The sequence below is a fragment of the Mobula birostris genome, chromosome 20 (genome assembly GCF_030028105.1).
Source record: "Mobula birostris isolate sMobBir1 chromosome 20, sMobBir1.hap1, whole genome shotgun sequence".
Classification (NCBI taxonomy): Eukaryota; Metazoa; Chordata; class Chondrichthyes; order Myliobatiformes; family Myliobatidae; genus Mobula; species Mobula birostris.
Window position 1 is genome coordinate 63,249,292 of NC_092389.1, and position 103,745 is coordinate 63,353,036.

At 47.5% G+C, this 103,745-nt stretch overlaps 3 protein-coding genes across 3 annotated transcripts; 1 reads left to right on the forward strand and 2 right to left on the reverse strand.

The window, feature by feature from the left end:
• Positions 1–10,643: 10,643 nt before the first annotated feature.
• On the reverse strand, positions 10,644–12,495 carry LOC140185342 (probable G-protein coupled receptor 139). The gene is made up of 2 exons (XM_072238723.1): positions 12,429–12,495; positions 10,644–11,551 (listed from the first exon to the last, which is right to left on the reverse strand). Exons 1-2 carry the CDS (start codon positions 12,493–12,495, stop codon positions 10,644–10,646), a joined length of 975 nt encoding a protein of 324 aa, XP_072094824.1.
• An 8,502-nt stretch (positions 12,496–20,997) lies between these two features.
• LOC140185361 (uncharacterized) lies at positions 20,998–93,959 on the reverse strand. The gene is made up of 3 exons (XM_072238744.1): positions 92,245–93,959; positions 88,591–88,608; positions 20,998–22,966 (listed from the first exon to the last, which is right to left on the reverse strand). Exons 1-3 carry the CDS (start codon positions 93,207–93,209, stop codon positions 21,514–21,516), a joined length of 2,436 nt encoding a protein of 811 aa, XP_072094845.1. The 5' UTR covers positions 93,210–93,959; the 3' UTR covers positions 20,998–21,513.
• On the forward strand, positions 81,449–83,478 carry LOC140185486 (probable G-protein coupled receptor 139). Its single transcript, XM_072238820.1, has 2 exons — positions 81,449–81,515; positions 82,571–83,478. The coding sequence occupies exons 1-2, from the start codon at positions 81,449–81,451 to the stop codon at positions 83,476–83,478; spliced, it is 975 nt and encodes a 324-aa protein (XP_072094921.1).
• Positions 93,960–103,745: the final 9,786 nt, after the last annotated feature.

Below are 103,745 nucleotides of genomic sequence, written 5' to 3' on the forward strand. Positions count from 1 at the left end.
GATTACTCCGGGCGTGAATTGTTCTGGTGGGAGGGCAGAAGGATGAGTTCAGGAGGGAAATGGATCAGCCATGATGAAATGGGGGAAGCAGACTCGATGGGCCGAATGACCTGATTCTGTTCCAGTGTCTTGTGCTCCAAACACATATTTATCACCTCACCAATACTTTCCGGTTTCTGCAGAGATCGCTCCCTCCATTTGTCCTTCTCCACTAATGTTCCTCCTGGCAGCTTTCCCTGAAAGCGAGATGAGTACGACACCCGGTGGATCCGGTGCTCCTGATGCAGCTCCTCCACGTTGGTGAGGCCCGGCGTAAACTGGAGGGATCGCTCCGTCTAGCACCTCCGTTTCATCTGCCAAAACTGGAACTTCCCTCTGACCAAACAATTTTATTCCTGTTCTCATTCCCGTTCCAAAAGGTCGGTCCAAGGCTTCCTGTTATGCCATGATGATGCCAACCACTGGGTGGAAGAGTAACACCTTATAGTTTCTTTATATAAACTCCAGCCAGATGGTATGAGTATCGATTTCTCCTTCCAGTAAACGTTATCCTTTCCCCTCTCCTCATCATCTTTCCCCCACTCTGGCTCTTCTCACTTGCATATCACCTCCTACTGTTAACACTCCTCTTGCCCTTTCTCCTATGGTATATCCTCTCCTTTCCAATCAGATGTATTACTCTCCATCCCTTTATCTTTCCCAGCTGAAGGACTTCACCTTACAGCTATCCTCCTCCTTCTGCCCCGCCTTTTTATTCTGGCCTTCCCCCTTCCATTCCAGTCCTGAAAAAAACGGTCTCAGCTCGGAACGTCAATTGTTGATTCATTTCCATAGACGCTGCCTAACCCGCTGAGTTCTTCCAACATTTTCTGTGTGTAACTTTCCTACCCAGCGGCGTCCTGGCGGAATGGCAGGTCCTCTGTGGACGGCACTCTCGCCTGGTGGTTTTCTGCCGCAATGGCCGGTAACTTGTTGATAACACCTGCCACCTGGTGGTGTCCTCCCGCAATGACAGGTCCGCGGTGAAGAACCCTCATACTTGACGGTGTCCAGCCTCTCTGGACAGCACTCAACAGTCCACGTTTTGTAAAATGACACTTCATCGGGACCGGAAAGGACGGGAACAGGTGCTAGAATGAGAAGTTGAGGAATGTCGTAGATGTACAAGCTGGCAGTTGGTCGGTGAGTTTGGCAAGCTTGGTGGGAGGGGATGGAACTGAATTCAGAAGCTGGGAGATGAGGGTTGGAAAAGTTAAAGAGCTGCAGAAGAACGAATCTAATGGGAGAGTAGGGTGTAGCACTGACGAAAGGAAGGATGATTGGAACCAGAGAAAGTTGATGGGCCCGCGGTAAGAAAAAAAGGTGACAGGGTAATTAGTAACACACATATAAAATTGCTGGAAGAACTCAGCAGGCTATGCAGCACCTATGGAAGAGAGTACAGTCGACGTTTCCGGCTGGGACACCAGCAGGGCTGGTGGAATAAAGATGAGAAGTCAGGCTTACAGGCTGTGGAGTTGAGAGAGAGAAACAAAAGCTGATAGGTACAACCGGAAGGAGGGGTATGGGTGAAGTAAATAAGGTAATGGAAGAAAGTAAAAGAGGGTGGAGCACCAGATGGAGGCGATACCCATCTGCCCTCTATTACATTTCCCTTGTCCAGTCCCGTACCTCTTTCCCCAATAAACTTCCCAACCCTTTGCTGTTCTGACGTTCTCCCATGAAATGTCTTGATACAGCTTTGAATTTATCGTTCCCTCAGCGATTACAAGCTGTCAGGACCTTACGCAGCGAAGAAGTCCCAAAGTATAATGCTCCTTCCATCATGCCTCAGAGTTATGATGAGGTTCTGGTGTTGGTGGGCAGTGCTGTTTTCCCTCCAAACAAAGCAATGTGCATTTCTGCCAAAACCTTCAACATTTGTCTCACCTGTCCTCAGAACATTGTCCCAGAAGTCTTGTAGAGCATCCAGGTAGTCTTTTGTAAGCTTGAGACGTGCAGAAAGGTTTTTTTTTTTGAAGAGCAGTCATTTCCTCCGTGGTGTTCTTCCATGAAAACAATTCTAGCTCACTGTGTTTCTAACAGTGGACACACAAGACTTCAGCAAGTTCTAGAGATTTCTGCATGTTTTTATTTTCCTGTTATCCTTGGGTTATTTTTCATCTCGTTAAGGATTCCCTTGTGATCTTTGCAGGACGTCTAATCCTAGGGAGAGTGGCAACAGTACTGAATTTCCTCCATGTGTAGATAGGTTCCTTTACTGTGGACTGAAGAAACACTCGGGACTTTCGAAATGTTTTTGTAGCCTTTTGCATCTTCGTGCATCTCTACAGTACTTCTGCTGAAAGTTATTTTTTTGATCGAGATATGGTCCACATTAACAGGTGCAGGCTCTGACGGTAACTCGACTTTGTGAATCTTTATATATATATATATAGGGCAGGACACCTCTACAACCAACAATTCAATCTGATCTCATTGAACACGGGACTCCGAATAGATATTGTAGACGGCATTATCCCTGAGGTTCACATACTTTCCCCAGCAAATGTAAGTATTATTGCTTCATTTTTCTCATTAAATAAATGAACAAGAGTTGTTTTCTCTGTCTAGTTTTATGAGATTAATGAAGATCAGATCATGTTTATACAGAAGTTGAGAAAACTCTGCGGGGTTCATAAACTTTCTAGCACCACTCTAAACCTGGCCCTCACAGCTACAAAAACCCTGGCCCACACGGCGCCACAGCACCTGGCCTTCTCACCCTTCAGCCCTTGCCTAGACACTACCGATAAGCAATAAACCCACCACAAATAGATAGTTCTGTAAGGCTCAGGGCTACCAGCTCGTGTTTGTCTGGGGGAAAGCCTGTCCGGCCGTCAAACCGTGTCTCCCGTTTGCGTAGTCGCTGTGTAATGCCCCCTGGTACAAACTCACACAACAAATATCAGACAGCACACAATGTACGATTTACAGATTACACTTTATAGATATTACTGGAACTGTGTAATTAACACAGATACAATATAAAAGGAAAGTTAAAGGCGCCAAACTTATCAGAGTTCAACCACTTCGTGCACAGCAGTTGGAGCTCAATTAACGGGGTCTTCTTTCCACCAATCGATCTCCTCCGACCCGCCGCCTGGGACCAACCACGGTGGTCGATCAGAGGGCGTCCAGCACGTACTTCCTCTTCGGTTCTCCTCCCGACAAGTCGGTCCACTTACCCAGACTCCCACACATACAGATAGAATAACACAGCTTCCATTGGTTAGTTCCTCTGTTATCTATAACTATAACCCAAGCATTTCAACGACGGAGAACATTACCTAATAGTTAGCATTGCAAAGAAGCCATTTCAGCATACTTAGCAGTTAACAGTTAACATTACAGTTAATATTACTGAGAACCCTACAGTTATAAACATACACATTAAAATTTGTGCAAAGACGAGGAAGACCCCAGTAAAGGTAAGTGTTGACTTAGTTAGTGAAGGCGTGGGGCAGAGCAATATGGCAGGTTTCGGTGATGATGAACGACCAATTATGAGATCAGGAAACACCAGATCATTTCCCACTGCCCGCAGAACTGCATCTAATCAAAGGCGACACGCTTTTCCTTCTCCTTTTCCACGGGATGGCAACAAAAAAAAAAGCCGAGATAAAAAGAAAGAGAAAAGGAACCAGGAGGTTAAACACAAGCTGGGATTGCAGAAAATATGTCACCCCTAAGCTCCAGGTTGCAGGGTTAAGTAACACCAAATATCCAGTAAATTCTGTTAATTTAATCCTGAGTACACCCCCACCCCCACACACACATAACATAAAGATCAGAGAAAACCAAATGTGGGGAGGTTACATCTTAATACGAGGTGAAGCCAAATAACCAGGCCTCGGGACATAATCTATTCCCCAGATGGTCAAAATAAAACCTAACACTGCGGTCTTACATACCTTAACCCTCACAGTGGAAAGCCTTTCATTATCATGGTCCATGGAGAAAACATAACCTCCACAAACGACCACCCACCATCACAAACACTGCTCCATACGTCACTATAATCCTGACCCACCCACCCACCACCAAAAACACTGCCCCACACGCCACTATAATCCTGGCCCACCCACCACCACAAACACTGGCCCACAGACGCATATGCGGCCTAAAGCGTCTGGGGGTCCATTTCAAGTGTTATTGTGGGGCCCTACCGCCGATTCCCCCTCTCCCCAAAAAAAAAAGAATAAAAACTAATATTCAAGTTGGTTTGCATCAATAATGGTATCATTTCGGACTTAAACGTTGATGCATTATATGCACTTTCAGCATAATGGACAGAGAGCTCAACATAATCCAAACAATTATCTTAATTAAAAACTGAAACAATGACATTTTTTACTTTGGAATGAGAAGCCTCGCCCTTTTCAGCAACTAGTCTGCATCGAATGGCACTATGTGTTAGGTATCAGCTGACATAAGAACAGACAGCTTAAAGAATGTCCCTCTAATTAAATTAATGACAAAAGCAATGTCATATTTAATAAAAAATCACACTTTATTAATTCAATAAACAGTGTCTGAAAGTGAACTTCTGGAAGGTTACAACAAACTGCCTCTCGCTCTCTTTAAGCACCACGGACAGCTCACGTAAGACCTGGAGAGCGAACAGGAGGAGAGTCAGAGAGAGAGGGGACGCAAGCGGGAGAGCGATATTACGATTTGTGGAAACGCCGCCAAATCACCTATACACATTTTGAGTGAAATATGTGGCTTATTTTATTATAATTATAAACTTTATTTCTGCTAAAAATGTGTTAAAGGACTTATCACTAGAACTTCAACACCCTCCTGTGCTTGAGTGCTGAGAATGCTTTAATGAGCTCATCTTTGTCCAGTGATCTTGCTATTTCATGCTGAATTGATACCTGAGCAAGAGCTGACAGACGCTCCTGGAGCATTGTTGTCCTCAGATGCGTTTTCATGAGCTTTAGTCTCGGAAAACTTCTCTCTCCACTCACTACAGTCACAGACATTGTCAGCATGAGTCTCAGAGCAATGGTGAGGTTAGGATACAGTTCAACCAGCTTGTTGCTGTAAATGTAGCTCAGAATTTGCAGGCCAGTTTTTTTTTTTTTTTTTTTTGCAGGCACAACAGCAGCCGACACCTCGCGCAGAAGGTCCTCAGCATCCACATCACCAAGTGTCCTCTCCATGTTTACGCAGCTGTCTTTCAGTGTGCGACTTTGGGTGGCTTTTTTCATTTCCTCTCTTCCATAAATGAAGCCAAACAGACTGTAAAACGACTCCATCAGCTTGAAGCGCTCACTGATGCCTGTGATGGCAGAGTCCACTAGTGGAAGGAAAACTTCTCTCTTGTACCGTTCCTCGGGTGCCACTGTCAGGGAAGGATCTGCACTTTGGGACTCGCACTGGAGCTGGCGTTTTGGTTTTCTGATTCATGCAGTAGGAAAGACCATTGGTATCCCTATCTCTTCAGCTGTGTCTCTGGCATCTGTTTGGGCGGATGAAAGGCCGTTCTCTCTGTATTCCTTGAGAAATTTCAGAACATATTCCACCTCGCGCTGTAGCACATCGATTCCCACTTGTGGGCTCCGGAGCAGCTTGCTGACACGATTCACCTCATGTAAAACGTTGTACCAGATGATACCAGTCAGCAGGAATTTCCATGACATGATCTCCTGTTCTAGGGCTCTGGCTGCAGATGTGGTTTCACTGTCACATTTCTGTGTGGCATGTTCAATCAGTCACAGGAGCGCATTGCCAACATCGGGAAGCTGGTAGCGCAGGACTTTCACACTTTCCACGCGGCACTCCCATCGCGTGTTGGAGATGGCCTTGAGGGTCATCTGTGGCACGTTCTCTTTGAAAAGCCCCCATCTCTGTGTCGCTGAGCTGAGTAGTGTGTATAGACGTTGCAGCGCCCCAAAGAAGCTCACAGACTCCACTGTTGATTTTGCAGCATCGACAATGACTAGGTTTAGGCTGCGGCTGGCGCATGGCATGAACAGAGTTTTTTTGTTAGTACCTAGCACCCTCTTCTGCGCCCCGCTATTTTGCCCCGCATATTGCTCCCGTTATCATATGCCTGCCCGCTGCATTTTGAGATATCTAATCCTAACTTCTCCATATGCGTTAAGAAAACGTCGGCTAGGCCTGCGCCTGTTCTGCACCCTCCACAATCGTACTGAACCTCCTTTGCAGTCTTCCAGCACAAAAGATGCTTTTTATAGAATGCGATCTAGAACTAAATGCAACTTTTCACGAAACTTAGCAACTCAAGCAGCATCTATTGAGAAGAATAGAGTCGAGGCTTCGGACGAGACCATTCCATTACATCACGGTGAGTCAAAGCGTCTGGCAGCGACACCTGCAAGAAGTGCGTCCAGCTGCAGCTCCTAACAAACCGCATTGGGGAACTGGAGCAGGAGCTGGATGACCTCCGGATCATTCGGGAGAATGAGGAGATTATAGAAAGCAGCTTCAGGGAGGTAGTTACACCAAAGGAGCAGAGCACAGGAAATTGGGTCACTGTCAGGCGAGTGAAGGGGAAAGGGAAGGCAGAGCAGGGTTCCCCTGTGGCCATTCCCCTCAACAATAAGTATACCGCATTGGATACTGTTGGGGGGGATGACTTACCTGAGAGACGCTGCGGCAGCCGGATCTCTGGCACTGAGTCTGGCTCTGCAGTGCAGAAGGGAGAATGGAAGAAGAGCAGAGCGGTAGTGATAGGGGACTCGATAGTTAGAGGTACAGTTAGGAGGTTCTGTGGTCCTGACAGAGAATCCAGGATGGTTTGTTGCCTGCCTGGTGCCAGGATCAAGGATGTCTCTGATCGATTGCATGACATTCTGAAGTCGGAGGGTGATCAGCCAGATGTGATGGTACACATCGGTACCAATGACATAGCAAGGAAGAGTGAGGAGGTCCTGGAGAGTGAGTATAGAGAGCTTGGTAGGAAGTTGAAAAGCAGGACCTTGAAGGTGGTAATCTCAGGATTGCTACCTGTGCTACGTGCCGGTGAGGGTAGGAATAGGATGCTCTGGAGGATGAACAAGTGGCTGAGGAACTGGTGTAGGGGGGCAGGGTTTCAGATCTCAGGATCATTGGGAACTCTTCTGGGGCAGGTGGGACCTGTATAAGAGAGACGGGTTACACTTGAACTACAAGGGGACCAATATCCTTTCAGGGAGGTTTGTTAGTGCTACTGGGGAGGCTTTAAACTAGATTTGCAGGGGGATGGGAACCAGAGTGCAAGAGCTGACAGTGTGGCTGGGGTGAAAATAAATTATCTTAAAAGTTCAAGCAAATCCGCTAATAGAAAGGTTGCGAGTGGTGGTAAAAATCTTCTGAGGTGTATATATTTCAATGTTAGGAGTATTGCGGAGAAGGCAGACGAGTTGAGGGTGTGGATTGACACGTGGAATTATGACGTTATAGCAATTAGTGAAACTTGGCTACAGGAGGGGCAGGACTGGCAGCTTAATATTCCAGGGTTCCGACGTTTCAGATGTGATCGAGGCAGAGGAATAAAAGGTTGTGGGGGGGGGCGGTAGCATTGCTTGTCAGGGAAAATGTTACGGCAGTGCTCAGGCAGGACAGATTAGAGGGCTTGTCTACTGAGTACTTATGGTTGGAGCTGAGAAACAGGAAAGGTATGGCCACATTTCTGGGATTGTATTATAGAACACCCAATAGTCAACGAGAATTGGAGGAGCAAATCTGCAGAGAGATAGCAGGCAACTGCAGGAAACATTAAGTTGTGGCGGTAGGGGATTTTAATTTTCCACATATTGATTGGGACTCCCATACTGTTAGGGGTCGAGATGGGTTAGAGTCTGTAAAATGTGTTCAGGAAAGTTTTCTAAATCAATATATAGAGGTACCACCTAGAGCGGATGCAATATTAGATCTCCTGTTATGAAACGAGTTAGGACAGGTGACGGAAGTGTGTGAACGGGAACATCTTGGTTCCACTGATTATAACACCATTAGTTTCAACACGATCATGAATAAAGATAGTTCTGGTCCTCGGGTTGAGGTTCCTAAACTGGAAAAAGGCCAAATTTGAAAAAAAAAATGAGAAAGGATCTAAACAGTGTGGATTGGGACAGGTTGTTCTCTGGCAAAGATGTGTTTGGTAGGTGAGAAGCCTTCAAAGGAGAAATTTTGAGAGTGCAGAGTTTGTATGTTCCTGTCAGGATTAAAGGCAAGGTGAATAGGAATAAGGAACCTTGGTTCTCAAGGGATATTGCAACTCTGATAAAGAAGAAGAGAGTTGTATGACATGTATAGGAAACAGGGAGTAAATAAGGTACTTGAGGAGTACGAAAAGTGCAAGGAAATACTTAAAAAGGAAATCAGGAGGGCTAAAAGAAGACATGAGGTTGCCTTGGCAGTCAAAGTGAAGGATCATCCAATGAGCTTTTACAGGTATATTAAGAGCAAAAGGATTGTAAGGGATAAAATTGGTCCTCTTGAAGATCAGAGTGGTCGGCTATGTGCGGAACCAAAGGAAATGGGGGAGATCTTAAATAGGCTTTTTGCGACTGTATTTACTAAGGAAACTGGCATGAAGTCTATGGAATTAAGGGAAGCAAGTAGTGAGATCATGGAAACTGTACAGATTGAAAAGGTGGAGGTGCTTGCTATCTTGAGGCAAATTAAAGTGGATAAATCCCCAGGACCTGACAGGGTATTCCCTCGGAACTTGAAGGAGACTAGTGTTGAAATTGCAGGGGCCCTGGCAGATATATTTAAAATGTCGGTGTCTACGGGTGAGGTGCCGGAGGATTGAAAAATGGCTCATGTTGTTCCGGTGTTTAAAAAAGGATCGAAAAGTAATCCAGGAAAATATAGGCCGGTAAGTTTGACGTCGGTAGTGGGTAAGTTATTGGAGGGAGTACTAAGAGACAGAATCTACAAACATTTGGATAGACAGGGACTTATTAGGGAGAGTCAACATGGCTTTGTACGTGGTAGGTCATGTCTGACCAATCTATTGGAGTTTGTCGAGGAGGTTACCAGGAAAGTGGATGAAGGGAAGGCAGTGGACGTTGTCTACATGGACTTCAGTAAAGCCTTTGACAAGGTCCCGCATGGGAGGTTAGTTAGGAAAATTCAGTCGCTAGGTATACATGGAGAGGTGGTAAATTGGATTAGACATTGGCTCAACGGAAGAAGCCAAAGAGTGGTGGTAGAGAATTGCTTCTCCGAGTGGAGGCCTGTGACTAGTGGTGTGCCACAGGGATCAGTGCTGGGTCCATTGTTATTTGTCATCTATATCAATGATCTGGATGATAATGTGGTAAATTGGATCAACAAATTTGTTAATGATACAAAGATTGGAAGTGTTGTGGACAGTGAGGAAGGTTTTCAAAGCTTGCAGAGGGATTTGGACCAGCTGGAAAAATGGGCTGAAAATGGCAGATGGAGTTTAATACAGACAAATGTGAGATATTGCACTTTGGAAGGACAAACCAAGGTGGAACATGCAGGGAAAACGGTAAGGCACTGAGGAATGCAGTAGAACAGAGGGATCTGGGAATACAGATACAAAATTCCCTAAAAGTTGCGTCACAGGTAGATAGGGTTGTAAAGAGAGCTTTTGGTACATTGGCCTTTATTAATCAAAGTATTGAGTATAAGAGCTGGAATGTTATGATGAGGTTGTATAATACACTGATGAGGCCGAATCTGGAGTATTGTGTTCAGTTTTGGTCACCAAATTACAGGAAGGATATTAATAAGGTTGAAAGAGTGTATAGAAGGTTCACAAGGATGTTGCCGAGACTTGAAAAACTCAGTTACAGAGAAAGGTTGAATAAGTTAGGACTTTATTCCCTGGAGCGTAAAAGAATTAGGGGAGATTTGATAGAGATATAAAATTACGATGGGTATAGATAGAGTGAATGCAAGCAGGCTTTTTCCACTGAGGCAAGGGGAGAAAAACACCAGAAGGCATGGGTTAAGGGCGAAGAGGAAAAGTTTAAAGGGAACATTAAGGGGGCTTCTTCACACAGAGAGTGGTGGGAGTATGGAATGAGCTGCCAGACGAGGTGGTAAATGCGGGTTCTTTTTTAACATTTAAGAATAAATTGGACAGATACATGGATGGGAGGTGTATGGAGGGATATGGACCGTGTGCAGGTCAGTGGGACTAGGCAGAAAATGGTTCGGCACAGCCAAGAAGGGCCAAAAGGCCTGTTTCTGTGCTGTAGTTTCTATGGTTTTCTTTTGTACAGGTACTACATTTTGTTTTCTGTATTGAGGTTGTTCCAGGTCAAATTTGACCCGTACCTATTGAAATGGATTTTAGATCTCTGAAACATTAATTAAGGATTAATCATTCATTTATTAATGTCAGACAGGCTATTTATACACTACGAATAGATCTGTGGTCCAAAACTTGGGATAGACACTTGTTATGAGGGGATTCATGGGCCCGGTCAAATTTGACCAATACCATACTGTGAAGGTATAGAATATGAACAGGTTGCCTGGGCTAATGTCCCGGAGCTGCCGGTCGATGGGGCAATCTGCCCGGGAATAAGACCTGGGAGATTAGGCGGTTAATGTGAGGAACTGAATTTTGGGCTGGAGACAACGCGGCCGCCTTTGTCTTGTGCTCAGGACGCGGCTTTGTTAATGAACCGTAGCACCGAGGTGACCGGATATTTCACCGCGCTGATCATCTGCTCCCTGAATTTCGACTGAGTCACCGCGTAAATAAATGTGTTCGTGCAGCAGCTGAAATTCCTCAGCAAATAGCCGACAAGATAGAAGATCCATTCCGAATCATTGAAATCGTATCCTTTTCCTGAGATCTGATAATATATGAAATTTACAACCAGTGTCATCCACAGGAGGATGAAGTTGCCGGAGAGGGTGAAGAGTAAAACCACAGACCTCCTCCTGCTCTTCATCTCCGGGTCACTGCGGTTCTCTCCCTTGCTCTGACCCTTCAGCCCCTTACGGACCCGACTGGCCACTAAAATGTGTCTGACTGTCAGAGCGTTGAGCAACAGGATCGCAGCGAAAGGGAGGAACGAAGTTAAAACCGTATCGAACCAATCGTATACTATCCACCCGGGGTCAGTGAAATACTTGTCCATGAGTTTACAGAACCACGGTACATTGTCGATGATCACGCTGGGTTCCTGCGTGAAGTATCGGGGAACATGTCTCTGACAGGACAGTACTCCGGTTAGTGTTAGAACCACAGCCGCAGTTTTCCCGGTGCAATATTTTGTCTTCAGCTTCTGGCAGCAAATGGCGACAAAACGATCAAAAGTGAAAGTGACGGTGAACCAGACAGAACAGTCAGTGGCGGAGAATGTCAGTACTTCGATAACACTGCACACCGGGCTGATGCCCAGAAAACTCCACGGGAAATAATACAATCTGATTCGATACAAAATGACCTCGGTGACAATGGTCAGTAGATCCGCCGCTGCCATGGCCACCAGGTAGCGAGTGGTGCAGGTAGAGAGACCGCACTTTCCCCGGGACAGGATCACAATCGCCACTAAATTCACTGGTGAGAGGGAACAGAGTTTGGGAATTACTGAACCCATTACGCGGGAATTAACACGGGATCGGGTTTCAGCTAATGATCAGGAGTGCTGGAGTCTGTGAATGCTAATCTAACACCAGACACGGCTCACACCCTCTCTGACCTGCTGTCCTCAGAAAACTCAGCATCAGGTGCAGCCAAAAATGAATACAGAAGTGAGGAACACACACAAAATACTGGAGGAACTCGGCATGTCAGGCACCAGACATGGAATTGAACAAACTCCAGTTTCGGGTGGGATCCTTCATCAGGCCGAAGTTGTCCCCCAATTTATGACGGGTCGTAGAGGGAAAGTAGAAATAACTCTGTAATCAGAGGCTGACGGGCTCCATTAATGGATTGATTCTACAGCACAGATGAATTCGATAACACTAGTGAGCAGATGCGTAGCCACTGGTTCTGTGATAAGACCCGATTGTTGACCAATAGACGGTGAAACCCGACTCTGAGAGATTCTAGGGGGAGACGTAAAACACGGGACCAGGTTTTCTCTTTGATCAATAACTCAGAAACAGTGAGCTCTACGATGTAACCCTCCCCCCCCCAACAATCTCACCTTCAGCAGAGCTGCCCGTCGTCAAAACAGGGACAACTCTAGACAAGCTGACATTAAAGGCAAGACTAACATTCGAGTCGATACCCTGAGTTTGAGGAGAGACAGAGGTTTAGTTCCGCTTGTTATTAAATGTGAAAATCTGAATGTTGAACTGACAGGATCGATATTTCTGACGGATATTTGTGCAATTATCATCAAGTTAGAAGCTCGTCAAATGATCGTAAACAGATTCACATGGTTAACACACAGAAATACCAAACAAGAATTGCTCTGCTCACTCACCAGGAACTCCAATGACGGCAATGAACACGTACAATATTTTCTCCACACTCTCGTACGTAACTAACATTGCAGACATTTACTCTGTCCAGTGTCTGAGCCCCTATGCTACAAGCGATTTCGCGGAATAAAGTGTTGTGGCACAATATTCCTGGGGTTTTTAATACCATTTAGCTACTCCACAGGGACAGGTTTCAACAGATTTAAAAATAAGCATGTTTAAAGTACTTGCAAACTGATTACATCAGCCAGGTGCAATCCCCGCGGTGACAGATTGCGATTAATTTAAGCAATCATGTTTAGATCATTTGTGAGAGTTAGTTTGCCCCAAGAAATGTGACTGAACCTTCCGAAGTGTCTCATCAGTTAAACGTGTTTCCCCTGTAAATATGTACTTCAAAGGAACCATTTGTCAAACACACAATATTGCAGTAAATTATGTCATTGTAGCTTATGAAATGTATTGAATCACCCACTATTACTCTTGATATAGATTGTGTTTGGGGGATTCTACCGAGAGGTTCCCCATGAAACTGCCTGTGGGGTTCGTCTGGGACCAAACTCTCACCCTTATACATGGCCAGCAAACTCAGCAGTCTAGTGTGGACGGGAGATTATGTTTTAATCTTATCACCCCGCATATGTCAGAGAACATGGCGGAGGGCTGGAGAGGTGGTTAAGAAAATGTAGTTGTGTGTGTGTGTGTGTGTGTGTGTGTGTGTGTGTGTGCGTGCGTGTGTGTGTGTGTGTGTGTGTGTGTTTGTCTGTCTTTTTGTCTGTCTATGTGTGTCAGAGTGTTTCTGTGTCTGTGTGTGTGTAGACTCATTGTCTCTGCCTGACCCTGCCTGACTGTACACCTGTCCGTACACTTCGAATTCAGTTTATCCCCCTTCGTTCATTCCCTTCCCATTTGCCTCTGCAAACTGCAGATGCTCTCGAACTCTCATTTCAAAGATTTCACAAAATGATTGCCTGAACCATAAAACATTAAGAACAGATTTCAAACTTCAAACTGCATTTACTATTAATGTCTGTACAAATGAAAAAACCCGGAGATTCGTCACAGCTCCAAATCAGCAGACACTCCAGCATGCACACTGGATTATCCCAGAACAAGAATCATTTCGAATAGTTCACAAAACAGCTGCCTCCGCCTGGGAAAAGGGCAAGAGCAAATTTCAAAGTTCAAACTCCATTGACTATTGAAGTATCTCTTCATAAAATAACTTTTAGAGTCGTCATACATCTAAACCGTGAGAAACCTGAAATAGATGTGCACCCCCAAATCCATGAGCATGCTCCAAAACCATCGATTCCCCAAAATCCGTGTGCACCCTCAAAGCCGCCATCATTCCCAAATTTCTGCAAACAGTCACAGGAACACCCAAATACGTATGCACCCTGAAATCGGTGAGCACACCCATTTTCAGTGTGCCCCCACATCCGCCGCCACCCTCAAAACCGCATACACCGCAATATTCGCTGACAAACACCCATTTCTGAGCTAAATCCATGTGCTCCCTCAAATTCTCCAAATCAGCAGAATCCTCAAATCCGTCTGCACCACCAAACCCGTCTTAGAAAGTTACAGGTCAACTTTACAAAACACTGACAGTCATAGTCATACATTATCGATCCCGGAGGAAATTGGTTTTCGTTACAGTTGCACCATAAATAATAAATAGTAATAAAACCATAAATAGTTAAATAGTAATATGTAAATTATGCCAGTAAATTATGAAATAAGTCCAGGGCCAGCCTATTGGCTCAGGGTGTCTGACCCTCCAAGGGAGGAGTTGTAAAGTTTGATGGCCACAGGCAGGAATGACTTCCTATGACGCTCTGTGTTGCATCTCGGTGGAATGAGTCTCTGACTGAATGTACTCCTGTGCCCAACCAGTCCATTATGTAGTGGATGGGAGACATTGTCCAAGATGGGATGCAACTTGGACAACATCCTCTTTTCAGCATTCTCTGGTTGCAGCGGAGTTGACTGAGTCTGGTCGAAAGGGGTCGGGGGCTTTGCTGCCTGTTCAGTAGGTCATGGAGAGGATTTGACAGATTGTTCATAATCGATAACAGTTTGTTTAGTGACCTCCACTCCACCACTCACTCGAAAGAGTCGGGCCTGTGGCCAAGGATGGATCCAGCCTTTTTGATGAGATTATTTCGTCTTTTTGCATCACCAACACCAATGCTGCTCCCCCAACAGAAAACAGCAAAGAAGACTGCACTGGCTACAACAGATCGGTAAAATATCTGCACCAACCTTCCTCACACATTCAAGGATCTCGACTTCCTTAGAAAATAGAGTCTGCTCGTCCCCTTCTTTTAAACAGTCTTTGTGTTGGTTTTCCAGTCGTGTCTTTTGCTGAGGTGAACCCCTAAGTAACTGTACACCTCCGCCACAGTAACCTGTTCCTCCAGAACGTATACAGGACTCGTCACAGTCCTCTTCCTCCAGAATGTATACAGGACTCGTCACAGTCCTCTTCCTCCAGAATGTATACAGGACTCGTCACAGTCCTCTTCCTCCTAAAATCAATAACCATTTCCCTGGTTTTGGTCTCAGATTGTAATGGTGCTGCAAAATCCCAGACAGCAGGATCATACAGGTCTTCAGTACCCTGGGGCTGATACCGGCAGGGTCAGCAGATGTAGTCTCTCCCCTTGTCTCCTACCCTGACCTACAGTCACTGTCAGACGGGACAGCAGATGTAGTCTCTCCCCCTGTCTCCTACCCTGACCTACAGTCACTGTCAGACGGGTCAGCAGATGTAGTTCCTCTCCCTGTCTCCTACCCTGACCCGCAGTCACTGTCAGACGGGTCAGCAGATGTAGTAGATGAGGTATTCCTCCTCCTACCAGTGTTGAACCTTGCTATTACAGTCTGATACCAGAGATCACCATTAAGACTAAAATCATTTCAGCTGTCTTCCGTCCATTGACATTTGCAGAATTTTGACCGTGCGGAAAAGGGAAAGGGTCTGTGTGGGAATATCAAACACAACAGTACATCAGTTCTGCTGTGTCTGTCACTTCACCAGGAATTGAATGTCTTCAGTCCTCGAATGTGGAGCAGGAGATGCTGGAGAAGACAGCACACAGTTGTGACAAGGAAACCCGAATATGTGTACACGTCCGTGATCTGAGCAGATGAACGGCCAGTCAGTTGGCAGTGGTGGGACGTCATTCATGGGCTCTCATTTTGGAACGGATGCACGAGGACGTTGTACCTGCAGATACACCAGCAAGTTCACACTGGGGTGAGGCCGTTCACCTCCGGGTGTGGGAAAGGATTCATACAAACATCCGATCAGCAGAGATACCGGAGCGGTCACTCGAGGGAGAACCCATTCACCAGCGGCGAGTGTGGGAAGGGTTCAATCAGTTAATTCAGCGACTGAAGCTCCAGCCATTTCACGCAGGGGGAAGCAGCTGTACACCTGTTCGGAGCGTGGGAAGAGTTTCATTCAGTTGACCCACCTTGAGAGGCTCCAGCGAGTTCACAATAAGTAGAGGCCATACTTCTGTACTGAGTGAGGAAAGAGATTTAATCAGTCATCCCATCTGCTGAAACTCCAGCAACTTCACACCAGGGAGGAAGTTCAGGTCAGCTGTCTGTTAACTGTTTATACACGATGGTGACTAAATCCAGTTGCGAGTTGACGAGAGATAATTGTCAGATTCTGCAGATATTGCAGCAGTTCCTCACACTGAACCCTGGTCACTCAGCATTGCAGGGCTCTGTTAGACCAGAACTCCACACGATATAGGAGTACAATCAGGCCATTCGGCCCATCGAGTGTGCTCTGAGATTTCATCAGCACTCTGTTCCAGTTCATCGCTCAACACCCAATCCAGAATAGCTGATCCCAAGTGTGTTCAACCAGCAGCTGCTCGAAACAGACATCTCGTAGGCATTCTACAAATCTCCCACTCTTGGTAACCAACACTAACCTGATTTTTCTAATTGATATACCCCCATGACTATCGTAACATAGCCCTTTTGACATGCATTTTGTCTCCTGTTGTCATTTATGGACCGCATCCTTACCACGGTTGGAGGTCTGCATATAGATTTTCTCAGGGTCTTGTTACACTTAATGTTTCTTCACTCTACCCACAGAGATTCTACATCTTCCGATCCTGTACCGCCTCTTTTTTGTAATGATTTGATTTCATATTTACCAGCAGAGCCACCCGCCCCTTTGCCTACCTACCTGTCCTTCCGATACAACGTGTCTGCTTGGACGTTAGCTCCGGGTTATAATCTTCTTTCAGCCACGATACGGAGATGTAAACAAATCACACTGTGCTAAAAGTTCACCTCTCTTATTCTGTACACTGTGCATATTCAAACATAACACCCCCAGTCCTGCATTCATCCCCCTTATCGATGTTATCCCACTTTAACGCTGCAACTCATCTCGTTGACTGCAGTTTTGCCCTGACATCAGCCTCTGCTTGCTAGTACTGTCGCTGCACACTATCTCTGTTGCCAACCAGCTACCTCATCCCCAGCACTCACACTCCGGTTCCCATCCCCCTGACAAGTTATTTTAAACACAAGCTGTAACAAACCTGCCCACAAGCACACTGGACCCCGCCAGGTTCAGATACAACCCGTCCCTGTTGTACAGATCATTGCATCCCCAGGAGAGATCCCAATGACCCAGAGATCTGATGCAATGCCCCTGCACCAGTTCCGCAGCCACACATTCATCTGCCGAATCATCCTATTCTTACCCGATTTAAAAATGTTGCCTCACCTGGAAGGACTGTTTCTGAGCCAGAATGGAGCTGAGGGAGGAAGTAAATGGGAGCGTATAGAACTTCGCTTGCAAGGATATGTTCCAGGAGCGAGATCAGTGGGGGGAGCGGGGTAAGGTAAAGATAGGAAGGTAGGAAGCGGTTTAGACAAGATAACCATGCAAATCGGTCGGGTTATAAAAAATGTCAGCTGGTGTGAGTGTGTTTTGTGAGCCCTGCTACCTGCCACGCTCGGTGTCCTTCTCAGGTCAGCTGTCAGCTATTGCGCCAGTGTGGATGGTGGAGGCTTTACAGGGATGGTAAATGGTGTAGGGGTCAGGCGGGGTTACAAAATGACGATGGGTGTAGGGTAAGAAGGGTTTTCACAGATGGTGAGCACCACGAGGATCGGGGGTGTGCACAGAAATGGGGAGTGACGTAAGGGTTTTCACAGAGGTTGAGGTGTGAAGAATCGGAGGTGTGAACAGAAATGGGGAGTGACGTAAGGGTTTTCACAGAGGGTGAGGTGTGAAGGATCGGGGGTGTGAACAGAAATGGGGAGTGATGTAAGGGTTTTCACAGATGGTGAGCACCACAAGGATCGGAGGTGTGAACGGAAATGGGGAGTGACGTAAGGGTTTTCACAGAGGGTGAGGTGTGAAGGATCGGGGGTATTAACGGAAATGGGGAGTGATGTAAGGGTTTTCACAGATGGTGAGGTGTGAAGAGAAATGGGGAGTGATGTAAGGGTTTTCACAGAGGGTGAGGTGTGAAGAATCGGAGGTGTTAACAGAAATGGGGAGTGATGTAAGGGTTTTCACAGAGGGTGAGGTGTGAAGGATCGGGGGTGTGAACAGAAATGGGGAGTGGTGTAAGGGTTTTCACAGAGGGTGAGGTGTGAAGGATCGGAGGTGTGAACAGAAATGGGGAGTGACGTAAGGGTTTTCACAGAGGGTGAGGTGTGAAGGATCGGGGATGTGCACAGAAATGGGGAGTGACGTAAGGGTTTTCACAGAGGGTGAGGTGTGAAGGATCGGAGGTGTGAACAGAAATGGGGAGTGACGTAAGGGTTTTCACAGAGGGTGAGGTGTGAAGGATCGGAGGTGTGAACAGAAATGGGGAGTGATGTAAGGGTTTTCACAGAGGGTGAGGTGTGAACAGAAATGGGGAGTGATGTAAGGGTATTCACAGATGGTGAGGTGTGAAGGATCGGGGGTGTGAACAGAAATGGGGAGTGATGTAAGGGTTTTCACAGAGGGTGAGGTGCGAAGGATCGGGGGTGTGAACAGAAATGGGGAGTGATGTAAGGGTTTTCACAGAGGGTGAGGTGTGAAGGATCGGGGGTGTGAACAGAAATGGGGAGTGACATAAGGGTTTTCACAGATGGTGAGGTGTGAAGGATTGGAGGTGTGAACAGAAATGGGGAGTGATGTAAGGGTTTTCACAGAGGGTGAGGTGTGAAGGATCAGGGGTGTTAACAGAAATGGGGAGTGACGTAAGGGTTTTCACAGAGAGTGAGGGCCGCAAGGTTCGGAGGTGTGAACAGAAATGGGGAGTGATGCAAGGGTTTTCACAGAGGGCGAGGTGTAAAGGAATGCTTCTCCACCACTGGGGAAACGTACTTCACTTGTCGGACCAAAATGGCATTTCTTTCTGTAACAAAATGGAACCTGTAGTGTATAAGAGTGCTTTGCTAAAAGTCTTCGTGCAACATGATGCTGATGGTACCTGAGCACTTGAGTGCAGAACCGTAGCTGTGTTACTGGAAGAATGCCAAACATTGTTTCAGCAGACAACAGAATGCACCCTGTCCTTGAACTTGTGTCCAAAGGGGTGATGGTATTGTCTCTTTTTGATAAAGCTATTACCAGCACCTGGGCAGTGCTAGTCTTCCCTTGCTGCAAATAAACATAAAAGCACTTATGATTGATCCACTCTGAGTTAATTGTTGTTCGTTACCAGACATGGTGAAAAGGTGCTTAACGCCATCTGCTACCTGGACACTCACTCTTACCTGCACCCGCACCTTACTCCCCACCGCTTCGCCATCTCAACACTATACAACAATTCAGTAGAAACTGAAATACCCATTCCGTCCATTGAGTCTTTTCCACCATTCGATCACGGCTATTGGATGTTCCCTCTGAACCCCACGCTGCTGCCTTCTAGCGGTCACCTTTGACACCCTTATTAATCAACAATCCACCATTTACTTAAGTGAAGTCCATTACGCCACTGGTGTTTGGGGCAGCAATGAGGAGATTGCAGAAGAGGTTCACCAGGATGTTGTGTGGATTGGAATCATGAGCTACTGTGTGAGGAGAGTTTGGACAAACTTGGGCTGTTTTCTCTGGAGTGGAGGAGGCTTAGGGTGACCTGATAGAACTTGATAAGATTACGAAAGATCTCGATAGAGTAGATAGGTGACATTTTTAACCTTCTGTGCCACAATGTCTAATACCAGAGATCATGCATTTAGAGAGGAGGGACCCGTGGAATTCATTACCATGGACGGCTCAGAGGCCAAGTCATCCTGTTTAGTTAAAGCATACATTGACCGGTGCTTGATTAGTAAAGGCATCAAAGGTTATGGGGAGAAGGCAGGAGAATGATGTTGTGAAGGAAAATAAAAGACACTGGGATAGCGACGGAAAGAGGAAACTTTAGAGGGAGGCGTGTCAAGCACAGACAGACGGGACAGACTCAGATAGAGGTTCTTGTCTGGCACGGAGCAATGGGGCTGAACACCGGTTCATTTTCCACTTCTGGACCTTCACTGAGACCATTTTTCATCAGTACATGTTTCTCAAACAATACATTTCAATGTACAAGTTCAACATAAATTTTTTATCAAACTGTGTTAACCAGCTGCTTTCGAACACTTCACAAAATGTTTGCAAGGTAACTCAATGCCCACCCCCAGCCTGGGGTCAGGAATGGGACCAATTCCAGCGGGAGAGGGCTGGGTGAGTCTGGGACTTTGTGAAGGAGCCCTAACTCCAAACTCCTCATTTCCCTTCCTCTTCTCACTCCCCTCCCTCACACTCCACTGCATGTGTTTGTGAGATAGAGAGAGACCTGCCTGCCCACTTACCCTCCATCAACGATGTCCCCTCTCCCCAACACACTCACACTCCTGTGCACACTGCAATCCCTGTGGGCTGAATTGATCCAAAAATGTTATGTCCTCCCTCTTGCTCCAATTCCTTAGCCACGTGTTAAACTGTTTCTCCTTCCTACTCCTGGCACATGGCATGGATGGCAGTCCTGAGATCACAGCCCTGGATGAGTTGTCTCTTTACTTAGCACCTCACTAACTGAACTTCCTTTGCAGAACCTTGTTAGTCTACCCCTTTTCCCATCTGAGCCTTAGAACCATACCAAGTGCCAGAGACCCTACAGCTGTGACTTCACTTTGTGAGGTCATCCCCCCATCCCAACAGCATCTAAGGTGATATATGTGTTGTTCAGGGGGATGGCCACAGGGGTGCACTGCACTCACTGTTTAACCCCTTTCTCCTCCCTGACTGTCACCCAGTTTCTTGTGCTGTCACCTTGGGTGCAACTACCTCTCTATATGTCCTACCTATCACCCCTTCAGCCTACCGAATGGTCTGGGGTTCATCCAGTTCCAGCTCCAACTCCTCAATGTGAATCATTCGGAGCTGAAGCCGGATGCCCTTCTCACAGGTGTAGTTACCAGGGACACAGGAGGGTCCCCTGCCTTCCCACATCCTGCCAGAGGAGCTTTCCACTATCCTGCCTGGCATCTCGACTGTTCTCATTGAGCAAATGTAAAGAAGGGGGCAAAAAAAAGTTCCACCTCCAGCATAATTTTGCCTTCTCTGATTGAAGGCTCTCCTCACTGAAACCTCAAAGTCTCCGCTCCAACTTTGTCCACTCTAACATGGGCCACTCCTCTTGCTCCTGCCTAACATTAAGTTATTTTTGATAATAAATCCTGTACACTGATTGGCCACTGCTCAAAGCTTTAATAAATACCGTCCTGAGCCACTGCCATTAATACTCAATTGTCAAACCTGAGTGAATCACATCCTCTCAAGCTTCTGATCTCTCCGATTAACGATGGGTCAAAGCCCGGCAGGGTGACACAAGGATGAATGACTGATTGAAACCCATCCCACATTCAGAGCAGGTGACCACCCTCACCACAGTGTGAACCCGCCACTGTCTCTGCAGTGTGGATGAGTGTGTGAATGCCTTCCCACAGTCTGAGCAGGTCAACGTCCTCTCACTGCTGAAAACAGTCTGGTGTGTCGTTAGGTGAGATGTCTGAGTGAATCTCTTCCGACAATCTGAGGAAGGTGAACAGTTTCTACCCACTGTGAACTTGCTGATGTTTTTTCAATTGAGATGACTGAGTGAATGTCTTCCCACAGTCTGAGCAGGTGAATGGCCTCTCCCCAGTGTGAATGAACTGGTGTGTCAGTAATTGAGTGGAACTAGTGAATGCCTTCCCACATTCAGAGCAGGTGAATGGCCTCTCCCCAGTGTGAACTCTCTGGTGTGTCTGTAGCATGGATGACTGAGTGAATGTCTTCCCACAGTCTGAGCAGTTGAAAAGTTTCTCCCCAGTGTGAATTCGCTGATGTTCCTTCAATTGCGAAGACCGAGTGAATCCTTTCCCACATTCAGAGCAGGTGAACGGCTTCTCCCCAGTGTGAACTCGCTGATGCACTTTGAAGTCAGATGACCGAATGAATTCCTTCCCACAGACTGAGCAGGTGAATGGTTTCTCCCCAGTGTGAACTAATTGGTGTGTCAGTAGGTGAGAAGATCGAGTGAATCTCTTCCCACATTCGGAGCAGGTGAATAGCTTCTCCCCGGTATGAAGTCGTTGATGCACTTTCAAGTCCGATGACCGTGCAAATTCTTTTCCACAATCTGAGCAGGTGAATGGTTTCTCTCCAGTGTGAACGAGTTGATGTACTTTTAAGTCAGACGACCGTGTGAATCCCTTCCCACAAACTGAGCAGATGAATGGTTTCTCCCCAGTGTGAACAAACTGATGTTTCTTTAGTTGAACTGACTGAGTGAATCCCTTCCCACAGTCTGAGCAGGTGAATGGCTTCTCCCCAGTGTGAATTCGATAGTGCTTCACAAGTGTGGATGACTGCGTGAATCTCTTCCCACATTCAGAGCAGCAGAATGGTTTCTCTCCGGTGTGAACTCGCTGATGTACCTTCAGTTGAAATGACCGAGAAAATCCTTTCCCACATTCAGAGCAGATGAACGGCCTATCCCCAGTGTGAACAAACTGATGTTCCTTCAGCTGAGATAACCGAGTGAATCTCTTCCCACATTCAGAGCATGTGAAAGGCCTCTGCCCAGTGTGAACTAACTGGTGTCTCAGTAGGTGAGATGGTCGAGTGAACCCCCTCCCACAGTCTGAGCAAGTGAATGGCCTCTCTTCAGTGTGAACTAACTGATGTTCCTTTAGTTGAGCTGAATGAGTGAATCCCTTCCCACAGTCTGAGCAGGTGAACGGCCTCTCACCAGTGTGAACTCTGAAGTGCTTCACAAAGGTGGATGACTGAGTGAATCCCTTCCCACATTCAAAACAGCTGAACGGCCACTCCCCCATGTGAACTAACTGGTGAGTCAGTAGGTGATTTGACCGAGTGAATCCCTTTCCACATTCAGAACACGTGAATGGTCTGTCCCAGGTGTGAACTAACTGGTGTGTCAGTAGGTGAGATGACTGAGTGAATCCTTTCCCACAGTCTGAGCAAGTGAATGGCCTCTCCCCAGTGTGAACTCGCTGGTGCCTCTGAAGTGTGGATGAGTGAGTGAATCCCTTCCCGCAGTCTGTGCAGGTGAACGGCATCTTCTCAGTGTGAACCCGCTGGTGTTCGTTCAGTTGAGATGACTGAGTGAATCTTTTCCCACATTCAGAGCTGGTAAATGACTTTTCCATGCTGTAAACTTGCTGGTGTCACTGTGGTGTGTTTGAGTGTGTAAATGCCTTCCCACACTCACAGCAGGTCAATATCTTCTGAGTGCTGAATTTTTGGATATATCTTTCGCATCAATGACAGAATGAATGGCTTCCCACAGTCAGAACAGGTGGAGCATCTCACTATGGTGTGAAATTGCTCATCTATCTTCAGGCTGGATGACTGAGTAGCTCCCCTCCCTCACACAGAACAGGTGAAAGTCAGACATTTGAATCGCTTGTAGAATCAATGCAGTTGAAGAACTGATCTCCAGTGAACAAATGCTGGTGTGTTCTCAGCTCCCGGTTCCAGTGAATAACACTGAGTTACAACAGAAAACTTCATTTCAGACACAAAATGCTTTTCCAGTTTGGATGAGATACTTCTTCATCTCCAAGGATTGACAACAGATGTGTTGTTGTTGCAAAGACAATATTTGTCCACTCCTTAAATATCCATTCAGTGACAGCAAAACTGAGGTGCTGCTGTGTTTGAGATTACCGTGCACAAGTGTTCTGGAACTTTAAACCTGTAAAAATATTTGCAAAAGATATCAGTGGGTGAAGGACAATATTTCAGGTGCGATTTTAGTCTGTCATGAGTTCCAGCATCACAATGTTAGAAAGTTCATCTCAAGTTGAAGCTGAAGGTTTAGTAATGTACTGTAGATTTCTATGTATATCTATGAATTCCTCACCTTCTAACTGGGCTGGGATCAGGCATTCGAACTGACCAGAAAATTCTCTGACTGTATTCCTGTCTGGATGAGAATGGGCTATTTCTGCCCTCAATCAACCTGTGACTTGGCTCAATTTGTTTCTGTCCTTTGGTATTATTTCAAGTTCTGGTCATGTTCCACAACACTACAAAGAACCTTTGTTACTACATGTCTGATCCTGGAGATTTTCTAATTCCTCGGATCCCCTCTCCCGAGCTGATTGACAGTCATGAACCCATCGATGGCAATGCCAATTAATATGAAGGGGAAGGCAGCAGTTATTCGAGTGTGGCACTTTTGTGATGTGAAAGCCACAGGTCACTTGTCATCGATGACAAACGTGTTTCGTATGCTTATTTACCCGGAGAAAACAAAAGCTGACGGAATGTGTTTTTCCCCCCCAATTCAGCACTAAATGACATTTTTACTGACTGGAAGGTAGACTATTCATCCGAGATTAACTTGAACTATATTTCTGTTCCGAGTTCTTAATCCTCGGATTTAAACAGCTGGAGCTCGGCAGTAGTTGGGAGATACATCCACCCACACCATTTCCTCAGCCTGTACGGGGACAAGGCTGGCAATTTCACCCATGGCTGCCTCTTTACCCAGAATGCCGGATGAACCAGAAACCTGTCTACTCGCTGTGCAATGATCCAGCGATGCGCATGCGCCGCAGGGCTGGCTGCGGCTACAGCGCTCATCAGACGAAAGGTTCCTAGGGCCCGGGTACAGATTGTGGGGCTGAGAAAGAGGAAAAGCATCGGGGCTGCCGCGGGGTGTAGAACCAGTGTGGCCGGAGCTCAAAGTAATTGTACTTCAGTCGCGGTTCGAACACCGGTGATTAATTTCCCACCCGGAGCCTCCTCCTACCTGCGGCCAATCCTCCTCAGCCTCTCGTCTACTGAGCGCATGTGCGATATCCGGGATTAGCTCAGACCTCTACGCATGCGCATTTGATCCGCGGAAACAGTGACGGAAGTATCATTTAAAAACTCACTTGGAAGTTTGCAGACTTTGCGAAAAATAAAATATAGAACTATAATAATAGAAACATAGAAACCCTACAGCATAATACAGGCCCTTCGCCCACAAAGTTGTGCCGAAAATGTCCCTACATTAGAAATTACGAGGCTTACCTACAGCCCTCTATTTTTCTAAGCTCTAAGCTCCATGTACCTATCCAAAAGTCTCTTAAAAGAGACTCTTAAAAGACCCTATCGTATCCACCTCTACCACCGTTGCCGGCAGCCCATTCCAGGCACTCACCACTCTCTCAGTAAAAAAACTTACCGCTGACATCTCTTCTGTACCTACTCCACAGCACCTTAAACCTGTGTCGTCTCTAATCATCTTATATACCTCTATCAGGTCACCTCTCATCTTCCGTCGCTCCAAGGAGAAAAGGCCGAGTTCACTCAACCTATTCTCATTAGGTATGCTCTCCAATCCAGGCAACATCTTTGTAAATCTTCTCTGCACCCTTTCTATGGCTTCCACATCCTTCCAGTAGTGAGGCGACCAGAATTGAGCACACTGCTCCAAGTGGGGTCTGACCAGGGTCCTATATAGCTGCAACATTACCCCTTGGCTCCTAAATTCAATTCCACGATTGATGAAGGCCATCTTAACCGTACGCCTTCTTAACCAGAGAGTCAACCTGCGCAGCTGTTTTGAGCGTCCTATGGACTCTGACACCGAGATCCCTCTCATCCTCCACACTGCCAAGAGTCTTACCATTAATACTATATTCTGCCATCATATTTGACCTACCAAAATGAACCACTTTACACTTATCTGGGTTGAACTCCATCTGCCACTTCTCAGCCCAGTTTTGCATCCTATCAATGTCCCACTGTAACCTCTGACAGCCCTCCACACTAACCACAACACCTCCGACCTTTGTGTCATCAACAAACTTTCTAACCCATCTCTTCACTTCCTCATTAGGTCATTTATAAAAATCACCAAGCGTAAGGGTCCCAGAACAGATCCCTGAGGCACACCACTCGTGAACGACCTCCATGCAGATTATGACCCGTCTACAGCCACTTTTTGCCTTCTGTGGGCAAGCCAGTTCTGGATCCACAAAGCAATGTCCCCTTGGATCCATTGTCTCCTTACTTTCTCAATAAGCCTTGAATGGGGTACCTCATCAAATGCCTTGCTGAAATCCATATACACTACATCTACTGATCTTCCTTCATCAATGTGTTTAGTCACATCCTCAAAAAAAAATCAATCAGACTCGTAAGGCACGACCTGCCCTTGACAAAACCATGCTGACTATTCCTAATAATATTATACCTCTCCAAATGTTCATAAATCCTGCCTCTCAGGATCTTCTCCATCATCTTACCAACCACTGAGGTAAGACTCACTGGTTTATAATTTCCTGGGCTATCTCTACTCCCTTTCTTGAATAAAGGAACAACATCCGCAACCCTCCAATCCTCCTGAACCTCTCCCGTCCCCATTGATGATGCAAAGATCATCGCCACAGGCTCAACAATTTCCTCCCTCGCCTCCCACGGCAGCCTGGAGTACATCTCATCCGGTCCCGGCGACTTATCCAACTTGATGCTTTCCAAAAGTCCCTGCACATACTCTTTCTTAATATCTACATGCTCAAGCTTTTCAGTCTGCTGAAAGTCATCACTACAATCACCAAGATCCTTTTCCATAGTGAACACTGAAGTAAAATATTCATTAAGTACCTCTGCTATTTCCTCCGGTTCCATACACACTTTCCCACTGTCACACTTGATAGGTCCTAATCTTTCACATCTTATCCTCTTGCTCTTCACATACTTGCGGTACCTTGGGGTTTTCCTTAATCCTGCCCGCCAAGGCCTTCTCATGGACCCTTCTGGCTCTCCTAATTTCCTTCTTAAACTCCTTCTTATTAACCTTATAATCTTCTAGATCTCCAACATTACCTAGCTCTCTGAACCTTTTGTAAGCTTTTTTCTTTCTTCTTGGCTAGATTAATTACAGCCTTTGTACACCACGGTTCCTGTACCCTATCATAACTTCTTGTCTCATTGGAACGTTCCTATGCAGAATTCCACACAAATATCCCCTGAACATTTGCCATATTTCTTCCGTACTTTTCCCTAAGAACATCAGTTTCCAATTTAAGCTTCCAATTTCCTGCCTAATAGCCTCATAATTCTCCTCACTCCAATTAAACGCTTCTCTAACTTCTCTGTTCCTATCTCTCTCCAATGCTACTGTAAAGGAGATAGAATTATCATCAGTGTTAACTAGGGGGCCGTTCACAATCCTGATTTGATGGAGACAGACGTGAAGAAGCATGGAGGAACACCTGGAGAAACTTCTGAAATGCTCGCTTTGCTGCCGCTACTACTGTGCGATCGAGAATCTCCGGAGTGGAAGACCCCAACTCCTCAGCTTTCCCTATTGCCTGTTGCCGGGGACGGGGTCGAAGTGCTCGGCAGAGATGGTGGTCGCTGCTCGGTGTCGGAGAGCCGGTCGGAGGCTCGGGGTTTTCGGATGGACTCGGAGTTGGACTATGGTCGGATGCTTCCGGGATGCTGCATCGGCAAGTTTGCGGTGCTGGAGGTTCAGCGTCTGCGTGAGATGATGGGACTTCCGAGAGACTTTGAGATTTTTTACAGTGCCCATGGTCTGTTCTTATCAAATTACGATATTGTTTTGCACTGTTGTAACCATACGTTATAATTATATGATTTTTGTCAGTTTTTCAGTCGGTTTGTCATGTGTTTCTGTGATATTATTTTGGAAAAACATTGTATCATTTCTTAATGCATGCATTACAAAATGACCATAAAAGAGGACTGCGTGTCCCCATAATCAAAATCGAAATCTAAAATCACTATCTCCAAAATGCTCTCCCACTGAGATCTGACACCTGACCAGGTCCTTTTCCCAATAGCAGATCAGGTACAGCCTCTCCTCTTGTAGGCTTATCTACAAATTGTGTCAAGAAACCTTCCTGCGCTGACCTAACACCCCATCTAAACCCCTTGCTCCAGGGAGATGCCAATAGATATTTGGGAAATTAAAATCTCCCATCATGACAACTCTGTTATTATTACACCTTGCCAGGATCTGTTTCCCTATCTGACCCTCGATATCCCTGTTACTATTGGGCAGCTTATAAAAAGTACCCAGTAAAGTTATTGACCCTTTCGTGTTCCTAACCTCCACCCACAGACACTGTACCAATAATGTACCAATTCGGACCTTCACTGAGACCATTTCTCATCAGTACATGTTTTACAAACAAAACATTTAGAAGTTCAAGTTCAACATAAATTTATTATCAAAATGTGTTAACCAGATGCTATCAAACAATTCATTTTCTTGTTGGCAAGGCAAATCAATGCCCACCCCCAGCCTGGGGTAGAGAATGCGTCCAATTCCAGAGGGGGACGGTTGGGAGAGTCTGAGACTTTGTGAATGAGCCCTAACACCATCTTCCTCATTCCCCTTATCCCTTCTCACTCCCCTCCCTCACACTCCACTGCATATGTTTGTTTGTGTGTGTGTGTGTGTGAGAGAGAGAGAGAGACCTGTCTGCCCACTTCACCCTCCAGCAACGATGTCCCCTCTCCCCCAACGCACTCAAACTCCTGTACATACAGTAATCCTTGCGGGCTCAAATGATCCAATAACATTATGCCCTCCCTCCTGCACCAAATCCTTAGACACATGTTAAACTGTATAATCTTCCTATTCTTGGCATGTGGCACAGATAACAGACCTTTGGTCACAGCCCTGGATGAGCTGCCCCTTAACTTAGCACCTCACTCCCTGCAGAACCTCGTTACTCTACCAGCCCATATCATTGGTACCCACATGGATCACGACCTTCACTGTTCACCCTCCTGAGCACAGCTGAGTGCTCGGCCGGAGATAACCCAGACCTGGAGCACACAGGAAGCTACATACCATCCTGGAATCCCATTCTCACCCACAGAACATCCAGTAAGGTCCCTTAGCTAATGATTCACCAATGACCACAGCTCGCCTCTTCTCCACCCTCCCCTTCTCAGTCTCAGAGCCAGACTAAGTGCCAGAGACCCTCCTGCTGTGACCTTCCTTTGCCAGGTTATCCCACCAACTGTAACTGTGACCAAAGTGATATATGTGTTGTTCAGGGGGATGGACACAGGGGTACACTGCACTTGTTGTTCCCCCCGCCCCACTTTCCTCTTTGCGACTGTCACTCAGTTTCCTGTGGCGTACAGCCTGGTTACAACTACCTCTCTATATGTCCGACCTGTCACCCCTCCAGCCTCCCGAATGACCTGGAGTTCATCCACTTCCAGATCCCACTCGTTAATGTGGATTATTCGGAGCTGAAGCTGGATGCCCTTCTCACAGGTGTAGTTATCAGGGACACAGGAGGGTCTCCTGCCTTCCCACATCCAGCAAGAGGAGCTTTCCACTATCCTGCCTGGCACCTTGACTGTTCTAACTGAGCAAATGTGAGGAAGGGGGCAAAAAAACTTCCACCTCCAGTATAATGTTGCCTTCTCTGTGCGAAGGCTGTCCTGACTGAACCCTCAAAGAGGTAAAGCCTCAAAGTCTCCACTCCAACTCTGCCCAGTCCAGCATCGGCCACTCCATTTGCTGCTGCCTAACGTTGGCATCTTCTTGATAATCAATCCTGACTGTTGACTGGCCCCTGGTGAAAGCTCAAAAATAACCTGCCCTGAAACCACTGCCTTTAATGCTCAATTGGCGAACTTGAGTGAATTCCGTCCTCTCAAACTTCTGATCTCTCCGATTAACGATGGGTCAAAGCCCGGCAGGGTGACACAAGGATGAATGACTGATTGAAACCCATCCCACTTCAGAGCAGGTGACCACCCTCACCACAGTGTGAACCCGCCACTGTCTCTGCAGTGTGGATGAGTGTGTGAATGCCTTCCCACAGTCTGAGCAGGTCAACATCCTCTCACTGCTGAAAACAGTCTGGTGTGTAGACAGGCGAGATGAAAGTGTGAATTCATTCCCAGTTGGAACAGGTGAACGGCTTCTACCCAGTGTGAACTCGCTGATGTTCATTCAGTTGAGATGACTGAGTGAATTCCTTCCCGCAGTCTGAGCAGTTATACAGTTTGTCCCCATTGTTTACTCGCTGAATTTCATTCAATACTGGACTGAAAGTGTTATATTTGAATGCACGCAGCATAAGAAATAAAATGGATTATCTTGAAATTCAGCTGCAGATTGGCAAGAATGACGTTGTGGATATCTCTGAAACTTGGTTAAATGATGGCTGCCATTGGCAGCTGAATGCCCAAGGATATACAGTGTATCAGAAAGACAGGTTAGCAGGCAGAAGGGGTGCTGTGTTTCTGTGTATAAGCCCCACGTGGCTGTTGAGTTTGATTGACATGTGGTAGAGTTATGAGTGTGTCCTGGACCAGCTCACAAATGTTCTGACCGTGACTGAGTCACCGTAGAAATTGGAGGATTTAATGAGTATAGAAGTGTTTATTCATCATCACAAACTGATAGTTTATGAGGACACTCTTGATAGAGTCCCCACAAAAATCAAACTACATCCGGAGCTTATAGTCTTGAGGAGAATGGCAACAGTCGGTGATTCAATACTGTTTCAGACGCTACAATGACATAATTTACATTGGAAGTACATTTAATTGAGATGGCACATCGGAAGGTTCAGTCACCTTCGTTGGGGCAAACTAACTAAGACAAATGTCCTAAATATTAATTCATTAATTTAATCAGAATCTGCCACCGCGGGAATTGCACCTGTCTGATGTAATCGGTTTAGTAAATATTTTAAATACCTTTATTTTTAAATCTGTTGAAATCTGTCCCTGTGGAGTCGATAAATGTTATTAAAAACCCCAGGCATGCAGCCTTAAGATTTAATTCCGAGAGATCACCTGTCACACAGGGGAACATATCACTGGATAGAGAGAATATCTACAATGTTGGATAAGTACAAGAGTGTGGAGAAAATACTGTACGTTTGTATTGCCGTCATTGGAGTTCCTGGTGAGTGAGCAGAGCAATTCATGTGAGGCATTTCTGTGTGTTAACTGTTGTGAACCTATTGATCATCATTTGTCAGGCTTCCAACCTGATGAATATTGTGCGAATATCCGTCAGAGTTATCTATCCGGTCAACTTAACATTCTGATTTTTCATCTAAATTGACAAGCGGAACAACACGTCAGACTCTTGTCAAACTCATAGGATCGACTCGAACGTTGTCATTGCCTTTAACGACACCTTGTTCGCATTTGCTCCGGATCTGGGCACAGACAGCTCTCCGGGGAGGGATGATTGGGAGGGATTTAATGGGACTTTTTCGAGATTTTGCCCTGTGCTGGGCAAAGACAGCTCTCCGGGAAGATTTGCCTGGGAGCGTTTACATTTTGAGATTCACTGTTTCTGTGTTTTGATCAGAGTGAATACCTGGTCCTGTTTTTTCATGTCTCCCTGTGGAGTCGCAGTCGGATACCATTGCCTCTTGGTCAGTAATTAGGTCTGGTCGTCTGAAGCAGTCTCCAAGGATCTGCTGACGAGTGGTATCGAATTGAACTGCGTTATGGAATTAATCATTAACGGAGCCACTCAGTCTCCGGTTACTAAGTTGTTCCTGCTTTCCCTCTGAGACCCGTCATGAATTGGGGCAGCGCTTCGTCCTGAAGAAGGGTCTTGTCCCGAAATGAGAGTTGGTTCAATGTCATGGATGCTGCCTGACCTGCTGAGCTACTCCAGTATTTTCAATGTGTTGCTCCGTTCTGTATCCGTCCTCGGTCCCATCAGATGCTGACTTTCCAGAGACCTGGTCAGTCACGGTTAAATCAGTGAAACCGGCCCCATCAGCGACTGGAATCGGGATCAGCATCGATAGTCGTTCATGCAGCTCGTTTTTATCGCCGACGATTTCCCATATATTTTCTGATTAACTGCATTTCATTGGCTTTGTATCTGTACTCGGCACAATGATAATTCAATCTAATCTCGTCTAATCTAATCTCCACACTGAAGAAAGCAGGTCAGAGACAGTGTGGTCCGTGTCTGGTATTACATTAGCAGCCGTTCACAGACTCGAGCACTCCCGATCTTCAGCGGAAAGCCGATCCAGTGTTGGATTCCCGGAGATAATATTTAGTAATACACAGTGTTTTTTTTTCTTTTTTTCCCCTTCCTTCTTTCCTTCCTTCCTTCCTTACTGTCTCTCTCTCTCTCTCTCTTTCTCTCTCTCTTTCTCTCTCTCCCCCCCCCCCTTTCTCTCCTTCCTTCACTCCTTCTCCCGCTCTACAGTGAATTTAATGGCGATTGTGATCCTGTCCCGGAGAAAGTGCGGCCTCTCTACCTGCACCACTCGCTACCTGGTGGCCATGGCAGCGGCGGATCTACTCACCATTGTCACCGAAGTCATTTTGTATCGAATCAATGAGTATTACTTCCCGTGGAATTTTCTGGACATCACTCCTGTGTGCAGAGTTATCGAAGTACTGACGTTCACAGCCACAGACTGTTCTGTCTGGTTCACCGTCACTTTCACCTTTGATCGGTTTGTCGCCATTTGCTGCCAGAAGCTGAAAACAATATATTGCAGTGGGAAAACTGCGGCTGTGGTTCTGACAACAACTGGCGTACTGTTCTGTCTGAAAAACGTTCCCCAGTATTTCACACTGGAACCCTGGACGATCATCGACAATGTGCCGTGGTTCTGTAACGTCATAGACAATTATTTCACTGACTCCACGTGGGTGGTTTACGACTGGCTCTTTGCAGTTTTAACTCCGTTCCTCCCTTTCGCTGGGATCCTGCTGCTGAACGCTCTGACAGTCAGGCACATTTTAGTGGCCAGTCGGGTCCGTAAGGGGCTGAAGGGTCAGAGCAAGGGGGAGAACCGCAGTGACCCGGAGATGGAGAGCAGGAGGAGGTCTGTGGTTTTACTCTTCACCCTCTCCGGCAGCTTCATCCTGCTTTGGATGACATTCGTTGTAAATGTGATATATTATCAGGTCTCAGGAAAAGGATACGATTTCAATGATTCTGAACGGATCTTTCATTACGTCGCTTTTTTGCTGAGGAATTTCAGCTGTTGCACGAACACATTTATTTATGTGCTGACTCAGTCAAAATTCAGGGAGCAGGTGATCAGCGTGGTGAAATACCCGGTCACCTCTGTGTTTCAGTTCATTAATAAAGCAGCCTGCTGAGTACAAGCCAAAGGCGACCGCTCTGTCTCCTGTCCAAGCTCCAGCTCTTCACGTTCATCCCCTGATTTCCAGGTGTTATTCCTGGACAATTATCCCATCGACCGGCAGCTCCGGACATTAACATAGTGTGTGTGTTGGGGGAGGGGATGGCGGGGCAAAGCACCGTCCTGGAGGTACAGTATGTCATTGGTTGTGCCAGATGTCAGTCAAAGAACCACTCCGGAATGCTGCACACCCATTGGTCTGTAGCTATGCCCATCTATTCCCATTCCCGCCTGCCAACCTCACAGACCAACATTCCCAGAAATCGACGGAGGTCAACTATGAGGCTGGTTTTCTAATCCAATGTCAATCACACCAGTCTCCGCCTTCCCCCTGAAAGATAGTCTAGCGTGATGAAATAAACAGCAGATAAACAGCGGTTGACACTCGAGCTACTAACTGGTCTGGTGTGTGGTGTAGAGAACTGTGAAATACGATGGTGTGATTGCTAAGTTCGTGGCCTAAAGTAGAAGGACTCAATTTTAGAAAATAGAGCACATTTATTTTTTTTCAACATAGTCCCCTCCTACAGTTACACACTTATTCCAGCGGTCGCGGAGCATACGGATCCTTTCTTTGTAGAAGTCGGCATCTTGGACCTCCAGAAGTGGTCCACAGCAGGGGTGATTGATAAGTTCGTGACCTGGGGTAGACGGAGATGAGTTATTAATTTCAACTTTCGTCAATAACCACGCAAAGTACTTTACTCCAGCAAAAACGATAGAGTTTAGGTCGTGAAACACAGTGCTGTGAATTGAATTACAGTCACTCATGTAAATTAAATAAAGTTTTTAAATTAAATCTCTCAACCCCCAAAGATGGTTATGATTTGATTTCTTTCAGCTTGCTATGCGTCACCTTGAAGCAGTATGTGTTGAGTTGTTTCACAATGACAAAAGCTACACGACACAGAATGAGGTTTTCCAACACAACGTAAGAAATAATTAAGGACAGTATGACCAATTCTACGTCGTGTCGATCTTATTCCTTCCCCGCTTGTTCTTACCTCCTTTCTCCCTTCTGCTCAACAGTTTTGTGTATTCTGTAAAGGTCTCTCCCCTTGTGCCCATATCCCACCAGTCTTGACAGAAATGCAGAATTGTTAACCCAACAAAGCTCTTAGCTTCTGATTTGCTGAGTGGAAGGTCTTTATCCACAGCTGAACTTTTAACAGCATTTGTAACTAAAGTTTCAATCTGTTCATTCCCGTCAGCACCTCCGTATACAGGGACCCACAAGACGGGGACATATAATCCAATACTGTGAACATGAAAACCATAAGACTAACTTAATGGCAACAAATACTACTGTATATATTGATAAATGGTTGTTAATTTGTTATTTTATCGTTACCTGTAGTTCAGCCTCAAACACAACTACTCAAACGTTCCCAGTTAAATTATCTTTCGATTCTTCTGCAACAGTGTTTAACATATCATAATAATATTCCTTAATATACTGATGAACCGACAGACTCTCAGGCATAAAATAATCCTTAGACTTTACTAAACTGTGTGACCTAAAATCAAGTAGTCAGAGGCAGAACCAGGTGGGGTTTCATAGAAGATGACAGTGGGGCACATTGCATAATCCAACAATCTCATCTTCTCAGCCTGATAAGATCCCTGCCACCTAAACCTGAAAACACCGTTCGTGTGATGTTACCAACAGTCCTGTAACAAAACTTCAACAAAATCATTACTTTGCCCCCTCAAGTTAATCCAGTATGTTAACACGGTGGTCCCCAACCACCGGGCCGCAAAGCATGTGCTACCTGGCCGCGATGAAACGATATGATTTGGCGATATGAAACGATATGAGTCAACTGCACCTTTCCTCATTCCCTGTCACGCACTGTTGAACTTGAACAGTAGGGTGGCCAACTGTCCCGTATTAGCCGGGATATCTCGTATTTTGTGCCAAATTGGTTTGTCCCATACGGGACCGCCCTTGTCCCGTATTTCCCCCGCTAAGGTAGAGCGTTCCTATGAAACCTTCTTAAAGCCAAAATGGCGCAAAGCGAAGAAGCAATTACCATTAATTTATATGGGAAATTTTTTTCAGCGTTCTCAGACCCAAAAAATCACCGACTAAAACATACCAAATAACACACAAAACCTAAAATAACACTAACATATTGTAAAAGGAGGAATGATATGATAAATAAACAGCCTATATAAAGTAGAAATAATGTATGTACAGTATAGTTTCACTTAATAAAATCGGGAAGATGAAGCCAAAACCGATTTGCAGAAAAAAATATGGGCACGGACACAAATACGCACGTCATGTATGCGCACGTCATGCATGCGCACACAGGTGCACGCGCAAGGCTTTATGGACGTGGTAGTCTTTGTTGGAGTAAACACAAGTGTCCCGTATTTGACTGCTGCTTTTGTCCCTTATTTGGGAGTGCGAAAGTTGGCAACCCGACTTAAACACCACCCCCACCCCCCCACACTCCCCGTCGGCCGGTCCGCAAGAATATTGTCAATATTAAACCGGTCCGCTGTGCAAAACCGGTTGGAGACCCTGTGTTAAAATCAACAACAATCTCCGTAATTGTAAGGGTAGTTCTCCCATTTCAACAGGTAAAGTCGAAACACGGGACGACCTCACTGCATCACAACAGAATCTGAAAGGTTATGCTTGTATCATATCCGAACATTTTAATGTTGAAAATGAAGCTGATCCGTAAACCACGCAGCTATAATCAAGCAGCTCACACTAAAAACGCTGGTGAACGCAGCAGGCCAGGCAGCATCTATCGGAAGCGGTACAGTCGACGTTTCAGGCCGAGACCCTTCGTCAGGACTAACTGAAAGAAGAGCTAGTAAGAGATATGAAAGTGGGAGAGGGAGGGGGAGATCCGTAATGACAGGAGAAGACAGGACGGGGAGGGATGAAGCCAAGAGCTGGAAAGTTGATTGGCAAAAGGGATACGAGGCTGGAGAAGGGAGAGGAGCATGGGGCGGGAGGCCCAAGGAGAATGAAAGGGGGAGGGGAGCCCAGAGAATGGGCAAGGAGTTATAGTGAGAGGGACAGAGGGAGAAAGAGAGAGAAAGAGAAAAAAAAGGACAAAAAGGAAATAAAGACATACAATAATAAATAAGTCAATAAACAACTAAATAAATAAGGGATGGGGTATAAAAGAGAGGTGGGGCATTAACGGAAGTTAGAGAAGTCAATGTTCATGCCATCAGGTTGGAGGCTACCCAGACGGAAAATAAGTTGTTGTTCCTCCAACCTGAGTGTGGCTTCATCTTGACAGTAGAGGAGGCCGTGGATAGACGCATCAGGATGGGAATGGGACGTGGAATTAAAAAGCGTGGCCACAGAGAGATCCTGCTCTTTTTCTGGCGGACAGAGCGTAGGTGTTCTGCGAAACTGTCTCCCAGCTAGCGTCGGGTCTAGCCAATATATAGAAGGCCGCATCGGGAGCACAGGACGCAGTAAATCACCCCTGCCGACTCACAGGTGAAGTGTCGCCTCACCTGGAAGGACTGTCTGGGGCCCTGAATGGTGGTGAGGCAGGGAGTGTAAGGGCATGTGTAGCACTTGTTCAGCTTACAAGGATAAGTGCCCGGAAGGAGATCGGTGGGAAGGTATAAGGGGGACGAATGGACAAGGGATTCGCGTAGGGAGCGATCCCTGCGGAAAGCAGAAGTGGTGGGGGGGGGTGGAGAGGAAGTTTTGCTTAGTAGTGGGATACCGTTGCAGGTGGTGGAAATTACGGAGAATTGTATGTTTGACCCGGAAGCTAGTGGTGTGTTAGGTGAGGAGAAGGGGAGCCCTATTCCTAATGGGGTGGCGGGAAGATGGGGTGGGTGCAGATGTGCGTGAAATGGGAGAGATGCGTTTGAGATCAGAGTTGATGGTGGAGGAATGGAAGCCCCTTTCTTTAAAAAAATGAAGGACATCTCCTTCCTCCTGGAATGAAAAACATCATCCTGAGAGCAGATGCAGCATAGATGGAAGAATTGCGAGAAGGGGATGGCATTTTTGCAAGAGACCGGGTGGGAAGAGGAATAGTCCATGTAGCTGTGAGAGTGCGTAGCCTGAAAGTAGACGTCAGTAGATAAGCTGTCTCCAGAGATAGACAGAGTAAGATCATGAAAGAGGACGGAGGTGTCGGAAATGGACCAGGTAAACTTGAGGGCAGGGTGAAAGTTGGAGGCAAAGTTAATGAAGTCAAAGATCTCAGCATGCGTGCAGGAAGCAGTGCAAATGAAGTCGTCGATGTAGCGAAGGAAAAGTGGGGGACAGATACCAGAATAGGCACGGAACATAGATTGTTCCACAAAGCCAACAAAAAGGCAGGCACAGCTGGGACCCACACGGCTGCCCATGGCCACACCTTTAGTTTGGAGGAAGTGGGACGAGCCAAAGGAGAAATTGTTAAGAGTAAGGACTAATTCCGCTAGACGGAGGAGAGTGGTGGTAGAGGGGAACTGATTAGGTCTGGAATCCAAAAAGAAGCGTAGAGCTTTGAGACCTTCCTGGAGGGGGATGTGAGTATAGAGGGACTGGACATACATGGTGAAAATAAAGCGGTGGGAGCCAGGGAACTTAAATTCATTGAAAACATTCAGAGCGTGAGAAGTTTCACGAATATAGGTGGGAAGGGATTGAACAAGGGAGGGGATAAAACAGTGCCGAGGTATGCAGAAATGAGTTCGGTGGGGCAGGAGCAAGCTGAGACAATCGGTCGACCTGGACAGGCAGGTTTGTGGATCTTGGGTAGGAGGTAGAAACGGGAAGTGTGAGGTGTGGGAACTATGCGGTTGGTGGCAGTGGCTGGGAGATCTTCTGAGCTAATAAAGTCGGTGATGGTGTGGGAAATGGCCTGGTGTTCCTTACTGGGGTCATAATCGAGGGGTAAATAAGAGGAGGTATCCGCGAGTTGTCGCTGTGCCTCGGCAAGGTAGAGGTCAGTACGCCAGACTACAACAGCACCCACCTTATCGGTGGGTTTTATAGTAAGGATAGGATTAGTGCGGAGAGAGTGGAGAGCAGAGCGTTCGGAAGGAGTGAGGTTGGAATGCGAACAACATGTGGTGAAGTCGAGACGGTTGATGTCTCGTCGGCAGTTAGCAATAAAGTGATCCAGAGCAAGCAGAAGACCAGAGCAGAGTAATTAATGTTCCGTATTTCTGTGCGTTAACCGGTTTGAACCTGCTTATGTTCATTTTACAAGCTTCCAACTTGATGATCACTGCAGAGATATTTGTTAGAGATATTGATCGTGTTAATTCAACATTCCCAATTTTCATATTTAATGACAAGCTGAACTAAATCCCTGTCTCTCCTCTCACTTGTGGGATTGACTGGAACGTTGTTCTTGCCTTTAATCACACTTTCTCCAGATTTGTCCCGGTGCCGGGGACAGGCAGATCTCCGGGAAGGTTTGACTGGGATGAGTTTGCATGGTAAAGTTTACTGTTTCTGAAAGAGCCCCTGTGCCTGTGTTTCACGTCTCCCTGTAGAGTCTGTCACGGCCGGATCCCACCACCTGTTGGTCAATAATTGGGTCTGATCATTTGAACCAGTATCTACTGCCGTGTGTTAAAGAATTGAACTCAGCTGTGGAATTAATTCACTGACGGAACCCCTCAGCCTCAGGTTGCTAAGTTTTTCATGCTTTCTCTCTGAGTCGTCGTAAATCGGGGCACCGGTTCTTCTGAAGACGGGTCCCGGCACGAAATGAGAGCTTGTTCAATTCTATGAGTGCTGCCGGACCTGCTGTGTTCCTCCAGTACTTTGTGTGTGCTACTCTCCTCTGTATATCTTCTCGGCCCCATATGACACTGAGGTTCCAGTGTCCCAGTCAGTCACGGTTGAATCAGTGAAACCCCATCAGCGACTGGAATCAGGATCAGCACCCATTGTTGTTGTTCATGCAGATCGCTTTTTATCGCTGACGATTCTCCACACATTGTCTTATCTCCACACTGCAGAAGGCAGGTCAGAGACAGTGTGCCTCCTGTCTGATGTCACTGCCTCCAGCACTCCTGATCTTTAGTTGAAACCGGACCCTTTGTATATTCCGGAGAATATGTCCAGTGATGCCCTCTTTCTCCTGCCTCTCTCTCTCTCTCACTCACTATCTCTCTAACTCTCCCTCTCCCTCTCCCTCTCTCTTCTGTGAATTTAGTGGCGATTGTGATCCTGTCCCGGGGAAAGTGCGGTCTCTCTACCTGCACCACTCGCTACCTGGTGGCCATGGCGGCGGCCGATCTACTGACCATTGTCGCAGGGGTAATTTTGTCTCAAATCAATGTGTATTACCCAGAGAAGATTTACGAGGAAGATTCCTGGAATGCAGGAGCTAACGCATGAGGAGCGTTTGTCGGCTCTTGGATTGTATTCATTAGAGTACAGAAGAATGAGAGGGGATCTCATAGAAACGTTTCGAATGTTGAAAGGGTAGGACAGGGTAGATGTGGAAAGGTTGTTTACATTGGTGGGTGAGTCCAGGACAAGAGGCCACAGTCTTAGAATTAGAGGGTACCCAGTTAAAACGGAGATGAGGAGAATTTTTTCTTAGTGAGAGGGTCGTGGATTTGTGGAATTCGTTGCCATATACAGCTGTGGAGGCCCGATCATTGAAGGTGTTTAAGGAGGAGATTGACAGGTATCTAATTAGTCAGGGTATCAAGGGATATGGGGAAAAAGCCGGAAATTGGAAATAGATGGGTGAATAGTTTAGCTCACGGGGGAGCAGCGGAGCAGACTCGATGGGCCGAGTGGCCTACTTCTGCTCCTTTGTCTTGTGATCTTGTGATACTTCCCGAGGAGTTTTCTGAGCATCATCCCGGTGGGCAGTGTTATCGATCTCCTGAAGTTCACAGCCTCAGACTGTTCTGTCTGGTTCACCGTCACTTTCACCTTTGATCGGTTTGTCGCCATTTGCTGCCAGAAGCTGAAAACAAAATATTGCACCGAGAAAACTGCGGCTGTGGTTCTAACAACAACCGGCGTACTGTTCTGTCTGAAAAACGTTCCCCGGTCCTTCACATGGGAACCCCGGATGATCATCGCCAATGCACCGTGGTTCTGTAAACTAATGGACAATTATTTCACTGATCCTTCCCACAGTGGGTGGGTTATGATTGGCTCGATACGGTTTTAACTCCATTCCTCCATTTCGCTGGGATCCTGCTGCTCAACGCTCTGACAGTCAGGCACATTTTAGTGGCCAGTCGGGTCCGTAAGGGGCTGAAGGGTCAGAGCAAGGGGGAGAACCGCAGTGACCCGGAGATGGAGAGCAGGAGGAGGTCTGTGGTTTTACTCTTCACCCTCTCCGGCAGCTTCATTCTCCTGTGGATGATACACATTGTGAATGTTATATATTATCAGGTCTCAGGAAGAGGATTCGAAATCAATGACTCTGAATGGATCTTTCGCTACTTCGGATATTCCTTGAGGGATTTCAGCTGCTGCTCGAACACATTTATTTACGCGGTGACTCAGTCGAAATTCAGTGAGCAGGTGATGAGCGCGGTGAAATATCCGGTCACCTCGGTGTTTCAGTTCATTAGTAAAACCGCGACCTGAGCACAAGCCAGAGGCGGCCCCCAGTGTCTCCAGTCCGGGATCCAGCTGCTCACATTCATTGCCTGAGCTCCCTGGTGTTATTCCCGGGCAGATTGTCCCATCGACCGGCAGCTCCCGGATATTAGGATAATGTGTGAGTGGAGGGGCAAAGCACCGTACTGGAGACTCGGTACCTCATTGGCCCTGCCGGATGTCAGTCAAAGAACTACTCTTGAATGTCGCACACACATTCGTCTTTAGATATTTCCATCAATTACAATTCCATCACACCGACCACACATTCCGACGTTTCCAGAACGTGGGGATGGGGGTAGTGGTGGGGAGGGTGGCCTGTAGGTGGGGCTGGGCTCTATTCTGATGCTGATTTGCTAATCCAATGTCAATCACACCAGTCTCTGTCTTCCTCTGAAACGACTTGCTAATGTGAAGTGATCGAGCGGGGATCGGATGAACGGCGTTTACACGCCAATTAAAGGCGCACTCCCGCCATCAACTGGACTGGAGTGTGGTGTGGAGAATTGGAAAGTAAAACCGTCAAATAAAAACTAACTAATTTCTAATACAAACTAACTTCACACCAAACACTGTAGATTGTACGTAATGGAACACAACACTGTGAATTCAAATAAACTCACTTCCGCAACTGAAAGAAGTGTTTAACTGAAAGCTGTCGATCCCCAAAGATTGTAATGAAGTCTGCAGTTAATTTCTTTCCACCTGATATGGTTCACCTTGAAATAGTGTGTGTTCAACTGTTTCACAATGACAAAACCTATCGGACCCAGAATGATGTCTTCCAACACGATATAATGAATAATTAAGCAGAGTATTACCAATTTTAAGTCGTGCCAATATAATTCCTTCCCTTCTTGTTTAATCTCCTTCTCCCTTAGCCACAATGTTTTTATGTGTCCTGTAAAGGAATCTGCCCTTCTGCCCATTATCCCACCAATCTTGCCATAGAAGCCGAATTGTTAACTCTAAAGCCCCCTTAGCTTCTGATCTGTTAACTGGGTGACCTTTATCCATAGTGAACATTTTAACAGCTTTTTCACAACCCGCTCATTCCCCTTAACAGCTCTGTGCGCAGGTACCCAACAGAAGAATGCGTATAAACTTCGAATATGAAACAATGTTTGCAGAGCTTCCAACAGTAAATCTGATCGATTGCTGGAACAAGCTGCTTTAAGACTCATCGAAACCGAAAAGCAATCTGAACAAATTACAACTTACACGGACAACTGAGGCACGAAATAATCACACAGACATTCCCAGTTAAAATGTCTTTTGATTCTTCTTCAACAAATGGTGAACATATCATGATAAATTACTTAATATTCTAATGAACCAACAAACTCTCAGGCATAACAGAATCCTTAGACCTCATTAAAATGTGAAACCTAAAATCAACTAGTCATAGGCAGAACAATATGAGGTTTCAGAGAATGTGACAGTGGGGACACGGGTTAATCCAACAATCCCATCTTCAATACAATATAAGATCCCAGCCATATAAACCTAAAAACATTATTGATGCGATGTTCCCAACAATCTTCTAACAGGATGATATTTCTTTGGCCCCTCAAATTAATCCAACATGTTAACACCAACTGCAACCTCCGCATTGGTAAGGATATTTGTCCCATTTCAACCAGTAAAGTCGAAAAAGGGAACTACCTTGTTTCACCACAACACAATCATAAATTCTACATTTTGCTTCACATCCAAACATTTTAAATGTTGAAGATCAAGCTGATTCATAAGCCAGACAGCCATAATCAAGAAAACATCTAATTAATCAAAGAGTTTCGTATAGCACACCGAGAATACTCACATAGACACCTGAGAATATTTAATGCTCCTTTACATGTATCAATTTTTTTACTGATATGGTGCTTCCATGCAGTTTATAATCCATCCACATGCCTGGTAATATTACCACTGACAGATCGTCAAGCACTTGAACTTCAAGATAGTTTTTGCAACAATATATAGAGGTACCAACTAGAGAAGGGGCAATGTTGGATCTCCTGTTAGGGATTGAGATAGGTCAGGTGACAAAGGTATGTTTTGAGGAGCGCTTCGCGTCCAGTGACCACAATGTCATTAGTTTCAATATAATTATGGAGAAGGATAGGACTGGACCCAGAGTTGAGATTTTTGATTGGAAAAACGTTAACTTCGAGGAGATGCAGAAGGTTGTAGTAGGAGGTGATTGGAACAATTTGTTTTGTGGGAAGGATGTAACAGAGAAATGGAGGTCGTTTAAAGGTGAAAATTTGAGAGTACAGAATCTTTATGTTCCTGTTAGGTTGAAAGGAAAGATTAAAAGTTTCAGAGAGCCATGGTTTTCGAGGGATATTGGAAACTTGTTTCGGAAAAACTGAGAGATCTACAATAAATATAGGCAGCTTGGAGTAAATGAGGAGGTCGAGGAATATAAAGAATGTAAAAAGAATCTTAAGAAAGAAATTAGAAAAGCTAAAAAGAAGATATGAGGTTGCTTTGGCAAGTAAGGTGAAACTGAATCCAAAGGGTTTCTACAATTAGATTAACAGCAAAAGGATGGTGAGGGATAAAATTGGTCCCTTAGAGAAATAAAGTGGACGGTTATGTGCGGAGCCAAAAGAGATGGGTGAGATTTTGAACAATTTCTTTTCTTCGATACTCACTATGGAGAAGGATATTGAATTGTGTAAGGTTAGGGAAACAAGTAGGAAAGTTATGGAAACTATGATGATTAAAGAAGAGGAAGTACTGGCGCTTTTAAGAAATACAAAAGTGGATAGGTCTCCGGGTCCTAACAAGATATTCCCTCGGACCTTGAGTGAAGTTACTGTGGAAATAGCAGGGGTTCTGACAGAAATATTTAAAATGTCATTACAAACGGGGACGGTGCCGGAGGATTGGCATATTGCTCATGTTGCTCCATTGTTTACATAGAAACGTACATAGAAAATAGGTGCAGGAGTAGGCCATTCGGCCCCTCGAGCCTGCACCGCCATTTATTATGATCATGGCTGATCATCCAACTCAGAACCCCACCCCAGCCTTCCCTCCATACCCCCTGACCCCCGTAGCCACAAGGGCCATATCTAACTCCCTCTTAAATATAGCCAATGAACTGGCCTCAACTGTTTCCTGTGGCAGAGAGTTCCACAGATTCACCACTCTCTGTGTGAAGAAGTTTTTCCTAATCTCGGTCCTAAAAGGCTTCCCCTCTATCCTCAAACTGTGGCCCCTCGTTCTGGACTTCCCCAACATCGGGAACAATCTTCCTGCATCTAGCCTGTCCAAACCCTTTAGGATCTTATACGTTTCAATCAGATCCCCCCTCAATCTTCTAAATTCCAACGAGTACAAGCCCAGTTCATCCAGTCTTTCTTCATATGAAAGTCCTGCCATCCCAGGAATCAATCTGGTGAACCTTCTTTGTACTCCCTCTATGGCAAGGATGTCTTTCCTCAGATAATGGACCAAAACTGCACACAATATTCCAGGTGTGGTCTCACCAAGGCCTTGTGCAACTGCAGTAGTACCTCCCTGCTCCTGTACTCGAATCCTCTCGCTATAAATGCCAGCATACCATTCGCCTTTTTCACCGCCTGCTGTACCTGCATGCCCACTTTCAATGACTGGTGTATAATGACACCCAGGTCTCGTTGCACCTCCCCTTTTCCTAATCGGCCACCATTCAGATAATAATCTGTTTTCCTAGTTTTGCCACCAAAGTGGATAACTTCACATTTATCCACATTAAATTGCATCTGCCATGAATTTGTCCACTCATCCAACCTATCCAAGGGTTCTAAGAGTAAATCTAGAAATAATCCTGACGAAGGGTTTCGGCCTGAAACGTCGACTGCACCTGTTCCTAGAGATGCTGCCTGGCCTGCTGCGTTCACCAGCAACTTTTATGTGTGTTGCTTGAATTTCCAGCATCTGCAGAGTTCCTGTTGTTTGAATTATCGGCCCGTGAGTTTGACGTCAGTGGTGGGTAAATTGATGGAAAGTATTCTTAGAGATGGTATGTATAATTATCTGGATGGACAGGGTCTGATAAGGAACAGTCAACACGAATTTGTGCGTGGAAGGTAATGCTTGACAAATCTTATTGTATTTTTTGAAGACGTTACTAGGAAAGTGACGAGAGTAAAGCGGTGGTTTTTGTCTTTATGGACTCTAGTGAGGCCTTTGACAAGATTCCAGACGGAAGATTAATTAGGAAGGTTCAATCGTTAGGTATTAATATTGAAGTAGTAAAATGGATTCAGCAGTGGCTGGATGGGCGACGCCAGAGAGTGCTGGTGGATAACTGTTTGTCAGATCGGAGGCCGGTGACTAGTGGTGTGCCTCAGCGATCTGTACTGGGTCCAATGTTATTTGTCATATACATTAATGATCTGGATCATGGGGTGGTAAATTGGATGAGTAAGTAAGCAGTAAGTATACTAAGATAGGTGGAGTTGTGGATAATGAAGTAGGTTTTCAAAGCTTGCAAAGAGATTTAGGCCAGTTAGAAGAGTGGGCTGAAAGATGGCAGATGGAGTTTAATGCTGATAAATTTGAGGGGCTACATTTTGGTAGGACCAATCAAAATACGACATACACGGTAAATGGTAGGGCATGAAAGAATGCAGTAGAACAGAAGGATCTAGGAATAATGGTGCATAGTTCCCTGAAGGTGCAATCTCACGTGGATAGAGTGATGAAGAAAGCTGTTCGTATGCTGGTCCTTATAAATCAGAGAGTTGACTATAGGAGTTGGGATGTAATGTTGAAATTGTACAAGGCATTGGTGAGGCCAAATTTGGAGTATTGTGTACAGTTTTGGTTACCGAATTATAGGAAAGATGTCAACAAAATAGAGAGAGTACAGAGAAGGTTTACTAGATTGTTACCTGTTTTTCATCACCTAAGTTACAGAGAAAGATTGAACAAGTTGGGTCTTTATTCTTTGGAACGTAGAAGGTTGAGGGGGGGACTTGATAGAGGTATTTAAAATTATGAGGGGGATAGATAGAGTTGACGTGGATAGGCTTTTTCCATTGAGAATGGGGGAGATTCAAACAAGAGGACATGAGTTGAGAGTTAAAGGGCAAAAGTTTAGGAGTAACATGAGGGGGAACTTCTTTACTCAGAGAGTGGTAGCTGTGTGGAACCAGCTTCCAGCAGAAGTGGTTGAGGCAGGTTCGTTGTTGTCGTTTAAAGTTAAATTGGACAGCTATATGGACAGGAAAGGAATCGAAGATTATGGGCTGAGTCCAGGTCGGTAGGACTAGGTGAGAAAAGAGTTCGGCACGGACTAGAACGGCCGAGATGGCCTGTTTCCGTGCTGTAATTGTTATATGGTTATATAACATTTAAAAGTCTCGCTCTGGGGAAACTCCAATCAATATTGGAAAATGAAAATTGCACATTACGGCGACCCTGTTATTACTGCACCGTTCCAGAATCTCTCTCCCTATCTGCTCCTCGATGTCCCTGTTACTATTGGGTGGTCTATAAAAACACCCAGAGTTATTGACCCCTTCCGGTTTCTAACTTTCACCCACAGAGACTCGGTAGCATTCCTTCCTTTTCTGCAGCCGTGATACTATCTCCGATCAGCAGGGACACGCCCCCACATCTTTTATCTCCGTCCTTGTCCTTTCCAAACCCTTGCACTCCAAGCAGCCATTCCTGACCCCAAGCCATCCAGGTCTCTGTAATGGCGACCACATCATAGCTCCAAGTACTGATCCACGCTCTAAGTCTACCCGCTTTGCTCATGATGCTTCTTGCATTGAAGTAGACACATTTCAGTCTCAGCGCATTCCTTTTCCATCAGCTGCCTATCCTCCATCTCACAGCCACCCCCATGTACACGTACAGTTATCCCAGAGGGAAAAAAAATCATTTCAAACAGTTCACAAAATAGCTGCTTCTACCTTAAGGAAATAGTCGGAACAACGTTCAGTTTAAATGTATTTATAGATTTCTTAATAAAGGATCTGTAAAAAAACAATGTTGAGATTATTTACTCCTCCAAATGCACCGACACACGGCATATATTATTAATGGCTCTATAAATGAACAACTTTGAGATTCGTCACAACCCAAATCCACGGGCACCCTCAAATCTTTGCGCACCTATATGCGCCGACACGCACTTAAATCTACATACAGATCCAAACCTAGACGCACACCCATATCTGTGTGGGCTCTTAAATCAACACGTACCCGGACTATCCGTGTGCACACACTCACGCAAACTCCTAACTCAGTACACAACACTAAATACCTACACTACCCCTAAATCCGCTGACACCCCCACAGGACCATTAGATTATCCCAGAGCAGGACTCATTTCCCACCGTTCGACGAGTAGCTTGGTCACATTTAAATAATAAGGAGAACAGATATCAACGTTCAAGGTGCATTTATTCTTCTATTTCCATAAATCGGACAATTGAGATTTGTTAACCAACCACCCGCACCCCACAACCACCGACAGACCCAAATCCGGTTGCACCCAGAAATATGCGCACAGATCCAAAACAGCACGCGCTCCTCAATACCTGTACAACCCCAAATCAGTGTGCGCCCCAAAATCTGCGCGCACCCTAAAACCGACTGACAAACCCACATGCTTATCAGATTATCCTTGAGCAAAAATAATTTCAAACACTTCACAACCCCACTTGGAGTACTGTGCTCAGTTCTGCTCGCCTCACTACAGGAAGCATATGGAAGCCATGGAAAGGGTGCAGAGGAGATTTACAAGGATGTTGCCTGGATTGGGGAGCATGCCTTATGAAAACAGGTTGAGTGAACTCGGCCTTTTCTCTTTGGAGCAGGGGAGGATGAGAGGTGAACTGATAGAGGTCTATAAAATGATGAGAGGCATTGAACGTGTGGGTCGTCAGAGGCTTTTCCCAGGGCCAAAATAGTTGCCACAAGAGGACACGGGTTTAAGGTGCTGGGGAGGAGCTACAGAGGCGATGTCAGAGGTAAGTTTTTTGACAAAACAGAGTGGTGAGTGCGTGGAATGGGCTGCCGGCAACGGTGGTGGAGGCTGATACGATAGGGTCTTTTAAGCGACTTTTGGATAGGTACATGTAGCTTAGAAAAATAGAGGGCTATTGGTAAGCCTAGTACTTACTAAGGTAGCGACATGCTAGGCGCAAATTTGTGGGCCTGTCTGTGATGTAGGTTTTCCATGTTTCTATGTTTCTAATTTTCGAAAATTGCAGCCTCCAGCTAATGAAAATCAGTAAGAAGAAAGTACGAAACTTAAAGTGCATTTATTCATAAAGTGTCGATGAAAGAAACAATCTTGAGATTTGTAACAACCCCAGATCCACCGAACCCCCAAAGTGCGTGTGCAACCCCACGTGCCCGTGCAACAGCATATCTGAGGACACTTCCGGAATCTGCGCCCATCCCCAAATCCCTGTACATCTGCAATCGAGCTGCAAATCCAATATTCACAATTCGTTATCCAAGAGATAAAAAAAAATATTTCAAACAGTTCAAAAACACCTTAAAGAAATTGTAAGGACAAAGTGCATTTTAATGTACATTTGAAGATTCATTCATAAACTATCTACAAATGAAACAATTCGTCACCCTTCCAAATGCACCGATGCCATGGAAATCTGTGTGCAGCCACATGGTCGAAGACACGCCCCTAAATCTACGCACATCCTCAATAAGAGTGCACGCAAACTCAAGGTGCACCCCAAACCCGCTGACAAACCCACATTGGATTATCTCAGAGAAAGAATCCTTTGCAGCAGTTCTCATAATGGCTGTTTCGTCATGACAAACATTGCAAACATACAAAACAGATCTGTGTGTCGTCTCAAATCCGTTTGCACCGCCATGTTCGACAACACTCTCATAAATCTGGGCACACCAAATCCGTGTGAACCCGATATTCAGGAACATACCCCTAAATTTGAGCCAATCCCAAAAGGAGTGCGCGCCCCAATCCCGCTGCCCCGCCGCACATGAACATTAGATGGTCCCTGAGCAAGAATTATTTCAAACAGTTCATAAAATGGCTATCTCAGCATTAAAAATCCGCAAGTAGACCAAAATTGGTGTGCAAGTCTTGATACTTCGAGACACGCAAACCTGCGTGTAACCCCAAATCCGTATGCACCCTATATTCGACAACCCACCTCTAACTCCCTGCGCATCCCCAAATGTGCACTCCCAAATATACGCACATGGTCAAATAACAGCACATCCCAATCCCGCTGTCAACCCCACGTGCACATTGGATTATCCCAGTGGAATAAAAGAATCAAAGAGTGCACAAAGCGAGCCATTAAAAAACACGCGCTGAGGTCAAAGTTCAGATTAAATGTATTATTAACGTATCTATAAATGAAGCACATCTGAGATTCGTCACAGCTCAAAATCTGTAGACACCCCGTTGTTGCACTGTGAATGCCTGCAAAACACAAATCTCAGTTTAGTAGAAGGTGACATGTTCGGACTTTAATAGTAAAGTTAATTTCATATTTGAGCAGAAACAGCGACACAGAGACGCAAATGAGCATGGGTCTCACACAGTCCCAGACTCAGTTGTCATACTAAAACACACACCGTCACTCACAAACTCACAAACACCATTGGCAGAAGCATAAACACCTGCACAGTAACACACACACACACACACACACACACACACACATTCAATGGCATAAACACATAGACAGACAATAACGGATATACACACATTGATAACTGAACATTTTTTCTCCTCCTCTTCAGCTCTCCGTTGAGTTTCATGGCTCTACGGTGTGTTATTAACAACACATACTCACCCTCACCCCCCGCCCAGCTTAGACTGCTGAGATTGCAAGGCATGGAGAGGATTCGGGGTGGGTCCTGGTGAGGTTACACGCTGTTATTATTAATACATTCTCAAACACCAGCTTAGAGGGCTGAGTTTTTTGCAAGCTATGGAATAGGGTTAGGGTGGGTCCTGGTGAAGTTACAGGGTGTTATGATTCATCCATACTCGCCACCAGCTTTGCTGAGTTTGCACGCCTTGGAGTAGAATTAGGGGTTTGTCCTGGTGAGGTTGGTTGTGATATTGTTTATTCATCACCACAACAGATATTTACTCGGTGACCCTGTCGGTAGAGACCTCCACACACAAACTAGATCACGAATTTATAATTGGAAGGGCATTGATAACAGTAGGCGATACAACAGAATTTCACAAGCTGTAATGACATAATTTACTTCAATATTCTTGTGTCTGACAAATGACGCCTTTGACGTACATATTTGCACTGGAAGCACATATAACTCATGCAACAACTCAGACGGTTCAGACAACTTTTTGAGGGCAACGAATCAACACAAATGATGAAAAGTATCTACGAAGAGAGATCCAAATGCCCACGGTTACTGTTGTGAGGGCTGACACATTGACAGGCAGGGAATGTAGGGAAACCGATCATACAGAGGGAGTTAGGATCCATTGAATGTGACGTCATGGTTGGCACAGACACTACGGGCCGAACGGTCTGTTCCTGGGCTTTACCTTTCGCTGTTCCATGTGGATGTAAGACAAACGGAAGGAAGCGACGTTCCTGTTCTCAGAGAAAACATTTGTTTCAATGGTGACGAACATCGACATGTTTCCGACCCAGGACAAAGTTTGATATACCTCTGGCACCCTGAGGAAGGTGAATGGTAATCAGGAAAGAGGGATAGATTTCCATTCAAAGCAACATGATAAAATATTAGAGGAACTCAACAGGCCAGGTAGCTTCGATGGTAAAGAGTATTGTCTACGTTTCGGGCCGAAGTCCTTGATCAGGACTTGAAAATAAAAAAAAGAGAATTCAGAGCAGGAAGGCGGGAGAAGGGTAGTGAAAAAGACGTACCGTGTGGTAGGAGACAGGTGACAGCGGGAGTGGGACAGGGGTGAAGATAATTCGTGAAGGAGATAAATGGTTGGAGAAAGAAAAGTCTGATTGGAGAGGGTAGAGGTCATGGCAGAAAGGGAAGGGCTGAACCACAGGGAGTTGATGGGCAGAGTGAAACGGGAATGGGGGAATGGTGAATGGGCGGGGTGCGCATTAACCGAGGTTAATCAGTGTTCATGGCATCAGGTTGCTACCAATCCAGACGGAAAAAACGTATTCCTCCTGCATCCTGTGTGCCTCATCACGGCAGTAGACGAGGCCATGGACTGACGTGCAGGAATGAGAATGGGAAGTAGAATTGAAATGTGTGTGTTGATTTGATTTCCAGTATCTGCAAATTTTTTTTGTGCTTGTGGTTAGATTCAGATGAGGTGCGATCGGAATTGGTGCAGAATCAGAGTGGCACGGCCGTTTTACTCTCAGTCGATCTGCTTTAACAATTCCTCAATTGATGGACGAAAGTCACACGGAGACAAACAACAGGTGATAATCTGGGTCTGATGGCATTTAAAACAATGTTCCCTTTGCTGGATGAATACTACTCTCAATTTACAGCCCTGAGTACATCACATTATCTATTACTATCTGTCATTGTGCGGAATGCACACGTCTGACGTAATCGGTTTGGAAATAACTTGAAAATGTTTATTTCTCAATCTGTTGAAGTCTGCCCCTGTGGACTCGCTAAATGGTATTAAAAACCCAAGGCTTATGATGCCTTAGCATCTCATTCCGAGAGATCGCCGGTAGTACAGCGGGTCGAATCACTGGGCAGAGGAAATGTCTTCAACGTTGGATAGTTACAGAAGTGTGCAGAAAAAATTGTACGTGTTTATTGCCGTCATTGGAGTTCCCGGTGAGTGAGTGGAGTTCATATTTGGTGTTTCTGTGTGTTAACCGGTGTGGACTGTTTATGATCATTTGACAAGCTTCCAACTTGATGACCATTGCACAAATATCCGTCAGAGATATCGAACCTGTCAATTTGAAAGCTGATTTTGCATATTTAATGACAAACGAATCAGATTGTCTGTCCCTCCTCCGCCACAAGCGTTCGACTCGGACGTTTTTTTTCGTGTCTTTAATGACACCTTTTCCAGAGTAGTCCCAGTGCAGCTCTCTGACTGGATGGGCTTTGATGGGAATTCGTCCAGATTTATATCCGTGTTGGAGAAAGGCGCTTTCCCCCGAAGATGGGACTGGGAGGGATTTACAATGTGAAGTTCACTACTTCTGAGGAATTGATCAGATTGACCATCTGGTCCTGTGTTTTACGTTTCCCTTTGGAGACTATGTCAATCGGATTCCACTGCCCGTTGTTCAATAATTGGGTTTGATCACTTCAGTCAGTGTCCACAGACACCCTGAACTGTTTTCTCCAAGTGCACCGCGCTGTAGAATTGATGTAAATCACTTAATTAATTAGTTCAGTAATGGAGCCATCAGCTTCTGTTTACTAAATTGAGCCGGCTTTCCCTTTGAGATCCACCGTAAATTGGGGCATCATTTCATCCTGAAGAAGGGTCTTGGCCCGAAACGGTCAGTGTTTGTTCAATTGCATAGATGTTTCTTGGGCTGCAGAGTTCCCCCAGTAATTTGAGTGTGTTGTTTCCCTCCGGATGCCCCAGGCCCACCTGATGCCGTGTTTCTCGTGGTCTGCTCAGTCACGGCTAAATCATTGTAACCGGTTCCATCAGCGATGGAATCAGAATTAGCACCGATCACTGTCGTTCATGCAGCTCGGTTTTAGCACCGACGGTTAGTCACACAACGTCTTGTTGGCACAGTGAGGAAAACAGTTCAAATATATTGTGATCCGTGTCAGATGTTAGATTTGCAGACGTTTACACATTCTGGCACTTCTGTTCTTTAGCCGAAAGCCGGTCCTGTGTTAATTCCCGGAAAGTCTGCTCAGTAATGCCCAGTGCCTGTTCTCTTGTCTCGCTCTCTCTCTCTGTTTGTCTGTCTGTCTGACTCTCTCTCTCTCTCTCTCTCTCTCTAGTGAATTTACTGGCGATTGTGATCCTGTCCCGGGGAAAGTGCGGCCTCTCTGCCTGCACCACTCGCTACCTGGTGGCCATGGCAGCGGCCGATCTACTGACTATTGTCTTCGAGATCATTTTGTTTCGAATTAAAAAATATTACTTCATGTCCAGTTTTCTAAACATTACCCCCATGTGCAGCATTATCAATGTACTGAGGTACGCAGCCACAGACTGTTCTGTCTGGTTCACCGTCACTTTCACCTTTGATCGGTTTGTCGCCATTTGCTGCCAGAAGCTGAAAACAAAATATTGCACCGGGAAAACTGCGGCTGTGGTTCTGACAACAACCGGCGTGCTGTTCTGTCTGAAAAACATTCCCCGATACTTCCTTTGGCAACCCACAATGATCATCGACAATGTGCCGTGGTTCTGCAAACCCATGGACAAAGTTATCACTGACCCCGGGTGGGTAGCACAGGCTTGGCTGGAGACGGTTTTAACTCCGTTGCTCCCTTTCGCTGGGATCCTGCTGCTCAACGCTCTGACAGTCAGGCACATTTTAGTGGCCAGTCGGGTCCGTAAGGGGCTGAAGGGTCAGAGCAAGGGGGAGAACAGCAGTGACCCGGAGATGGAGAGCAGGAGGAGGTCTGTGGTTTTACTCTTCACTCTATCGGGCAGCTTCGTCTTCCTGTGGATGACAGTGGTTGTAAATTTCATATATTATCAGGTCAAAGCAATGGGTTTCAATTTCAATGCTTCTGAATGGATATTTCACGATTTCGGCGTTTTGCTGAGGAATTTTAGCTTGTGCACGAACACAGTTATTTATGCAGTGACTCAGTCGAAATTCAGGGAGCAGGTGATCAGCGCGGTGAAATACCCGATCATTTCTGTGCTACAGTTGATTAATAAAGACGCGCGCTGAGCACAACCCAGATATAGCTTCAATGTATCCCGTCCGGGCTCCGGATCTTCTCATTCACCGTCTCGTCTCCAAGCTATTATTCCGTGGCGGTCGTCTTATTGACCGGGAGCAGCAGTGCTGTGGACCGCGAGAAAATGGAGGGTGATAGGAAAGTGCTTGCAATAGAGAGACGTGTGGGATTGTCTGAGTGGAGTGCTGGAGTGCTTCGTGGGGGCTGGGTAAAGAGAGATTGAAAGATCGTGAAAGATTCTTGAGTGTGTGTGTGTGTGTGCGAGAGAGAGAGAGAGAGAGAGAGAATGTGTGTGTGTGTGTGAGAGAGAGAGTGAGTCTGTGTGTGTGAGTGTGTGCGTGTGTGTGTGTGTGTGTGTGTGTGTGTGTGTGTGTGTGTGTGTTTGAGTGTGTGTGCGTGTGTGTGTGTGTGTGTGTGTGTGTGTGTGTTTGAGAGAGTGCTGAGAAGGTTTACGAAAATGCTGCCAGGACAAGGTGACCTGCGTTATAGGGAGAAGTTGGCCAGGCATCAAACTAAACCCAATCTCATCTTTAACATAGAAACATAGAATTATAGAAAATAGGTGCAGGAGTAGGCCATTCGGCCCTTCGAGCCCACACCGCCATTCAGTACGATTATGGCTGATCATTCATCTCAGAACCCTGTACTTGCCTGCTCTCCATACCCCCTGATCCCTTTAGCTACAAGGCTATGTCTAACTCCCTCTTAAATATAGCCAATGAACTGGCCTCAACTGTTTCCCGTGGCAGAGAATTCCACAGATTCACCACTCTCTGTGTGAAGAAGTTTTTCCTCATCTCGGTCCTAAAAGGCTTCCCCTTTATCCTCAAACTGTGACCCCTCGTTCTGGACTTCCCCAACATCGGGAACAATCTTCCTTCATCTAGCCTGTCCAATTCCTTTCGAATTTTATACGTTTCAATAAGATCCTTCCTCATTCTTCTAAATTCCCGAGAGTATAAGCCTTGTTCATCCAGTCTTTCATCATATGAAAGTCCTGCCATCCCAGGAATCAATCTGGTGAACCTTCTTTTTACTCCCTCTATGGCAAGAATGCCTTTCCTCAGATTAGGGGACCAAATCTGCACACAATACTCTAGGTGTGGTCTCACCAAGGCCTTGTACAACTGCAGTTGCACCTCCCTGCTCCTGTACCCGAATCCTCTTGCTATGAATGCCAGAATGCTATGAATGAACTCCTTCACAAACCTGCCCCTATACATAACCTGACTTCTAATACCACAAACCACAGTCACCAAACCTAAATCTGTCCTCCAACTGTCATAGTCCGGTCCGTGTATTCCGCGTTCCGGTTCACGGTCTGGACCGTGGACCCCGGGCTCCAGGTCTTCCGGCTGTCCCTTGTTTCAGTTGGGCTTAATCATTGGCACCTGATGCTCGTCTTGGAGCTCGGAATATAAGTGGTCCTGGGATTGAGTGTGGTTGCTGGTTCATCTCCTCAGTATCCCGTCCTCGCCTCTGTGGGGTAAGTCAGGCTGTCTTTTCCGTTAGCCTGCGGTTGGATCTGTCCCTTCCTGTCCTGGCCTCCATTGAGTAAGCCAGGGCGTCTTTGCTGTTACCCTGAGGCTGGACTGTTCCCTCACCTTCCGCTTCCTTCTGAAGCCTCGCCTGCTACCTTCGCTTGCGGCCTCGCCTGCTACCTTCTTCTGGAGCCTCGCTGCAACCTGTGTCTGGAGCCTCGACTGCAAGCTGCGTCTGGAGCCTCGCCTGCAACCTGCGCCTGGAGCGTCGCCTTCAACCTGCGCCTGGAGCGTCGCCTGCAACCTGCGCCTGGAGCGTCGCCTGCAACCTGCGCCTGGAGCGTCGCCTGCAACCTGCGCCTGGAGCGTCGCCTGCAACCTGCGCCTGGAGCGTCGCCTGCAACCTGCGCCTGGAGCGTCGCCTGCAACCTGCGCCTGGAGCGTCGCCTGCAACCTGCGCCTGGAGCGTCGCCTGCAACCTGCGCCTGGAGCGTCGCCTGCAACCTGCGCCTGGAGCGTCGCCTGCAACCTGCGCCTGGAGCGTCGCCTGCAACCTGCGCCTGGAGCGTCGCCTGCAACCTGCGCCTGGAGCGTCGCCTGCAACCTGCGCCTGGAGCGTCGCCTGCAACCTGCGCCTGGAGCGTCGCCTGCAACCTGCGCCTGGAGCGTCGCCTGCAACCTGCGCCTGGAGCGTCGCCTGCAACGTTGTCAAGTTCAACCACCGGAGCGAGACCAGAGCCTTGCTGCGTCAAGATAAGGAACTGTCTATCGTTCAGTTGGAACCGTCTCTGTGTCCACCTCTTCGCTAAGTAGGTCAACCCGTTCGCTGCTACCTTAGTGTTGGGAATCGTCTCTGTGTCCACGCCTTCGCTAGATAGATCTGGCCGTTTGCCGCTACCCAGTGCTAGGAACCGTCTCGTTGGGTTCAAAATTCTGTGTATGAGTCCCGGCCTCACGTCCTGTTCCCAAGGAGGGGTCCCGGCTTTGTGTTCCATGTTTTTGTCTCTCAAGTCCAAGGCTCCCTGTTCCCGCTCTCTAGGCCGTGTTCCTATCCTCACCAAGACTACGTCAAGGCTTCAGGGTTTGTGTTCCGAGGTTCCTGTCTCCCAAGACCACATCATGTCTTTGCCCAGTTCCTGAGTCCGACTCCGAATCAAGACCCAGGTTCTGGGTCCTTGTCCAGTCTCTGGCTTGGGTTCAGAACCCAAGCCTTGTCATGTCCTCACCTCGAGGAAACCAAGCCTCGAGGAATCAAAGCCACGAAGAACCCAAGCCTCGAGGAACCAAAGCCATGACCAGTCCTATAGCCACGTCATGTCCTCGTCTAGTTCCGGGGTCCAAGCCCGAGTCAAGACCCAGGCTCTGGGTCCCTGTCGAGTTTCTGACTTGTAGTCGAAACCCAGGCTCCTACTTCCCAGTTCCTTGTCCTGGAAACGTTTGGCTAGCCAATGTCTTAGCCCAGGTCTGTGTTCTTGTCCCAGCTCCTAGTCTGCATCCAGCTCCTCGTCCCTAACTCTAGCCTCTAGTCCTGTTCTATTCCTAGTACTTCAGTGTCTGTGTCCTGCATTTAGATCCGCACTCAGCGCCTCCTATTTTGACAGAACGAACCAGCCATGCATGGACCCAGCAACGCAGACACTGTCCTCTAACTCTCGTCATCCTAGGTTCCCTCAAGACTGAATACCACCCACTCACCCGGGTAGTCCTTAGACCTGGAGAGCCGGGTTTGGTCGCCCGGATGCTCCCATGGGGGGCGGGGGGTGGTACTTTCTTGGTCTGGCACGTGATGTCTGAGTTCGTGTTCACGGTCCGGTCCATAGCTGCGGACTCCGGGTCTTCCGGCTGTCCCTTGTTGAAGTTGGGTTTATTCGTAGGCACCTAATGCTCGTTTGGGGGCTGAGAATATAAGTGGCCCTGGATTTGAGTGTGGTTGCTGGTTCGTCTCGTCAGTATCCCGTCCTCGCTTCCGTGGGGTAAGTCAGGCCGGCTTTGCCATGACCCTACGGCTGGATCTGTCCCTTCCTGTCCTGGCCTCCGTTGGGTAAGCCAGGCCGTCTTTGCCTTTACCCTGAGGCTGGACTGTTCCCTCCCCTTCCCCATCCTTATGACGCCTCCCCTGCTACCTTCGCCTGGGGTCTCGCCTGCTACCTTCGCCGGCAACCTTGTCAAGTTCAACTACGGGAGCGAGACCGGTGCCTTGCTGTGGAAGATAAGGAAATGTCTATCGTTGAGTTGGAACTGTCTCTGTGTCCACGCCTTCGCTAGGTAGATCCGGCCGTTTACCGCTACCGAGTGTTGGCAACTGGCTCTGTGTCCACACCTTCGCTAGGTAGGTCCGGACGTTTGCCGCTACCTAGTGTTTCGAACTGTCTCGTTGTGTTCAGCTTTCTGTGTATGAGTCCCAACCTTACGCCCTGTTCCCATGGGGGGGAGGGGGGTCCCGGCTATGTGTTATGCGTTCCTGTCTGCCAAGACCAAGGCTCTGTTTTCTGCGTTCCTGTCTGCCAAGACCAAGGCTCTGGGCTCTGCGTTCCTGTCTCTCCCTCGACCAAGTCAAGGGTTCATGGTCTCGTCTTTTCCATGTGCCTCGCCCAGCCCTCTGCTGGGGTTCCCCCGCTCTGTGCTAAGGTTCCCTCGTCCTGTCCAGGAGTCTCTCGTCCTGCCCACGTCACGTCCAAGAACCTCGTCCTGTCGAAGCCAGGTCCAAGAACCTCGTCCTGTCCAAGTGAAGGCTTTGCGTTCTCGTCCTGTCCATGTGCGTCATCCTGTGCAGGAGTTCCACGCCCTGTTCTGTAGCCACGTCATGTCCTTGGCATGATCCCAGTCCCGAGTCCTAGTCTAGACCCGGGATCCGGTTCTGAGTCAAGACCCAGGTTCCAAATCCCAACCAAGACCCAGTTTCTGGATTCTTGTCCGGGCTCTGGTTCCGACGTTCCGTGTCACTGGTCCAGGCTCCTTGTTACTAGTTCCTTGTCCGGTTTCCGCGTTTCTTGTCCGTGTCCTATCCCAGGCCCTGTATCCTACCGTCGTTCAGGGACTGTGTCAATGTCCAGCGTCCTTTCTTTCCCACTTCCCTTGCTTGCTTAACACTCCGAGTCCTTTTCCTAGTACTTCTGTGTCTGTGTCTCGCATTTGGGTCCGCTCCCTGTTAGAACAGTCCAGTCAAATATGAACCCAGCAATACAGACACGGTCATTTTACTCTTGTTATCCTGGGTTCCCTCCTGTTGAATGCCCCCCGACCCACCCTCCCGTGTTGTCTTTTGCCCTGGAGAGCTTGTTCGGTACCCAGGAGGCTCCCATATAGGGGGGATACGCCATGGTCCGGTCCCTGAAGTCCACATTCCTGTTCACGGTCCGGTCCATCGACCCTGATTCCAGGTTTTCCGGTTTTCCCTTGTCCTGCTGTTGGCCTTATTGAGACACAGGATTTCTCATTTTCGGTTGGCTACGTAATAAGCTCCTGGGTTCAGCTTCAGTGGCTGATCTGTTCCCTTCCCTTCCCTTCCTCTTCCTTCTGAAGCCTTGCCTGCAGCCTCTTCCTGAATGCCAGCCTGCAACCTTCTGCCTGAAGCCCAGCTTGCAACCTCTGCCTGAAGCCTTGCCTGCACCCTCTGCCTGAAGACTTGTCCCTGAAGAATTGGCTGCAACCTCGCCTGCGTCCTTGCCTGTATCGCTGTCAAGTTCTAGCGCCAAAACAAGACCGCAACTTTGCCGTGACTAGATAAGGAACTGTCTTTCGTTGTTTAGAACCGTCTCTGTATCCACGCCTCAACTGGTAGTTCCGGCCATTTCCCGCTACCTAGTGTTGGGAATTGACACTGTGTCCACACCTTCGCTAGGTAGGTCCGGCCGTTTGCCGCGACCTTGTGTTGCCACCCGTCTCCGTGTCCACGCCTTCGCGACGTAGGTCCGGCCGTTTTCGGCTACCTAGTGTTTGGATCTGTCTCGACGTGTTCAGATTTCTGTGTATGAGTCCCGGCCCTACGTCCTTTTCCCATGGAACCGTCTCGGCTTTGTTTTCTGCGTTCCTGTCTGCCAAGTCCAAGGCTCTCTATCCTGCGTTTCTGTCTGCCAAGACCAAGGCTCTGTATTCTGCGTTTCTGTCTGCCAAGACCAAGGCTCTGTATTCTGCGTTTCTGTCTGCCAAGACCAAGGCTCTGTATTCTGCGTTTCTGTCTGCCAAGACCAAGGCTCTGTATTCTGCGTTTCTGTCTGCCAAGACCAAGGCTCTATGCTCTGCGTTCCTCTTCTCCCTTGACCAAGGCTCTGCGTTCCTGTTCTCCCTCGACCAACTCAAGGGTTCATGTTCTCGTCTTGTCCCTGTGCCTTGTCCAGCCCAGGAGTAGCTCGCCCAGTCCGGTGCTGGGGTTCCCTCGTCCTGTCTAGGTGGCTCTCGTCCTTTCCGAGCCACGTCCAAGAACCTTGTCATGTCCGAGCCACGTCAGAGAGATTCGTTCTGTCCATGTCAAGGCTTTGCGTTTTCGGCCTGTCCATGTGCCTCGTCCTGTGCAGGAGTTCCACCTCCTGTTCTGTAGATACGTCCGTTCCTTGCCAAGATCCTCGTCCCGAGTCCTTGCCTTGACCTGGCTTTCGGTTCCGCGTCAAGACCCAGGTTCTGGGTCCTTGTCCAGCCTCTGGTTCTGGAGTTCCGTGTCACTAGTCTAGGCTCCTTGTTCCTAGTTCCTTGTTCGGGTTCAGTGTTTTTTGTCCATGTCCTAGCGCAGGCCCCTGCATCCTAGTCTCGTCCAGGGCCTGCGCCAATGTCAGCGTCCTTTCTTCCCCACTTCCCTTGCTTTCTTTACACTCCGAGTCCTGATCCTAGTACTTCAGTGTCTGTGTCTGGCATTTCGGTCCGCTCCCACCGCCACCCTTATGACAATCCCATCCCAACCCCCGAATCCTAATCTGCACTGTAACTTCCTACATTACCGCCCCTTATCCTAATATGAAAACTAACTTTCAAACATCCCATTCCATAAATCCTAAACTGAATTCTAAATCCCTTCATCACTGCCCCTAACCTTAATCTGACGATCAACACCTCACATTTCTGAACCTAAACCCTAATCTAATCTGACCTCCAGCACCACTCTTCCCTTTCCATAAACGCTAACCAGACAGCTAGCCCACCACAACCATGTACCCTATCGCCAATCTGACCGTTACCTCCCACATCCCTGATCTTAAACATAATATGACGTCCATCCCAGCCACATTCCCGTCCCGAAACGGAAATGAGACCTGAAACACTTCACATGCCTGACCATAAATCATAATCTGAAATCTAAATCCGCAGATCCCTGTACCTTAAGTCTCCCTAAGAGACATAGATAGTTTAAGGGAATGGGCAAAGAAGTGGCAAATGAAACACAATGTTGGAAAGTGTATGGCCATACACTTCGGTGGAAGAAATAAACGGGCAGACTATTATTTAGATGGGGAGGGAATTGAAAATGAGGAGATGCAATGGGACTTTGAGTCCTTGTGCAGGATACCCTAAAGGTTAACCTCGAGGTTGAGTGGGTGCTAAATAAGGCAAATGGAACGTTGGCATTCATTTCTGCAGGCACAGAATATAAGAACAGGGCTGCGATGTTGATGCTCTACAAGGCATTCCTCAGACCACACTTAGAGTATTGTGTGCAGTTTCGGCTCCTTATATTAGAAATGTTATACTGACATTGGAGAGGGTTTAGAGAGTATTCCCGAGAATGATTCCAGGAATGAACGGTTTACCGTATGAGGAACGTCTGGCAGCTCTTGGCCTGTATTCGCTGGAGTTCAGGAGAATGAGGAGGTATCTCATAGAAGCATTACAAATTTTAAAAGGCCTGAACAGATTAGATATAACAAAGTTTTTCCCCCCATAGTAAGGGAGTCCAGAACATGAAGGCACGACTTCAGGGTTGTGGGACGTCCATTTGGAATAGCAATGCGGAGAAATTGCTTTAGCCGGGGGGTGGAAATTGTTGCCTCGAGCGGCAGGACATTGGGTGCATTTAAGGCAGAGATAGATAGGTTTTTATTAGCCAGGGCATCAAAGGGCATGGGAAGAAGGCAGGGGTGTGGGGATGACTGGAAGAATTGCATCATCCATAATTTAATGGGGGAGCCGACTCGATGGGACAAATGCCCTACTTCTGTTCCTATATCTTATGGTCTTACGGTCTCTAAATCCTAATCTGAACTAACTCTCATGCATGGGCCAGAGGAAAGTGGCAGGATTGCGTGATACTGAATCTCGGGTGAAGAGATCAAGAAGGACAAGAGCGATGATTTTCTCACTACCCGCATTATCACAACCAAGCCAAACAGTGACATGTTCTTCATTTTCCTGGTCCACGAAACGCCCGTGAAAATGCCCGTGAGAAGGCAAGAAGGCGAGAGGGATCCTATTAGTTAAGCTGGAGCCAGAGAAAACAAGTCACCACTAAACTCTAATTGACAGGGTGCAGTGACACTGAAGCTCCAGTAAACCCTGTCAATTTAAAAAAGGCGATCCCACACACCCAGATGGAAAATGAAGATTACTGTAAATTTAAAATAGGGAAAATTACATCTCACTTTGAGATGAAGTATTACTAGGCTTCTAAGCATTTTTCTATCTAATTCGTTAAATAAAATCAGATTAATAAGTCTGAAACACGTTAAACTAGAGATGACATGGTTTTCATTATCTTTATCCATGGGACTATCACAAGCCTGGCCTGATCAACCCTGCTGGGTCGCCCTGGTGCAGATGTCTACTGATTAAGGACCTGAATTACCCTAAGACTCCACTTTACATTACTGATGACGCGTTCGAATACACACCAGGTTAATTAAGACAAATGTTGTTAGACCAGTTTAATGAAAGGAGTGGGCCAGATTATTTTTTTTTTCACAACCCTATCTGCCAGAGCCCCTCATTCCGCCCGAAACTAAACTCCGCAACCCTGTCTCCCCCAGCCTCAGATGTGCATCCCCAACCTTACCATTAACGCTAATACTAACGTCCAAGTGCACACAATCCAAATATCCCGGACTGCAGCCCAACTAAAGTTGGCCACAGCCCCACGAACAAGCTCACTTTATACAAGGTCTCACCCACCACGCTCTCTCCCCACGTGGAGGCTGCATCTTCATCTCCCAACCTTACCCATAAGCTAACACCTACTCCCCTCCTACACACCCGCATAAAACCTAACCCACACCACGACACTCATACCCTACAATCCAATATCATCCTCCACTTCAATCACAAGTCGTAATCCTATCACCTCAGCACATTCGTAAACATAAACCTGAAAATTTGTGTGAAGTCGAGGAAGATCCCAATAAGACAGTGGTCAAATGTGGGCCAGAGCAAAGTGGCAGGGTTGCGTGACACTGAATATCGAGAGACGAAATCAAGAAGCATAAGAGCGAAGATTTTCCGTCAACACATATAAAAGTTACTGGTGAACGCAGCAGGCCAGGCAGCATCTCGAGGAAGAGGTAGAGTCGACATTTCGGGCCGAGACCATTCGTCAGGACTAACTGAAAGAAGAGCTAGTAAGAGATTTGAAAGGGGGAGGGGGAGGGGGAGATCCGAAATGATAACAGAAGACAGGAAGAGGAGGGATAGAGCCAACAGCTGGACAGTCGATTGGCAAAATGGATATGAGAGGATCATGGGCAGGAGGCCTGGGGAGAAAGAAAAGGTTTTCCCTCTGCCCACATAAGCCCAACATAACTATTACACTGTGGTGAGCAGGTGGGAACAGACAAATGGTTTATGTTTTACTCGACACATGGAACATGGAAGAGTACAGTCAGGAACAGGTCATTCGGCCCACAATGCTGTGCCGAGCCAGCTCGAAAGCAAATCAAAACTCCCAAATACTATTCCTTCCTACAACACCATGTTCATATCCCTCAACTTCCTGACATCCATTTGCCGATCCAAAGCGTCTCTTCAGGACCTCTCATGTATTTCCTTCTACCACCTTACCAGCTATCCACGAGTCTCTGAATAAAATTATAGGTTTACACACAGAAGACAGAGTGTAGTGAACGAAGCGACTTATTGGAGCCGGAATCCTGTAATTAGAGGTGTTCTGTACGGATCTGTACTGGGAGCTCTGCTGTTTGTGATGCATATAAATGACCTGGATGAAGATGCAAATGGGTGGGTTGGTAAATATACCGATTATACCAAGATATGCGGAGCTTTGGATTGTGCAGAAGACTGGCAACGAATGCAGAATGGTATATATCAGTTGTAGATAAGGGCTGAGCAATGGCAGGTGGGAGTTATCTACGATAAATGCAAGGAGATAACACATTGTTAAAGGCAAGATCCTTATCAGTGTTGCTATTCAAAGAGATCTTGGGATCCAAATCAATATCTCGTTGAAAGTGGCTGTACAGGTTGATGTGGTGATTACGAAGGCTTCTGGAATTTTTGCTTTTGGTAGACTAGAAATTGAGTCCAAAAGTCATGATACTATGCTGCACCTGTATAAAACTCTGGTTATGCCACATCCGGAGTATTGGACAGGTTCTCATCACAATAAGAAGGATGTTGCGGTTTTGAAGACGGTGAAAAAGAGATTTTCCAGGATGCTGCCTGGTTCAGAGGACATGTGCTATCACGAGAGTTCGGATAAACTTGGGTTGTTTCGTTTGGAGCGTTGGAAGTTGAGGAGATATTTTATGGAGGTTTATAAGATTATGAGAGGCACAGATAGAGTTGACAAAATGTATCCGTTTACCAGGGTTGAAATGACTAATACCTGAGGGCATGCATTGACGGTGAGAGGGGGTGGGTTCAAGGTGAATGAGAGGGGTGTACGCGTATTTGGAGATGAGCGCAGATTCGAGAGTGTCAGCAGATCCTGGGTTGTGATGAATATCAAAATTGTACAATTTATACATACGTTGATTATAAATATACTTTGAACTTTTAACTTCGCTCTTGCCATGTGCTTGAAGATGGAGGAGGCCATTTTAAAAGACGGCGCTTGCAGCCTCCATTTCCAGATCACTTTGTTCTGATTCTTGCCCTGGGATAATCTGATGTGGATTTGGGGTATCACCCGATAAGGATGTGTGCGCTCTTGCGGATGCTGATAGATTCGGATTGTGGGAGATATGGAGTGTGCATGGATATATAGGTATCGGCCTGTTTGTGGGTGTCGGAAGATGAGGAGCTTAGAACAGTAATGAAGCTTCTCCAACTCTCTTGGCTCTCGGCTGAAACCAGTTTTAGTGTTGGTCCTGGCGGTGGTCACAACTTCCATTATCGTGTCAGTCGCTTCCACTCGGTTTCACTAGTGAGCTCTGCAAGTTCCTGGTGGAGACAGAGGAATACCGGCGCACACGAATGCTGGAGGATTCTTCATTGCTGTTTCTGTGACTATTCTGTTTGGCCAGTCCGGATTGTTAGCACTGAGCGAAACTCTCAACAAATATTTAGTCGGAAAGCTATTGGAAGTTATTCTAAGGAACCGGCTATATACGTAATTAGAGAGCCAATGACTGATTAGGGATAGTCAATATGGCTTTGTGTGGTACGTCCATGTCTACTCAATCTTACAGAGTCTTTAGAGGTGCTTACTGAGAAATCTGATGGAAGAAAGGCAGTGGATGTGGTCTACAGGTAATTTAGCAAGGCCATTGACAAGCTCCCTTGGTTCAGAAGGCTCAGTCGCTAGGCATTCAGAGTGAGGTAGTAAATTGGATGAGGCAGAGTGTGGAAATAGTTGGTTCCTCTCTGACTGGAAGCCTGTGAGCAGTGGAGAGGCGCAGAGATGTTGTCGTTTGTCATCCATATCAACAAACTGAATGTTAATGTGATAAACTGGATACAATTTGTGGATTTCAAACAGATTGTGTTGAATTATAGACAAACAGAAAGGCCATCAAAGTTTGCCAGGGGATTTGGAACAGATGGAAAAATGGGCTGAAACATTGCAGATGAATTTTAATGCAAACTAGTGTGAGATGTTACACTTTGAGTGGACAAATCAGGTGAACATTTGGGCAACGGGGAGTACGGTAGGAGAGGGGATTCTGGGAATACAGATTCATAATGACTTGACTGTGGCGTCACAGGTAGACAGGGTGATATAGAGAGCTTCTGGCACATTGACATTCATAAATCGAAGTTCTGAGTACAGACATGGTATGATATGTCGAAACTGTGTCAGATGTGGCGAGCCTCATTTGTGTAGCCTTTGTTACCTACCTAGAGGGAAATATTAATATGACTGAAAGAGTGCAGAGAGAATTTACAGGAATGTTGCTGGGAATTGAGCGCCTGAGTTGTAGGGAAAGGTTGAGTAGGTTAGGAGTTTTTTTCCCTGGAGCTTAGGAAAATGATGGGAGATTGTAGACAGATCCGCACGCTCTGACAAACCGACGCGCTCCCCAAACCCGCTGATACCCCAAATTTACTCACTGCCGTAATCCGTGCACAATCTAATATCCACGCGCACCCCCGAATCCGTGTGCAGACTCAAGTACACAAGCACCCGATATCCAAGCGTAATGACAATTCCACGTGCATTCGCAAACCCGCTGACTCTCCGCTCCCAAATCAGCCTATACACCGAAATAAGTGTGCAACCCCAAATACACACGCACGGACCTGTCCGAACCACATTTTCTTGCAGGTTATACATGGAGAACCCTCGGGGTGAAGCGTTTGTCCTCAGATGCCCTTTCCAGTTCCCCTTTCACCTTAAACCTGTGCCCTGAGGTTTTCGGCTACACGACTCAGGGGAAAAGACCGTGACAGCCAGCTCATTAATTCCCCTTATATAGCTGGTTTATTAGGTGGCTGGCTCTGTCCGTCATCAGTCAGGGCAGCAAACGCATGAACTGGGATTTTATGAAGCTCTAACATCAGAACGGGTCACGCTGTCTCTGACGTGCCTTCTTCAGTGTGAAGCTAAGACGATATGTGGATTAACTTTGGGAGTAAAATCGAGCTGTAGAAATGATCAATGCTGATCCCGATTCCAATTACTGATGGGTCCGGTTTCAATGATTTAACCGTGACTGTATCTGGAAGCAGCCGAGGAGGAACGCAGAGCGCACATCAAATGCTGGAGGAACTCAGCATGTTAGGCAGCATCCATTGAAATGAGCAAACACTCAGCATTCCGCGGCGAGACCCTCTCGAGTACGAAGCTGTGCCCCAGTTTACGGCCGGTCTGAGAGGGAAAGTAGGGACAACTTAGCAACCTGAGACTCAGTGACTACGTTGCTGAAAGAATTCTAACACACGTCAGCAGATCCTTGGTTCACGTAATGGAACACAATTATTGACCAACAGACAGTGGACCCTGACCGTGACATACACCACCGGACACTTGAAACACAAGACCAGAGATTCACTCTGAAAAATACCTCAGAACCAGTGAATTCAATGTAAACCCGTCCCAGTCACAACTTCCTGGGGGCCTGACCTCAGCTTGTGGAAAACTCCGGGCAAATTCCAACTAAAAACATAGAACATCGAACATAGAATAGTACAGCACAGTGCAGGCCCCTCAGCCCACAATGTTGTGCCGACCCTCAAACCCTGCCTCCCATATAAGCCCCCAACTTATATTCATCCATATACCTGTTCAGTAGTCTCTTAAACTTCAGTATTGTATCTGCCTCCACCACTGACTCAGGCAGTGCATTCCACGCACCAACCACACTCTGAGTATAAAACCTTCCTCCAATATCCCCCTTGAACTTCCCACCCCTTACCTTAAAGCCATGTCCTCTTGTATTGAGCAGTGGTGCCCTGGGGAAGAGGCGCTGGCTATCCACTCTATCTATTCCTCTTATTGTCTTGTACACCTCTATCATGTCTCCTCTCATTCTCCTTCTCTCCAAAGAGTACAGCCCTAGCTCCCTTATTCTCTGATCATAATGCATACTATCCAAACTAGGCAGCAAACTGGCAATTCTCCTCTGTACCCTTTCCATTGCTTCACCATCCTTCCTACAGTGAGGCGACCAGAAGTGGACACAATACTCCAAGTGTGGCCTAATCAGAGTTTTACAAAGCTGCATCATTACATCGCGATTCTTAAATTCTATCCCTCGACTTATGAAAGCTAACACCCCATAAGCTTTCTTAACTACCCTATCTACCTGTGAGGCAATTTTCAGGCATCTGTGGACATGTACCGCCAGATCACTCTGCTCCTCCACACTACCCAGTATCCTGCCATTTACTTTGTACTCAGCCTTGAAGTTTGTCTTTCCAAAGTGTACCACCTCACAATTCTCCGGGTTGAACTCCATCTGCCACTTCTCAGCCCACTTCTGCATCCCAACAATGTCTCTCTGCAACCTTTTCCAATCCTCTACGCTATCTACAACACCACCAACCTTTGTGTCGTCTGCAAACTTGCCAACCCACCCTTCTACCCCAACATCCAGGTCGTTAATAAAAATCACGAAAAGGAGAGGTGCCAGAACAGATCCTTGTAGGACACCACTCGTCACAATCCTCCAAGCTGAATGTACTCCCGCCACCACGACCCTCTGCCTTCTGCAGGCAAGTCAATTCTGAATTAACCTGGACAAACTTCACTGGATCCCCTGCCTTCTGACTTTCTGAATAAGCCTACCGTGTGGAACCTTGTCAAATGCCTTACTGAAATCCATATAGATCATATCCACTGCACTACTCTTATCTATATGCCTGGTTACCTCCTCAAAGAACTCTATCAGGCTTATTAGACATTATGTGCCCTTCACAAAGCCATGCTGACTGTCCCTGATCAGACCATGATTCTCTAAATACCCATAGATCCTATCTCTAAGAATCTTTTCCAACAGCTTTCCCACCGCAGACGTAAGGCTCAATGGTCTATAATGACCCGGACTATGCCTACTACCTTTTTTTGAACAAGGGGACAACATTCACCTCCCTCTAATCCTCCGGTACCATTCCCGTGGACAACGAGGACATAAAGATCCTAGCCAGAGGCTCAGTAATCTCTCCCCTCGCCTATGGAGCAGCCTGAGGAATATTCCATCAGGCCCCGGGGACTTATCCGTCCTAATGTATTTTAACAAATCCAACACCTGCTCTCCCTTAATATCAACATGCTCCAGAACATCAACCTCACTCATATTGTCCTCACCATCATCAAGATCCCTCCCATTGGTCAATACCGAAGAGAAGTATTCATTGAGGACCTCCCTCACTTCCACAGCCTCCAGGCACATCTTCCCAGCTTTATCTCTAATCGGTCCTACTTTCACTCCTGTCATCCTTTTGTTCTTCACATAATCGAAGAATGCCTTGGGGTTTTCCTTTAACCTATTCGCCAAGGCCTTCTCATGCCCCCTTCTTGCTCTTCTCAGCCCTTTCTTAAGCTCCTTTCTTGTTTCCCTATATTCCTCAGTAGACCCATCAGATCCTTGCTTCTTAAACCTCATGTATGCTGCCTTCTTCCTCCTGACTAGATTTTCCACCTCACTTGTCACCCATGGTTCTTTCACCCTACCATTCTTTATCTTCCTTACCGGGACAAATTTATCCCTAACATCCTGCAAGCGACCTCTAAGCCTCGACCACGTGCCCATAGTACATTTCCCTGCAAAAACATCATCCCAATTCACACCCGCAAGTTCTAGCCTTATAGCCTCATAATTCGCCCTTCCCCAATTAAAAAGTTCCTGTCCTCTCTGATTCTATCCTTTTCCATGATAATGCTAAAGGCCAGGGAGCGGTGGTCACTGTCCTCCAGATTCTCACCCACTGAGATATCTGTGACCTGAGCCGGTTCATTACCTAGAACTCGATCTAATATGGCATTCCCCCTCGTCGGCCTGTCCACATACTGTGACAGGAATCCGTCTTGGACGCGCTTAACAAACTCTGCCCCATCTCAACCCTTGGAACTAATAAGGTGACAATCAATATTAGGGAAGTTAAAGTCACCCATGATAACAACCCTGTTATTTTTGCGCCTTTTCAAAATCTGCCTCCCAATCTGCTCCTCTGGATCTCCGCTGCTACCAGGGGGCCTTTTAAATACCGCCAACAGAATAACTGTTCCCTTCCTGTTCCTGACTTTCACCCATATTGACTCAAAAAAGGATCCTGCTACATTACCCACTCTTTCTGTAGCTGTAATAGTATCCCTGACCAGTAATGCCACCCCTCCTCCCCTTTTTCCGCCCTCTCTATCCCTTTTAAAGCACTGAAATGCAGGAATATTGGGAATCCATTCCTGCCCTGGTGCCAGCCAAGTCTCTGTAATGGCCACTACATCATAATTCCATCTATGTATCCAAGCTCTCAGTTCATCACCTTTGCTCCTGATGCTTCTTGCATTGAGGTACACACATTTCAGCCCTTCTACCTTACTGTCTTTGCACCGTTTATTCTGCTTCTCTTTCCTCAAAGCCTCCCTGTATGTTAGATCTGGCTTTACTCCATGCACTTCTTTCATTGCTCTATCGCTCCGGGCCCCACCCCTCTCGCAAATTAGTTTAAACCGTCCTGAACCATGCTAGCAAACCTACCTGCAAGGATATTGCTCCCCCTCGAGTTCAGGTGCAACCCATCCAATCTGTACTGGCCTCACCTTCCCCAGAAGAGATCCCAATGATCTAAAAATCTGAAACCCTGCTCCCCGCACCAATTTCTCAGCCACGCATTCAACTGCCATCTCCTGCAATTCTTGCCATCACTGTCACGTAGCACTGGCAGCAGTCCTGAGAACGCCACCCTTGAGGTCCTGTTCTTCGGCCTTCTGCCTAGTTCCCGAAACTCACATTTCAGGACCTCATCCCTCTTCCTGCCTATGTCGTTGGTCCCAACATGTATCGCGACTTCTGGTTGCTTTCCCTCTCGTACCAGGATGTCGTGCACCCGGTCAGAGACATCCCGGACCCTGGCACCTGGGAGGCAAGAAACCATGCCGGTGTCCTTCTCACGTCCACAAAATCTGCTGCCTGCTGCCCTGACTATAGAGTCTCCAATGACGACAGCTCTCCTCTTCTCCGTCCCACCCTTCTGCACCACAGGGTCAGACTCAGTGCTGGAGGCCCTGCCACCGTGTCTCACACTTGGTCGGTAGTTACCGCCAACAGTATCCAGGACGGTGAACTCATTATTCAGGAGCGCTCGGCACTACCTGTCTGCTCACCTTCGCTTTCCCCCTTCTGACTGTTACCCAACGACCTGCTTCCGACAGCCTAGGTGTGACTACCTCCCTGTAGCTCTCATCTATGACTGCCTCATTCTCCCTTATGAGTCGAAGGTCATCCAGCTGCTACTCCAGATTCCTTGCACAGTCTTCCAGATCGCCCAGCCGTATGCACTTCTGGCAGATGTGACTCTGCCGGAGAGGGGAATTCCCCCAAGACTGCCACATTTCACATGAGAGGCACATCACCGTCTCAGGAGACATTGCCTCTTCTCGTCGAAGCCTCTCGAGTCAAAGCCTCAAATCTCCACTCCTTCACTGGCCCACTCATGCACTGGCCGCTTCGCTTGAGCTGTCCCTCTATGTATCTGTTTGAGCTTTTCAAAATGTTTGGTCACCTGACCTCGACTGCCCAATCAGCTGCTTTCTGCTGAGTCTGAGCTATTCAAATCTTGATTGTCTAATCAACGGCTTTCTGCTGATCAATTCAAATTTTGATTGACTTGATTGCACAGGCCAACTGCCAAAACAGCCAGAATCTCTCGAGTCAAAGCCTCAAAGCTCCACTCTTTCACTGGCCCACTCACGCACTGGCCGCTTTCTACATTTGAACATTTGCCACATTTCTTCCGTACGTTCCCTGAGAACATCTGTTTCCAATTTATGCTTCCAATTTCTTGCCTGATGGCCTCAAATTTCCCCTTACTCCAAATAAACGTTCCCCTAACTTGCATTTCCTATCCCTCTCCAAGGCACAAGTAAAGGAGATAGAATTGTGATCACTATCTCCAAAAAGTTATCCCACTGAGAGACATGACACCTGACCAGGTTCATTTCCCAATTGCAGATCAAGTACAACCTCTTCTCTTGTAGGCTTATCTACATATTGTGTCAAGAAACCTTCCTGAACACACCTGGCAAACTCCACCCTATGTAAACCCCTCACTCTATGGAGATGCCAATCAATGGTAAATATCCCACCACAACAACCGTATTACCATTACACCTTTGCGGAATCTGTCTCCCTATCTGCTCCTCGATGGCCTGTTACTTTCGGGTGCTCAATAAAAAAACAGTCAACTTATTGACCCCTTCCTATTCCTAACTTTCATCAATTGATATTCTGTAGACAACCCCTCCATGACATCCTTTTTTGCAGCTGTGACACCATCCCTGATCAACAGTGCCACGCCCCCACCTCTTTTGCCTCCCTACATATCCTTTCTGAAACATCTCAAGCCTGGCACTTGATTTCCTCCCCCTGAACCATCCCAGTCTCTGTAATGGCCTCAACATCATAGCTCCAAGTGCTGATCACGCCCTAAGCTCATCCGTATTATTCATAATACTCCTCGCTTTAAGATAGATACATCTCAAATTTCGATCAGAGCGCGTCTCTTCTCTATCTGAGAAGATAGAGACCCTGAGCCTGAGTCTCCAGAGGGTTTCTGTGCTGTGAAAGACGTCCTGCCTCGTCCCTGTGCCGAAGACGCCGCGCCCCAGTGGCCTCAATGACTACAGACCGGTGGCATTGACCTCCGACATCATGAAGACCCTATAGAGACTTGTTCTGGAGCAGCACCGGCCTATGGTCAGGCCACACTTAGATCCCCTCCAGTTCGCCTACCAGCCCCGACTAGGAGTTGAGGATGCCATCGTCTACCTGCTGAACCGTGTCTACGCCTACCTGGACAAGCCAGCGAGCACTGTGAGGGTCATGTTTTTTGTCTTCTCCGGTGTGGACCTGAGGAGGGTTGAGGCACCGGTGACCCCTGTTTCCATCAAGGGAGTCAGTGTGGACATGGTGGAGGATTACAAACACCTGGGGATACGAATGACAATAAAATGGTCTGGTCAAAGAACACTAAGGCTGTCTACAAGAAAGGTCAGAGCCGTCTCCATTTCCTGAGGAGGCTGAGGTTCTTTAACATCTGTCGGACGATGCTGAGGATGTTCTACGAGTCTGTGGTGGCCAGTGCTATCATGTTTGCTGTTGTGTTCTGGGGCAGCAGGCTGAGGGTAGCAGACACCAAGAGAATCAACAAACTCATTCGTAAGGCCAGTGATGTGGGGATGGAATTGGACTCTCTGACGATCGTGTCTGAAAAGAGGATGCTGTCCAAGTTGCATGTCATCTAGGACAATGTCTCCCATCCACTACGTAATGTACTGGTTGGGCACAGGAGTACATTCAGCCAGAGACTCATTCCACGGGTATGCAGCACAGAGCGTCATAGGAAGTCATTCCTGCCTGTGGCCATCAAACTTTACAACCCCTCCCTTAGAGGGTCAGACACCCTGAGCCAATAGGCTGGTCCTGGACTTATTTCCATCTGGCATAATTTACATATTATTATTTAATTATTTATGGTTTTATATTGCTACATTTATACTCTATTCTTGGTGGTGCAACTCTAACGAAACCCAGTTTCCCTCGGGATCAACAAATTACGTCTATCTATCTATCTATCTATCTATCTATCTATCTATCGATCATCTGCCTATCCTCCCTTTCACACTGTCTCCAAGCTTTCTCTATTTGTCAACCAACCTCCCTTTCCTCCGTCAGTTCAATTCGGTTGCCAGCATCCCGCCCCCCGGCAATTCTAGTTTAAACTTTCACCAATAGCCTGAGCAAACCTCCCCGCCAGGATATTGGTCTTCTGGAATTCAAGTGCAGCCTGTCTTTTGGTACAGTTCACAAAAGAGGTCCCAATGATCCAAAAATCGGAATCACTGCCCCTTGCCACGCATTTATACTCTACCTCATCCGATTCCTACACACACTATCACGTGACACGGGCAGTAATCCCGAGATTACTAACTTTGAGGTCCTGCTTCTCAACTTCCTTCCTAACTCCCTGTGGTCTGTTTTCAGGACCTCCTCCCTTTTCCTACCTATATGGTTGGTACCAATATGTACCACGACATCTGGCTGTTGCCTTCCCACTGCAAGATATCGTGGACGCGATCAGAAACTTCACGGACCCTGTCACCTGGGAGGCAAACTACCATCCGCGTTTCTTTCCTACGTCCACAGAATCGCCTGTTTGACCCCCTTACTGTTGCCATCCTCTTCATTTTACTACCCTTCTGAGCCACAGGGCCAGACTCTGTGCCAGAGGCTCGACCACTGTTGTTTACCCCAGTTAGGACTTCTCCCCCAACAGTACTCAAACACGACTACTTATTGTTAAGGGGGACAGCCACTGGGGTATTCTCTAGCATTTGGCTCTTTACCTTCCCTCTCCTGACTGTTACCCACTTATCTGTCTCCTCAGGCGCCGGAGTGACTACCTGCCTATAGCTCCGCTCTATCACCTCCTCACTGTCCCTGACCAGACGAAGGTCATCGAGCTACAGCTCCAGTTCCCTGACGCGGTCCCTAAGGAGCTGCAGCTGGGCAGACCTGGTGCAGATATGGCCGTCTGGGAGGTTGGGAGTCTCCAGGACCTCCCACATATGACACCAAGCACAGAAAACCGGCCTCACACACATTCTTTCTGTCTGTATTCTACACAAGTAACCTACCTCGCCTCGACCGTTTATGGCAGAAGCCCCGTTGAGCCAAAACCTTCCTACACTGTCTCCCTCTACTCTGTCGCCCGCTGTATAAAGCTGTCTTCTTTTTAAACTCTTCCCACTGTTGCCGCTGGTTGACGTCCACGCGCGTGCGCAGTCGTGCCCCGTTCAAACCGCTGAACAAATAAAGAGGCAGTTCCAACCCCTCAAGTTCTTGACTGTCCTGATTCTCCTTCAGTGAAGATCTGCCCGAGTTATTCAAGACCTCGCTTGTCTCCTTGGTTAATGAAATACCTATTTTTTTGTTTAACCTTTCCAACTCTCTGTGTGATCCTATGCTTTGGTACAGAGATACAGCGTGACACTGATAGATTAAGAAATGTATTCATTAGAAGTGATTACAAGTTACTGAAACATTGATCTGAGCCCTTGTGGAGAAACGTCCTCTTCCGTCGCAGTCGCGTTCCTGTGGGATCCTTCGCTGCGAAATGGAAGCAATGGATTTGAGTCACACAGGATGGTCTATGCCAACCATTTCCCCTGGCCAGCGATCACCAACCGAGGTTTGATTCCCGCCGCTCTCTGAAAGGAGTTTGTCGGTTCTCTCCATGACCATACTGGTTTCCTCTGTGTGCCCGGTTTCCTCCCACGGACCACAGGCTTTTCGATAGAGAAGGGGTTTAAATTAAGCGTGATCTGTGCCACAAGGGTTAGTAAGTTGTGGGCAGGTTACGTTGGCGCTAGAAGCGTGGCGACACTTGCCGGCAGGCCCCAGCACAATCCTCCCTGACACCAGTGATACATTTCACTCTCTGTTTGACGTACTTGGGACGAAGATCATCTTTCGTCTTTAAAGGCGCTTCTACTGGAAGGCCTTTTAATGTTGTTAATGTACCTGTCTCTGGTACTTCCACTAGCAGTTCATTCCGTTCCGTAATCTCACCACCCTCTGGGTGAAAATGATCTCCCTCCAGGCCCCTTTTAAATCTCTCCCTTTCTCTCAGGAAGCCAGTGCACCCTTTAGAAGATCCCGTTCCCTGGGATAACACTGCAAGTATCTACCTCATCTAGGGCCCCCGGAATTTAATATGCACCTGCAAGGTTGTCCCTCGGTCCTCTGCTCGCCACGGATTAAAATCCAAAGCTACCTATCACCTTGATATAACACTGGCCCTCGAGAGCCAGCAGCATTCTCCACAATCTCCTGCACTCTTTCCAGCTCAATAAATTGTGGGGGGGGGGGGGATATCTAATGTGAGTGGAAAGTACTGGCGGGAATGTCAGAGGTAGGATTTTCACACAGAGATTGGTGGGTGCGTGGAACTTCCTGTCGGGGTTGGTGGGAGAAGCAGCTACATTAGCAGCCTCTTGAACAGCACAGGCACCGACCCATCAGTCCATCATCCTTCTGGTCCCTTAGACTGATACCATAGATTAATCTTAGAGTAGGGTTTGTTTCTGTGATGTACTTTTCCATGTTCAAACATCATAGCACAGTACAGGTCCTTCGGCCCACTATGTTGTGACAAAATTTTAAGGTCAATCCAATCCTTCCCGCCCACATAGCCCTCCAGTTTTCTGCCATCCATGTGCCCACCTCTGACATCACCCGTATATTTCCCTCTGGTCACCGAGAAACTATGCCCCCTCGAATCGGCCATTTCTGTTTCGGAAAACAGTCTCTAACCATCCACTTGATCTGTGCTTCTTATCATCCTGTAAAGCTCTATCAAATCACCTCTCCTTCTTCTTCGCTCCAAAGGGAAAAGGTCGCTCAACGTATCTTCATTAGACACTTTCTCTAATCCAGACAGCATCCTGGCGAATCTGCTGTGCACACTCTCTAAAGCTTGCACGTCCTTCTTATCAGTGAGACGACCAGAACTGAACAAGATAGTCCAAGTTGTGTCCAACCAGGGTTTAAAGAACTGCAGCATTACCTTGTGGCTCTTGAACTCAACCCCACGAATAATGAAGGCCAGCACAACGTACGCCTTCGTAACCACCCTGTAAACTTGCGTGACGACTTTCAGGGATCTGTGGACGTAGACCCCGAGATCTCTCTGCTCTTCCTCACCGCTGAGAATCCTGCCATTCAGCCTGCGTTGTGTCGTTCTGTTACACGGCCTTTTCCTCTGACCATTTTGTGGGTTTATGGGGAGATCGGATACTGCTGGATTAAGCCCGGCGTCCAGCCTGACGGTGCGTGACGGTGTGAGGGAGGGATACCATTTTCTACCTTTGTCTCCTCGGAATTACACGGCGGGTGATCACCTTCTGTGACTGCTGCTGTCCTTCTGGCGAAGAACCTGTCTAGTCCTTGCCGACCGTAACTGTGTCTAGTCCCAACGATTTGCACCAGGGCCATAACCCTCCAGAACCCTCCGACCTGTATATACTGATCCAAACTTAACTGTTGAAATCAAAATCTCATCCAACACTTCTGCTGGCAGCTGGTTCCATACGCTCACCCCCCTCTGAGGGAAGAGGTTCCCCCTCATGTTCCCCCTAAACATTTCACTTTGACCCTTAATCCTTGACCTCTATTCTTGCGCAACCTCAGTGGGAAAAGCCTGCTTGCATTTACCCAATCTATTTCCCTCATAATTCTGTATCCCTCGATCGAATCTCACCTCAGTCGTCCGCGTTCCTGGGAATTAAGTCCGACCCTATTCAACATTTCCCGAAATCCCAGTTCCTCAAGGCCCGGCAACATTGTCGGCCGAAGCGCTTGCACTGCGCTGTAACGGTCTTTATTCTAACAACCCTGCAAAGTGTCTCTGCACTCAGTTAATCTCGCCTGTAGGTAGTTGACCAGAATTTCAAATGAGGCCTCTTGAACGGTTCTACAACTTCAACATAACGTCCCATCTCCTGCACTCAGTGCTTCGAGTTTTGAAGGTCAATGTGTCGAAAGCTTTCTATACGACCCGATCTACCCGTGAAGCCACTTTCACTGAATTGTAGACCTGTATTCCCAGATACCCTTTGTTCTAATGCACGCCTCAGTAAACGGTGGGAGGACCTCATACATGACCAACCCGCTCTGCATGCTGACACTGGATAGGAACACGCCCACAGAAGAAGGCCGCATCCAGCCCTGAGGAATGGTGTCAGGGAGGTGGGAGGGAAGCGCGGGCAGCGGTGGGCGGGGTGGGGGGGGAAGCGGTCAAACTCGCCACATCGCCCTCGCGGAGGGAGGGTCTCCGCGGGATCTCACCTGGTGCTGGCCAGTGGTATCCAGCGATGGCGGCCTCATCTGACGGGGATAAAATGGGAGGGATTCAATAGTCAGATGGGCTGGAGGAAGGGAGAAGGGAGAAAGGGAGTGGCGTGGACCGCATGAGACGCCACTCTTCAGGAGCGTGGAGGGGTCTACAGGAGAGGGAGGGGAAGGTGTGGCAGTAGGGGCGAGTAGGGGGTAGGAGGCAATGGAGATGAAAGGGCGTGATTGAGCAGAAATGGGTGAGGAGAAGCTGTCAGAGTGTGAGTGCAGGGAGGTCAAAGGTGTGCACGGGGGATGGTTTTGGGTCCGGGGCTGGGTGGGATGGGCGTGCAGAGCGAATGGAGGGGACCAAGAGGCGACGGGCTCGGAGAATGGAGAAGATGGGGGCAGAAAAGCGGACGGAGAATGGGGGGGGGGGGTGCTGGTCGGGTGGAGAGGAACTGGACGAGAGGATGTGATGCAGTGAGAGAAGAGAGGGGATCGAGGGGCGACGGGCTCGGAGAATCAGGGGAGATGGGGCCAGAGGAGTGGACGGAGAGTGAGGGCGGGTCGGGTGGAGAGGAATTGGACGGGAAGATGTGACGCAGTGAGCGATTGGATGGAGTATTCGAGAACATGAGAAACGGGATGCGGAGGGTTTGAGGGAGAGGCGAGAGGGTGATTGCAGAGGAGTGAATTTGTGGATGGGTAGGGTGTTGGACAAAGGGAGCTGTGTAGAGGGATATGAAGCGCGTAAGGAGAGGGATTGGAGGGAGCTGTGTATAGGGATATGGAGCGCGTAAGGAGAGGGATTGGAGGGAGGGGTGCCCAGCGGTGTGAAGGGGCAAGCAGTGACAATCAGTGGGACTGTGGAGAGGGCAGTGGGGCAGAAACCTCTGGGCAGGGAACAGGGAGGAGGTGTGTCCGCTGGCAGGGTTGCAGTGAGTGGTTCGGGAGGGGAAAGGGGAGGGGCCAGGTGCCTACAATTCTCGTAGTAGTCGTAGACGGTCACGTAGGCGTCCTGAAGATTCTCCACCACGAAGACTCGGTGAAGAAGTGCAAGCACTTCGACAGGCAGGAACTTGTGCATCTGTAGGCCGAGCGGTGGGTTGGCGATTTAGTACGAGATCTCCTCCGCACGTCCCCTGCTCCCCCAGTGTCCCAGACGCACAATCCCCCCTCCCCTGCAACCGTCAGGACCAAGCTGAGACAGATGGGACGGGGTCCTCGCCACTCACCTCTGGAATGTACACCAGCAAGTGCCCGTCCTGTGTCTCTGGCCTGCTCACACAAGGATGGCTCGGCTTCTGTAGCAGAGAGAGAGTTATTTATAAAGATGAAAAAGATCAAATATCAGTTGTTGTTTTTTTTTTCTTTATGTCTGCATGAGGCGGTCCCAAGCCCGGCTGTGAACATAAGAACATATGAAAAAGTAGCAGAAATAGGCTGTCTGACCCGGCGAGCCTGCTCCGCCATTCAATATGATCATGGCTGAGCTGGCCATGGATTCATCTCCGCCTACCTGCATTTCCCCCACAACTCTTAATTCCCCCAATATGCAAGCGTCTATTCAAACTTGTCTTAAACATATTTACTGATGTAGCCTCCACTGCGAATTGGGCAGATAATTCCACAGATTCATCACTCTCTGGGAAAAAGAAGTTCCTCCTCATCTCCATCCTAAATCTACACCACCGAATCTTGAGGCTATGTAGTACTCCAAGTGTGGTCTGACCAGGGCCAGATATAGCTGTAACATTACCCCTCAGCTCTTAAACTCGATCCCACGGTTGATGAATGCCAATGCACCGCATGCCTTCTTACCCACACAGTCAACCTGCGCAGCGACTTTGAGTGTTGTATGGACTTAGACCCCAAGATCCCTCTGATCGTTCACACTGCCAGCAGTCTTACCAATGATAGTATATTCTGCCATCATATTTGACCTTCCAAAATGATGGTATCTGGGTTGAACAACATTTATCTGCGTTGAACGGCATCTGCCCCTCTCGGCCCAGTTTTGTATCCCGTCGATGTCCCGCTGTAACCTCTGACAGCCAGTCACACTGTCCACAACACTGACATCCTTTGTGTCATCAGCAAATTTAATAGCCCATCCCTCCACTTCCTCATTTCAAGTAATTTATAAAAATCACGAAGAGAAGGGCTCCCAGAGAAGATCCCTGAAGCACAGCACCGGTCACCGACCTATATGCAAAACATGACCCGTCTACAACCACTCTTTGCCTTTTCTGTGCAAGACAATTCTGGATCCACAAAGCAAGGTCGCCTTGGATCCGCATGATTCTGGGTCCCTTTGGGTGTTGGATGTGCGTCGACATATCGATTTGGGGATGCGTGCACATCTCGGGAGGTGTCGGCAAACCTGGGGTTCGATGACTGAAGGGCTTGCACATGGATTTGGAGGTGCGCACAGATTTGAGAGCGCTGCTAGATTTGGAGCTGCACACAGATTTCGAGCTGTCAGTTAATTTGGGTGCTCCATGTAAGTACATAGGTTTGTTGGTTTACCCACCGATTAGCGGCTGGACACAATTCTACGTGTATTGGTAGATTTGTGGCTGCACTTGGATTTGGGGTGTCCTGAACTTTGAATTTAGCCTCGCATTTTAGGGGACTGCACATGGATTTGGAGATGTGCACTGATTTAGGAAGGGTCGAAGAATATGGGATTGCACACGGAGTTGAGGATGTGTGAGACTTTGGTGTGCCGACAGATTTAGGATGTCATTGAACTTTGAACTGTTTTTCTTACTAATCTTTTAAGGTAGAAGCATTTATTTTGTAACCTGTTTGAAATTTTTCTTCCTCTGGGTACTGATGTGCATATTTCGGAGTCATCGGTTTTAGGTTGCGCACGGAATTGGGGTTCACAATGATTTGGGATCATGCACTAATTTGCGGGCGCACACGGATTTGGCGGTCCATACTTTTTTGTGGATGCGCTGTGATGTAGGCGGATGTTAAGAATACGCCGATCAACATGAATTTAGCGGTGCATGCAGATTTAGTGAAGTTTACGAGTATTTGGGGGTACAGATTAATTTGGTGATACCAGCCGATTTGGAGTGTCTTTGGGTTTGGGGATGCACACGGATCTCGGGATTTGGGGGGTTTTGGCAAATTGAAGGCTGCACACACATTTGGTATTGCCGGCAGACTTGGAGATGCGCACCGAGTTGGGGTGTGTCAGATTTGGTGTCGGCGTTTTGTGGTGTCTGTTAACTTCGGGGTGCACACAGATTTGGGTATCTCCGTAAATTTAGGAGTTTATCGGCGAACGTGGTGTGCATATGGAATTTGGAGTGCGAAAGGATTTGGTATAATCCAATGTGTATGTGCGGGTGCCTGCTGATTTGGGGCTGTGACGAATATCAAGGTTCTTTCGTACAAACATTAGCAATAAATGCAATTTGAATTTATGGTTCAGGCAGCCATGATGTGAAGTGTTTGAAGTCACTGTTACTTGGAGAATCTAATTTGAATGTGGGGGTTGCAGAGTTTTAGCGGTGCGCGCAGATTGGGGATGCACAAGATTTGAAAGTGCGTGAAAGCACACACACAGGCACTCTCGCACACAGACACAGAAACACACACACACACACACACACACACACACACACAGTCACACACATGCACAGACACACACTCAGACACACACACAGACACACACAGATAGACACACACAGACACAACACACACAGTCACACACACAGACACACACACACACAGACACAACACACACAGTCACACACACAGACACACACACACAGACACTCGCGCACACAGTCACAGAAACACACACACACACACACAGTCACACACACACACACACACACACACACATAACGGAAGTTTCATCTACCTTTCCAGCTCTCCGCCATGTTCTTTGACATATGTTGGGTGATATGATTAAGAAATTCTCACCCCACCACCACTGGACTGTTGAGTTTTATGGCCATGCGGTAGGGTCAGGGGTAGTTTCGGGACGAGGTCCCAAATGTTCTGACTATGACTAAGTCAGTGAAGTAGTTGGAAGGTTTCATGGATCGGAAAGTGGTTATTCATGTCGCCACACACAGACAGCTTACAAAGGACCCTCTAGGTCGAGTCCACAAAAACACCAACTACATCAAGAGTTTATACCGTTGACGAGAATGGCAATAGTGGGCGATTCAATGCAATTTTACAGACTTTATTTCAATATTCTGTATTTGATAAATGATTTCCATTTTCCTGAAGTACATATTTACAGTGGAAGCAAATGCTATTGATAAGACACCTCGAAGGTTCTGATGCTGTTACTGGGACAAATTAACTCACACAAGTGGTCTAAAAATTAATTCACTAAATTAATCACAACCTGTCACCGCGGGGATGGCACCTGTCTGATGTAATAGGTTTCTAAATAAGTTAAGGAGTTTTATTATACAATATGTTGAAGTCTGTCCCTGTGGGGTCGCTAGATGGTGTTTATAAACCCGGGACATGTGGTGCTTCAACATTTCATTCCAATAGACCGCCTGAGGCACAGGGGGACACATTGCCGCGCAGGGGAAATGTCGGCAATGTTGAAACGGTACAACAGTGTGCAGAGAATATTGTACCTGCTCATTGCCGTCACTGGAGTTCCTGGTGAGTGAACAGAGCAGTTTATGTTTGGTATTTCCGTGTGTTAACCGGTGTGAACCTGTTTATGATCAATCGACAAGCTTCCAAGTTGATGATCTTTGCATAGATATCCGTCAAAGATATTTATCCTATCAATTCAACATCCTGATTATTTCATATTTAATGACAAGATGAACGAATCTCCGGTCTCTCCTCTAACTCAGGGAATCGACCTGAACTTTGTTTTTGCCTTTAATATTATCTTGTCCAGATTTGTCCCAGTACCGGGGCGGGCAGTTCTCCTGGACGGTGTAACTGGGAGGCTTTTAATGGGACCTTGTCCAGAGTTGTCCCACAGCTGGGAAACGGAGGGTCCCCGTGAAGGGGTGACTGGGATGGGTTTACATTGTGAAGTTCACTTGTACTGAGTTATTATTCAGACAGAACCCCTGGTCCAGTGTTTCACGTTTCCCGGTGGAGTCTGGCACAGATCACCTGAACCAGTGTCCATGCATCTGCTGCCGCGTGTTATCAAATTGAACTGTGCTGGAGAATTAATCCGTTAACGGAGTCATTCAGTCTCTGGTTACCAAGTTGTTCCTGAGACCCGTCGTAAATTGGGCGCTGTATCGACCTGAAGATAGGTCTCGCCCCGAAACGATAGATTTTTTTTTGGGTCCCGCCAGTATTTCGCGTGCGTTGCTCCCCTCTGTATCCCTTCTCGGTCCAATCAGACGCTGAGCTTCAGGAGGCCTGGTCAGTCACGGTTAAATCAGTGAAACCGGCTCCGTCAGTGACTGGAATCGGGATCAGCACCGATCGTTGTTGTTCATACAGCTTATTTTTATCCTCGACGATTGTTCACACATCGTCGTATCTTCATACTGAAAAAGGCAGGTCAGAGACAGTGTGACCCGTGTCCGATGTTAGATTAGCAGCCGTTCACAGACTCTGGCACGCTTGATCTTTAGCTGAAGTCCGATCCCTCTTTAATTCCTGGAGAATGTGTTCAGTAATGCTAGGGTCGGTTCTCCCCCACCCCCACACCTCTCTCTCTCTCTCTCTCTCTCTCTCTCCAGTCAATTTAATGGCGATTGTGATCCTGTCCCGGGGAAAGTGCGGCCTCTCTACCTGCACCACTCGCTACCTGGTGGCCATGGCAGCGGCGGATCTACTGACTATTGTCACCGAGGTCATTTTGTCTCGAATCAATTGGTATTACTTCCCGTGGAATTTTCTGGACAGCACCCCTGTCTGCAGTGTTATCGATTCACTGACGTACGCAGCCACAGACTGTTCGGTCTGGTTCACCGTCACTTTCACCTTTGATCGGTTTGTTGCCATTTGCTGCCAGAAGCTGAAAACAAAATATTGCACCGGGAAAAATGCGGCTGTGGCTCTGACAACAACCGGCGTACTGTCTTGTCTGAAAAACATTCCACGATATTTCACGTTTGAACACAGCGTGATCATTGACAATGTACCGTGGTTTTGCAGAATCAAGGAAAATTATTTCACTGACCCCGGGTGGGTGGGATATGACTGGCTCGATACGGTTTTAACTCCGCTCCTCCCTTTCGCTGGGATCCTGCTGCTCAACGCTCTGACAGTCAGACACATTTTAGTGGCCAGTCGGGTCCGTAAGGGGCTGAAGGGTCAGAGCAAGGGGGAGAACCGCAGTGACCCGGAGATGGAGAGCAGGAGGAGGTCTGTGGTTTTACTCTTCACCCTCTCCGGCAACTTCATCCTCCTGTGGCTGACATACGTTGTAAATGTCATATATTATCAGGTCGCAGGAAAAGGATCTGATTTCAGTGATTCCGAATGGATCTTTCACTATGTCGGAGTTTTGCTGAGGAATTTCAGCTGCTGCACGAATACATTTATTTACGCGGTGACTCAGTCGAAATTCAGGGAGCAGCTGATCGGCGCGGTGAAATATCCGGTCACCTCGGTGCTTCAGTTCATGAATAAAGCGGCGTCCTGAGCACTAGCCAGTGCGGGTTCCTCTCATTCACCGCCTGATGGCCAAGGTGTTATTTCCGGGCGGGTTTTCCCCGCTACCGGCAGTTCCGGGACATTAGGGTAGTCTGTGTGGTGGAGGGAGGGGGCGTGGACGTGAGGGAGTAAAACACCGTCATGGTGACTCATAAACTCGGTGTCCCGCCATATGCCAATCAATGTACTGCTCCAGAATGCCGCCCAGCATTTGGTCTGTGGATATGTCTATCTATTCCCTTTCCTGCTCAGTGCCTCACAGTCTGACGTCCCCAGACAACTGTAGGGCTGGTGTGATACTGGGTGGCCAATCCACTGCCAGTTCTCTAGTCTCCAACTTCCACATGAATAACGGGCTAACGTGAAAATATAGGGCGGGGTTTGGATAAACACTGTTTTTTTTTAAATTGGTGAAAAGCCGCCCCATCTTAATGACCGCCTCTGCTACTAATGACTGACGACAATAGCTGAAAGCAGATTGTAGCTGGGAGATTAGTATCCAAGGATACATATAGTATGGAAAAAACAGGCTGGAAGGCAGAGGTGGTAGCGTAGCTCTGTTTGTTAAAAAACAAACAAACAAACAAACAAAATCAAATCATTCGAAAGAGGTGATATGGGGGCGGAAGGTGTTGAATCATTGTGGATAGAGCTGAGGAACTACAAGGTGAAAAGACCCTGTACAGACCATGCAACCGCAGTGAGGATGTGACCCACAAATTACAACGGGACACAGTGAATGCTTACCGAAAGGGAAATGGTAGAATAGTCATGGGGGATTTAAATATGCGTGTAGATGGGGAAAATCAGGTTAATCCTGGATTCCATTTCTGGGAATTTCTAGAGTGCCTTCGAGATCGCTTTTTAAGGCAGCTGACGTTTGAACCCACTGGAGGATCTGCTCTCCTGCACTGGGTGTGGGGCAATGAAGAGAAACTGACTGGAAACCTGAAAGCAAAACAACCTTTAGGGGCAAATGAGCAGAATGTTTCTGAGCTCACCTTGAGGTTTGAGAAGGAGAAGCTAAACCAGATGTGCTGGTATTACAGCAGAGTACCGGTAATCACAGAGACAATTACAATCGGCCAGAATTAATCGGAAGGGAACACTGGCAGGGACTACGGCAGAGCAGCAATGGCTGGAATTTCCGGAAGCAATTCGGAAGGCTCGGGATAAATACATCACAAAAGAAGAAGAATTTCGCAGGAATGTCAATGCCAGCATAAAAATCTAAGAGAGGCGATATAATTGAGTAAAAAACAATTGTGGGAAGTTACACAATTTGGAAGCTTATGAAAACCAAGAGAAGTGAACCAAAAAGTCATTAAGAACATGAAGATGGAATACTAATTTAAGCTAGACAGTCATATAAAAGAGGACACCAAAGGTTTCTTCAGCTACGTGACATGTTAAAGGGAGGAGAGGGCGAATTTCCGGCCGTGGGTAAACGAGAATTAGTAATGGGGGCAAATGAAATGGCGGACTGAATCAGTATTTTAGGAGTATGGGGAAAATTGGCAGATGGTGCACAGTGTCGGGAAGTGCATGGAAGAAGAAATGAAAGGGTTAACTATTTTATAAATGGAAGGAAAATGAATTGTAACACGCGCTTCTTCCAGACTTAATCTACGGGGTGATAGTCCCCCAGTACGGCCAAATTCAAGAAATCTCGTCGGGGTGGATGCTGCACGATGTGTACCCTGTTATAAATCAGTACCCCGAAATAACAAACAGTACACAATTTGCGGTTAAACAATTAAGCTGTATAACTATTAATTTGACTACATGGTCAGTAGAGAAAAAAAACATATATAAAATGAAAATAAGGCACCAATCTCATTAAACGGTCCTGTGCACAGGCAGTTGGAGCTCACGCAGTTCAGTTGTTCTTCTTCCTCCATCGATCTCCTCCTTTGGGCCCCCGCTCGGAGACGACCCCGTTCGGCGATCTACCACATTTCTCCGTTCGCGTCTTCTCTCTTCATCTCTCTCTCCCTCTCTCTCTCTCTCTCTCTCTCTCTCTCTCCTTCTCGCAAAAGCCCGCAAAAGCAGCTGCTTCCAGAATCACAAGACAGGGCAACAAAATCCTGATTTGCTAACATGCATCAACAGTCCGGTTATCTCCGCCCATAACCAAAACATTGCTGCTACAGAGAAACCATTCCTTCAGCAGTGAACATTACAAAAAAACCATTACATAGCAGTGAACCCTTACAGCTCGTTACACTTTCCCCCAACCACCAAATTTAGTCATGTCCTCATGACGTTGAGATAGTTCGCCAACCCTTCCCCCAAACACAAAGTCCAATCCAGATGCAAAGTCAGTGACATAGCTCGCCACAACAGCAGAGATCACACACTGTTCCCCAGGCGCTACATAGATCAACCTATCCGGTGGTCTACTAATTCTCTGAGACATCCGTACCTCCTCACCTAACTCTTCAGACTCAGACGCTGCTGGTGATACTTCGTGTCTGCTTGCCGAGTCCTCCCCCACCCCCACCCCCGCAACCCGGAGCCCTCTGTCCCGTGTCCAGGCCCCGCTTCCTCTCCTTCAATGTCCTGCTGTAACCCAGGCTGCCCACAACTCACCCACCCCCTCCACCTCACCTGACTCAGTGGAAAAGGGCCAGGGCTTTCTTCCTCAATCAACGGGGAGTTAGCGAAAGGCAGCATGTACCTCACATCCAGATCATCACCCTCCGAATCAGTATCCCTCTCTTGGGCGCGACCCGGACCAGCCTCTCCCGCTGTGGGCAGTGCAGTCGCCCCGCGTTTTCGCAGAGTCCCCTTACTAGGTGTAGGCCCCAAGTGGGGCTCTGGATCTACCTGCACCTCTTGTGCCAGAGGCAACAGGTGGTTCCGATGGAGAATCTTGACAGGCCCCTTCCCCTCTTCTCGTTTCACCCGCAACACTGGTAGGTTTGGCATCTGACTCTCCATCACATAGGGTGTGGCCACCTAGCGGTCAGCTAACTTGTACTTTCCAGGAAGCCCCAAATTCTTTATGAGGACTCGGTCTCCCGGCAGGAGTTGAGAGAACCTCACTTTCTGATCATACCTCCTCTTATTTCCTCGATTCTGCTTGGCGGCTGCAGCCCCAGCCAATTCATAAGCCCTTTTCAGCTCGCTCCTCATATCACAACATACTTCAGATAAGGCTTCGGTGGTAAGTCACCCTCACCAGTACCAAAACAAGGGTCAATGGGCAACCTCGCCTCGCGCTCAAACAACGGATAACATGGCGAGTACCCAGTAGCTTCATTTCGTGTACAGTTGTAACAGTGAACCAGATCTCAATATGTTGACTCCACCAGCTCTCGCTGATCTCCAGGGTCCCGAGTACGTCTAGCAAGGTCCTATTAAACCCCTCAGGCTGGGGATCGCCCTGCGCGTGATAGAGCGTGGTCCTCGACTTCTCAACTCCAAGCATGCGCAGTAACTCATAGAAGAGTCTGCTCTCGAAGTCCCGTCCCTGGTCACTATGTATCCGCCTGGGAAGGCCATAATGAACGAAATACTTCTCCCACAACACTTTTGCCACCGTAGTCGCCCTCTGGTCCTTGGTAGGAAAAGCCTGAGCATATCTGGTGTGGTGGCCCGTAATGACTAAGACATTAGCCGTGTTGCTGGCATCGGGTTCTATGGACCTGAAATCTATACACACGAGGTCCAGGGGCCCTGCACTCTGCAAGTGGGACAAAGCAGCTGCCCGCATAGGCAGTGTCTTCCGGCGTATGCAACGAATGCACGACTTGCAGTATTCTTCAACCTCCGACTTCATTCGACGCCAGTAAAACCAGTCGCTGAGCAATTTATAGGTCGTTTCCACCCCCAAATGTCCAGAATCATCATGAAGAGACATCAGTGCAATCCTCTGATACTTCTTGGGCAGACCAGCTGGCAACGCCGGGTCGGACCTGTCATGACGTGACCCGGAATAATATCTGGCTCTTCAACTCCAGTCGAGGCCACTCTTTCAGCAATGGAGGCACCGAAGCTTGTTTTCTCTTCTCTGTCTGAGCCGTGTCTCAATTTTCTACCGCAGACCAAATAGTGCCAATGCCCGGGTCATCCCGCTGAGCAGCTGCCACTTCCCCAGAACTCAATTCCGGCAGCAGTCAGGTTACAGTAAACCTGGGGTATGGCGTCATCGGAAGCTCCCAATTGATCCACTGCTCGATCCGGCCGCTCCTTTTCCTATGCCTTCACGGTGATGGCAAACTGACACAGGGCCATCACCCCAGGGGCAGGAACGCTCTCCCCCTCCTCGTCCCTGTCCAGTCCCTCATGCACCTGTCGGGACAAAGCATCCGCATCAATGTTCCGGCTCCCCGGCCGGTGCTTCAGACTGAAATCATCCACCTCTGTCCAAAAGTCTCTGACGGGTTTAGATATTCTCCACCCTCCTGTCCCTCCTCCCCTCCCTTTCTTCCCCAGGGGAGGGTAACCACACAGAAGCTGATTCAAGGGGTGACTCACTTTGGCGTAGCCCGTCAGGAATCTCCGATAATAACCACAGAACCCCAGGGATGAGCGCAGGGCGCTCACAGTCTGGGGCCTTGGCCAAGTGATCACCGCTTCTATCTTAGCCGGGTCTGTCACAACTCCATCAGGAATCTCCGATAATAACCACAGAACCCCAGGAATGAGCGCAGGGCGCTCACCGTCTGGGGCCTTGGCCAAGTGATCACGCTTTTATCTTAGCCGGGTCGTCACTACTCCAAACCGTGAGATTACGTGTCCAACGCAGCTAACAGACGTTTGGCAGAACTAGCATTTGTCCAGGGAAAGTTTTAACCCTTCAGCTTTCAGGCAGCGAGCACCTTGAGTAGCCTCGCTTCATATTCTTCCAAGGTGAATCCAAATACTATGAGGTCATCAAAATACACCAACACCTCAGGCGAGTTCATATCACCTACCGTCTTCTCCATGACCCGCTGGAAGGTTGCAGGGGCTCCCGATATGCCCTGGGGCATCTTTTCGAACTGGAAGAATCCAAGAGGACATATAAAGACTGTATTCTCTTTGTCGGCCTCACTCATGGGGATCTGCTACTATCCACTCCTCAAATCCAGCACACTAATCCACTTTGCACCACTCAGAGAGACCAGCGCGTCTTCGAGCCTCGGGACCGTATACTGGTCAGGGACGGTGCGCCTGTTCAGAGTCCTATAGTCCACACACATGCGTACCTTCCCGTTCTTCTTCCGGGCCACGACTACTGGGGAGGCCTAGGGGCTTTGGGACTCAGTGATGATCCCAGCTCCCTTCAACTTACACAAATGCTGCTGCACGTCTTCCATGTCTGCAGGGGCCAGTCGCCGCGACCTCTCTCTAAACGGGGTGTCCTCGGTCACCCGGGTAGCGTGACGCGTGCTCTTGGAACAACCAACATCAAACTCGCTAATGGAAAATACACCTTCCAGCTTCAACATCTTCTCCACCAGCCTCCTTTTCCTGCCCGGCGGCACCGGGGAGTCCCCGAAGTTGAATGACTCAGCGGTCAACTTCCCCCGCTTTTCCAATAGTTTCTCCCCGGCGTGCCTCACGGGGGCTCTAAACATTACCGTCACCAGGAACAAATGCGCCAGGGGCATCCCCCGCTTGAAGGTGACCTCCCTCTTCGTAGTGTTCCTGACGATCACTGCCACCCTGCTCGGCTGTAAAACTGAGGGCTTCTGCAATTCGGGCCTCACCAGCACCCCAGCCAGAAATCCCGACACCCCATTGTAGTTCTCCAGAGCGTCCACTAAGAAAGGTTCGCCCTCAGGCACTCTGGGAAATATGGTGGGTCTCCATCACTCTCGCTATTTCCCCGGGCCGTATCACATTGGCTTCGACTGGGTGAACCACACGGTCCCTCGTTTAAATTTGGTATCCAGCCCAATGCTGCCACACACTTCCTCAAAATCACCTTGATACACTGGGAGCACGGACAGGGTCTCCAAAATCTCTCCCTCGCCTTCTCCTTACAGACCCCCATGAGCCTCCTCACCAGAGGGATGTTGGTCCCCACCAGAATTGAAACGCAGCCCTTCTCAACAGGGAAACCAGCACCTCTATACCAAGACCCTCAGACACTCCCACATCGGCCTCCAAGAACTCCAGTTTCACTGACAAATAACCGTCGTATGGATAATCACCAGCACTGAGACCCCAAATCTCCAGTGCACTGAATGGTGTCAAGGGTAAAATGCTTCAGATACCGGTTGTAAAACGAATGGTACAGTAACGTGACCTGCGATCCCGTGTCGAATATGGCTTTAGCGTAAATACTCTCTATCCGTAGCGACACACTAGAGCGTGGTCCCACTAAGCCTTCAGGAATAGGGTCTTTTCCTTTCGGGAATTCCTTGGTACATTGCTGGGAACGTGTTCCCCCAGAGATACCGGGCCGTTCCCTAACTGGGTCCCCTCTAGGTTTTCCCAACGACTCTCCCTGCCGAGGTACCCGTGGGCTCACTCTCCTTCTGGCGTGAGACCTGCTGCCAGCAGCCCTCCGCACTGTTCATCCCCTTGGGGAATCTGCAGCCCCCCCCCCATCAGCCCCAACATATGGTGGGGGGGGGTCACACCCGCTGATAACAACCGACGTATCTCCGTTCTCAACTCTGCCACAATCTCTTCTACCGCTCCCCGGGGTAGGCTATCTGTGGTCACTTCACCGCAGGGGACACTACCGAGGACTGTACCCTGCTGACTGAGTCCTCCCGTGCTTCCGCCGCATTCTCCTCTTCCCGTACCTCTCTGATCAGCTCAACAAAAGATGGAGGGGACGCGTCTTACGAGACTGTCAGAGACTCCACACAATCAGATCATGGGACACTGCGCCCCTGGCTATCTGGTCCATTCTTAACCGATCCACCTCAGCCGCCTGAATGACCCCTCTGTGCCGCAAGCAATTTAGCTGCCTCTCTAGCCGTAAAATAAAAGCAGAAACCTTCTCCCCCTGCTCCTGACGCATGCTCTGAAACGCCACCAGGAGCTCCACTGGGCTTCCAGTCGGATCAAAGTCATTGCCCAGTGCTTGTTGATAACTGACAGCTGTCGCTACGGGATAATGTAACCTGAGAACTCTCTCGTCAGCGGCCCGCCCATTCAAACTTTCAACCAATCACTGTCGCTTTTCATCATCCGAGCACTGCCACTCATCGAACAACTGAGAGGTCCGTTCCGCCCACGTCTCATACTCCTCCTCCCCTTTCGGGGTGGGTGTTATTCCAGAGAATAGGTGGAGCCTGCCATAGCTGCGACTTGGAATCTGATTTTTCCATTTATTCGCCAGAGAAGTAAGGGCGGCTACTACCTCAGAATTCTCACTCTCCACCGGGGGACGTGGACTAATTAGATCTTCCAACTCCGACCACTCTTTCCCCTCACTCCACAGAAATGATAGAAACCTGTCTTTGAAATCTCCGCCTCCAGCTCCCTCAGCGCTGGTCTGCATGAGAACAAGAGCAGCATCCGCCATTTTATCAAGTCTCCGCTCACAATCACAACTTCAACAGAACCTAACAGTGGAATTAACAATTCATCCGGAGTACAAATATCTGCCCCACTGGTTCATTTCTCTGGGTAATTACACAGCATCCAACAGAATCAATCCCGAACGCAGCCCCCACAATTGTAATTCTCGCTTTGCCTAGCGGCTTAATCTAGGGGGTGATAACCCCCTTCCCGGCCAAACTGAAGAAATGTCGTTTGGATGGATGCTGCCCGATGTGTCCCCTGTTACAAATTAGTGCCCAGAAATAAGAAACAGAACACACTTTGCGATTAAATGATTAAGCTTTATAACTCTTACTTTGACTGTATGGTTAGTAGAGAAACAAAATTGAATAAAGGGTGCGATCTTATTAAACAGTCTGTGCGCAAAAGTGGAGCTCACTGTCGGTCCCCATCGGCCTCCTCCGATCGTTACTGCCCTTCGGACCCGCGCTCCGAGTCCACCCTCTCCGGCAGTCTAGCAAATCTCTCCATTCGCGTCTTCTCTCTCCATCTCTCTCTCTCTGACAAAATCAACGCTCCTAGATTCACGAAACAGAGCAACAAAATCCTGATTGGCTGACATGCATCCCACAGTCCTGTTATCGCCAGCCATAACACGAACATTGCTGCTGCAGAGAAACTGTTACTTCAGCAGTGAACATTACAAAGAAGTCACTACATTAGCAGTGAAACCTTACAGCGCGTTACACATAACAGAAGCATCTGGCTTCCCTTGGGCTGTATTCCCTGGAGTTTAGGAGAATGGGGGCTGGGGTCGTGAGGGGAATCTCATTTAAACATTCTGAATTTTAAAAGCTCTGAACAGATTAGATATGCGAAAGTTATTTCCCATGGTAGGTGAATCTAGGACAAGAGAGCACAACTCAGGATCAAAGGTCATCCATTTAGAAAAGAGATGAGGAGAACTTACTTTAGTCAGAGGGTGGTAAATTTGTGGAATTTGTTGCCATATGCAATTGTGGAGGCCAAGTCATTGGGTGCACTTAAGACAGAGAGAGATGGGTTCTTGATTAGCCAGGGCATCAAAGGGTATGGGGAGAAGGCAGGGGAGTGGGGATGACTGGAGAATTGGATCAGCCCATGACTGAATGGCGGAGCAGCCTCGAAAGGCCGAAGAGCCGACCTCTGCTCCTATATCTTATGGTCTTAATTGAATTGACTGAGTGAATCCTTTCCCACATTCAGAACAGGAGAGTGGCATCCCCCAGTGTGAATTCGCTGATGTATTTTAAACTCAGACAACCGAGTGAATCCCTTCCCACAATCGGAGCAGGTGAACAGTTTCTTCCCAGTGTGAATTCGGTAGTGGCTCACAAGTTTGGATGACTGAATGAATCCCTTCCCACATTCAGAGCAGCTGAAAGGTCTCTCCCCAGTGTGAACTCGCTGATGCACCTTCAGTCGAGATGACCAAGTGAATCCCTTCCCACATTCGGAGCAGGTGAATGGCCATTCCCCAGTGTGAAGTCGCTGATGTTCCTTCAGTTGAGCGGAATGGGTGAATCTCTTCCCACATTCTGAGCAGATGAATGGTTTCTCCCCAGTGTGATCTAACTGGTGTGTCAGTAGTCTAGAACGCCGAGTGAATCCTTTCCCACAGTCTGAGCAGGTGAACGGTCTCTCCACAGTGTGAACAAACTGATGATCTTTCAGCTGAGCTGCATCGGTGAATCCCTTCCCACATTCTGAGCAGAGGAATGGTTTCACTCCAGAGTGGATTTGCTGGTGTCTCAAGAGCTGAGATGACCGAGCAAATACCTTTCCACATTCAGAGCAAGTGAACGGCTTCTCCCCAGTGTGAACTCGCTGATGCTCCTTCAGTACAGATGACCGAGCAAATACCTTTCCACATTTAGAGCAGGTGAATGGCCTCTCCCCAGTGTGAACTCGCTGGTGTGTCAGTAGGTCAGATGACTGAAGGAATCTCTTCCCACAGTCTGAACAAGTGAATGGTCTCTCTCCAGTGTGAACTAGCTGATGTTGTAGCAGGTGATTTGACTGAATGAATCTTTTCCCACAGTCTGAGCAGGTGAATGGCTTCTCCCCAGTGTGAACTCGCTGGTGGGTCTGTAGGTTGGACGATTGAGCGAATTCCTTCCCACAGTCTGAGCAGGTGAATGGCTTCTCCCCGGTGTGAACTCGCTGGTGTCTCTGTAGTTTGGAGGAGTGAGTGAATCCCTTCCCACAGTCTGAGCAGGTGAACGGCATCTTTTCAGTGTGAACTCGCTGGTGTTCATTCAGTTGAGATGATTGAGTGAACCCTTTCCCACATTCAGAGCAGGCGAATGGCTTCTGCCCAGTGTGAACTCGCGAGTGTCACTGTGTTGTGGTTGAGTGTGTGAATGTCTTCCCACCATCCGAGCAGGTCAATGTCCTCTCACTGGTGAATTTTCTGATATACCTTTAGCATCAATAACAGAATGGCTTCCCACTGTCAGAACAGGTGTAGCATCTCACTATGGTGTGAACTTGCTGATGTATCTTCATTACTGGATGAATGAGTGGTTCCCCTCCCTCACACAGAGCGGGTGAATGGCTTCTCCCCACTGTGAACTCACTGGCGTGTCTGTGGGTAGCCGGTGAGTGAATCTCTTCCCACACTGAGAGAAGGAGAATGATATCTCACTACGATCAATTCTCTGGCAATTCAGAAAGTCAGACGTTTGAATGCCTTGTACAATCAATGCAGTTGAGAACTGATCTCCAGTGAACAAATGCTGGTGTGTTCTCAGTTCCCGGTTCCAGTGAATTTCACTGAGTAAAAAGAGAAAACTTCATTTCAGAGACAGAATACATTTACCAGCTGGGATGAGATACTTCTTCATCTCCAAGGATCGACAACAGATGTGTTGGCGTTGCAAAGAAAATATTTGGTCACTCCTTAAATATCCAGACAGAGACAGAAAAACTGATGTTTTGTTGTGTTGAAGATTCCTGTACACAAGTGCTCTGCAATTTCAAACCTGTAAAAATATTTGAAAAAGACATCAATGGCTGAAGAACAATATTTCAGGAGAGGTTTTCGTCTGTGGTGAGAACATCAGAACAAAAGAAATAGGAGCAGGAGTCGGCCATCTGGCCCTTAGAGCCTGATCTGCCATTGAATAAGATCATGGCTGATCTGGCCATGGACTCATCTCCACCGACTGCCTTCTCCCCATAACCCTTAATTCCCCAACTATGCAAAAATCTATCCAATCTTGTCTTAAATATATTTACTGAGGTAGCCTCCACTCCCTCATTGGGCAGAGAAATCCACAGATCCACCACTCTCTGGGAAACGCAGTTCCTCCTCATCTCCATCCCAATTTACCCGAATTTTGAGGCAATGTCTCATCTACCAGTGGAAACAAATTTCCTGCCTTTATCTTCTCTATTCCTTCCATAATTTTACATGTTTCTGTATGATTTCCTCTGAATGTGAGCTCTGGCGTCACATTTTACCAATTTCAACACAAGTTGGGGGTACTCAACTTGAGATATACCCCAGGATACTGTGGGAAGTGAGGGAGGAAATTGCTGAGCCTCTGGAGATGATCTTTGCATATCAATAGGGAGAGGAAAAGTACCAGAGGGTTTGAAGACATTTTTCCCTTTTCAAAAAAGGGAGTAGAGATCAGCCAGAAAATTACAGACCAGTGGTTCTTACTTCAGTGGAGGGCAAGTTGTTGGAGAAGCTCCTGAGAGGCAGGATTTATGAGCATTTGTAGAAGCATAATCTGACGTGGGATAGTCAGCATGGCTCTGTCTAGGGCAGATCGTGCCTTATGAACCTGATTGAATTCTTTGAGGATGTAACAAAACACACTGATGAATGTAGAGCATTGGATATAGTGTACATGGCTTTCAGTAAGACTTTTGATAAGATTCCTCATGTGAGGCTCATTCAGAAAGTAATGAGGCAAGGATCCAAGTAGACCTTGCTTTGTGGATCCAGAATTGGCTTGCCCACAAAGCCAACGGTGGCTGTAGATGGCTTGTATACTGCATGGAGGACGGTGACCAGTGGTGTTCCACAGGGATGTGTTCTGAGACTCCTTCTCTTTGTGATGTTTATAAATGATCTTGATGAGGAAGGAGAAGGGTGCTGATGACACAAAAGTTGAGGGTGTTGTGAAGAGTCTGGACAGTTCTCCAGAGGTTACAGCAGGATGCATATAGGATGCAGAACTGGCAGATGGAGTTCAACCCAGATAAGTGTGCTGTGGTTTATTTCGGTACATCAAATTTGAAGACAGAACACAATATTATGTTGGGACTATTGGCAATGTGGAGGATCAGCGAGATCTTGTGGTCCATGTCAATTTTACACTCAAAGCTGCAGTGCTGATTGACAATATTGTTAAGAAGGCCTCCATCAACCATGGAACTGAGTTCAAGATCGGTGAGGTAATGTTACAGCTATATAAGACCTTCTTTAAACTCACTGAGAGTCTTGAGTTCAGTTACCTCATTACAGGAAGGATGTGGATACCATAGAAAGACTGCAGAGGAGATTTACAAGGATGTTGCATGGAATGGAGAACATGCCTTATGAGAATAGGTTGAGTGAACTTTGGAGTGACGGAGGATGAGAGGTGACCTGACAGATGTGTATAAGATGATGAAAGGCATTGATCGTGTGGATAGCCAGAGACTTTTTTCCTAGGGCTGAATTGGTGTAGTTTTAAGGTGTTGGAAGTAGGGTTAAAGGGGATGTCAGAGGTAGGTTTTTCACACAGAGAGTAGTAGGTGCATGGAATGCACTGCCAGCGATGATGGTAGAGGCAGATACCATGGAGTCTTTTGAGAGACTGTTAGATATGTACATGGAGCTCAGGAAAGCAGAGTGCAATGCGGTTGGGAAATCCGAGGCAGTTTCTAGAATAGGTTACATGGACGGCACAACACTGTGGGCCGAAGGGCCTGTAATATATTGTAGATTTCTATGTTTCTATATGCACTCATCTTCGAACAAGGCACGGATCAGACATTCTGACTGACCATCAAATTCTCTGACTGTATTCCTGTCTGTGTGAGAATGTGCTATTTCTGACTTCAATCAACCTAAGACTTGGCTCAATTTGTCTCTGTCCTTTGGTATTATTTCAAGTTCTAGTCATGTTCCACAAGACTACAAAGAGCACTTGTTTTTACATGTATCATCCTGGAGATTTACTAATTACTCGGATACCCTCCACCAGCTGATTGACAGTGATAAACCCATCGATGGCAGTGCCAATGAATATAAAGTGGAGGGCAGTGGCTATTCTCAATGGACTGCGGCACTTTTGTGATGTAAAAGCCACAAGCCACTTGTCATCGAGGCAAAGGTGTTTCATATCGTTATTCACTCAGAGAGAACTAAATCTGACGGAAGGTTTTATTTCCATACAGCTCTAATTGACATTTTCACTGACTGGAAGGTAAACTCTTCCACCGAGATCAACTGGGAACTATATTTTTGTTCCGAGTTACTAATCCTCGGATTTACATAGCTGAAACACGGCAGTGTTTGGGAGATACATTCGCTCCCATTTCCTTCAACTGTAGGGGAACAACACTTGGTAGTGTCATCCATGGCTGCCTCTTTACCCAGAAGGGCCTGCGAACCAGAAACCTGTCTGTCAGCCACCGAACAATAAAGCGATGCGCATGCGCCGCAGAAAAGACGGCGGCCCACCGCTCATCAGCCGAAAGCCTGGCGGCACTGGGTACGGATCGTGGGGCTGAGAAAGAGGGAACGGACTGGGACTGTGCTGGGGTGCAGGACCAGTGCGGCAGGAGCTTACAGTAATAGCCCGTCAATCACGTTTCAGACGCCGCTGATTAATTCCCCACCGGAGACCTCTCCTACCTGCGGCCGGTCTTTGTGAGCCTCTCCTCTACTGAGCGCATGCGCGATATTTGGGATTACCTCATACCTCTGCGCATGCGCGTGTGAGCAAACAGAAGGAAATCTGCAGATGCCGAAATCCAAAACAACAGACGGAAAATGCTGGAGGAAAGTCAGGGAGGCAGACAGCAACTATGGAGAGAAGTGAACAGTCGGCGTTTCAGACCCAGACCCTTCTTCAGGACTGGAGAGGAAGGGAGGGAGTCAGCATGTGGGGCAGGTGAGGTGATAGGGTAAACCGGGAGAGGGGAAGGAGTGAAGTAAAGAGCTGGGAAGTTGTTTGGATAAAGGGCTGGAGAATAATAATAATCATAATAATAAATACTCTATTAATTCCGAGTGGGAAATTCATTCGTTCCAGCAGCAACATCTAAAAGCACAGCAAGCAGCGGGCAGACTTTACTGCAAATAAAGTACAGAATAATAATGTACACAATAACACTATATCTGTGCAATAATAATGTATGAAACAACAATGCAGAGGCTATTGAACTATGATGTGTGTTCACCTGTCGCAGAAGATTTTTGTTACGATCCTTGTGAGGGCGGAGCTGAGTGAGTTTGTTGAAAAGGGGTCGGGGGCTTTGCTGCCTATTCAGTAGGTCATGGAGAGGATATTCCGGATTGTCCATAATCGATAACAGTTTGATCAGTGACATCCACTCCACCACTCATTCGAAAGAGTCCGGGTTGTGGCCAAGGATGGATCCAACCTTTCTGATGAGTTTATTTAGTCTTTCCCAACGTAAAACAGCGAAGAAGACTGCACTCGCTACAACAGACTGGTAAAAGATCTGCGAAATCCTGCCTCACGTGTTCAAGGATCTCGGCTTCATTAGAAAATGGAGTCTGCTCATCCCGTTCTTTTAAACAGTCTTGGTGTTGGTTTTCCAGTCGCGTCTCTTGCCGAGGCGAACACCGAAGTATTTGTCCTCCTTCACCATCGCAACTTCTTCTCCCAGAATGTATACAGGACTCATCACAGTCCTCTCCCTCCTAAAATCTATCACCATTTCTCTGGTTTTGACCACGTTCAGGAGCAGTTGATTCTTCCCTCACTATTCCACAATCCTGTTAAACCAGCCCTCTGTACCCCGAGTCCTGCCCATCTCTGATGCACCCAACTACGGCAGAGTCATCAGAGAACATCTTTAAGTGGCCAGACTCAGAGTTGCACTGAAAGTCTGAGGTGTTCAGTGTGAACAGAAACGGAGACAGGACAGTCCCTTGTGGGGCTCCAGTGTCACTCATCTCCACCTCAGGCAGAGAACCACCCAGCGGTACAAACTGGGGTCTATCTGTCAGGAAGGCAGTAATCCAGGAGCTAGTGAATTTGTCTACGGCCACCCTTGCTCAGACAACGTGGCTGGATTGTATTGAAGGCATTAAAGAAATCAAAAACAGTGACTCTCACAATGCCAGCAGCATCATCCCGGTGGGAGTGAGCTCGCTGCAACAGGGAGATGATGGTATCATCCGCTCCCTCATGAGGTTGGTAGGGAAACTGTAGAGGGTCCGAGGTAAGTCTGGACCGGCCTCTGCATCACCTTCATCACATGAGGGCAATTGGTCTGTTGTCATTAAGTCCAGATGGAGTCACCGTATTGGGTAAAGGAACCAAGCAGGAAGTCTTCCCCAGCACCGTTATCTTTTCCTGACTCAGTCTCAGATTGTAACGGTGCTGCAAAATACCAGAGAACAGGATCGTACAGGCCTTCAGTACCCTGGGGCTGATACCGACAGGGTCAGCATATGTCGTCTCTCCCTGACTCCTACCCTGACCTACAGTCACTGTCAGACGGGACAGCAGATGTAGTCTCTCCCCCTGTCTCCCACCCTGACCCGCAGTCACTGTCAGACGGGACAGCAGATGTAGTCTCTCCCCCTGTCTCCTACCCTGACCTACAGTCACTGTCAGACGGGACAGCAGATGTAGTCTCTCCCCCTGTCTCCCACCCTGACCCGCAGTCACTGTCAGACGGGACAGCAGATGTAGTCTCTCCCCCTGTTTCCTACCATGACCTGCAGTCACTGTCAGACGGGACAGCAGATGTAGTCTCTGCCCCTGTCTCCTACCCTGACCGACAGTCACTGTCAGACGGGTCAGCAGATGTAGTCTCTCCCCCTGTCTCCCACCCTGACCCGCAGTCACTGTCAGACGGGACAGCAGATGTAGTCTCTCCCCCTGTCTCCCACCCTGACCCGCAGTCACTGTCAGACGGGACAGCAGATGTAGTCTCTCCCCCTGTCTCCCACCCTGACCCGCAGTCACTGTCAGACGGGACAGCAGATGTAGTCTCTCCCCCTGTCTCCCACCCTGACCCGCAGTCACTGTCAGACGGGACAGCAGATGTAGTCTCTCCCCCTGTCTCCCACCCTGACCCGCAGTCACTGTCAGACGGGACAGCAGATGTAGTCTCTCCCCCTGTCTCCCACCCTGACCCGCAGTCACTGTCAGACGGGACAGCAGATGTAGTCTCTGCCCCTGTCTCCCACCCTGACCCGCAGTCACTGTCAGACGGGACAGCAGATGTAGTCTCTGCCCCTGTCTCCCACCCTGACCCGCAGTCACTGTCAGACGGGACAGCAGATGTAGTCTCTCCCCCTGTCTCCCACCCTGACCCGCAGTCACTGTCAGACGGGACAGCAGATGTAGTCTCTCCCCCTGTCTCCCACCCTGACCCGCAGTCACTGTCAGACGGGTCAGCAGATGTAGTCTCTCCCCCTGTCTCCCACCCTGACCCGCAGTCACTGTCAGACGGGTCAGCAGATGTAGTCTCTCCCCCTGTCTCCCACCCTGACCCGCAGTCACTGTCAGACGGGACAGCAGATGTAGTCTCTGCCCCTGTCTCTTACCCTGACCTGCAGTCACTGTCAGACGGGTCAGCAGATGTAGTCTCTGCCCCTGTCTCCTACCCTGACCTACAGTCACTGTCAGACGGGACAGCAGATGTAGTCTCTCTCCTGTCTCCTACCCTGACCTACAGTCACTGTCAGACGGGTCAGCAGATGTAGTCTCTCCCCTGTCTCCTACCCTGACCTGCAGTCACTGTCAGATGGTAACTAAATCTAGTTGCGAGTTGACGAGGGACTGTTAATGTCAGATTCTGCAGATATTGCAGCAGTTCATCACACCCAGGACTGAACCTTGGTCACTCAGCATTGCAGGGGTTTGTTAGACCAGAACTCCACATGATACAGCACAATCAGGCCATTCGGCCCATCGAGTGTGCTCTGCGATTTCATCAGCACTCAGTTCTAGTTCATCGCTCAACACACAATCCAGAATAGCTGATCCCCAACGTGTTCAACTGACATCTCGTTGGCATTTTACAAATTTCCCCCTCTGTAATCAACACTAACCTGATTTTCCTAATTGTAATCCCCCATGACTATCGTAACATAGCCCTCTTGGCATGCATTTTCTCTCCAATTGTAATTCGTAGACCACATCCTTACAACGGTTGGAGGTCTGCATATAAATCATCGCAGGGTCTTGTTACACTTAATGATTCTCCGCTCGACCTACAGAGATTTTACATCTTCTGATCCTTTGCCGCCCTTTTTTTGTAATGATTTGATTTCATATTTACCAGCAGAGGCACCCACCCCTTTGCCTACTTACCTGTCCTTTAGATACAACGTGTCTGCTTGGACGTTAAGCTCCGGGTTGTAATCTTCTTTCAGCCACGACATGGAGATGTACTCAAATCACACTGTGCTACAAGTTCACCTCTGTTACTCTGTACACTGCGCACGTTCCTTCAGCCCTGCAATCATCACCCTTATAGATGTTGTCTCACTTTAACGGTGCAACTCATTCCGTTGACTGCAATTTTCACCTGATATCAGCCTCTGCATTTTTGTTTATTACGTGTGATCGTGAACAATAGCCAGGATCAGAAATGCTGATCAAGTCAACCAGTTCCCAAAGAGAACTCTGACAGGCCAATCAGATGGTTCACCGCTGCTCAGCGATAGAACACAAGAAAATCATATGTACAATTAAGAAACATTTTAAAAAATAGTAGAAATACTGGAGTCATGATGAAGTCTGCTGGAGAGAGACATTTATACACCTGCTGTCCTCCATTATTCAAAGAGATTGAAGAATAAGGTTGCAGGGTGACAAAACGTGACAGGAGCACTTGGAACTAAAAACTAATCACGACTGGGAGAAAACAGCATCTGTTCTTTACGCACTGTTCTCTAGCAGTTTAAGGACTAAGTCCAGCCGGAACATAACTCAAAGTGCTCTTGAAAGTCAGGTATTAACCCTACCTGCCAACAGCCAAGCATTGCCATCCCGGTCCCCTTCATCATATCTTATGAAGAAGCATGTGCCTTCCCTCCCAGAGATGATAGGTGTTTGTGCACTCGACTCTTGAAGGCTTGGAACCCATCGTCGCTGATGTTTCCAACCACAGCATCTGGAAGGCTGTTCCAAATTCTGATAGCACAGTGAAGGAAGCTTCTATTCAGTGTGTAGGTTCTCGTATCAGGCATAGACACAGCATGAGCAGGCACAGATAAAGCTGATCGTGTGGTGTGCCGTCTCTCATAACATGAGGGCAGCATGGTGCTTGCTAGTACTCTCACTGCACGCTACCTCTGTTGCCAACCAGCTACCTCATCCCCAGCACTCACACTCCGGTTCCCATCCCCCTGACAAGTTATTTTAAACACAAGCTCTAACAAACCTGCCCACGAGCATACTGGACCCCGCCAGGTTCAGATACAACCCGTCCCTGTTGTACAGATCATTCCATCCCCAGGAGAGATCCCAATGACCCAGAGATCTGATGCAATGCCCCTGCACCAGTTCCTCAGCCACACATTCATCTGCCGAATCATCCTATTCTTACCCAATTTTGAAATGTTGTCTCACCTGGAAGGACTGTTTCTGAGCCAGAATGGAGCTGAGGGAGGAAGTAAATGGGAGCGTATAGAACTTCCCTCGTTGGCAAGGATATGTTTCAGGACGGAGATCAGTGGGGGGACCGGGGTAAGGTAAAGATAGGAAGGTAGGAAGCGGTTTAGACAAGATAACCATGCAAATCGGTCGGGTTATAAAAAATGTCAGCTGGTGTGAGTGTGTTTTGTGAGCGCTGCTACCTGCCACGCTCGGTGTCCTTCTCAGGTCAGCTGTCAGCTATTGCGCCAGTGTGGATGGTGGAGGCTTTACAGGGATGGTAAATGGTGTAGGGGTCAGGCGGGGTTACAAAATGACGATAGGTGTAGGGTAAGAAGGGTTTTCACAGATGGTGAGCACCGCAAGGATCGGAGGTGTGAACAGAAATGGGGAGTGATGTAAGGGTTTTCACAGAGGGTGAGGTGTGAAGGATCGGAGGTGTGAACAGAAATGGGGAGTGATGTAAGGGTTTTCACAGAGGGTGAGGTGTGAAGGATCGGAGGTGTTAACAGAAATGGGGAGTGACGTAAGGGTTTTCACAGAGGGTGAAGGCCGCAAGGATCGGAGGTGTGAACAGAAATGGGGAGTGACGTAAGGGTGTGTGAAGGAATGCTTCTCCACCACTAGGGAAACGTACTTCACTTGTTGTACCAAAATGGCATTTCTTTCTGTAACAAAATGGAACCTGTATTGCATCAGAGTGCTTTGCTAATAATCTTGGTGCAACATGATGCTGATGGTACCTGAGCACTTGAGTGCAGAACCGCAGCTGTGTTACTGGAAGAATGCCAAACGTTGATTCAGCAGACAACAGAATGCACCTTGTCCTTGAACTTGTGTCCAAAGGGGTGATGGTGTTGTCTCTTTTTGATAAAGCTATTACCAGCACCTGGGCGGTGCTAGTCTTCCCTTGCTGCAAATAAACATAAAAGCAATTATGATTGATCCACTCTGAGTTAATTGTTGTTCATTACCAGACATGGTGAAAAGGTGCTTAACACCATCTCCTACCTGGACACTCACTCTTACCTGCACCCGCACCTTACTCCCCACCACTTCGCATCTCAACACTATACATCAATTCAGTAGAAACTGAAATACCCATTCCGTCCATTGAGTCTTCTCCACCATTCGATCGCGGCTATTGGATGTCCCCTCTGAACCCCACGCTGCTGCCTTCTACCAGTCACCTTTGACACCCTTATTAATCAACAATTCACTATTTACTTAGTTTAAGTCCATTACGCCACTGGTGTTTGGGGCAGCAATGAGGAGATTGCAGAACAGGTTCACCAGGATGTTGTGTGGATTGGAATCCTAACCTACTGTGTAAGGAGAGTTCGGATAAACTTGGGCTGTTTTCTCTGGAGTGGAGGAGCTCAGGGTGACCTGATAGAAGTTGATCAGATAACGAAAGATCTCGATAGAGTAGATAACTGCCACTTTTAATCTTCTGGGTCACAATGTCAAATACCAGAGAGCATGCATTTAGACAGATGAGGGACCTGTGAAATTCATTGCCACGGACGGCTCAGAGGCCAAGTCATCCTGTTTGGATAAAACATACATTGATTAGTAAAGTCATCAAAGGTTAAAGGGTGCAGGCAGGAGAATGAGGTTGTGAAGGAAAATAAAAGACACTGGGACAGGTACAGAAAAAGGAAACTTTAGAGGGAGGCGTGTCAAGCACAGACAGATGGGACAGACTCAGATAGAGGTTCTTGTCTGGCATAGAGCAATGGAGCTGAACACCGGTTGATTTTCCACTCCTGGACCTTCACAGAGATTATTTCTCATCAGTACAAGTTTTAAAAACAATACGTTTCAATGTTCAAGTTCAACTTAAATTTATTACTGATGTTAACCAGATGCTATCAACAATTCAGTTTCTTGTTGGCAAGGCAACTCAATGCTCACCCCCAGCCTGGGGTAGGGAATGGGACCAATTCCAGAGGGG

What these genes read in the sequence shown, in the direction of transcription:
- LOC140185342 (XM_072238723.1), bottom strand. Translation starts at nt 12,495, where the DNA reads ATGTTAGTTACGTACGAGAGTGTGGAGAAAATATTGTACGTGTTCATT. An exon ending in TGCCGTCATTGGAGTTCCTG is followed by an intron (nt 11,552 to 12,428) that starts GTGAGTGAGCAG and finishes CCCTCTCACCAG; the next exon opens with TGAATTTAGTGGCGATTGTG.
- LOC140185361 (XM_072238744.1), bottom strand. Translation starts at nt 93,209, where the DNA reads ATGCCGTTCACCTGCTCAGACTGTGGGAAGGGATTCACTCACTCCTCC.
- LOC140185486 (XM_072238820.1), top strand. Translation starts at nt 81,449, where the DNA reads ATGTTGAAACGGTACAACAGTGTGCAGAGAATATTGTACCTGCTCATT. An exon ending in TGCCGTCACTGGAGTTCCTG is followed by an intron (nt 81,516 to 82,570) that starts GTGAGTGAACAG and finishes CTCTCTCTCCAG; the next exon opens with TCAATTTAATGGCGATTGTG.